The sequence below is a fragment of the Condylura cristata genome, unplaced genomic scaffold (genome assembly GCF_000260355.1).
Source record: "Condylura cristata isolate star-nosed mole 26May11 unplaced genomic scaffold, ConCri1.0 scaffold00007, whole genome shotgun sequence".
Taxonomy (NCBI): Eukaryota; Metazoa; Chordata; class Mammalia; order Eulipotyphla; family Talpidae; genus Condylura; species Condylura cristata.
In genome coordinates, this window is record NW_004567108.1 from 31,107,576 (window position 1) to 31,229,941 (window position 122,366).

General features: G+C 37.4%; 1 protein-coding gene across 1 annotated transcript; it reads right to left on the minus strand.

The window, feature by feature from the left end:
* Positions 1–30,163: 30,163 nt before the first annotated feature.
* On the minus strand, positions 30,164–121,489 carry VCAN (versican). Its single transcript, XM_004678428.2, has 14 exons — positions 121,420–121,489; positions 114,469–114,846; positions 111,371–111,545; positions 111,157–111,287; positions 95,080–95,373; positions 85,671–88,364; positions 65,580–70,646; positions 62,319–62,432; positions 61,066–61,179; positions 55,238–55,396; positions 53,955–54,037; positions 36,245–36,389; positions 32,145–32,327; positions 30,164–32,001 (listed from the first exon to the last, which is right to left on the minus strand). The coding sequence occupies exons 1-14, from the start codon at positions 121,487–121,489 to the stop codon at positions 31,874–31,876; spliced, it is 9,735 nt and encodes a 3,244-aa protein (XP_004678485.1). The 3' UTR covers positions 30,164–31,873.
* Between the last annotated feature and the right edge of the window lie 877 nt (positions 121,490–122,366).

A 122,366-nucleotide genomic window follows, 5' to 3' on the forward strand; every position in this document is an offset into this window, starting at 1 on the left:
CCCCCGCCAGGGAGGTGACCCACATGGCTGGCAGACCTCTCCTGTCTGCCTGCTGCTCCTCTCAGCAATGTACTTCAGTCAGTACACCTGTTCTGCTCCCCACTCTGTCTCTGGTGAATCCTCTCACCCCTCACACCTCTGGCCTGTACCCTAGTTCTTGTATGCCTAAATAAATAAATCTCTAAAAAAATAAATAATATACTTTACAGGTATGGTTTAATTTGGGGAAAAAGGATTTTATTCAGTTATTAACAAGTGTTTTCATTCTCTGTAGTTCTCTCTGAAGAAAAGAAAACATCACCAGCAGAAGCCTCTAAGTAGATAGCTATTCATTAGTCCTTGCAAAGTGTCTGTGCAGAGTCTGGGTTGCCACATTTTATGTCCTAATTTAAAAGTCATTCAAGTTCAAATTCTTTTCAGTTGCAAATATGTTCAGGAACCCTGGGGAGTTTGTGACTGAACCAGATGGCTGGAAAATATGCAGAGTTCCACCTAATCGAACTTTTTATCTTAAAATAATTGAGTTTTTCCTCTTCATGTAGCCTTTAATGAAAAGTAAATTGTGTAGGGGGAAAACATTTTTGATGCTTGTTTAAGTTTGTTGAGTGATTTAATAAGAGTTAGTCTTGGTAAATATAGCAAGAAATAAGAATCATAAGATAAATTTCCACGCCTGCAGGTGCTCCTCAGCTTAGCAAATAAATGAGTGGAAATGCACATAACTTGTCCCACAGAACCTGCAAGAGCCCACAAATTTTAAAAGCAAACTAACTTCCAGGTTTGACTGAAATGATTTCTCATTGGTTTGACCAAGCAACATTATATGTTTTAGCAGTTCTTGAACAAATTTTGCCACCTCACCCACAAAAAATAATACAGATGTCCCGATGTGATGCAAGTAATATCTTGAAGTATTAGTTTCCATCTTTCTATCCAAATACTGAATTTGTTCACTCTTACCCTAAGGATTTTCTCAGGTCTTCAGGGCAAATACAAGCCTCCACACCACACCTAAAAAAGGAAGCTAAAATAGTCAACTGCTCAACAGCACTGAGCCTAATAGGAAAAGTGAAAGATTTAGGTGCATGCTGCAGAGGGGGTTACTACTCTCCAAGATTAAAAGAAATGATACAGCAGTTGAAAGGAGAGACCACAGAGGCCACGGTGTGGACAGAGTGGATGAAGAAAGCAGGAAAAACACTGAGGTGGTCTTGTGAACACAAGGGTGTGTCATATGCCTGAGTCAGCATAGAACTAATCCCCTTTTGGGAAACCAATCACCACAGTTCAGGACACAGCCCATTCACCTAACATCCATCTTTGGTTTGCAACCCAAGACAGCCCCCACCCTCAATTAAACATCTAAACAAGAAGAGACTTGTAGGCCTTGTGGAGAAGTGGGAAATTCACTTCCCCGAACAAGGAGGGGCTATGCAGAATGGGAATCTGGAGGAATACACTGTCCTTGCTTTACTCTTTTTCAGAAGATTAGTTGTTAAAAACAAGCAACAAAAATACCTATCAACCATATACCAATCAAAAGTACTCAAAATATAGTTAATGTAATTATTGGTTACAAACTATGTCAAGCCTAACAACACAGAATCAGGGCACAAAGATCACCATCCCAGCTTCCTCTGGGTTCTTCTCAAGCTGAACAAGTAATCAAAAGAGCACCAGATGAGTTAGCCAAATAATAATAATGATAAAATAACTTAGGTGTGGAGATTGTTAATTCTATAGAATAGCAGAGTAGATCAGGGATATTTATCCTGCATTTAGGGACCTGGAATTTCAAGGTGAAGGAAACTTTCCCTGACTAATCATCTGCAGATTCTCATCCAACCTACGCTCTCACGACTCCTCTTAGAATACACTGTCTGAGGGCCCTCCCTGGTGGAGCAGCTGGTTAAAGCACAGCACTAAGAAGCTAAAGCCACTTCCACATGAGTTTGATCCCCGCCCCGGAGGTGATCCACATGGCGCTGCAGATCTCTCCTGACCCACCCGCTGCTCCCCTCAGCAGTGTTCTTTGTCCGTTTGCCTCTTCTGCCCCCCCCCTTTCCCAGTCTCTGGTGAATCCTCTCACTACCTGGCCTGCACCTCTGGCCTGTACCCCAGTTCTGTATGCATAAATAAATAAATATTTTTTTTAAATCTTAAAAAAAAAAAGAATTCACTGGCAGAGTCACAGCTTTTTCAAGGGGCTGTGTCTTCCATCCATTCTGAACAGGTTACATGGTGACTCAGCCCCAGCAACTGATCTAGTTTCCAGCCACTCAGATGGGCATAGGGTAGAGCCTCAGCACTCAGCAGGGTGCTTGCTAGCTCACAAGACAGAGGGCTTAGTATCATCCTTAGAAATAATGCAGGGTGCGAGTCCCATGGAGAGGACTGGCTTGATTCTACAGATTCAAAAGTTTCAGTGATTTAAAGTTGAATTTCAGTGCATCAAACTCAAGATTCTAGACACCCACGTGTTCACCACGGCTGCCCAGACCTTGCTATACACACTTGTTGGGATTGGAATTCCAGCATTCCTCTCTGCAGTTTTTTGCACTTCTGATTAAGTCCTGGGTCTGAAGCAGGTTTTCCCACCCTATACAAACAGAAAGTTAAGAGTTGATTGTTTGCTTCTAAGATATTTTTTAACTTCCACATTTTTTTTTAATTAATGATTAGTCACCCTCACATTTTCTTTGAGTTTTTCCAATCTAATGATAATGAACCAGCACCAATCATCACTCCCAGTGCCCTTGGACAGACCCTTTCTCTTGGAGTCCCTGAAACTCTTAAAATATTAACCTCCTTTTGTTTTCTTAACTCTATATTCCACAAATAAGTAACACATCCGGTATTTGTCTCGTACTTCTGAGTTATTTCACTTAGAATAATTCCCTCCATTTCCATCCTTGTTGTCACACAATTCAAAAATGTATCTTTTTAATAGCGGAGTCATATCCCATTGTGTATATAGAATACACCTTCCAAATCCAAGCGTGTGCCTTTGTGCACATTTATAAGCTATGTCCATAGCCTGCTCTTGTAAACAATGATGCAGTGAACATAGGAGAGTGTCTGCTCTTTCAAATTAGTATTTTTGCATTTTTTAGGTAAATACCTAGGAGTAAAATTGCTGGATCATAAGGCAGATCTATTTTAATATTTTGAAAACTATTCAAACTATTTTGTATAAAGGCTGCACCAGCTTCCACTAAAAGCGTATGAGGCTCCTCCCAAACATTTATTATTTCTGGTCTTCATGATATGGGCCATTCTTACAAGTATGAGGTGGCATTTCATTGTGATTTTGATTTGCATTTCCCTTACAATAGATGATGATGAGCATCTTCCACATGCTGTTTGTCATTTGTATGTCTTTATTGGAGAAACGCCTTCTTAGTTCCTTGGCCAGTTTTTTTGATTGGGTTATTTGTTTTCTTTTTGTCAAGTTGTATTAATTCTTGACAGTTCTTTAGTTCCCCTCCTGCATTCCACATTGGTTTGAGCTAAATAGATTGTATCTTGTGTTGAGGACAATATACCAACTGCAGAAATACATTTTAGCCATTTTAACACAGTTTAGTTTTTCTGTATCAGTGTGTCCCTGCAGACACCTACAGGTCCAGACTCTGAGAGGTTCATGATCTGTAATAACTGGAAAGAAAATCTCAGTAATAGTAATGGGGCTAAGCTCCTGGCTGGTTTTTTTTTGTTTTTGTTTTTTGTTTTTTTTTTCCTACTCAAAATTGTTATTATCAATATAAAATGAAACCTGAGGTTAGCACAGTAAATTGAAACTCTATTTGTTATTCAAAGAACAGAGAAGGGCAAACTTGTGTTCAAAAGACACCTGCCCGTGCAAGCGGATATGGGTCTTTAATGGGGAAATAATTGCATATCAAGGCCCTAAAATGCGGTTCTCATGGCCATGCACAGATGACTTCTTCGCAGTTGGCACCTTAGCACATGTGTCCTTCTGCCTATTTTCCCCATCCCCATCTGGGGGGTACCTGGGCTAGTCCAGTCCTGGGGCTGACTCAGTAACCTGCCTCAGTTCCTGTGAAGAAGTCTAACTCGTTCAGAGGGACATGTTTACCCGAGTAGTTGGGCCTTCTCCTTGCCAGGTGGGTTACACAGGGTCTAGTTAACCAAAATGAGGATTCAAGTAGTATGACAAATTTTATTCTGTGAGAATTGTAGCAACTATCACAAGTTTGGTTCAATTGACATAGATAGGAACAGTGAGTTATTAACATAAAAATATAATTATTATTTTTTTAAGTTTCACTTATTCATACCTCAAGAACTGGGGTGTAGGCGAGATGTGCAGGGGGGGATGGGGAGGTGATTCACCATACACAGAGCAGGGAGCAGGACAAGGGATTTACTGACATACACTGCTGAGGGAAGCAGCTGGCTAGACAGGAGAGGTTTGCTGCACCTTGTGGGTCAGCTGAGGATCAAACTCATGCTGCAGTGGCTGCAGATAGCTTCATTGTGCAAAACTTAACCCTTTGCCCACAGGCTATGGTTTCTAGTTCTATGTTACTTTGACCAAAATATATGTTCACGTTAGTTAACTATGTGCCAAAGTAGGCAAATGTTGGGATTTAATAACTTCCCTAACTTCTAAAGAAGATGGCAATGCAAAGGTGGAGTACCTATTGTTTAAATCTTTATCTGGCTCCTAGGTCATTGGTGGGGGTTGAAAAGCTGGTTTATCTGCAGACAGTACAGTTTTGCATAGCTGCTTCATGTCCATGTGGGTAGCTTTGCTTTCTTATCTACTAGAATGGGAGCAGAGGGGTGTTCTCACACATTTTACAGGATGTTCACATCTGCTGATTGCAGTCTGCAGATGTGCACTCCAGGAATGTAGGAAGATTTAGGCAGGGGCTTCTCTCTGTGGCTATACTGGTCACAGTCCCAAAAAATCCTCTCACTTGTAGTGAAATCTGTACCCTGACAACATCCTGTAAAACATTAACACAGTGTCCTTCCTGTATGATCCTGGAGGTTTTTGATTTAAGCCTATTAGTAATTTGCTTAAACAAAATCATCCAGGGTAATAATAGGAGACAGAAGACCTTTTTCATAAATAAATATAACTAGTAGATATTATTGGTGGAGAAAAAAAAACCCAAAAAACCAAAACAAATAAAACACCAGACTATAACATTTTCTATGTTTATCATGGAAAGGAATTTAGATAAAAGCCATTCTTCAGAGTGAAAATTTTCCATAGTTATTCTGCCCACTAAATTTAATTCAAATATATCATCTCAGCACTTCCTTAAAATACTTACCCGGTCTGCAAACTAAAACAATGATTCAAATATGACCTTTTTAACAATGATAACAGCTAAATTTAGCTTCTTCTATTAGTCAGTTCTCAGATACTTGCGACATTATCCTCAGGTTCTAATATATATGGTAAATTAAAACTCCATTTAGTAACTTTATTTGACATCTAAACTGTCTCTAAGCAGCCCTAGGCAAAAAATTCAAACGTCTGGTTCTTTCACAGAGAGCCATAACGTGCAAACAACTTTACAATGTTTAGTCTTGCATTGTTTGGTTTATAGACTCTGCCATCGGTAATGTGTTTATCAGTGAAAATATTATGTAGCCCTTTTTGCCAAGATGTGCTCAGAATAAAGTGTCCAGGAACATGTTATTTATTACAATGCAAAGGAATTATGTGAGAGTCACCTTTTCAAAAATAGTTCTTTTACATATGACCTTTACCAGTGAATAATGGAGTTTCGTTTGGAGCATAATAGTATGACCTAAACTGTGTGCACTCTGCACAATGCTCTTCACAAAACCTGAAACATTTCTTAATAACATCAGCTAAAACATCCCAGTTTAAATAAGCAAATGGACATGTGTTTAAGGGTCTATATTCACTGTTGCCTCCTAAAGTGCTCATAGAATTCAATGTATATTCAATGTAATGTTCAGTATGTAGCAGATTTGGCTTTTTTCCTTTCAGATGTGTTGCAGTCCTTTTTCATGCCTGAAGAAATTATCCCCCAGGGCCACCTAGGCCACTAGGGAGAACAACAAGTCCTTTTAGAATACTTTTGATCTTGAACTATTTCAACAGGTCTATCTTAATTCTCCCAGATAGAATCAGAAAACTCTGTCTGCCCTTCCTATAATTCACCCAGGTATGTGACTCTGCTTTGCTATGGTGGGTAGTGGATCTTTTTGGTTTCTTTTTTCTTTGTTTTTTTGGCGGGGGGAAGTTTATTTTTCTTTTTACATAACTTGCTTTTCTTTTGCAAACCCCTGGACGCAAGAGCCAAGCTCAATTCCCCTTTATGTCTCGATACTTTTACACTTTTTGAAAACATCATTTTATTTGAAATATCATTACATGGACCCTACGCTAGTGCCAATTCTCTTGAACAACAGTGAATGAGAAGGAAATAGCGCTGTTCTGAGATACAAAATGCCTGAATTGAATTATTGGTGTGTGAATAAATATAAGAGCAATGAGAGAAGAAAGAACAAAACAGTTAAGTGGAATGGATGAGCTATTAAGTCCTACAAAGTTGGCTTATTTTGGAAAAATATTTAGGATCTTAGTAATAAATGACTCTTTTCCCAGAAAATGCATCTGTGATTGCACATGAATGAACACACACACACACACACACACGTACATGAACACACACACACTTTTTACTGTAGTTTCAAGGGGTCTTTTCTCCTTTAAATCCACGCAGGGCTTCTAATAGTGACCCTTTGTGCTGTTATCTTTTAAGTGGAATTAGACAAAACCAATACTGAGCCTTTGGAAACAACACTTGGTTAAGAACACTGAGCCTTTGCAAATGTTTGAGAGTACAGAAACCTGAAATGCAACAGAAAAGAACCAGTGATAGGGTAAGTTGAAAAATCATGGGAAAGACAGTGTCCCATGAACCATGTGGCTCAAAGAACTCTTGCCCCAGTGTTTGTTTCAATTTTGTTTTAAGTTGTATTTGGCTTGAAATTGTAGTTAATTTTTTAGTCATTATGGTTCATGTTGTTACTATTGTTTCTTCATGAAACATGAAGACACAGCGGATTAAAAGGCCTTCCTCCTTTTTCCCTCCCAATGTGAGAGGGAAAGACCTTAAGTAGCAAATCATTCTTGGGAGAAGTGTCTACGTATAAGGTAGGGAACAGGAAAGAAAGATGGCAATGGCATGGAGAGAAAAAAGATAAGATGTTACACTTATTTTCATCACTGAAATTCAAATTTGGAAGAACTTTGCAATCCTTAATTTTTTTTTCCCTTTGAGGTAATTTTTTCCCCCTTTTCCCTTATGGTTAACTTCAGAGATATGATTCAGATATATAGGTCATAGCCTTCAGATTTAATTTGCCACACCACACCTACCACCAAGGCATCCATAGTCCTCCACCATAATCCATAAGTCCCCTCGACACTTTGCTTTCTAATCTTTCCTTCCCATTATGGTAGCCTCAATCCTACAATCTAGGATTGTTATTAGTTTGGTTTTGTCTGACTCTTTATTTCTCTATATTCCACAGATAAGTGGAACATCCAGTAATTGTATGTCTCCTCCTGATTTGTGTTTGCACAGATTTATCCCCATCCAGCTCCATCCATGTTGTTGCCAATGTCAAGAATTCATCCCATACATATATATCCCATATTTCTTTAAACTATTCATCTGCCACTGAGCACTTAGATAGTCTCCATAACTTAGCTATCATAAATAGTGCTGTAAAGAACCCTATAGTGCAGAAGCTAATGTGTAGAATGTTTATCAGAATATTCTGTGAGGGAAGTAACACTTAGCAGAGGTAGAAGAAGGGCCACAACGTAGGCCTAATAAACAACTTCCGATGTGGTGGGGATTTCTGAAGTTAAAATGGCCCTTTAGAGTTACCTTGTGCTGAAATGACAAAGTCTTTTTATATCAGTCAGTCATTGGTTGCCGGTTGCCTAGATGTATCCTTGGCCACAGTGGCCACCCTTGCTGCACAGGCACGCCCTCACTGAGATGACAACTGCAAGCCAGCTTCTGCCCATTCCCAACAGGCTTGCTTAAATGGGCATCAGGTGGTAAATAGCCAGGACAATCAACTATACCATGTGGTCTTGGGGGAAACAACACTCCTTTGGACACCTGTACTTGGTAGAAAAAGAATTCACGTACCACTAACTTGCCAGCCCCACAGCAGCAGATCTCCTTCAGAGTTCCCTAGTTAAGGGGTGTATTACCTTCCATCCAGGTCTTTTAATTCTTGTAGGTACCCAATGGGTGAGTAGCATATTACTATTTACCCTGGAGTGTACCCTGGCTAAACTGTAGCAACCTGGAAAATCTCAGTCCTTTTCCACCTGTCACCATTCTAAAAAAAAAAAAAAAAAAAAAAAAAAAAGAGCCATTTCTCTTCATTTAAGCACACTATTGACTTCTTCAGTATTTGTTGCCAGTAGGAACTACAAATTCTTTACTTGGTCACATACATATTGCTATGTACACTTCTATGGTCACTTGTAATTCAAGCATATTCTCATGCTTTTTTATTTTATTATTATTTTCTTGGACACTAAACCAACATCTTTCTACAAATCTCTTTATATAGATTTTTTAAAAATGAATTGAGTCAAGTGGACTATGATAGAAAGGAAGGATCTTAAGTTCACTTGGCAGAGTCAAGGGGCATTTTAGATAGACAGTTCTCTTTTCTGTTTTGATGCCTCTGGAAAAGCTACCAAAAACATGTTGATAGGGTTAAATTCCACTGAGAACACTATACAACTAGAAGTAAATTTCATAACATATTCCCATAGACACAAATTTAATTTATATCAATAATCTAGTGGCAAAACTGGTACTTCAGGGAAATTATTTCTCTCAGGAGAACTTTAATGGTATTTATTATCCAGCTTATGAGTCTGTTTATTTTAGCTTTGATTTATCTGGAGAGATAGACCAGATCCTCTTTAATTCTTTTGATAGCCTCTTCAGCGGCAGTGGCTGAGACTGAGATACCGGTAAGAATCTTCAGGTTCTGAAAGCAGATATTTAAGAAAGCAAGAACAGGCATTCCCATTTTTTGGCATTTACAATGCCAGAAAATCTTCCCAAAAAGTGGAATATCAAAATAAAGCTGCCAACTTTAAATGCTGCCAATAAGAATTCTAAAATTAAAATTCTACCTGTTAATATCATTTCATAAAATTAAAGGACATTTTAATATAACATAAGCCAGAAACAATTTTAAAACACCAGTGCTTTCAGATAAATATCTTTACCTGTAGAAACACTTGCATGTCCTTCAGTTGCTGATTTCACTATAGATAGAGGTAACTTTTAGTCTCTACTACTTAACATACATGTAGTGGAGGAGATATCACAAGTCGCTCTGAAAGTTTCCATGGAGAGGAAAAGGACTCAGAGTAGCCAATGCAGTCTGTAAGAAGAACAAAATTGGAGAGCTGATATTATCCAACTAAGAATTACTAGAAAGCAACAATAATCAAGACAGCATGTTATTATGAAAGAATGGACTAGAGAGTCTAGACGTAGACATCCATAAATATAAGCAATTGATATTTGATAAAGAAAATAAGGTAATAGAATGAAGCATAGAGAGTCTCATCAACAAATGGGGCTAGACACAGAACTAACATTCCTTACAAAAATGATCTCAAAATGTATCACAGACCAAAATATAAATGCAAAACTATGAAATTCCTACTAGGTAACGTGGGATAAATCCTGTATAAGCTTTGTATGGTAATGCCTTTTTAGATAGTATGTAAAAAATATGAGCAGTATAAGAAATAAATGCTAAGCTGAGCTTCACTGTAATTTAAAACTGCTCTGTGAAAGACGATGTTAACTGAATAAGAAGACAAATCACACACTGAAGTAAATATTTATGTGACACATTTGATAAAGAGCTTTTATTCAAAACAAAGAATTGAACAAAAGAAGAAAACAAACTACCTGATTAAAATTGGGCAAAAGAGGCCCTCCCTGGTGGCACACCCTATTAGGATGCAGCACAGCAAGCTAGTCACAGCCGCTTCATGCGAGTCCATCCCGGGCCCTGGGGGTGATCCACATGGCATGACAGACCTCTCCTCACCTGCCCGCTGCAGTGTACCAATCGTAGATCTACCTATTCTGCTCCCCGCTCTGTCTCTGGTGGGGTCTCTCACCACCCCTGTATCTCTGGTCTGTACCCCAGTTCTGTATGTATAAACAAACAAATATTTTTTTTAAATTGGGCAAAAGAACCTAACAGACCCCCTCAACCACAAAGATACCTGCTGGTAGCAAACAAGCATATGTAAACACATATGCTTGATATTATATATCATGAGGGAGATGCCCATTAAAACATCCATAACAGGGCCCTTCCTGGTGGTGGTGCAGCAGGTTAGCACAGCACTAAGAAGTTAAAGCCACTTTAGCATGAATTCAATCCCACCCCAGAGGTGACCACATGGCACAGTAGACATCTCCTGGCCTGCCCTCTGCTCCCCTCAGCAGTGTGCTTCTTTGATCTGCCTGTTCTGCTCCTCACTCTATTTCTGGTGAATCCTCTCACCACCCCTTCACCTCTGGTCTATACCCCAGTTCTGTATCCATAAATAAATCTTTTTAAAAATCCATAACATATCACTATATATCTATTACAGTGGCTTAAATCTGGAATGTGGACACCACATTTCATCACTGGGTGTAAAGTGTGGGAACACTCATATAAGGCTAACAGGACTGGAAAATGGTCCAGCCACTTTCGAAGAGAGTTTTGGTTTCTTACAAATCTAAATTTATTTTATCCAATGATCCAGCAATCTCACTCGTTGGTGTTTAACCAAAGGAGTTGAAAGCTCATGTTTACACAAAAATCTATATACAAATGTTTATATCAGTTTTATTCATTACTGTCGAAGCTTAGAAGCAACCGAGATGCTCTTCAATAAATGAACAGAAAAAAATAAACTGTAGTATATACAGACAATGGAATATTATTCAGGGCTAAAATGAAATGAACTGTCAAGTCATGAAAAAAAATTTGCAGAAAACATAAAGCATATTGGTATGTAAAAGAAGTAATTCTTAAAATGCTGTGTAGTGTATAAATCCATCTGTATGACATTTTGGAATAGGCAAAACTATGGCAACAAGAGAAAATAACTGTTTGCCAAGGTAAAGAGAAGAAATGAATAGACAGAGTATGGGTGATGTTTAAGGACAGCAAGAACACTCTGCACGATTGCCTTCATTCATTCAGGCAGCTATAACACAATACTACAAACTGGGTAATTTATAAACCACAGAGTTTATTTCTCAGTTCTGGAGGCTAGAAATCACAGCTCAGGATATCAGCATAGCATGGTGAAATCTCCCTTGTAATCAGCTGACTTTTCTTTGTATCCTGAGATGAGAAGGAGCCTGGATCTCCATGGAACTCATGAGGCACTGGCCTCATGACCAAGTCACTTCCCAATGACCCCCCTTACTAATGCCAGTGAATTTGGAGTTAGGATTTCAACGTATGATTTTGGAAGAGACAAACATTCATACCATAGAGATGATATTATAATAATAGATATATTTCTTTACACAATTTGTCTAAGTCCTTATACTCTATACCAACAAAAATGAACCCTAAAGTAAAAGTAGGGACTTTTGATTTTAATGATGTGCCAGAATAGGTTCACTCTGTTAAAAAAAAAAAAAAAAGCCACTCTTGAATGTGGTTGATAAAGGGCGAGGCCACGCGAGTGTGATGGTGGATGGGACATGTATGAGAAAAGCTGAGCCTCCCTCTGTGTTTTGTTACAGACCTAAAACTATTGTCAAAATATTGTTCTTAAAAGCTTTAAAAGTATTATGGTACATGACTGCATGCACAGAGAAACCAGAGAGCAGACAGAATACTTCCCCACGTGTGACATCTGGTGGCTCCGTTTCTGAATGACAACGTTTTACTTAGTCAAAGAAGGAAAATCTGGCAAAATCAACAGTGGCTCTGCCCAGGCATTCAGCAACTCTTGGAAAAACACTAAAGCACACCTAACTTCCAGAAGAGTTCAAGACTGCTCCAGTTTAACAGCCAGTTGATGGAAATGTAAACAGGGTCAGCAGAATATTGATGTGGACATGGGAAAGCACAGAAGCCTAAGTGCACCAAAGTGAAACTGATGATGATGAGAGAATTGAAGCCTGCTCCCCCCCCTCAGACTATTCCTTCCTTAGCACAAGGGAAAAGAGCCGTTCATTCCTTGTCTGAGCAAATTTCATGCTGGAAAGCCACTTGCAACCTTAAATAATTTCTGGGACAATGTTGACTTAGTGAATTTGAATCCCCTTTACAGACATTGTTAAATGAAGACACGTAGCTGGACAAATATCATTTCATTAAATTTAACTCCTACAATTCCAAAGAGAGAGCTTTTAATTCTCCTATTTTGGTTAGTGAGAGCACAAAGGTTTAAAGAGACTAAGTACAATCTGCCCCAGTTAAGCTAGGAAGTGTCATCAGTGTTCCTGGTCTCTGACTTTAGTAGTGCATCTTACTTCCACATCCCATTTATTCGGTTAGAAATTTTGACAGACTAGATTATGGTGATGGCATACGGGTGAATCGGTGGTTGGAAGCCCCTGGGGATTACAACTGAGATGTAAAATGCACAAAATGAAGAATAATGTAAAAAAAAAAAAGTAAATAAGTATATAAGAAAGGCTTCAATGAAAACTCCTATAACAGTATTAATGGGGGGCTGAGTCTGTACAAAATAAAAAAGAAAGAAACTTTGACAAACTGGTATTCACTGTTTTCCAGCAGTATTTTCTATTTTCCTTATTCCTACCTTCACAAAGAAAATGTAGCCTCGCCTCACTGTCTCAAGCAAGGATTTGACAAGTCAGAAAGCTGAAAAAGTCAGAAGATATTTGGGAATTTTCCCCAAAAGTCTAAGTTAGGAAATTAGAGGGTTTAGAATGCACATAAAGCTTATGGGCAAAATATCACGAAATGATACAAGGAGAATGGGGCCTATATGTTTTCAACCATCATAAAGGTCAGGTAAAGATGAGAGAAGAGATATAGGTTAGTCTTAGGAAATAGACCTGAGAGGAGCAGTGGGCGGGTCAGGAGAGGTCTGCTGTGCCATGTGGGTCACCTACGGCGTGGGATCGAACTCATACTGAAGTGGATTTAGCGTCTTAGTGCTGCGCTTTAACAGGCTGCGCCACCAGGGTGGGCACCAAAAACTATTTTCTATGACATCAGATTAGCTAGGGACCTATTCTCCTTCCTGTTTTTGACCAACTCTTACTTCTTACATGAGACCTACACAGACATCACTGACACAGCATCCAGCTTGCCTGCTCTCACTCCATTCTGACTATTTCCTGGAAGTTGCTATCACTTTCTCGACTTGGCAATATATTCTTTTATTATGTCCATTTCTGTTGTGCAAAAATCATATTTGTGAAAAAATCTCAAAGGCATGGCTAGTACAGTATGGTCCCTAAACTGTCAGCCACATTGAACAGGATTCTGGGGGGACAGGAGACAAGCTCTGGGACACGAACTCAATGAGGGCAGGAATTGCGGGGATTTGTTTTTCTGCCCTGATATTTCCAAAATGCCTGCAAGAGTGACTACAACAGCTCTGTGATCACATACTTATGTTTCTTGAATGATTACGTGTACGCACATGCTTTGTTCTAGTGCCACAGAAATAATTTTAAGGCAACTTGAGACCACTCATTTAGGATTGGCCTATGTAAACTTCACTGAGAAAATAAACTCTCCATGTTCATGTCACAATACTATCAGAGATTTCTCGTGAATGAGAGCTCCACTAGTCAAGTTTCCTAGTGACTCGTTAACCAAAATAATTTAGGAAAACTTTAAATCCAGGTGAGCACCCACCTGAAAGTTATCCTGATGTCATTCCATTAGAGTTAACCTCTTAGTGAGGAACAGTAATGTTTTATATTCCTTTTACATCTAAACCTTAAGTAATGTTATCAAGAAGTTACTAGTTCAGACTTCCCTTTTGTATGAGAACTGGTTATTCATTCTGCATTAGCCCTCCCTTCTCCCAGGGGATCATTATGTTCTGTATGGCTTATTTCTATTAAGTATAATAAAGTATATTCTATTATGTATCATAAAAACACATTGAGTATTTTTACACAAATTCTTGGCTCTAGACCAGCCAAGAATGCAAAAATTGGCACCACATATCAGAACAATTACCAACAGCAAAGTCCTTTTCAAAGTTCTTTATGTTTCCCCTTCATAACACAAAGAATTCAATAACAAAAAAATTTCCATGCTATTATAAAATCATCCATATTCAGCCTTTTAACTGATGGGAAAAATGTTTTGTTCAAATGAAAATAGTATAGTGCTAATAGATGAATTCAGATCTAATTTTACACTGCTTAGTTTGTAAAAAGGCAATTCCAGTATATTTAATTTGAAATAGTCTGCCTAGAATCAATGTAATACAAGCCTGATTTTCAATAGCAACTATTGCTTATTGTTTTGCACCATATTCTAAATTTCCAAGTATAGACTTATTGACTGAATTTCCACATCTATTCAATTTTCTTATTTAAATATATTTTTGGAGAAAGGAGTTTCAGCAAAACCTTGCATTGACTCTTAGAATAATTAAATTCTTACAAAATTAACTCAGTATACTTCTTTGTCTAGCATTTAGATCTCAAATAACCATTTAGTGAAAAATAAGCAAAAATTGTTCAACACACCACCTAGAGTTCAGTGACACCTTGAACTTTAAGTTTCTGGAATTTTCCCTGATTCTTCAACCAAGGAGATCTAACGTAATAAAGTTGAGTCCTAGAAAAAGACCAAAGAAATACCCATGCTTCCCTCTCTAGATTATTTGTATTCATATAACTTCTAATATCACCCATGATAACACACGATGGTAGCATATTGATTTGTGTATTAAGGGCATGTGAAATAAGGCCCTTTATAATCTGTGTTCATTGTCATTACACGACCCACTCTCTTTTGATAAGATGAACATACAAAGTAAAATCAACCACTGGAAACATAAAAATCTTACATTATTTATTGCCACCAAGACAGAGAAATGGGGATAAGATTTACTCTTTTATTTACAAAATCCAGACAAAATACGTAAAACAGTGGTTTTCAGATATTGAACACAATCAGAACTTGACAGCAATTCCTGAAAAAGGAAAAGGAATGAAACAACCGAAGAGAAAGCTTTCAATCTCTATGCTGAAAAGTGGCAATAATTCACAGCTTCTAAGTAAATATCCTCAATTATTCTTCTTTCAGTGTTCAGAATATATAAGTGTTCATTTATTCAACAAATATGTATTAAGTCCTAGTACATTATAGTTATAGACATTCAGAGCTAGTAAGGAAGACAGGGTAAATCAAAATAAAACAGTAAATTTTCATAGTAACTGAGAACCTGTTTAGATGTGATCATCATGAAAGTCATATTTTTAGAATTATTTGAGCAAAGACTGGAAAACATCTTGAAATTATATTCCAAATATAGAAAACATTAGATATGAATCAATGAGATGAGAATGAGATTGAAACAGAAAAGCATAATAAGGGAATAGAATCTGGAAAATGAATCCAGAGGCTCAGGGGAGGGCCAGATCATAGAAGACTTTAAAAATCATGGAAAAGTTTGATATTTTATTCTAAGTGATTTGCTTTTAATCTAGGAAACTTTTCAACAGGTGAGTGATACAATGAAATGTATTTGAAATTAATTTATTTTGACCTATGTGTGGAGAATGGATGGTATTGAGTTAAGTGTGAAGAGAGACCTAGTAGAAGGCCATTCTGGGAGCAGGATATGAAATGATGGTGACCAGAATGCCTGCTTTAGAAGTGCTAAGAAGTGAGTGGATTCAGAATCCATGTTCAAGTGTATTTTAAAATATAAATTGTATTGCAACATTCACTTCAATATTGTTCTAAATGCTTTCATGAAAGACTCATTGTAGAATATATTCATATGAGGTAGGTACTTCCCTATTTTACAGATGAGAAAAGTAATTAAGTAGGTAGATGAGAAAAGGTAGATGAGAAAAGGTTAATTAAGTAGCTTGTTGAGTATAACAAACCACTAGCAGTGATGCCTGGATTTGGCCTTGGGAGTCCAGGCATAGAGCTCCAAGTTCTTAATCATTACTTGATGCTGCAGAACCCACCCAAATTGTTCATGTACTACTTTAACCACATCAACTTTCTGTTGTTCTTCACTCCCTTAAGGCCTTCATACAGGAATTTTCTTCTTTCCCTGAAAAGCTAACTCCCCACCCCCAGTCTTTCCTAATTTTGCTTTAGTGGTTGCTTCTGACCATTCACACCTCAGCTTCAGATCATCTCTGAGGAGTGACCTGCCTACACTAACTAAAGTAAATCCCTTCCCCTTACTGTTATTTTTCTTTGCTAATACTCTGCTTTTGCTTTTATAATCTTTTATCACAATTTATAATCTGAAATTAATTTGTTATTATTCATTCAATGTCTTTTTCCAACAATCATATTACAAACTCCATGACAACAGACAAACAAACAACATTTGCTTCATTACCACATTATTCAGTGCCTAGCCCAGGGATTTTTACATCCTTCTGACTTAGTATTTATTGAATGAGAAATACAAAACAAAACCTAACTTTTAGAATAAAGAGTGAGGAATAGGCAATTCTAGTTGGTTCTACAGCATTAAAAAGCCCACAATTTTGTAAAAAATATTCACACCTTACTCAAACATAGAAAAGTATCATGTAGGAAAAGGGTCATTCAACAAACATCTAAAAGGTGCCTGCTCATGGCTGGGTGCTCTCATGGTCTCTGGGTAAGGATGCATGTGTTATAGGGCAACCCAATGTCAATTGGGTGGCCTGTCTGTGGGTCCTCACCAATGCCCTTAAGATTCAGCTGTACTGCAGACACACACACAAAGGTCAATAATGGGTTTCTTCATAAGGGGAAAAGAAAAGGAACAACCCAGGGAAAGAGAGAGAGAGATACAAGTTTACTAGTGCGTCCTACCAGTTCTGCTGACTTGGAACCCCAATAGCACACTGAAAGCTGGTCTAGAGTCAAGTGACCAGCCACCAGCCACAAGGTCAAGGGAGAGAGAGCCAGCCTCAGCCCAACATGTCTGCTTTTATAGCCCCAAATCTCAAAATGGCTGCTTAACTCCGCCCTTGGGTCCTAGCAGTCCTTCCTTTGGTGTTGCTGGGAGTTGTAGTTTCCGTGTCTGAAGTAGAGGGTGGAATCCTGTATCTGTAGAGTTAGTTCAGGACATCCTTTCCCCCTAACACATGTAGTAAACAAGGTCGACATAAATACCTCCCCTCATGGAGATCAGCAGACAATAAAATGAAGGAGCAAGTAAATATCTTAAAAGATAAAAAATAAATGGAAACAAGGAGGAGAAGAGGTGTTGAATAAGAAAGCTGGAGATTTAAAGATTCAGTGAAGATTTCTCTGGATGGGCGACACAGTAAAAATCTAAAGCCTGTGAGGGAATAGGCAGGGCACATATGTGGAGGGCACATATGTGTGAGTGATCCACACAGACATGACTCAAGTGTGAAACAAAGGTGTGGAGGTGGGCCTGGCATGATTATGCTAACTGGAACATGGGAAACAAGGGGCAAGAAGTAGAGGAAGGAATGAGCATGGTTCTAAGGGGCACATTTGTATAGAGACTCAATACCACTGTGGTCCACTTGTGTAGCTCTTACTCTAAGAGATTCCAAGAGCTATTGGAAGATATTCAGTAGTGAAAGCTTTGATTTAAGAGTTAACAAGATCATTCCAGTTGCTCTGATAAGGTTAAACTGAAGTGAGCAAAGATGAAGAGTCCAGAGAGTAGGTTGTTGCCCAATCCAAGCAAAAGATAATGTTAACAGGAACCAGAGAGATAATAATGGAGATGCTGAGATAGAGAACACAATGGATGGAGGAAGTAGGAGGGAAAAGAAAAGTTTGTTTTGAGAAAAGTTAAGTTTGATGTGCCACGTAACATTCAAATGGAGATTTAGGACAGGCAAATGATGATGAAATCAGAAGTTAAAGAGATATGTAGACCAAAGTATGTGTGTGTGCAGGCACATGGTTTTTAGTGAAAAGATTGGAGAAGATGAAGGGGGAGTGGGATGCAGAGAGAAAGAGAATGAATTAGCAGAAATGACATGGTAAAGGAGTAAAGGAAATGCCAAGGGGGGGGGGGGACAAAAAACAACTGTGTTTACGGAAGTCAAGTAAGCAAAGTGTTTACAGGAGGAAACTAAAAGAATGAGAAACTAGGTCAAACCCATAAAATATAGCCAATGTGTCCTTGACTAGGAGATCACTGAGAAGCTTCATCATTATCAATGTTTTCTTTCAAGTGTGGACTAGGTAGAACATTTATGTTTTTTATTTAGCCAACAATTTTGATGGCCAATAATCTTTCAGGACTTGGGGGCAGAAAAATCTGTAGTTTCTAGTTATAATTATAGCTATCATATGATAAGTTGGTCTTCGCTACAAAGATACAGGCCTTATAGGTTATTGTTCTTGAAGAAAACTAAATCTTGGAGGGTCGGTTCTACCCACCCCCCACCCCCAAGGAATGTGAATGGGTTGGAATTGGATTTTCTGCCAATGCTCCAATTTGTCCATAGGTGACAAAGGAAGTTAGAGCTGTTATTTTAACTGCATATTTGTACTGGGTAATTCTTGAGCACTCAGGAGTCCTTTCTGCACTATACAGGTATGTTTTACCAATAACTATTGCTATAACTATATTTTGAGAAATTTGTACATTTTTCTGCTCTTTTACAAAATGCATTATCATACATAATGCTACCACATAATCCAAGGAGCCAACTTCAGGAACAAAAGAGCAGAAAGGAAAGTGTAGAAGTGTAGATAAAAATATATAATTTATATTAGATATATTTATGATATTTACTATAATGTATACATATATAAAATCTTGGTGATATGTACCCCATTGTTGTAAAGAGAATTTTTTCCATTTTGAAAAAAATCAAGTGTTTGAATTTTGGCAAAAAAATCATTACATTTGAAGCCAAATCCAATTTTATATTCCTATAAATGAGTCACCTTTTCCATTGAGACTTGCATTGGCAATCTTAAAGTATTAATTCAGTAAAGAAGATTAAGTATTAATACAAGTGTGGGTTGGCTCCTTCTCTTTCTTTCTTGTATTTAGGACTTTGTTCTGCTCTTATCTTAAGTACATGAGATGAATGTAGATGAGCGAAGCCACATTGAACATATCAGCATGTCATAATTAATGCCAAATGACAAAAAATAAATTTTTCAGACAAACCTGAAATGAGCTTTTTTGAACCCTTGTTAATTATCTGTAGTTTCCATTTTATTATTAACTACCAACTGCTGGAACTGATTTCAATTGGTTTCATTCGTGTTTTAAATAATTAGTGTTTAATAATGGATTATGCATTACACAGACATTCATAGAGAACCCAAGTTTCAATTACCTGTCACTTCAAATTATAGGCTCCCAGTAATTAGCTTCCACAGCAGAACCCAGAAAGGAATAGTTAATAGAAAGTGTGAACAAATCTGTATTGCCAGTTTGGCATAAATAGGCCTCACAATTAAACAATTTGTGTACCTTTTAATATATTTCTCTACTGGGATTAGAAAGTCTCATCTGTTTAAACTTTCTGAGTCTCCCTTGTTTGTAATAAAAGATAATGAAGCTAGTAAGAGGATTATTCATTCACCTATCCAGATAAAGGGAGATAGTGCAGAACATTGTCAGGGTTTCATCAGTGATCTGCTTTAAACCATCTTTAATCCAGTCATGAATTACTTCTCTAAAATCTGGAACAACTAGTAATATGTCTAAAATAAAATTTGAAGTTCTTTGTGACCTAGAAGGCCTTAGAGTTCTCAAATGGTACAATAAGATTACCCAGAGGCTTTATATCAAATTCTGAGAGCCAGATTGGTAAGAGATGTGGGAAACCAGGGAGGGAGGTATCTAGCCCAATTATACTTTACAAGTTTGCCCAGGTTTGCTGCATCACCTGTTGATTTACTAGAAATTCAAGACCTATTACTGAATCAGAAATTGAGAACAGGGCGCAATAACCTATATTTTAATAAGACCTTTGAGAGATTTTGATGCTTACTAAAGTGTGACAATCAGTGCTCCAAAACCTGCCATACAAAATGTGTTTCACCTCTAGCCATATTGGTATCATCGGAGAATTTGTCAGACATTCTGAGCCAGACCCCATCTTAGAGCTCCTGAAGCAGAATCTACATTGCATCAAATCCCCATGTGGTTGTCAATTACATTCAAGTTAGTGAAGCACTGCTTTAAGACATTGGCAGCAAATTGAAGGCACTTGGGAGAGTTGTAAAAAATGCAAATATCTAATGAGATGAGCAGGTAGCTCCTAGGGCTCCCCATTTCAAAAATGTAGAAATCTATATATTAATTGAAGTAACAGAGCATTATATAAGTTTCTGATGTACATCACTATAGATCAGTATCTGAATGTACTGTATTGTTTTCCAGTAAAGATACAATTTCTTCCTCACTACATAATTGATCTCTTTTACTTGATGTATCACCCCACTTTCCCCCTTTCCTGCTGGTAAATACTAATTTGGTTTTATAATCTAAAAGTTTATTTTTATTTAGTTAATTCATTTATTTGTTTTTTGTCTACCACACATAAGTGAAATAAAAATGATGTTTGCCTTTCTCTTTCTGACTTATTCCGCTAATAATACCCTCTAAGGTTCATCCATGCTGTTGCAAATGGATGAGTTTCATCTTTTTTATAGCTGAGTAGTATTCATTATATGCTTATGCCATTTTATCTATTCATCTGTCAATGGGGACTTTTCCAGTTTCCAGTACTTGGCTATTGTAATAATATTGCAATCAATGTGAGGATGCATATATCTTTTCAAATGTATATTCTTATATTTCCTAAATACCCATATATGGAATAGCAGTCAATTCTAGACAGCTGAAAACTTTAATATTTCAGAAGGAATTACTAAAAGTTGGAAGTACCTATTGTCCCATTGCTGTGACAATGTAAAGAAGTCTAGGATTCAAGAAATTAAATAGAATAATCCTTGGAGTGTAGTTCCTTCTCAAAAGAGTATTTGTTAGATGAATGAAAAATACGAATGCAAGGTGAATAAATTTGTGCTTGCACATTTGTAGCTTAGAAATCAATTGATTTCTAAAAATTAGACAACATTATTTCTATATTTTTCCTGATGCATTTTCCTTGAAAACAAAAATTGACTAGCTTCTGTATTCACTTAGAAATTTAGATAAAAATTCTTTAAATGTCTATCTAAAAATAAACATTCAGCCACTTAGATAAACACTCTCAAGTCATGTGAGAAATGAATGGTAGCATCTACTATGAATCTGTAGATTACATTTACAAACTGTATCCTCTAGTTTCTTGATCTCTGGTATTTTGTCCACATCTTACTGCAAAGCAGCTCACGGTTCTGTTCTAATGATAGTTACTTTTGTTAAATAGGCAAGAATAAAATTCACAAAGTACTAACATCCAACATGAACAACCCTGACATTTACCATCCATTGCAGGCTTACAGAAAATTAACTGTACCTGTATTTTTCTAAACACCCATTTCTGCAATATTCTAGACATCCCAGTAGCCCCTATACAATCATGTGTCACTTCCGGACTTTTCGGACAGACAAAGTCTGTGGCAGTGTCCCGTAGGCTGAACCGCAGGCACCTTGTCCCTATGTCTAAGTGGTGCATGACTGTCATTCTTGTCTGCTAACTCACTTAACCACTGAGATGTCAGACAACTGTGAAAAAGATATTTTTGGAACAAAGAGTATTGAGAGGCAAATAGCTTCACTTTTTTGGGTTTGTCCGCTGCTTCTGATTTTGCCAATCAACAGAACTACTCAATGAATGTAATACAATGTTTTTGATCACACCTGCAGCAGAGGAAGTCAGCCTTAGTTTCAGTTTGGTTATTAATGTCAGTGTGTTATTAACATTATCCCACTGACCTTAGTTTCAACAGTCTCCACCTCTACCTAAGGAGTAATAACCAGATGTGTTAATGAGCTTCTGAATGAGACCTTCTGGATGTATATCCAAGCTCTACCACTTAGGTACGAAGTCACTGTGGGCTGTCAATGTGATCTCTGTGCTTCTATTTCTCCAATGGTAAGTAGGCAGGGCAATAAAGTCAAGGTGACTACTAAGAGAGATGATTTGGCCATTCATTTAACAAATATTTATTGAGTGCCTGCTGCATGGCAGGCACTATTGCAGGTGTTAGGAGCACGGTGACGCTCAGGACAGAGGCATCGCTGTGCTCACGGAAGTTATGTTCTTGTGAAAAGAAACAGATGGCAATACATTTGGGGAGTGCTGACACCCAATAAATAGTACCCTGTGCACATAGTTACTGAGGCCTCTTGGGGACCAGTAGGTTAAAATTAGTGATTTCAAGCAAATATTCTCTTAAGCATATACTTTGCCATATTTTCCAAAACAATGTTCATTTCCAATGAACAGATATCTCTTAGATAATACTTAACAAAGGCAACAAAAGAGCAATGACATTACTTAATAAATGCTAGATGTGTTTTCATGGTACCTAGTAAAGAGAGTTATGAGTCAGGTCATAATTCAATAAACATTAATTGCCCATGCTGTTTTCAGTCTAGACACATATTTTCCAGCAGTTAGTAGAAAGGTCCATTCATTTTCAATTATTTCAGCATCTCTCTTCCTTTGGTCTAGTCTCTATCCTGAGCCTCCTCCTTTGTGGGTAGATAGAATCTTTATTTTTATGTTTACAAACTCTTGTTTAATTAAAATCATTCCAATATTTTTTTCTTCTTATTCAGTCAGACTCTCCTAAGCTGACATTTCCCTATTGCTAGTGAGTTTCAAATATTTCTTGGTTTCTATGTAAACCACTATTTCTTTTTAGTATGAATTCTTTGTAGTATTTCTATTTTCCTAACTCTGTAAAAAAAAAGTTATAATTATTTTTATTCTTTCCTCCTTTCAAATCCAAACGCCTACTTTTAAGTGGCTTGTTTTTGGCTAAACCTAAATTAGTACAATCTCCAAAGTTCCAAGTCTCCTTCCCTCACTAAACCCTTTTCCAAAACTATCATATTGTCATATGACTCTCATTGTTCTGGAATGCATTGGCTAATTTTCTTCTGTTATTTTTCTGGGTAACTTTTACTTTGCTCATGATATTAATTTTTAAATTCCAAGTTACTCTTTATGCTAGGTAAACACCTATACAAAATTAAAACATAAATTATACCTCAATTTTAAGACACTTGCAGTTCAAAGTGTTGCCACATATTAAACAACATCAGTATGGTTATAAGACAGTGCAAATATGGTCTCCCTGCTGGTGCAAGGGGTTAAGTCTCAGCACTAGGAAGCTATGAGCAGCCACTGCAGGACAAGTTTGATCCCCCGCCAGGGAGCTGATCCACATGGCACTGCAGACCTTCCTGTCTCGCTGCTACTCCCTTCTGCAGTGTATTTCTGTCAGTCTGCCTGTTCTGTTCCCCTTTCTGTCTCTGGTGAATCTTCTCCGCCCCCCCCCATTCCTCCAGCCTTTTGTATGCATAAATAAATAAAATAAATCATTTTAAAAGAAAGTCCATGTGATACAGATGTTCCCAAATTTGGCTTTCAGAATTCGCACTTCCCTTTGATGGTGGGAGTGGCATCGTAGCATGTATGGAAGGAAACATGAATTTATTCCCCTAGGTCATGTGCAGTGTTGTAAATCAATGTTACTTTGATAAAGAATAAAAAAGAAGTAGTGTTTCCTTTTAGTGTTAAAAACATTATTTCCAAGGCCACATTACTTGACCAAAAAATATTGAAAAGTTTAGCAGGCTCTGTTCTGCAGACACTCGTAGGACACTGGGCTGTTTCCTAAATCTATTTGCATGTCCCCTGAGTCCAGACAGCATCAGGGAGCAGGGCTTGACTGCAGCCCACATGGTGCCGTCTCCGCCTGGTTCCTGAAGACTTGCTGATCTCTGTCTTTTCAAACCTCTCTAATAAGGGAATGGCCCGTCGCTTAATTCTAAAAAGTTGGGTTAAACCTTAACTTGGCAAAGCATGCAGAAGATTGAGAAAAGGCAAACAATTATAGCATGGTGATCCTTAACCTGGGCACTTCATTTGACAATCTCCAGGGCTGTGGGCCCTTCTACTGATCTCTACTGGAGGCTTCTCTTAATTGCAGCACAGCAAGCACCGTGATGTTGAACCAGCTTCCCCCTTCAGCTCACAAGGCCGTTCTGCCAATAATTTTCCATCCTTGAAATAAAGACTCCATAGAAAAAAACAGAATATTTCCTCATGTAAATATTTACTCCAAATACATGATATTCTGTGAGGGAAGAGAACATCGATACTTAATTCAGAGCAGACCTACATCTCCTCTTACAAACTCATTCCTAAGTCAGTGCTTGGTCTTAAACTTATAAAACCAAAAAGCCCCCTGGAATTGTTCCTCCAAAAACAACTTAAAAAAAAAAAGGCAGAATGGGCTGGAAGCTGTAAAACATAAAATTTACTTCTTGTCCCACTTTCCCCAAATATTGCCACAATACTTCAGAAATAGCAGAATTTACTCTGAGAAACTTGCTATGCATGTGTGTACCTGAAACTCCCTGGCCTTTGCTCCTCATTATAAAACAAACATTGGAAATGGAACTTGATTGTTGTCTTAAACCGAACAATAACACATTTTATTTTGGAAATTTATGCTAGAGAAGAGAGCTTAAGATCAGCCAGCATGCAGTGTGACTACGTTTATGCACGGCTGAGGCAGAAAAATGACTGACAGTTGCCATAATCACATGTCTAGTGTTTAGGAGTAATAAAAAGAACTAAAGTGGTAACACACTAGCATAAATTAAGATGCTATGGAGGAAACACAAAGTAAGCAATGTGGAGACTTCTGACAGCAATGCAATGCAGCATCCTCCCTATGATGGATAACCTGGATGATTACATAACTTCCTGAAGAAATTCATCTTAAACTACTTTGTCAGTCAGAAAACCAGCAGGAAGATAACACAATTGGTGGGTACGGTGTGGCGACCAATACCTGAACGGGGGGACTGTGTACCGCTAAACTATATAAAATGTTGCAAACTGATGTAATCTCAATTTAAAAAGTGAAAAGAGATTTTCAAAAAGGGAATATTTAGAAATGCAAACAACTTAAGAAAATCAGTTTATAGTGTGATGCTCTTCGACCAATAACAGCAGACAGCTCTTACTCAAGGGTCAAGGTCAGAGTGCAGGAATGGAACTAAGATGCAGAGAGGGGAGTGTGAAGATGGGGCTTGGTAGAATTAGTGACTGAGTTGTGAGGTTACAGGCAACCTGTGTTAATCCAGCAGGATTGGGGGGAAGTCAAGGGAACACACACTGACGTCATTTTTCTTGCTCTGATCTACGATGAGACAGTTGTGTAATCAGTTTCATGGGGCGCACAGAAGAGGGTGGAGAGTGTATCTAGGGGCGCCACCTATATCCCCCCTAAGTGAGAGAGGATTTCGGGTCTTCCGCTTACTCCCTGCACACACTATTACGGAATTTTGACTTTTCATTCAGAAACTGAACAGGAAGCCAAACTAATCTAACTAAAAGAAAAAGTAAAATTTAGTTTTGGTAATTAATTGATCTGGGATTTCTAAGTCAATTATTTTCCATTTTAAAGCACACATACTGAGAACAGAATAGATAATTTTTCCCAAGTTTTTTGTTTTTTTTTACTATGCTTATAAAAGGAGTTTTTATTTTGTAGGTGACAGTCTCTGCAGAATTCTGAGCTGGGGTAAATGATATCCACATTTGAAAGAATACTGTAATTTAAAGTATTATTTTGAAAATGCAACTGGAGATCTTCATATGTCACAAGATAGTGAAGACAATTGGGTTAGAAAGAGGACAATGAATGTGAATAACAATTGGAGAATTTGGTGAAGGAAGACAGACATTGAACTATGAGCCCAGCTTGACTCTTAGGCTCCTATTTATAAAAAGATATAGATGGAAATAGTTTAAAGCTATACCTATGGATGGAATTGGGTAAGGATGGAGAGCAGGAAAAGAGATAGCCAAAATGGGAGGTTTTAGCAACAACAAGTTTTTGTCAAATCAGATCTCTCCTTGCTTTAATGCTTTTGCTATTATTTCTGATCAGACCATAAGTTCCACTAAGGAAAAGGACTTGTCCGTCTTGTTTCCAATAGCATTCACAATATGTTCCATAGAGCCTGGTACATGGTAAACACGCCACACATACTATGGCATGAAGGAGTCTTCAATCTGACTAGTGAGCATGAGCATGGGTAAAGGTGATGTGACTTACTAATTGCAGTTGCTCAGAAGTCAATTCACCCTCAAGGATTCTGCACCATCTTCCTTTAGGGTTCACTACTGAAGTTCTTTTTCCTGGTCGCCTCTTCCTGGGAGATATATCTTTTTTGGTCCCATTTCTCGGTTTTAAAAATTGTCTTAATTTCTGCATTTCAAACTGTTTCAGATCTATCCTTAAGAAATCATTATTGTTAATAAAGCTGCTTAATTCAATTTTCCCTTAGGAATTTTTTTTTTTTTTGGTAAAACCTGAGGTCCATTCGAAGTTTAAAAGTAATGATCAACAACAACAACAACAACAAAAGTAATGATCAACAGACTGAGACAACACATACTCATAAATATGGATGGATGCTGTACTAAAAACCTGAAAATGCTCTAAGTACTGTGCATCTCCTAGTGTCACTTACACTGGAAGCACCCCAAGCCTGTGCAAGGAGTGCATATACACACAAAGGGAAGTGTTTCCAGAACTACTTTTATTTGACCTCTTTCCTAAAAGGTATCAGTAGCAGAGACTGCTAGTGTTACATTTGCACCTTTTGCCAGTGAACCCATAGAATGCAACAGAATCATTTGGGGGTGATTGTGAAAATCCAGGTTGCTGTCCCCACTTGCCAAATTTTTAACCTAGGTGGGTAGGATCTAAGGACTTGTACTTCCTCCCAGTCCTAGGTGATCCTAATACTTTTATTTCAGGGAACAAAATACTCTTTTCCTACTTTATAGAAAATAACCAACCCATCAAGCATCCCCTCCACTATCCTCAGTCTTAAAATGGAATGCAATGACTACGAGCAAATAAAAGAATGAATCAAAGTGTATATTTTGATGACAGTATACAAATGAAATCCTTCTTAAAAGTTAGGTATTAGACATGATGCAGAAGACCTCTCCTGTCTCGCCCACTGCTCCCCTCAGCAGTGTACTTTGTCGACTTGTTCTGCTTCCTACTCTGTCTCTGGTGAATCCTTTCACCACCCCTAAACCTCTGGCCTATGCATAAATAAATACTTGAAGAAAAAGGAAGGTGTTAGAAAAAATATTGGAGAGCTTCAGCGAGATGCTGACAATGGAAAGAAACTTGATAGACTTATTTTTGTAAAGGTATTTCAATGTTAAAATCTATAAAAACTAAGAAAAATAGAACTGATGTATCTAGTTTTAAGTTATAGTCATTCAAGGAAATGTGAATTGAGAAAAACAGTCCTAGTCATCTAACTGAAGTAGATGTGGAATGAAATTTTATAATTTGTATAAATTTTTACAATTTGAAAGAAAATTTTGTCAGTGTGATATTGCAATCAATTTTATACCAACCAAATCATAATGCTAACTAAAGGCATAAGATTTCTACTTTTACACCTTTCTGAGAAAAAAATTTCAATCTTCTAAGTGCAAATTTTGATAGCTTAATCAATAAAAGACTTTCAAACACATAAACATAAAACTGTGGAGAAAATCCCATGGGGGAAACAGAAATACAAAAATAATCCAAAGATATTTAAAAAATATGATGTGACTATTAAGAGTATGTTTTTTCAAGTATATTTTTAAACAGATGATATTAGGTATCAAACCACTATGCTATTTATAGATTCCACTGAATATATTTAAAGAATGATGCTATGTGTTTATTTTAGAAGGCAATATTTAAAATGTCAAAAATTGTACCCTTTGCAATCTAACTTCATGGTGGAATTTCTTTTTTGACAAAAGAAATGTGATGGGCATCTCGTTAGACATTCAGTTTTAGAACAAACATTATCAGTATCATTAAAGCAGTACACTTTAGCAGGAATTATTTTGATAGATTCAGACAGAACTCTGAACTAAATTCCAATTAAAGCTCAAGCTTTGCTTATTCTCTAAACACTTCAAACAAAAACCATTCTTGTTCTTGCTTGGCATTTGCTCCTTTTTTTGCACAGCTGTGATCCAAACATACAGAAATGAGTAATAATGGGAAAAGATTATACAATCTTGAATGACGCATACAAAGACCTTTATAAACTTTCTATTCTGACTTGTTTTAGAAAGGAATCATTTGATGAATTGTGGTTTGTTTAGCATATGGAACTTGCAGCAGCACACACAAAGACATAGAACACAAAAACATCACTGCAAGCTTTTTGTCTTCAAAAGCAATTTCATTGTGTGTACAAATTAGGAAACAGAAAGTAATACATCAAAAAAAAATTGTTGAGGTCATCAACTAGTCCTTAGCCACTTGATAATACCTTTTGCCCATATCTAGAAAAACTTCTTTTGTAGATTCTTGGTGGGGGGAACAAAATCAATTCTGAATTTTTTTTTCTTACAATCAATTACATTTGTCCTGTGCATTTCTCAGCTTCATACTTTTGGTCCATTATTTATAACTAGAACAATGTGAATTCAGTTGATGGATTTAAAATATTTAATATGTGCATGAAAATGTTTACCTTCTGTTTCCCCCATGGGATTTTCTCCCTTGGCAAATTTCATAAATTTCATACATTAAAAGAAGCTGATCATATAAATAAAATCTTTTCTGCATGCCCAATTTCTAATAGGTACTAATTATTTTTTACATCTTTATTTTTATATTTTCATTTTGTAAATTTATTTTTGTTATTGATCTAACATTGGTTTACAATGTTGTATATATATTTAGTGGTAGAGGATTGCCCCCTTCAGGCACTATTACTGTGATAGCATATATTCTTGACATTCCATAAAAGAAACCTCAAAGCAATTTTTAACTCACTTTTGTCCTTAGATATCTTCTATAAAAATGCAGAATATGTAACAGGTTTGTTTTTCCAAGTTATCAACAGATTGAAATGAATGGATCATAAAACAATTCCCACAGGATACATCTAATATAAAAAAATCTATGTGGGCAGACACCTGTCTTGCTCATTACTGTACAGTGCCTGAAACATAGCAAGTACTGAGAAGTGAGTGAAAAATAACATGGATGGAATCTGGATGACAGATGATAATTAACGTATGATCTTCTAGCAGCAAATTAACCTACTAACTCTATACCAGTTTGGAATTTAGAATTTTTCATTGTCCTCAAAACTATCAAGCAAGCTCTAGTGATTACCTGCATCTACTTCAAATTAGTGGTACAATTTTGGTCAAATGACTTAGGTTTGCCTGATTTGATCTGTCATTCTTCGGTAACAGCGTCCTCTTGTGCTTATTGGAAGATTACACACATGAAACCTGGCCTGGCTCACAGGAAACATTCCATTTTCTAAATGTCAACTGTCACTTGACCTATTGCAAGTTTATTTCCTATTTAAGCTTAATACATAAAGATGTAGATGTAAACATTATCAGAATTACTATCCCAATTTTTGCATGTACTAAATAATTCTCTCTGCTAGCCACCACATCACGTCATTTTATCTAGGTCAGCAGCTGTTGTCTGTAATGGAGCCAGAATGCAAAAATGTTTGTGGACATTAGGGTTTAACGGTTTAAATAATCAGACCAGTCACAGCAGAGTAAAAGAAGGATTTTAGGTTTCTTTGGTGAAACAAAAGCAGGTATAAAAAGTTACAAAGGTTTTAGATTTTCATTCACAAAAAGAAAAAAAAACAGTCATTCACATTTTACACTATACACGTTATAATATAAATACAGGAATGTATTACTATGTGCATTGTATTGAAAGAGGGAAAAATTAAACTGTTTTGTGATATAAAGGTAGATGACATTTAATGCAGCAACCAAGGGAACTCTGTTAAAGACATTGTGTATGATTGTAGTTACTTGGTTCCTCCTAATTCATTTCTTCCAAACCAAAGGAGGTTTCAAGAAAAAGAACCCAACCAATGTAGAGAGCTCTAGCTCTATAGTCATTTGAAATAATTTGTGCCTTCTTTTCTATTTGCATTGTATTTGTTTGCTACTCTTCTCAAGGTTGTTCTAACTAAAACTGGGGAAGGACTCCTAAGTGCCTTCTTTCCATTACAGGCCTTTCTTCAAACATTAAATTAAGTGGAGAATGATTCAAGGTCATCTTAGCAGTTAGTTTATTCAAATAAAGGGGAGAAAACAGCGGGAAGAGAGAGAAATTTCAACACATATAGTCCACCTAACAGGAAGAAATATTCACACTATTTCTATCTATGCGCCCCTGGCTTAGGATGGGCAAACACCATTTGCTGAATGCTACACACTTTTCCACTTTCTTCATTACAAACACTTGATGCATTCTATCCATAACATTATTTAATCAGGGACAAAGTACCTAGATTATATGGTTCCAAATTGTAGAAGGGAAATATAAAGGATAACACTGCAAAAAACACTAGTATACTATGTCAATTTTTAGGTTTGGGGTGGAGGGGGGGCGGTGGAAATAACATCCAATAAATTAAATCAGTATGGCTTACTTCATTTATTTATGTATGCTTCACGGCTGCAGCATTCATACATGAACATTCAAAATTTTATAAAAGATTAAAATGGTTATATATACAAAATTTCTTTCTTTGAATGTGTGTTGTTTTAACAATCCCCCACCCACCAGAGCCCTAGTTCTATAGTCATTTGAAATAGTTTGATCTGTAACCTTGCAAGTTAGTGTTAGGAAAGCATTAAAAAGTAGACCTGGTTGAGTTAATAATTAGCACTTTTGACCCCTAAAAAAATGCGCCTGGTCATAAAAAAAAAAAAGTCCTCCATTCAGGCCTTTCTTGTAAGTGAAGAAGGAATGCAGCAAAAAGTTCCGTTTTGCAGTCCTTAGTTCCTTCGGGATCCCATCCACGAGCCTTCACCATCACAGGTGAGCTAACTCCACGAGGCTGAGGTGGTGCTGGCCGACAAGACTGTGTGTGTTAGTTGCCCAGAAAAGTTGTCCTCAGTCTTGCTTACAGTCAATGGGCAAATGAAACCATTTCCAGTCTAAACAAACTACAAAAAGCAGCGGAACCAATGATTAAAGACCTCGGAGGCTCCATAATCATCATTAAATATGCCTGAACTCAGTGTGACTTTTCATTTTATATACAGGATTAAAATCAACATTAAATCATCTTATTTACATTGCCATTGGTGCTGAAATTGAGCTTTTTAAATAGTACAGTAGGCTGGTATACATTATAAAATGGTCTGCACTGGAGGCAAATAGAAAACTAACGAAATTAGCTAGGCTGGAAATGGTTACTTTCTGCCCTTGTTTTCTTTCATTTGTTTGCTTTCTGTTTGAATGCCAATACTTTCATTCATCATGTTTTGGGAGCGCAGCAACCCAGAATGACTGGACAGTGATCCAAAAATCCAAACCAACTGATAATACTTTTCATGGTGAGAGGAAAGGCACAGGAAGTTAGGACTTTGGCTGAAATGATGAAAACCCATGTTCGCCATTTTAGGGCTCAGCGCCTTGACTCCTGCCACCTCCGGCTCCAGCGATGATCGTGTTTGGATGTGTTTATTGAATTGTCCTTTGCGGATGAGGAATTTTTAAAGTATTTCTTAGAATAAGTCCTTTGGTAGGCAGATGCTACATGGAAGAAAAGAAAGAAAGAAAGAAAACATAACAACATTACTTGCTCCATACCCTATACTGCTGATACCGTAGCCAAAAGGCGGATGGTTAGTGGTTGTTATAGCACGGTTGTCCATTCTTTCTAAGGTACCACTTACGGTTCATGCAGGTAATTTTAGGCATAGCCCATCTTCCATTTCCTAGACAACGGATAGTTGGAAGGTGGCGTTGAATGAAACCATCTTTGCAGTGATATCTAATCAGGGAGTTGATTTCATAACGAGGTTTCATCTTTCCAAAGGTCTTGGCATTTTCTACAACAGGGGGCTGGCCGCAAGCAACTAAAGAAAAAAATTGAGTTACTTTCAAATCATCTAACTATTTCAATTACAGTAAGAGACTCTTTTTGTCTTTTTTCCTCTTTATGGTCCCCAATCTAGAATCTTCATTAAATTGAATTTTTTCCAAAAAAAAATTGAAACATTGGGATTCTCTTCCAGGTTTAAATATCAGATTATGTCACCTAGAGTTGTATGTTATAAAAGAAACATAAGGCTAAGTGATCATATATTCATGTAGCCATCTGGTAGGGTCACTTTTCTGAAAATAATTTTAAGGCAGAAAATACCTGTCTCATGCCAACATGCAGCCTGTCAGAATTGTTTTATCACAGAGTATTTGTTTATTACCTACCTCCACTTGGAACAATAATGGATTTGTAAAAATTAATTATGACTGTAATCCCCTAAGAAAATAATATCATAGTTTCACAGACATTCATAAATACAACTATAACACCATCTACTGCCATGTAGGTTTATTTGTTCTTTCCTATGTATGGTAGAATGACCATAAATTGTACACCTATGCTTCTTTTATAGTAAAATGGAAAGCCCAAACCAAGTTTCATATACTAGCGACTATCCGAATGATACCAAATGACAAAGGTGAAAAAAATGATCAATTATAAATTCAGTGTACATGAATCTGTGCAATACTGACAGTTAGAAGTTGTTTTTGTGATTATGAGTAAAGCAACACACAGATTTCTTTTAAACCTATTTATATGTGATGAGTTAGTATAAAGCTAAAATTATTTACTGAGTATGGTATTGGCAGGGACAGACAAGTAGACCAGAAATAGACCCAGACACGTATGCTTAATATTTGACAGAGCAACATGGCAGAGCAGTAGGGGAACAGGCAGATTTTTCACTTGGACAATTGGGTGTCTGCATGGAAAAGAGTTTACTTAGTTTCCTACCTCAGAGAATGCATGGGAAATCAACTGTAGGGGGTTTAAATATATAATTTTAAAAGTAAGACTACATAATAATATAGAATATCTTGATGACTTTAAAGATAGTAAGGATTCTTAAGCCACAAAATAATTTTAACCACAAAGGAAAATGAAACAAAATGAAGAAGGCTATTCATCAAAAAATGCTATTAGGTAGGAGCAAAAAAGTTTAAAAGTTACAAACTGGGAGAAATTGCCAAGGGATTCATAACCAGAATATAAAAAAGAGCTCCTACAAATTAAAATATAAAGAAGTGACCAATTTTTAAAAAATAAGCTAAAGACATGAACAGGAACATCGCAAAAGAATAACTGTAAGTGACCTGGAAGTACATGAAAAGGTATGGAAGAAAAGGATCCATGAAGATGCAAATTAAACAAGAGAAAACATTTTATACCCACCATACTGGCAAAATTTCAAAGTCCAATAACATCAAATGTTGGAGAAGATGTGGAGTAACAGGATCTCTCACACATTGCGGGTGGGAATGCAAACTGATACAACCACTTTGGAAAATAATTTGGCATTTTCTAGAAAATGTGATGAGAATTATATCCTATGATTCATCAACTTCACTCCTGAAAAAATAGCCTATGAAAACTCATAAAAAGTCTACCAGGAACACGCTTATTGGCACATTGCTTATGATAGTGAAATATTGCCTATATCCCAAAGGTCCGCTGACAGAAGAATTGACACATAAAATGTTGTGGAGTCATACAACAAAATTCTATACAGCAGCAACAATTAAGAAATACACTTACATGCATCAACATGGATACATCTCACAAACATAATGCTGAACAAAAAAAGCAACACATGAAATACAAGCATTATAATCCCACTTACCTAAAGTTCAAAAATGTGCAAAACTAAAGCAATCTTTGTTTTTATGAATACAAGTAGTTATGAAAATACTGAAGAGAAAACTAAGAGCAAATGGATGGAATTAGAAGGAAATTACAGATGTTCCCAAATGAGTGTGGATAGTATGCATGGAAAAAAAAATCCAATGTATATGTTGTAATCCTTTGTTATAGGTATGTAATTAAAAGTAGAACTAGTTAAGTCGTTGTATTTAAAGATATCTATAATATCTGAATGGAGAAATAAGTAACTTTTATAAAAATCTGCAGACTTTTATAAAATTCCTAAGTCCAGAGGCTGATTAATAAAGGGCAACCCTAAATAAAAATCAGACAGTGGGGGGAGGTATAAGAATTAGCTCATTATTTTTTTTTTCTTTAATGAAGTAGAGTCAAGGTTTATAACTTTCCTTCCCTGTGGGAAAATGGAAACATAAGAGGACAGTGGTTCTCAACTTAGGGTACTTTGCTTCTTTCTCTCCCTCCCCAGGGACATTTGACAATGTCAGATACATTTATGATAGTCAGAAAAGCAGAGGAGGAGAAGGTGGAGTGGAGGAGAATGTGGAGCAGAGGAGAATGCTTCTGCTTTTAAAAAGACAGGGCACTCAGGTGATGCTAAACGCTCTACACCAGGCAGCCCTCCAAAAACCAAGAGTGATCTGGCCCCAAATGTCAGTAGTGCTGCTGTTGAGAAAACCTGCTTTAGGGAAAAAAACAAAAAACAAAAAACAAACAAACAAACAAAAACAGGAAATAAATGATTGTTTGTATCATAAAATGAAGAGCACAACCCCGGGGATTATTTGAAGATCAAGAAGGCAAACATGACATTTGGATAAAGACAAACAACTCATTAGACTTCTCACACTAGTGCAGGCAAAACAGCAAATACTTGATTTGTTGTTTTCACAAGTCTTATCACAGAAGTGCTAACATAAGGCGCATAGTCAGGAAAGCTGCTGATGCAGAAAGGCTATAGGAGTAGATGCTACTTCAGAGAAACACATAGCCACATAAGGGGTGACAGTGGAATTACAGCTGAGCTTTGTGTAGCTTACTCTTTCTTCTAACAGGATTTCTCATTATTGATTTTAAGTCTTTCTTGAAATATTTATAGAGTGTGTATTTTTTTAACTAGGTTATTTTATTTTCAAAAACAAATAAATCAAATGGATTTTATATTTTGCATTTGTGGTTTGCAGTCTTGCTTACAGTGGATACAAGTCTGGGTCTAGAGAGTAATTCTTCATGCATTAATACCATTATCAATTGCAAGCAGATTAGAAAATGTTTATGGAACTTTAGGAAGAAGTCGATATACAGTGTGTCTTAGAATTTAAACAAATTGGTCAATGATAAACACAACACACTTAAAAAGCAGCTTTCTTAATTGTATCTATTTAAAGTCAACTGAGCAATTTTCATTACAGAACTTACAGTCAAATGTGTTTATTTTATGATATCTTGAAGGTCTTCACTATACATACAGGGGCAAAGTTTTCTGTTCCATGGTTTTTAAGTATGCAATAAGCTTGTAAGGGGATGACTCAAAAACTCAAATGTTTACAGAGTCCAGGCAGTTGAAAATGAGGGAAAAACTGAATACCTATAGTGCTCTGGAGAATGAAGCCCCCAGGAACAAAAGGTGATGGGTTTCAGTTTCAAATCGTGGGTGAATTTGGACATGTGTAAAATGGTACCAGGTATTCTTAGAAAATCCAGATTATTTCATGATACATTCCAGTTTTAAAATGTTTACATTTAATAATAAATGTTTAATGCTTTCCTTATCACAATAAACCAGTCTTAATTATGCCCTTGGGCTGGCAGCTGTTATTCTCAAAGATACTGTCAGATCATTTTTCTATATTAATGCTATATTATAACCCCAAACACCTAAATTCGAAAGTAAAGCCATATTCAAATGAACTTCTCAACTATCTATTGAAAGAGTGAAATATTTCAGAATAGGAGATAATATATCAGACATATTCTGTTTGTGTCTTAAAGAAAGAGCTTAGTCTTCTGGAATTCACTTGATAATTGAAATGCAAATGAACTGTACATCATCAACGGGCTGATCATTACCTGTCCCTTTTTTGCAGGTGTAGGTGAGATGGTAATTGCAGGGAACGTCATTCCACTGGCCGTTCTCGTGCCATATGATCACAACACAATCTTCTCCAGCAGAAAAGAAGCTATCTGGCTGGTTAGGTCTCCAGTTCTCATATTGCTGTGAAAATGGAGGAGATCACAAATGAATTAGATTGGATTCAATAATTTCTGTTGAACCACTGTGCTGACATGATTCTGGTGTAATGAAAAAAGCTCTGAGTAGAAAAACAGGTATCTCAAAGTTTCTCTTGAACAAATGTGTATTCTTTCCTGTAGCAATGAGCTATATCTGAGGAATTTTTTTCTAGTAATCTTAGATTTCTAAATATATAATCAGTGCTTGATTTAAGAAATGTAATTGTTCTGTTAGAATTCATTCTAACAGCACTATTGGATGTTGACTAGAGGGGAAAAAACATAATCTTGTCACCCACATGAGCCCACACATTTTTATACATTTGTGACTGCATGACAGTGCAATGGAATATTTATTCTGCTTTTCTATTTTTAATCACCACAAAAAACCTTTCTTTGCTTTATTTAAATAACTGTTTTATCAAATTCACTTATTGATTTACAAATATTGTGGAAATATCTGCTCTATTTATTCTATTTTTTGTATAACCCAATATAACTATAACCCATTATTTTATATTTAGCTTTCATGGTTTACTCTCTTTCAGATGGATTCAACTTACAGTTCACTTTTGCTTTATGATCTAATCTAGAATTTATTATCTATAAGTAGGAACATATATATATATATAGATAGATAGATAAAAATGATATTTTTTATTATAATAGTTTATTTTTAATCATTTTGTGCATTTTTCCATTCTCAATTGTAATCACCAATTCACCCGTGTGCCATCACCATAGTCCAGTGCACTCCCCACTGCACCCCTGTAAAATGTCTCTGGTATACAGTTGTTCATTAGTATTAAAACTTTTAAAAATAAGCTAATAAATAAAAGATCCTACAAGTTACTCTAATAGCACCACTGTGAGGATCTTTATATCTCTGAAAAATGGGTAACAAGTAGGGCCCTCCCTAGTGGCGCAATGGGTTAAAGCACAGCACTACTAAGATAGCTGCAGCCACCTCGTGAATTCGATCCCAAGTCAGGGGGTGACCCATATGGTGCAGCAGGCCTCTCCTGACCCGCCTGCTGCTCCCTCCAGCAGTGCATTTCGTTGATCTGCCTGTTCTGCTCCCCACTCTGTCTCTGGTGAATCCTCTCGCTGCCCCTGCACCCCTGGCTTGTGCCCCAGTTCTATATGCATGAATTAATAAATCTTTTCCCAAAATGGGTAAGAAATATATGAGAGTATCTATATTTTTTCTTTAAAAATGTGGCTTTTAAGGCCTTTAAATATTGGTAACAAATTCAGTTTTTGATAAAATAATTTATAAGAAGAACCTAAGCTTGAAAACCTATGAGACTTTCTACTTTTCCTTCAATTTCTTGCTTAGCTTGTCTTTAAAGTCCTCCTTAATCATGTCAAAAATAAGAGCTAAGAGGAGGTCAGTGCTATGAAAAGAGTTTGAAGACTGTCAATACTAAAAAGAACCAAGGGAATGTTAATAAAGGTGTTCTTTTATTCTCGGTCACAGAATGAGGGGTGTTTTGTTTTGTTTCTTAAAAAAGATTTATTTATACACCCAGAGCTGGGATGTAGGTCAGAGGTGCAGAGAGGTGAGAGGGTTCAGCAGAGACAGAGTGGGGAGCAGAACAGGTCAACTGAGGAAGTCCACTGCTGAGGTGACAGCAGGGAGCAGTAGGCGAGACAGGAATGGTCTGCCATGCCACGTGGGTCAGCAACCCAGCCAGGGGTTGAACCCTGCTGTAGAGGCTGCCGGGCTCCATAGTGCTGAAACTTAACCCCTTGTTCCACCAGGGAAGACCCAGGGATGTTTTTACTTCTATGGAAGAAAACCTAATCCAGAAATAAGATGGATTTAAATCAAATTCAAGTAACCTCGGGATGGTCAAAATTTTTGACCATTGGGTACCACTTTTACCCTGATGACCCCGGGGAGATGCCCAGTGGACCATACTCATCAGTCTGCTGCCTCACTGTCTCCCTGCAGCCAGGCACTGACATTTGCTCTGAACTAGATTTCGACTTCTTTTTCTTCCTTTTCTTTGCTTACTTCCCTCCCCTTATCAGCTCTTACCACTACCCACCAAGTTTTCTCCTCCCTTCCACTCTCCTTTAATAGGTAATGGAACAAAACAGAGCTAAAAATGTCAAATTCAACCTGCTGTTACATAGTTGTCTTTAACAGATTAATTAAAGTTGGATAAAAAATTCTAAGAATAGAAATTCATTGATTTCGTCTATTTGTTTTCTCCATATACCACAAAGCAGCGAGATCACACAGTGTTTGTATTTCTCCATCTGGCTCATGTCACTCAGCATGATTAGAGCTTACCAGAAGGGAAGGGGGGAGCGGTCAAATCAGGATAAAGAGGACAAGTGAAGTAAAGGATGAAACAGAACTTATAGTGGTAAACTTGATGTTGTATATACACAAACCATTCCTCCATGAAGCGATTCCAGAGTTCCTCACATACTTAACTTGGATTTTGTAGTTTAATGCTTTCTAACTAATGTCTCATAGGAAACCAGTAAATGTTCTCAAGATGGAAAAAGTTCCAATATCTCTGAAATACCAGTTAACTCTCCAGTGTTCCCCTTCTTATCACCACCCATGCAGCCATTTCCACTCCTGCTTTAGTTTTTTTTTTTTTATAACACTTGCAACTTTCTAGTATCTTATATGAGTGCCATATATTTTTACTCCCCAGTAGAACCGAAAATCAGTAGGACAGAAATACAGGGTTATTTTGTTTGCTGCTCTATCTCCAGTGTCAGGAACTATGCTTGGCACTTTCTGACACAGTTTATAAATAGTTTGATATTTAGAAATAATGAACAGGGTGTTTTGCATTCTTCCTTGTCCACACCTACTCCTAATCAGAGATGTAGCTTGTTTCTAGCAAATGGCAAGGGAGAGAGGCAATGACATAGTCAGTGGAATCAATAACATTCTGGTATACTGCTCACAATATATATCACGAGTTTCAAAGTTTCTTCTAAAATTATATGCTTAAAAAATAGAAAAAGGAAGAAAATTTTGCATAAAATACTATTTAGATTTACATTATATGGAAACTGATCTGTAAAGTAAGTATATACTTAATGAATGATAGCATAGCCAGCAAATGGAGTATCATAAAACCATTATATTGCTTGTCTTTAAGGAATATAAGGAAATGGGAAAGAAGAGATAAGATTTTAAAGCAAAATACTAAAAATACACAGTAATCCAAATTTAACATATACTCCTCGATACAACGATATTCCGCGCGTGTGTGTGTGTGTGTGTGTGTGTGTGTGTGTAAAAGACCAAAAAGAAATTCAGGAAAATACTGTAATTGTTATCTCTGAGGAATATGAGACTGACAGATATCCCATTCCAAATTCTTAATGTCTCCCCACTTGCCTAGAGTGTGCATAATTTTTTTCTGATTAATAAAATGAAGTCTTTAAGATGATCAATTTAAACAGCTATCAGAAAGGATTTACTGATTTCTTGTCAAACCCTTTTTGGTTAGTTTTTGCTTTTTTTTTTTTTAATCAAGTTAATATTATGTATAACGCCGTGTATGATTCAGAGCTAAGATTCTGAATCTCACCACTTGATACATGTGTTATTGATCACACCCATAGTCCTCCCACAGTCCACTGTGTCCCCTTCCCACTTTCTCCCACCCTCCTCCTCTGCCATGAGCTAACTGCTTTCAACCGAATCTCAAATCTCATCTCAAATTTCCAAAGTTACTTGACAGTCATGTACTTTACAACTGACACTTCCTCCTGATCTGAACATCCATCTCAGGTCTACGCAGAAAGAAGGGTAGGCTTCCTTGCCACTGAGTGACTGTCAAGGCTTACACCACCCAGACTGAGACCTCTGGTAAAAGATTTAATTGCTTTTGGTGGGAATTACATTTGGTTTGTAACAGAGATTTAAAACGTGTGTTCTGTGTTGCTGCTTGGCAGAGCTATGGCTTAATGGTGCAGGACCAAATTTTAGGTCTGTGGTTTTTACAAGAATGTCTGATACCCACAGGCATGTCACACTATTACCTCATATCTGATAGTTCCATTGTGCAGATTTATTTTGGCTAGAATGCTTTGATTTTGCTCCACTTTATTGCCAAACTGACTTAGCAAAGGAAACCCCAGTTTTCTGAACAACTTTCTTTGTTTCCACTTGAATTCTGAACAGCTTTGCTTAATATCATTTGCAGGCAGAACACATACAAAAAAATAAATCTTGACTTTAGGTTTAATCACATACTTTCCCCGCCTAAGTTAGATGTTAGGAGGAAAATTCTTCTCAGGGAATGGACACATGAAAGGAGACTTTCTAATGTTCATCTTAGACCTATAGAATTTCATACCTACAAAAATTGGATGTTTGGGATGAGAAGGGAAAGACTCCCCACTCCCATCTGGATTTTCTTCCACTCATTTGGGATTATAAACAAGCATCTGGAATGACCTAACCTAGATCAACTGTCTTCCAGAATCATATGTGCAAAGTAGGAAGTATGCCAAAGCACCAGCATGACTTGGAGAAAATTAATTTTTATTCTCTTGAGATAAGAGGGCAAATAATGACATAAAGTACAAATAGTTGATGGTAGAGGAAAGCCAAATCAGAGATGAAATCTGAGACATGTTTTATACAGAACTTATATTTTATTGAGTATAATATTTTATACCAAGTATTAAACTGCTTAATACTGTGTGTTAAATGATACTTTATTCCAGAAACCAGTTCAATGACTGCCTCTCTATATGTGTTTCAAAAAAAGTGCAGAAAGACAACTATTTCAAATAAATTGGATTTAGTGACTTTTCAGTTATTGTTTTCTCTTTCTTTTCCCCTCAATTGCATTCAAGTAAGTCAGCTGCCAAAAGCATAAAATGATTGTAAAAATCCTAGCATCCATCCAACAGCTGTGCACATGAAAATTGTCTTCACAAACCAGAGAACTCATTTTGAACCAATTCTAATATTGAGTAGGGAAACGCAAGAGAAGAATGAAGTTATTCATCAAAATCTATCAAACTTTATGAATACTAAGGTTTTATTTTGTTCTAAATAATCTATATTTCACTGTAACGGAACTTTCTCTGCGTTAAATTAACATAAACAAGGAGAATTATCCTGCAGTTCTGCTGAAGCTCACAAGATTTCCTGATGCCAGCATTCTCCACCCACAGAGGGTGACCACAATCCCGCAGAGCTGAGAGGAAATTGACTAATTTTCTTATTTTTGGAGCGACTGAAGTGCTATTCTCTCCTTTCCAGGTCTTTGCAGATCTCTAACTTGATTCAATCAACACATGGGGGTGGGGCAAGTGTGTGGGTTTGGAATCCGGAAGTGGGATCTCTGCTTTGAGAGTTATCAGCCTTTTCCTTCACTCAGACAAGGTTTACATCCTTGCAAGGTGAGTTTCTGACTGCCTAGTGCCTAGGAGTCCCAATTGCCATGCTTTTATCCTTAAGACACACACACATGGCATGAGAGGTGATCGTAAAATCTAAGCAGGTAGGGCCCTCCCTGGTGGCGCAGCGGGTTAAAGCACAGCACAAAGAGGCTTAAGCCACTTCCACATGGGTTCGATCCCCGCCTGCCCTGGAGGAGATCCACATGGCGCCACAGACCTCTCCTGACCCGCCCGCTGCTCCCCTCAGCAGTGTACTTAGTGGATCTGCCTGTTCTGTACCCCACTCTGTCTCTGGTGAGTCCTCTCACCCTCCGCGTCTCTGGCCTGTACCCCAGTTTCTGTATGAATAAATAAATAAATCTTTAATAAAAAAAATCTAAGCAGGTAATTAGCATCAGATATAGGAAGGAAACATACTGATAAAAATGCAATATAACTAACTGACCTTTTCTCAAGCAAAGATGGATTAACTGATTGTTTTCTAAGATTAAAGAAGCATTATTTCCCAAACATCAAATATAGAAATAAACCAGAAGCTTTTGTCTTGCTTTAAAAAGAAAAGAATTTGGTGGGTTCAGCTTTGAACATTGCCTTCAGTTAAAGGAAGGAAATAGATTATCCAGTATTATTCAGTTATAACTGTGACAGTCACATCGCAGCTGGTCCTTGGGAGAAATATATATATGAGCAAATCAATTTATGATGAAATAATCAAAAGCTGGGTGGTAAAACTGAAACTGGAAAAAGGAATGTTCTTGAACCACAGAATGATTACTCATCTCACCAGGCAACATTCAAAAGTATTATTTGTTTTTTCACCTCAAGATCTTTTCAAATGTCTTTAAAGAAAATGTCAATTTAAGAGTCAAAAGATCTTTTCAAATGTCTTTAAAGAAAATGTCAATTTAAGAGTCTTCTCCTAAAGAAAGAATTTCCACAACATTAAAATCTGTTTATCATGATCTTAAAATTAAGAAATTTGAAAAAAAAAAAGCCTTATCAAAACTAGCCCTTCTCTGTAATATTCGACCTATTTCAAATTCTTTTCATTGACATTTTATGATTTCTTAACTTGGTTAAATAATCACAAAAAATAATCAACAGTTATGCTAGTTAGTTTTTTAAGGATTAGATATTCTGTTGAGAATCTTAGTCTCTTTTTCGCTCCACTGAAAAGAAAAATAATTCTCAGAGATACACTATAAAAGTAAAATTCATCTTTTTTTTTTTTTGGACTCATACATTTTAGGTTTACAGAGAGAGAAAAACAAATACAACAATTCTTGGTACTAAGAAAAGATGTATCTAAGACCTTTGGGATGCCCCTGTTCACACACTACCTCCTTCAATAAAGAAGCATCAGAATGATCAAATGGTCACAGAGGAAACCACAATAGATTCCTTGAGATAGGAAAATGAGTTGCCCAATAGAAAGGTAGTAGATGGAATAATTCTTTTACACTGGTCAACCACTATATACAGTTCAAAGGTGTGATTGAGCAAAAAGTCCAAATGATTTCATATTCTGGCTCTTCAGGGTCTTTCATGTATAGCGGAAGCTGCAAATACTGGATCTGCAGCTGCCTGTCTTCTATCCAGCCACATATTTACCTACAATTTCTCATGTAATAGACTCACCTTCTATTCAATAGGAAATTCACTATAAATTAAATCATCTTAATGGCCAATTAAAGGCTCTGTGTTTGGGAACTATTAAAGATTTTGTCAAACACATTTAAACAATTACACACAGTCCATTGATAGAAACCCTTTTGACATTTATCCAGTGAAGCCATTCTATGACATAATATATTATTGTTATTGTTGGGAGGATTTACTAAAGTTTCAGGCTCTAATTGGAAAAGTTTTTCCATGAACAGTTCACTCACTACTCTCCACCTAACTCTGCCTCCCCACAAATACTGCTAATTTAATCCTCTGTAAAACATTTTCAAAAGAACACCAAAAAGCTCCTCTACATTTAGATACCATGGAAAGTAGCCAGGAAAACTTTCCACTGACTTCTATTACTGCGTGTAAAGTGAAAGGGAAGCTACAAGGAAACTAGCTTGCCTCCTCTCAGATCAGACTGACTCTCGGGGCCAGCTTCACACACTCGAGTTTGTGAAAAATAGTTCACATTTATCTTTCAGGCCCACAATGTAATGCATTCTGTTAGAATTTTTTAACTTAAAGTTAGAGGAAATTAACTCACAGAGACTATTATTCCTGCATAGATCTAAGTGGATTTCTGGGAATGTGGAGTTTTAAAATGCAAAACACAGTGCAGTCACTAGATGGTGATCTCCATCCGTCATTTCATTACAATTAACTAAGTCAGTTAACAAAACGGAATTAAGGATAAAAAAAAAATCATGGTTATTTAGCCCATGAGACAGATTGAAGGATTGATAATCTGTGCTATGTCTTCTCACTTTTGTGAGGGAAAACATGAAGGGAACACTTGTCTGGAAAGTGGACCCTCAGCTAAACAGTTACTGCCTTCTGTGCTGGTATAGGCCATTATACCTAAGATGAATTTTCTATCTGACTAAAATATTCACCTACAATGGTTTATTATTTTTCTCCATTTGGTCTTTAAAATTATCAGATTGTTTACATCAGTTGTAAAATTGTATGAAATACAAAACCAGTCTCTACCTAAAATCCTTAAAAATAGAGCAGATCATAAACAACTATGCAATGTGATTCACAGTTAGCTTGTTTTTAGGTAAATCTTATCTAGATGAGCTATAAAAACATGACACCACTACTAAAAACAGACTTTTCTGTGAGCAAACTCTTTTATCACCTTGGACTGGTAAGTGCCACCACTGTTCTCTAAAGCTACAAATAAAATCCTCCAAACACAGTTGATTCCAAGAGTAAGCAGATTCCACCAAAGCAAACTCCCAATAGCAAATACTTTCCCCAGAAGACAGCTTACCCATTGGAAACGCATGCTTAAAGAAAGCACCTTTTCACTCAAGGAGGTCCTCAGAGAAACCTCTTTGAGTTACCTCCAGTCTTTCATAAACAAGTCAAACGATTATCTGAATGGCTATAAGAACTACTTATTACACAAATCAAAACATTTGGTAACTTTAAAATGCCTGTTTCCCCCCCTAAAAGACTCTGGTACACAATAGGCATTTGTTTGCAGTGTGTGTTGGGGGGGTTACATTTAACTTTGTGTGTTTGTTTTTAACTTGTTGGGGCAAAGGACCTCCCAGCAAGGTAGAGATACACTCCCTTGGGGTCCTTGCACTTGCTTAAGGTTCATCTGGTCTGGTTGCGTCCTTATTTATTTATGTTTTAAGGGAGGTAGAGTTTGCTGTTGTGTTTTACTTGCATAGGGCCACTTGCTGACTGAATACCAAGGAAAAGAGCAGCTTTGTTTTAAAGGAGAAAGAGACGATTGTTTTGGTGTCAGTACCCTAGGCTGGCAGCCTGGAGTCTGGATCCCACAAACATGAATATGCTGAAGGGAAGAAAAACTAACTTGGGGTCTCCTGATAGTTGTGAAAGTGGCAATATGCCCATTATTTTCCTAGCTGGCAAATCTCCTTTCAGGACAGACAATCTGCCAGCTTTTGCATCCAGCACTAATCTTGTGTAATAGCTGAGCTCACTGCCCTACAAAGCAGTAATTATCAACAGCATTTTCCGAAAGATGTGAGTTAGTTACTCCCACTGTGAGACCACTTGAAGATGGGGGGCCTCAGGCAGAGCCCCACAGAACCACTTGCATTTAATCCCTACTGTGAATGGTGCCAGTGGGTTCCTTTACCCAAGCCTGTTTGCACAAGACTGCAGTCAGGAAGTGCTAAGGATCGAAATGCAAAGTGAAACTGCTAAATCCATTCATTTTTTGGGGGGGGGAGGTGAGGGGGGGGTCTTCCCATGCATTACCTTAAACTAGGTATTTTAAAGTTTCACAGAGCTGTTGGGAAAGCATCTGTGAAAAGGAACTAATGTTTTCCTTTTCTTTTTTCTTTTAATAATCCCGTCAATTATCAGTTTATTCTCCAGTGATGTGTAAGTGCTTTTTATCCAGCTGTTGGGTCTGTCACTAGTTATCTACATCCAAGCAAAGCAAGGTGGAGATAAGGTTTTGTGCTCAAAAGTTCTAGTGTGACTCACTATATTTCACATGTGGAATCAGAAGAGCCAGTTCTTGGTTTCAAATCAAATGATCTGCTACAAAAGTAAAAGTTTTCATTAAGGGCTCAGTGGTCTTTTGCAGGAAAAAAAAAAAAAAAAACCCTGAGAATTCTTCCACTCATGAGTAATGTGTTAAAAGATGAGGAAATAGCATATGTTTTTCTTGGCTTTTGGGCTCACATAATGAAGCCTGTGAGGTTTAACCTAATTAAATTACTGTTGATACGCAGTGTGACTTGTTCACAGAGAAGTGGCATTCCACTTGGAGCTAAAAGCACACCACAGCAGACACACATTCATCTGCAAATACTTCATAGCCATTTTCTAAGATTTTCAGGTTAAACAAAAGTAAAATGCAAGTTTTTAGGTGGGGGCTTTGTTTTGCATTTTGCTTTCTGCTAAATCCTGTACCAAGCCTTTAAATGAGCAGAAACCTACAAACAAATCTGGAAAACAACAGGAATTAGTTAATAATCCTGATTCTCTTTTCAATGTCCAAGACATCTGGGAGAGGCAGGAGGATGGGACCTTTGTGTTTAGAAAGGGTCATAGTGATACATTGCTGTAGAAAAAGAATAATGGTTTATGGCCTGCAATTTGTTGCTCCTTTCCTCTAACCCTTTTAAGTGTCTCTTCCTGGGTTAAGAGCTATTTCTTTATTGTTTCTACCTTTTTCTAAGCTGCTTTTTCTCACATACTTTGCTTGACAGACTGATGTGTTTATTTATGAAAGAAGAAAAGGGGCCCCTGGATTTAAAGTTAAATCTGACTCTTCCTGTTGAATTAACTCTAACCAGGAGGGCCAGTGAGAAACCAAATTCTAACTAAGCCGGGTTGCCAATGCTGGACCATGCTCAGCAAAATGAAAAATAAAGCTCAACATTCACTTGTCTTCCAGAAATATGTTTAAAAGAAGATTTGTTTTTAAGTACAACAGGCTATTATTCTTTTATATCTATAGCATACTATCAAGGTCAAGATGAGATGATTAGGGCTACAACAGAAGATATTTATAGGTATGTGACTTAATAACTTGTTTGAAAACTTTCTGACCAGATTTAGACAAGTGCCGAGGGGAGAATGTCTCCCACTCTCTTCTCCAAAAAGTACCCCAAAGTGAGAGAAGGAGGAAGCCGGACCTCTTCCCAGGAAGCTGACAAGCTAGTACCCTCTCAGGGGTTGACATGAATTGAGGATAAAGAAAGAGACAACTGAGATAAAAATGTGACAAGAGAATTAGAAACGTTATTTTAAATGTATAAGAAAAAAAATTGTTTCTTTTGCCAAACAAATCAAACTTTCTTAAAAACTCCTCCACACATTAAAATGAGAACTAGATTGTTAATTCTGTTCAATCCTCAGCCTCTGGACAAGATTATTGAGGGTAACATTTTCGTTTGAGATAACTGTGTCTGATTTATTGGAGCAGCTGATTCCTAAAGGTGCTGAGCAAGTGGGGAGAGAAAAAAAAAAAGAGTATTACACTCTGTAGAGAATCTCTCTGATAAGAATTTATTTCTGGGGATCAGAGAGAGGAGACCACCTCTCTGGTAACAGTTTTAAATTTTTCTGGTCTACAGATTGAACTTATTTAAAGATTATTTATTTATGCACAAAACATCTGGGATGTAGGCCAGAGGTACAGAAGAGTAAGAGGATCCAACAGAGACAGAGTGGGGACCATGTGGACTGACTGAAATACATTGCTTAGGGGAGCAGCCGGCAAGCTGGGAGAAGTCTGCTGTGCCATGTGAGTCACCTTCCTGGCCAGATACGAAATTCAGGCTGCAGTGCTGCCAATAGCTTCATAGTGCTGAGATATAACCACTTGGTTGTAAGCAGAGAGGCCTCTGGTCCACAGATTGATTATAAACCATTGTTGGGAAGGATGTATTAAAAAATAGTAAGCCTAAGTTACTGACCGGCTTCTAATATCTCCCTAAGTATACTGTTTGATTTACACACCACAGTCTGCAGTTGAAAAGAAAGTTGTGAAAATGAGTTTGTTAAGAAGTATCTAGAGAAACACAAAAGGATTCCAAAAAGTTCCCTGATATCTGGTTCCTTCTGTGTCAGAAAGAACATACTTGAACAGGGGATGAATAAAGGAAACTCTGCCCAATCGTAGGCAATCAACTCATCCTTGATCAAGCAGTCTATAAAAAAACAAGATAATAATAAGGAGTAGCATTTCTTCTGCTTGTTTCTATACATTTTTGGATTCAACATTGTTTTTTTAAGTCATTTTTCTTCAGGAAATGTATTAACAGAATATGTGCTTATTTTAAAAAATAATCCCTCTTCAAAGCTATGAATATTTGTTGGTTTCCTAAAGCCTCATGGGAATTTTGTAACTAAAGAACTCAAACCCACAGGAGAAGGCAGAGGCTGAAGTCTGCTTTCCATGTATTTTTCCTGAGTTTATCACAAAAGTATTTTTGGCGCAGCTATGGACAAAGTATCATCATTTCTGGTAAAAGCACCTGTTTTCTTTTGGGTTAAGAACTTTTGTAAGGTGCATAATGCTCAGCTATGTACTTCTTGCTTCTGAGTAACAATTTTATTCTTTTTACCATATTTGTAAATCCACATATTATTTCTTTAACAGTTTTCATTCTGATGTAACTTTGAATTTTGAATAGATATAGATAAATAAGAGATTCAGCCAAAGGACCCAACTGGTCATTTCAAGAAATAGAGAGAGATGTTTCAGCAATATGTGGCTATTGACTACCGTCCAAAAAATAAATATTATTTATCAGTGTTTGTCAACCACTCTGGGAAGTGCTGAAAAATTAGAGGCAAACATCAATCCCTGGCCCAGTAAGCTCAGTTTCAGGAAATGAACCACACTAGGGCCTAGGGTTCCAGGAGAGGAGGCCACTGAGGACAGACAGAGGAAGGCCTCTGCGTCACCTCCAGCTAGGAAGACATTCTGGAAGGAGACTGGTGGCTCAGCAAAGTATTTAAACAAATGCTAACTCAATGAAGAGGCAAGAAGCAAGAATATTCCAAGTGGTAGGGCAAATATATACAAAGGTCCACAAGTGAAATATCATGGCTTATTCCAGAAACTGAGATAGCTGAGATAATTTTGTTACAGAACAGGCAAACATAACTGCTGGGCTTGAAAAGCAACACTAATGAGGAGAATGCTATGCTAAAGGCAAAAGGAAGCCTTGGAACAAAGTTAGGAAGGGTTTAACAAGAGTACAAAGCAAAGGAGAGAAGATTTGTAGGTCTGGAAAACAGAGTTAACACTTCAGGCTAGTCATTCATTTAACAATAGGTTAAAGAAAGAACTAAAAAGTCAGCTAATAGTAGAGAAGCTAGATAAGAAATGTTTGTTTAAGTTGGCTAGCTTTCATGCATATTTAACTTAGATGGATGGTTTAACTTAGTGTCTTTGAAGACATTACCTGGGTGACAAGCAAAGTAATTCATTATTGAGGTTATTTGTCAGGACTTCTAACAAAACCATGCAGCATTTCCCTAGTAGAGATCAATAATCCAGTTAAAGAATAACTGGTTGGTAGAAAACAAAATGATAAAATGAAATGTGACTAGTTAGTAGAAAATCAAGTGACACAGCAAAAACTGAAATATGTGAAGAGAAAATAACCTTAATACAAATTGTTAAGAGTAAGGCTACACCCATTTTTATTCATGGGTACACTTTGGCTAAATTTTTCAGGGAACCACTCCTTACAAGTAATATAAGTATTTTAATATCTAATAAAACCTAGAATTAGGCTGTTTGGTAATGATATAACTTTAGTAATGATTTTGATTTATGGGATTGATATGTTTAGATCTGTATAGATATATTTAGATATGGTAATATTGCAGAGTTAATAATGTGAAATAAACCAGACCGAATCTGAATAAGAGCAATTTAAATAACTTGACCAAATAACCTCATTTATTTAGCAAACGAGCATTAATTGAATTCGTTCAGCTATAAACCATGTCTCAAACACGACAATACTATAAGACAAGTTCATGGAAAGCCAAGCTTAGTCATTTTAATAAAAGAAATGATTCAAATTGACACCTAATGTGAATGTGCTTCTTTTACCAAACTGCAAGACTGAAAAATGAAAGATAATATATAGTGACTATCAAAGGTCCTTTTTGCTTTAACACTGTCCTACCTACCTCCCAAGAAGAATAATCTCTAATAAATCTTTCTGACACAAAATGGGGGCAGGGAAAGGGGAAAGTCTAAAATATAAACAAAGTCCTTCAAGTTGCAAGCTGTCAAGTTAACACCACTTCCAAGTGTAAGCAGATACCGTTTTCCCACATGAAAAGTTTACTGTGAGGAATATTTTCAAAAGCAAGACACTTGGAGTAAACAGTGGAACAAAGGAGAACTATTTTATTCAAAAGCTTGAGCACATGTGGAACCTGTTAAGGGGATGGTGCCTGTATAAAGAACTACAAAGCCCTTACGAGACACCTAGGCTGCCTTGGAGAGGAAGGATAGAGGAAAGAGTGGTTAGATAAGGAGACAAATGGGCCAAAGATCAGTCAGATGGCAGATGGTCGTTTCTGTTCCAAAATGTTCAAAGTTAAGGGCCACTCCTTAGCATGCTTTATTTCATACAAAGAGAGAATTAAGAAGAAACCAAAGGTCTGTCAGAGATCTTTTCTGGATTTACTTGTGTCATTTTTTGGCTTGTTTGTGTAACTCATTTGCCATGTCTTCCAACTGAGGTCCTCACTTGGAGCTCTCTTCCTAAGGTTCAGTTAAAAGAGGATTAATTAAGGGCCCTCCCTGGTGGCGCAGTGGGTTAAAGCACAGCACTAAGAAGCTTAAGCCACTTCCTCATGAGTTTGATCCCTGCCTGCCCTGGAGGTGACCCACATGGTGTGGCAGACCTCTCCTGACCTGCCCGCTGCTCCCCTCAGCAGTTCTTCACCAGTCAGCCTGTCTCTGGCTGACTCTCCACTGCCTCTGGTGAATCCTCTCACTGCCCCCGCACCTCTGGCCTGTACCCCAATTCTGTAATGCATAAATAAATAAATCTTTTAAAAGAGTGGATTAATTAAGAATTAGATTCTTTTCATTTTATAGTTAGGGAATTTCTCTCCCTCTGAGGAAAGACGAGATTTCTTTTTGGACAAAGTACAATGCTTACTTATTTACCTTGTTCAGGACTAGCCTAGACAGTGAACATGGTATATAGGTATATATATCTATATACATTTCTATATCTATATCTATACCTATACATTTCATCCTCCATTAAAAATTAGTGGACACAGAATAAAAAGCAAAACTGTTGAGATGGTTTGCTTTGCATAGTGGACTCATGACATCTGATGAGTCAGGTTCACCTGAATAGCACCTGACAAGGAAGATAAATTCCCTAAGATACTTTACTGATCCCACACCACTACCACAAACAAGACAATAATCTAATCTGTGTCATTAACCAAGCTCACAGGAAGTATAAGACCTTATTCTAGACTCAGTGAGAAACAAAAAGCAAGTAACAGAACCATTCCTTGAAGAGTTGTACCACCCCTGGGGAAACCAGGATAAACATCTAGTTACAGAAAAACTCCAAAAATCAATTCTACAACAACCAAGGAAAGACTGAAACCTTTCTGGGACTTGGCCCTGCCCCATCAGTCTGCAACAAATGACAGACTTTCCATGTTTTTCACCTGATCAAATGCAGCTATTTCAGGCTCAGGGCCAGAGCAGGCACCCGGCCAACAGGTATACTTTGAAATGAGCTGCAGGTGGGGTAAGGCAACAAGAAGTGCCAACAAAATAGGCCAAGTCCTTAACATTCCAGCTTCTGTAACAGTCAGCAGTTCAGAGGTCTTGTGCTTTTCACTAGGCCATTTCTATGAGTAAGTTTGTAGAGGGAGGACTTAAAAAAGTCCTTTTTAATGTTTATGTCTCCTTATAAGTTAAATGAATAAAGACAAAAATGTCTATCCTCAATTACAGTTAATATGGAAAAACTTACACCACACAAGCACTTCTAACAGACTAAAACTATTTCCCGGAAATAATTATACATTTCAGCAAAATGAAAACATACAGAGACAGCGATTACAGATGCACCATCCAGCCAGGACACATGGACAAAAGAATACTCCTCCAAGGGGCATGATATGTACATGCCTTCTGGACTAGAATTTATGGACAATCCACTTTCCCCATTGTCCTGCACCTTGCCAACGGACCTACTTCATGCACTCAAATGACAAATAAATTTGATTAATTATGAGATGTAAGGAAAGAGCACAGACAAACCAGGATGTATTCTGGAGTTGCAAATGACAAAAGACACTAAAGGATACTCTAAAGGGAAACTCCTCTTAAAGACATGGAGGTTCCAGGGTTTTCTCCGGTAGTGCAACGGGTTAGGATGCAGCATTGCAAGCTAGCCGCAGCTGCTTCAGTACAATCTGGATCCCCCAACCCGGAGGTGACCCACATGGCGTGGCAGACCTCTCCTGACCTGCCCGCTGCTCCCCTCAGCAGTGCACTTTGTCGATCTGCCTGTTCTGCTCCCCACTCTATTTCTGGTGAATCTTCTACCGCCCCTGCAACCTCTGGCCTGTACCCCAATTCTGTACCTATAAATAAATCTTTAAAAAAAACCCTCATGTTCTTTAAAATATGATTGTGGGGAATAAACACATGCACACTTCTTAGTATAAAGATGGATACAGAGCAGAAATCATTTGTCAGTGGGAAAGAGCACAGCGTGCTTTCTTGAACACAAGAGAATGTCCAAATGCAGTGATTGCTTAAGCAGCCATCTATGATGAACTTCATATTTTGCCAAGTTCATTAAATCTAGATGACTGGCTGTTAGCTATAAAATTCAAGCATCTTGTAATTCACGCCCAAAAAGAGCTAAAAACTGTTCCATTTTTACTTTCATTTGTCTAATTTAGAATTTAATTTACACTTAACATCTAGCCCAGTGGATCCCAGACTTGCACTTTAGAATCACCTAAGATACTTGGATATTTAGCTTTAATGAATCTGGCCTGAGGCCAAGGCACCAGTTGTTTAATTACATCCCCAAGGAGTTCCTAAAACAGTCAGTGCCTAGAATCAGGAAGACAGCCAATTTCTAAAGAAATAGATGCACATATTTGCTACTGGAAGCTCAATTTCACCTGTCCTACCAAATAAATTTTCTCCAACCTACTCAATGTTGTGACCATATTCCAAGTCACTCCTTTCTGTAGAAAAATACTGAAACCCAGATAAGTATCTGCAGAGTTTGAAGGGTAGAAAGGACAAGAGCATCACTCAACACCCTTTTTAAGGTGGATAAATGAGCACTTTTACCTGGATGAAAAGGAGTCATGAGTATAGCAAATTTCCAGTAGAGTTAATTAAGAAAGTATAGATTGAAGCACTTTTCTCTTACATTTCTTTGTTCTTTGAAGCAATAAAAAGCAAAGATAACAATCTGAAAGACAAACTGGAGCTAATTCAGTGGATTATGCACTTTTTCTTTTGAATGGAAATCTGATTGGTACCCTCTCCTCTTTTATTTATTTTACTTAAACATACAAGAGTTGGGGTGCAGGCCAGAGATGCAGGGGGGTCTGAGAAGATTCACCAAAGACAGAGTGGGGAGCAGAATAGGAAGATTGACTGAGATACACTGCTGAGAGGAACAGCGGACAAGACAGGAGTGGACTGCTGAGACATATGTGGGTCAGCTCCCTGGCCGGGGATCAAACTTGTACTGCAGTGGCTGGAAATAGCTTGATAGTGCTAAGACTGAATCCCTTGTGACAACAGGCCCCCTTTCTTTAAGATTTTAAGGAGAGTCATGGGTAGTTGCATGAGTTCTCATATAAGTCTACTCTAACGTCCCTCTATTTTACTGAATGACCCTCAACAAGTCACTTGTCTGGTTTCCAATTTATGTACCTCTGTAATATGCAAAGGGTGCCCTAGGTCCTCGAATCGATATCACTTTCATTAGAAACTTACCAGGGTGCTGCCATCGGTCCAACGGAAGTCATGTTCAAACATCTTGTCGTTGAGGCCTATCCACTGGTAATCATGGCCCAGACCTAAGGGATGGGAAACAGCATATAGTTTTATTTCCTCTCCCACTAAATATAATTTCATGACAGTTATTTTTAAAGTGAATCATGTATTCCCTTTTCTGACTGGAGTTTTGTTTAATTGCTCATAAAAATCTCTCTTTTGTTCTTCTGCCCAATGTACTTTAAATTAAAATGCTAATTTGCAAATACTGTGAACTTTTATCAAATGTAAACAAAAATTTCCTAGCAGTTTAGCTAATTAAGTATTTTTTCCATTTTCAATCATGATTGTAACTTCGCATTTATTTTTTGATTATCTATGCTGTTGGCAAAAATTCAGTAGCCCAATAGAATGGGACAGGTCTTAGCCATGTAAGCTTCATATGCTTCTTCTCAAAGCATTTTAAGCAGTAAACACCCAGACCAAACTATTCTGCAAAAAATCACCCTCAAAATAATTACCGTTGCTATGAGATGAGTCATTGGCAACAATACTGGGCAAAAAAGTTCAATGAATCTCTATCCAGATTGCAAGTTAATAATCAACTTCTAAAATAAAGCAGGAATCATGAGAAACTCTGTAATAAAGCATCATGCAATGTTTCATGAGGAAAATTTTTTACATAAAAGCTTGCTATGTTCCCCTTTGCAGTATAGTTTGAGTAATTAAACTGCTCCAGGATTCAGTTTTATTGCTTTCAGTCTCCAACTAGTCATGTCCATAATAAAAAGTCTACTTCCTATGGTCTAAAAACAATTAGAAGTTTGCATAAGACTAATTTTGCAGAGGATAAGCTTAGGGTATTCTTAACAATTTTAATTAGCTGGACAAAAATAATTGAAAGTGATTTCTCATTAACTTTAAACAACACATGTCCATGTGCAAAATAGAGACCCACAAAGTAACCATGAGAACAATTAGACTGAAACATAAGAAGTGGCCATTTTGTAATTTGATCTAAAAAAATAATAATACTCTTCCAGCAATTTCTTACAATTCAACCTGATGCAAGGTTTCACCTGTGACTGCTGGCTTAGGTTCTGGCTGGCTGAAAGCTTCCCGAGTGGGGCGGGACTCATATATGAGGAGTGATTCCAAGTCAAGGACAGTAGAGGGGTTTAGATGTATAGCTGAAAACGTTACTTCTTTGCAGTTAATGTTAAAATTAAGAAGGTGATGAGAAGGAATGGACCTTCAATAAACCATGTGTCTTTGGTACATACGGTTCACAAACATTTGTTCTTCATGAGAGAGAATGCTGGCGAGATGGGCACCCTGCAGACGGCATTCGCGTTCCGCAGCGTCCCACGTGCGGCGATGGGCAAAGTATTTGTAGCACTGCCCTTGAAATTTGTGCCAGCCGTAGTCACAAGTCTCCGTGTCTAGGAGGAAACCAAGGCTTCATTAAGTTCACCAACATGATTCAGATTTGATCATCATTTGCAGTGTTAATAGAAGACCCGGGACAATATCAAGGCAGTGTCCCTGAAGTAGCTGAGTAAGAGACTTTGGTCACACTGACCAAGAGATTACACTAAAGGGAGCCCAACTGCTTCCTGCAGTGTGGGTGGCCCTATATCTTTTGGGCTGAAAAGGCAGTATCTAACTGTAATTTCCTTGATTAAAGCCAGTTTCAGCAGGAGAGATAAATGGAAGAAAGGCCAGTCAAACCTGGACCTTGTAGTCAGTCTCTTGACTTAATGAGGGAAGCCATTCAGGCTAATTCCTCATCAACACAACTTTTCTAAAGAGAATCATTCAAATGATAAGATAAGAATTCTGGCTATCAGGATCATGAATGTTCTGTTTGCACATGGACTTCAAAGGCTTTGGAAAGCATCCTTTTCAACTTTCTGTGGAGATAGCTGAGTTGCTACAGGCTCTTGTGAGGTAAGATTTAAAAAGAGAGAGAGAAAAAAAAACTACAGTGGTAGACAGCTTCTGCTACACATCTTCGGAAGTGTGCTTTTTCGCAAAAGGAGAAGGAATATAGATAATTCCCAGTGCAAACCCAGGAGGACTTTAACTTTACTAATAATGAAATAACCAAAATTCTTTAACTTAGTATCTTTCATTCCAGCAAGCCATCTACATACCGGCATATTTATGTGAATATACACATATTAGTTACATTTCTCTTCCACAATAAGCACACTGTAACTAGTTATCCTGCTAGGATGAAAACAACTTTCAACTATATCTAAATTTTAGGCTAGGTGCAAAATCAGTTATATTCTCGATTGCCCGTTTACTGTACGTTTACAAGAAATCAATCTTGCTCCTAACATATTATCATTGGTCATCTTCAGACACATATACAAGGGGTGGGTCAAACAATAGTGTTAAATGATGGTCAACAGAAATAATTCTGACATTCACAAAATTATCTCCCAAATAGATTAAGCCTGTCAATACATATTGATTTATATTACATATAAAATTACCACTGAATGTTCCTAGAATTCTAAGAACTTTCAAGATTAGCTAACAACCATCCCCAATTTTACTCCCTCTCCTAATTTTACTGATCAATGAGAAAAAAAAAATCTATACTAGAAGAAATAGTACTTATGTACTAGGATAAATGCTAGTTTTATACCTCTGACTTGATGGCGAAGTTGAAAGTCAGATTATCTCTTGACTTTGATTACTCCTTTTTTCTGTAAATGTGGGACAGCATGCATTCTGATTCTATTATTTCCTGATTTCACTGATTTAGACCACAGTCATATAACAGACGTAGTTTATCGCTAGAGCAGTCTTTATTTCAGTTTAGTCTATCAGGCCGTTGTTTAGTTACAGCCAGATGACTAATTGGTTTTAATAATGTGTACTGGAAGTTTAGAGTTTTATTATCATGTTGTTTGGAGATCACCAAATCTCAAAGGAAAGTACCCAAGACACAGCTAGATGATCTGGTATAAAAGTAACGCTCAGCACCCAAGAGTGAATCATATTTCAGCTACTTGGATGTTGCAATTTTCTATTGGAAAGTTCACATGACAAAATTTAGAGGTGAATTAGGGAAGATGGGGAGGAAACAAGTCTTTAATAAATGAAGGCATTAGGTTATAGAGAGCAAGAATTGGGGAAATTTTTAACACAATCTCACTGTTAAAGTCAATTTGTGATATAACACAGCTTTCTTTAACCATAGAAGTTATCGTTTACTTTAAGATACACAGTTTGAAATCCTAGAGGATCTCTGATTTACTGAATATACTAGAAAAAGCTCTTCTGTATACCCTTTCTTTTCTTCTATTAACACAAATAGGTTCTAGTTTAGTTCTCTTTTAAAATAGATTAAGTATTTTTCTTCTTACACCAAAATCCCAAATGATCATAAAATTTAGATGTTGTGATCACCTCATTGCTACCATGCCTTTGTCGGTTAGTGGATGCATAGATTCCTGACAGAGCATGGGTCCAAAAAACTGGGCAGGGTTTCTGTTAAAACCAAACAATGATAACTTGCTACCTGTACAATTTACTATCTGCATTCTCTAAGCCATAGATTCACAATTATTATGAAACACATGTGCAAATAGCAGAATGACTTTTAATTTAAAAAAAAGCCAAATTTCCATATAGATACACTTAATTTTACTCATAAATTTCATAAATACATAATGAAGGATGATGTGTCAAGCAGGATCTTCTAGAATAGGTTCTGATAAAAGACAGCAGGAGTAGTCTGTTTCTTTTTCTAATCTTACTTAAAAATACTGGCATAAGCATTTCATTTACTTAAGCCAACCTTTGGGATAATTATTTCCTTAAAAATCATCTGATGTGGCCCTCCCTGGTGGCGCAGCGGGTTAAAGCACTGCACTGAGAAGCTAAAGCCACTTCCGCATGAGTTCAAATCCCGCCTGCCCCGGAGGAGACCACATGGCGAGGCAGACCTCTCCTGACCCGCCCGCTGCTCCCCTCAGCAGTGTACTTCGTCGATCTGCCTGTTCTGCTCCCCGCTCTGTCTCTGGTGAAGCCTCTCCGCCCCTAAACCTCTGGCCTGTACCCCAGTTCTGTATGTACAAATAAATAAATCTTTAAAAAAAAAAAAATCATCTGATGTATGGACTGTCATATATTTTAAAACCACAATGCCTAGGCCCTCCCTGGTGGTGTAGCGGGTTAAAGCACAGCACTAAGAAGCCAAAGCCACTTCTGTATGAGTTCGATCCTTGCCTGCCCCGGAGGAGACCACATGGTGTGGCAGACCTCTCCTGACCCGCCCGCTGCTCCTCTCAGGAGTGTACTTCGTTGATCTGCCTGTTCTGCTCCCCACTCTGTTTCCGGTGAAGCCTCTCACAGCCCCTGAGCCTCTGGCCTGTATCCCAGTTCTGCATGCACAAATAAATAAATCTTAAAAAATATATAAATAAATAAAAAACCACAATGCCTAGGTTACATGACAAAATCCCAGATTTTGTCTTACTTGGTGTGATGGGCACCCCAGGCAGTGGCAGATGGGGGCAGGAAGGAGGGTACAACAGTCCTCTTCAAGACCAGAGATGCTGAGACTATCACTCTTAAATAATTTCACTGAAACTCTACTCTCTTTATGCTAGAGATTGGCAACTTTTTCTGTTACAGGGTAGCCCAGAGTGGACTGGGCCGCCTGTCTGTGGGGCCTCACCTGCGCGCTCACAACTCAGTTACACTGCAGGTACACACAAAAGGGTCGATAATGGGTTTATTTACAAAAAGGGGAAAGGAATAGGAAACAAACCCAGGGAAAGAGAGCGGGATACAAAGTAATTGCAATACCTTACGGCTAGGCTGACTGAATGCACCTAGTCACCCGGTCTGGAGAGCTGCTTCCCGAGAAAGAGAGCCAGAGAGAGAGAGCACTAGATGCAATCATGCCCCTATGTATCCCCCAAATGTCCCAGAATTCCTTCCTGCTAGCTCCGCCCTTGGGTCCTCGCAGTTCTCTCCCTGGTACTGCTGGGAGTTGCAGTTTCAAATCACTGGAGCAATGTGTAGGGTCCAGAAAGCTGGAATAGGGGGTGGAGTCCATAAGACTGCAGAGTTCCTTTAGGACATCCTTCCCCTTAACATTTCAACACTACAGACATACAGCTGTCAATCTTTACGAAAGTGACTACACTCAGACCCTTGTTTCGGGCAAGCTGTCTCTGGGGGCAATGGTGAATAGAACTCTTTCTTTAGTGTTCGATAGTCCCCTCTAGATTTTATATCTGCTATCATTCTACCAAAATGTGTCCCTTGCTCCAGAGTTACTGGGAATTGGGAAGTCAGAGAACAGAAAAGGTCAGCTGAAAAAACAATGACGCAGTCATCACTGAAATTTGGACAGAAGACTGTTTAGACAACAATGCTGCTGTTAATGAAGAAAACATTTGTTCTTAGGCAACCTGAAGAGAGGAGAAAAAAATCTTGCAATGTGCTGGCAGTAAATCACAGGAGCACAGCTGCCACTGGTAAACAGACTGGGATATCCGTTTCTTGACAAATAATGTGAATAAAAGTTAACATTTTAAGATAAAAATGAATGAACATGAAAGTTTGGTGGCACCAGAAATGAAAGAAAAAACTAAATCCTTTTTAATAGCTTTTTGAAGAGAGAGAATAAAATGTCCATTTTTAAGAGTTAGTCTAGAAGATTTTGAGAACGACCTAGGTTTTCAAAGGTCCTCTAGGTATACCACTAGTTGTATTACTCCGAACCATCTCTTTTCCTTGAGTGTCAATTTCTTGAAATATTATATCAACCAATCAAATGATGCACCTGTAAGCATTTGGTAAACTATAAAATATTCAACAAAAATATTTTACCCTGTGCCAAGGGTTATGCTAAGTCACCAAGATCAGGGACTTTATTTTGTTCAGAGTTCTAATTCCAGCACCAAACACAGTCCCAGAGGATGTAGGTATTCAGTCCACTGGCAAACAAATGCTTTTTTGAATTGCATTTTAATGTGTTTCAAAGTTTCAAATGTCTCACCCTTTTGTTTTCTTCAACAAATGGTAATTTTCTTACTATTTTCCTTTGAAAGGAGAATCTTGGTTGGTTAATTTTCAGATTTAATTTTAAACAGACATTCTATACAATAACATGAAAAAAAGCCATAAAGACTTAGCCATCATCCTTCATGTAATGGCAATTCAGTACACACTTCTTTTAGCTTGCTTTAACTGTGGTGACATCAGGATTAACGCGGCAAACCAGAATGTGCAGCCAGGCCCATGTGTCTGAATGTCTGATACATTTTCAATTTGTCTGGTAGAATGGAAGTTTGGCACGAAGCACTTTTGTCAAAGCCAAACCACTGTAGGACTTTAAGTAGAGGAAATTGATGTTCCGAAGCTTAGTTAGTGTGCTGGGCGTCTAATCTGTTTCTGATTGATGGACTAAGCAATGTTACCATTAGCCACCTAAAATACACTCTCAGGTTGGCCATAAAAAGTAAATTACAGGGATCATGAGATTCCAGCCATCATGAACATAAGCCTTTCATTCAGAAAAGTAGATACTTCTTCAGTAGGAAAATTCTCTGGTTAGCAGAATCACAGTATCTTTTACATAATGTTTGCCAAGCCAAAGCTAATGTATTCTAACAACTATATTAATGTATTTTCCAGAGACAATGGACTAGGAAAAATAAGCCCAGTGAATCTCAAGTACTTAGAGTGAGTGGAGACTAACTGCAACTAACTGCATTCAGTACCTCTTGGTGTAATCCACCCGTATAGATTCTGGCCTAGGCCGGTTTGACCCTAGGAAGAATAAATACAACAGCTATCCTTTTGATAACTGGATGTCCTTACCTTCAGCTCAGTGTGCCTGATTGCAATTCCATCCTATCCGTAAAATAATAAGATTCTAGTCAGCATTATTGTTCAGATGCTGTGAACTATGGATACATAAGGAAACCTAAGTTATTTAGTTAACCTAAGAATTTCCCTCTGTAAGAAGAGGATGCAATGGTCTTTAGTAAAAGCCATCCAAATCAGTATGACACAGTTTATATAGGTGTAACATTTGAAATGAAGTGTCGGTAACATTTGTTTCAGTAGCTCTTACCTTGCTCACAAAGTGCACCAACATAGCTTGGGAGACAGAGACATCTGAAGGTATTAAAACCATCAACACAGGTGGCACCATTTCGACAGGGGTTAGAGTGACATTCATCAAAATCTGAAATAAAATCAGCAAAGGTCACAGAAATATTTTCAAAACAAGTTAAATATGAGATTCTATTTTAGTGAAGGTCAGTTCCATTTGAATCTTAAATTTAAAAAATTAAATACTTTTTTAGTGTGTCCCCTAATCTAGATGAGTCATGCTGACACTTAGTATTTTTTTTTATCTGAAATTCAACTGAAGTGACCCCTTTCTAAAAAATAAAATGATATTTTATTTGAAAGATCTGGCAACCCTAAAAATAATTGTCAACAGTAATTAGAGGAAAGTCATTGTCTTTCATGCTTTTAAATAAGGACTGAAACTAAAGGGCCCTCTCACTGCAGGCCTGGCTCAGCTGGGGTTGGTTACCAGTCTGTTAATTCAGAGAACAATTAACTGGCCTCACTGCTTCAGGCCCATCCTTCACTTTGATTGTCATGATAATTTGGTTCTTTGGCTTCCAATCCTTCCACAGATCCCAACTGCCCAGACAGTGCTCCAGTCAGGGTGGCCTGGGCCTCACAGAGAATATTAGAAATACATGTTCGCGGGCTAAGTCCAAACCCACTGAAACAGATGCAAGAAGGGTGCAAACGCAAGTCCATGTTTTACCAAGCTCTGCAGGTGATGATCATGTGTGCGAAAGTCTCAAATCACGCCATTAGAGTATGAAGTAAAACTGCTCGCTACACTGGATTCAGGACCTTCTCCGCCATATATCAACCCCCTTTATAGTGTTCTCTCCTAATGTTCCCCTCCCACAAACCCCAAAGTAGGCATACCTGAAAGCCCTACAGTCACCCACATATATTTGTGCAGTTGTGGTTTCTGTGCTTTTGACGTGTCTAAATCTCCTGAGACTGTAATTTCTGGTTTTCAGATCTACCACAACATCCTCCCAAACTTTAAGATCAATATTAAATGCAAAGTTTTTACACAGATTTCCATGATCTCCACTGATGAACATGATGAAATATCTATCTTTATTTTCCAGATCCAACTTGAATTAGTCTATGATTTTTAAACTTCATTTAACAGTATAATTCACCTAAACAGGGCTGTCTCTGAAGTTCTTTTATTGATTTAAGTAATGCAAATTTCTCCCCAATATACATTCTGAAAACTACCTTCTTTAGTCAAGAACATCTTACCGAGTTCACACTGATCGCCACTGTATCCTGGCACACAGGTACACACATAGGAAGTCTCAGTAGGATAACAGGTGCCTCCATTAAGGCATGGATTCGTTTTGCAACGATCAGGTCCTATCATGTTCAGGAAAATTAAAAAAAAAAAAAGTAATTAGAGTCATTGCTAAGTTTCAATGCATTTTAGCATAAAATGTCACTTATTGCTACCATAATGCAAGCTTTACCATAGCAATTTAGAAAAACTACACATAAAATTTAACATTAATTTTACTTTCTGGAGTGCTTCTTGGCATGATAGCTAATTGTTACAAATTGCATCTATTCATTTCCTGGATTTATTTTTTAAATTATTTTTGGTACAGTATCTGGCAACTAGTATCCTCTAATGCAGATTTAGTTGGCATGATAATGGCAATTGATTTTAGTCAAAATGATTACACATATGTGCACAGTGAATGGAAAATGTATTCTTTTAAACGAGGTTAGTTCATGTGAAATGGCTGGATACACAGAACATGCATTCTTTTTAGCAGATTGTCTTGTTACCATCATTTGAATTATTATTGCCTTTTACCACTTAATGCTCAGAAACTGTGTTTCTTCGAAAGTGTGCACTGAAGTCTCTTCTGCTACATTAATATGCTTTTTCCAAAAACACGTTCCAAATGTACTCCTTTAAACTATACTTGAAGAAAAGCAACACATGGATTAAATGCTACTGTATACAAACAAATACAAACACCTAACCTAAAATGAAAATCCCACTTTTTATTACAGTTTCTCATAAAACACAAATAAAATTGACACTCCAAGCAGATAAACAGAAAGGCAAGAGATAGATTTATGGGAAGAAACAGTTTAAAAAATATTTCTAAACGCACAAACTGTAACACTAGTTGAAGCATATATTTTACGGCATACTATTACATGGGTAATTGCATTTATATTAACAGCTTGTATTTATTATTTGAAAACTTTCTCAGAATTGTGTAAGTTTTAAAATGTCCAGCAATTGAAATTTTACAAAATAACCGAATAAATGGGTTAGATAATGAAATAAAAATCTTATCTTCAGAAAGCCCCCAGCCCTGAAATGATTAACGCATGAAAAAAAATAAGAAGTTTACTTATGAAGTATGAACTAAAGGAAAATCCAGATAATCAAGGAACTGTTATAGAAGCTAATTGAGCCTTTCCCACACAGGAAAGTCAAACTCAAACTTTCCAAGTGTTAAGTAAATTCTGGACCATTAGAAAAAATTGACAGATATACATTTGCATGTGGAGTTCAACTTTATAATGAGGTTAATTCAGGTGCTTATTACTACTCAAAAATTAGTCCAATTTTTTAAAAGACGCTCATAGAGCTCTAAAAATATTTAGAATCTTAGTAGTTTTAGCTTTCTTTCTGCCTTTGAAAGTACTGCCTATATCACAAGACTACAGTTAAAATACATGTCACGCAAATGGGAAAGTATTACTAGCATTCCCACCACAGACACGGGTAATAGGCGGAAAGGGGATTAAGGGCTTGGCAAGAACATGTTCCTTCTGTGAACTTAAAGTAGCTTGGATTGGGAGAAAAGTTTTGTTTTCATGATTTCATTCTACCCTAAATCAGCTTGTTTTAATCTCCGAAAGTTGAATCTGTAAAGAAGAAACCAGGATATGTATTGTGAGCTCCTGCTTACTAAATTAATGTAAAGTGACAATTTATTTTGCAATGAAGTCGCAAGTTCTAATCTTAATAAACTTGGTGGACTGTTAACTGGTACACATTTCTCCTTCATTTGTCGACCCTAACTCTCCTGTATATGTATATAATGATATAGAAGTATATATACAATGATTTCCAGACCTTATTTTTTACCATTCTGATGCATATTTCAGTTACAGAATAATAAACACTGGCCAGATTACTGTTATTATTTACAGAATAAATACAGAGTGAAAACAAACAAAAGCCCATCAACCACCTTTGATTGACTTTATTCATAAAATACACTAGCTATATAACAATACTTCAAGTCATTTGCTCTTTGTAACTACTTTCCTCTACCTAGAGCACACCACATTGAAGTATTAATGGCTCAAAAGATGCCACCCCTGATAAAATCAGAAGAATAATTCTAAGTATAGCCATGCCATAAAACATATTCATAAAGATAAAACAGATTTTCAACTAGCAAAGCTCTTAGAGTACTAAGGCAGGTAGGTGGTGATGAATATACATAGATTCCACTCAGGTCGTATTTAAATAATCTTCCTGGAAAACTTCATTAAAGTGGACTTTTCAACATAGTAGGCTTAATTAAACAGAAAATGAATTCTACCAAGGAAGTATTTCAAGATTTCTGGTTTAGATATTATTAAATATCAATGGTTAATCTTTACAGCTTGTTAATAGGAAACCAGCAAGGGACAGTAAAAAGACCATTTCCACTTTGCAACAGAAATGACCAAGGTTCAGATCTCACTTTTGCTACAGCATGTGTTGCTGTGCAAACTCAGGCAAATTATAGAAGCTCTCTGAATCCTCCATCCTACCCTTTTAAACAGAGATAATCTTTTTTATAACCTGTTTGTAAAATCAAGCTAAATAGCCTAGATAAGGCATCATCAAATTACTGCTTTCTGAACTTTCAGTAAAGATATAGAAACCCTTTCTCAACAGAGGACGAGTATACACTGAATAAAAACCACCAATAGCTAGCCCCTGTTAGATAAATATGTAGACTATCTCAAACAAGGAAATTATATGAAAGTGTGAACTGATAACTGATATTTACAAACCATGTGAAATATTTATTAGAGCTATCTACTATTCTCAAATTTTAAAGGCTTAATAGGTTTTCATTTGCCGCCTTAATAGCACCTATCAATGAGAGATAGGGTGTTTTGTGTATTTTTAAAAAAGAGATGCATTTAAGTATGAGATATATTCAATATAACACAGCAACACTACAGTTGCAAGTAAAATCAAACTGAGCTTTTACATCATTAACAACTTTCATTTTTTTTCTATGTGGCAACTGTCTATTGTTCCTAAAACCTAGAAAAACACAAACAATATCTGTAAAGCCATAAAAATAAACTGTACTTACTTTGTATCTCAATATTGTGGTCTGTCCTGCTGTCATGTGAACAATATAAAAATCTCCATTGATTTAACAACACAATAGAAGGTATATATTTATATATGTTAGGACCAAGGGACTGTTTCCAAATCGGGAAACAGATTTATCAATGGTGTGACCTTACCTGGTAAATAAACTGCTGTGCCTTCCACTGACTCTTCATTAATGCCAACCAGGAAACCGGTATCATTAGAAGTTTCCAGAAAAGAAAATGATGGTGTAAGCTCAGTATTTAACTCCACAGTATTTACTCTTGCCTGGTTATTGGAATCAACAATTCTCACTGATACTTGCTGTTCTGATGTTGCTACAGTGGAATCCTTCTCTCTACCCAAAACTTGGGTTTCAGGGTTTCTTTCTAAAGGAGAAAGAATGGTGGCTTTCTCAGAAGTCTGTGGCCTGGGCTGAGGCACCACACTGGCCTCAACCTGGTAAACTGCAGAGGCAGAAATAGAAGGTGGCCACAGTGTAGCACCTTCTGACTTAACTTTGCTTGTAGCTGTGACAACATCTCCAGCCTTGGGTATTCTGCTACTGGGAAACACCTTGATTGTGTCTCCAGAAAGTTCAATATTGTTTTTGTTTTGGAGATCTGGGGTGATCTCAGTTCCTTCTTCAGCGATTAGTTCTGTGGGAGAAATTTCCATTTGTTCTAATAACTGAGGTTTGCTGTGATCTTCTGAAGATGCTAATTCTGTGACAGGAGATGAGGACGGAGGTTCAGTTACATAAAAGTACTTTTTATTTAAAGGTTTGAAAGTTGCTTCAACATTTGCAGGTTTTCCTGGGAACATTTGAGAAGTGCTGGCATCTGAGACTGGCAGAGCCCTAGGCTGCAGACCTTCCGTGTGTTCAGAGGCTCTGCTGCCTGAGGGGACAGTGAACGGAGAAGATGGTGTCTGGGAAGACAACTTTGCGAAACCTGAAACTGCTGATGTTGCATCAGTGTAATCTGGGGGATTGAATCCTTCCAGTACAGTAGGTGCCTCTGTTAAACTCTGAGCCATAAGGTGGGGAGGACTAATACTTACAGGAGGTGTGGGATCTATCAGTGCCTCCTCAGCTCCTGAAGAGAATTCTGGCTGAAAGGAAGGACCTACAAATTTCTTTTCTGCATATTCACCTTGTGTCTTTTCCAAATGACTCAATGTTGCTATAATTTCACTCTGGTCTGCAATTGCTTGCCCATCAGACAAAGTGCTTGATTCAAAGACGTCTTCCACGGCACTTTCTTCAACTTTTGGTTCCTCAATCTTGGGATTAACTGTGGCAGAATTAGTAGGAACAGGCAAGGATGTTACTGTAGGAAGAGACATATCTAACTCATTTTCTGTGCTAAGGGTAGGGACCCCAGTTGTGAAGACAGAGCCCACATAATCTAACTGGTTTCTATCTTCAGAAGTCAGCAACTCATGATGTGTTGCCTGAGTATAGCTAGCCAGAATATCACCAGAGCCTTCAAAGTTTTCCTCAGTTGAAGAAAGATTAACAACTGTCTCATATTTCTCCTGAACTTGAGGGTTTTCTTCATTACTGTCATGCGGCCCTGATGGCAGTTCTGATTCTATGTCCGTCTGCATTCCAAGTATGTCCTCATACACAGGCTTAGTGTGATCAATATCAATGATAGTGTTTTTATCTGATGTCAGCTCAGGGAGAATTTCAAGAATTGTACTCTCTGTGATTGTCAATATTAAATCTTTGTCCTCTTTGTCCAGATCTATAATAATATTTTCAGTGGCTTTTCTCCTGTCAGGATTTAAAGTGGACTCCTCGAATCCCACGAGATAGTTTTGGAAACCACCTGCCGTGTCTTCTGTGGACTTCTCATAAGACATTGTACTTGACATTGTTCCATTTGGATCTGAAGAGCTTTCATTCTGTTCTGAATAAAGAGGCAGCATTGACACTGTCGGGAATGCATCAACAGTAACAGCTTTGGCTCTTGGAAGCTCAGGAAGTTTTTCCAAGGATCTATCAGAAACAAATGTGGTGCTTCTTTGCCTGGTTGCCTGAGTTGTTCCAATAGTGTGGACTAAATCAACCGTATCCAATTCCCCAGATCCTTCACCAGAATGTTCATAAAATAAGTGAGATGATTTTGGTGCTGATGTAACAGATCCTTTGGCCATTTCCAGACCGTATGTTCTATCCAGAAAATCGGTGGAAAAGGTTGTTGTTTCTTTAGCTTCTGCTGTTGAAGAATTCTCAATGGAGACATGTTCGGTCATAGGTTGTAGACTACCAGTTTTAATTTCCCCAGCCCAACTGTGAGTCTGACTTTGAGGCTGCTCAGGGTCTGTGGAAAAAGTGAAAGGTGCCGTTGTGTGTCCTTCTGTTCTGATGTCACTTAAAATCTCAAGTAAAGTTGTGCTGGCCACTGTCTTGCTGTTTTTGGAGATGCTGTCTGTCTTGGAAATAAGGGAGCTGACTTCATTTTGCACATTTTTCATTCCCTCATAGTCTTCAGTTACATCACTGAAAATGCTTGTTTCTACGCTTCCCAGTTGAGAAGTTTGGGTATCTATCGTGTGAATGATTTTTTCCATTTCAGTGATGCTTTCTGATTCAGCAGTAGGCAAAATTTCCCCTGATCCCAGTCCAGAGAATAAAAGATCAGTATCTGACTCTTTCATTATTGGTTTTGTAACTTTGGAAGATTTTACACTTCCTTCCTCTTTTACTGGTAGATCTGTAATTATAATTTCAGCTGGTATAGATTTAGTCACTGAGGTAGCAGCTAAGAAAACATCAAATTCTGCGGTAACTTCAGGGAGAGTAGTGTATGGTTCCAAACCCTTTGCATATGGATCTGGAGTAGAAATGTCAGCTAAAGAAGAGCCTCTCGCCTCCACTTCCTCAATGTTAATGCCAGTTGTGTTCATTGTTAGTGTAGAATAATCTGTGGTTCTAAGTCCAGTGTCAGTAAATGTTTGTGAATCAAAATTTGCTTGTTCCATAGTTTGGGGAAAGCCCACTGAAACTGTGCTAAAGGCCTTCACTTCCTCCTTATCTGCTGCAGCTTCAGTAACTTCAGCTTCCACTGTTGGTAAAATCGTTGATCTTTTATCAGCTTCACTGATTGTATCTACTTGTTCCCATCGTTGGCCAGCAAATGGAGATTGTATATCAGATATATTTCCCACAGCACTGGGAAACACTTGGTCAACAGAGCTACCCAACTGCTCACCCGAACCCTCAGCTGAGGCTGTGAACTCTTCCCAGGTGGATGCAGATGCAATGACCAAGGGATTTCCAGGTTTTTCTGAGTCAATTATGTGACTGATGGTATCTGAAACAGGTATTGCAGATGGTTGAGTCTGGGTATCCTTAAATGCTGCATCCCCAGAGCCCCCTGGCATTGCTATTTCTCCTTTTCTTATGGGATGAGAGATTGTTGAATATTCTCCTAAGTCCCCACTGAAATCTTCCTCCAAAGGAAAACTGGTAGAGAAATCTTTTATTTCTGCCCCATGAGTAGGCTCTCCTGAAACTTCTGAGGTCAAGTTGTCCTTGGATGTTTGGCTTATAATTTCAGCAACTTCTCCATCCATGACAGTGCTCAAATGTAGTCCTGTTGACTCAAAGGGGGATAAAGTTTCCATCTGAGGAGATAAAGTAGCAGCTGCTTCCTTTCTGGTTTGAATTTTGGGCTCTAATGTTAATGAAAATGAAGAAACAGTGGTGATTTCAGGGTCAGCAGCTACTTCTCCAGAGCCCTGCTCCAAAAGGGAACCACCTGGGACAGTGGCCAGCTCTTGTGGAACCCCAGTTTGAACACTAGAGCTCGGTGCAGTGCTCTGTGTCTCCAGCTTATCTAAAATATTTGGTTCTGTCAAGACAGGAGTAGAGTTTGTCATTTCCTTTTCAATCAGTGTGGGTGTTGCCAAGGACATAAAATTTTTCCTGGTAATTGATGCTAAGTCACTAGGTGTAGCTTCATTTATGCTTTCTAATTCAGAAGGTAGCATTAATTGATCCGATTGCTGTGTGGATGAAAGCACCTCAACTGTCAAAGCCATGGCTGTGGGTCCCTCCTCTTCAACTTTCTTTATCTTTCCCTCAAGCGATGGACTGAAAACCCGCTCAGAAGTGTCTGTTCCCCTTTCAAATTTGGTAGGCACTACTGTAGGAGGTTGTTCAGAAGCTGAATAAATAGTAGTTGCAGGAACATCAAGAAGGTTTTCTGTGATCATTATATTGCCAGTACCTAAAGTAATGAGTGTATCTGTAGTATTTCTCTGTGACAAATTGATTACCATGGTGGACATTTTAGCTTTATCATCTTCTGAGTCCCCTGAACCTTCTGGAATTGAAATTGAAGGACTTCCTGAAACCTCTACAGTTTGTCTAGGTGTTACTTCCACCCAGCTTTCTATGGTGGACTGTGAATCACCCGAATGTGGATTCCTGGTTAAGATAACTGAGACATCCTCTGAAACATTTGCCGACACAGAACTTGAGACTAAAGTTGGAGTAAATGTGACAGAAATGCTTTTTTCTGCCTTTTTACCAAATGTTACTTCTGTAGCCCTTGAAAAGAACGATCTCTGAGATTCTTGGTTAATGGAAGCATCTCCTGAATACTCTTCAGGAAAGAGAGGTGCAGAATTGGTATGTTCAGGCATCTGATTATCAAGTTCAAGACCTCCCTCTGTGACTGATTCTGGTCTTTCTGAGGTTTCTCCTTCATGGAATGGAACTGTGGGGAAAATGTCAGGTTCACCACTTGAAAAATGTTCTGGAATTTCAGGGTGAATCTCAGGCATCCATGTGATTTCAAGTGATTCAGTTGTTTCTTTAGAGTCACTAGGCTGTGAGTCAGTAGACAATCCAGTTTCAGTTATTACAAACTGAGAAGTCTCACTTTCACTGCTATCTGAAAAGTTTTGAGAACGTGCAACACTTTCAAACTGGCCACGCCTAGCTTCTGCCATTTCTGGGTCCTTGGGCAGAGCAGTGACGAGATGCTTCCCATTTATATACTGTACCGAAGGGGTGGTTGTTACATCAGTAGCATTTTCACAGTCTTCATCTTCATCTTCGTCATCTTCACTGTGATATATATCTATTTCAATGTACTGAGGCAAAATTAGATCGTGCTCTGCATCAGTTTCTTCACTACAAGGTTCATCTTCTTTAGATTCTGAATCTATTGGATGACCAATCATACTCAAATCACTCATTCGACCTGAAAAAAACAAAGAGTTTTCACAATACTTAAATGGAAGATTTGGCAGTGCACAAAATCGATAGCAAGGTTGGCTGATCACACGTATACACACAGAGAAAGAGTCAAATCTTTTCACAGTAAGTGCAGTCACCTTCATTGCATGGTCCTCAGTCTTCAAGTTTGCTGTTTTATATTAACAACAGGGAAAAAATAAACCCAAGTTAAGATTAAAGGAAATAGACATCGACATATTTAACAAAACAATATCCTTAAAATAAAACAGGGAAATGAATATATACATTGTTATGATGAAATGTGGCGATTCACCTTTGTGTGAACTGAAAAAAAATTTAAAATTCAGACCATTTCACCAGCTCATACAGAAAAAACAACTGAGTATTGTTCTTTAGATATGAAGATGCTCAGACACACTATTCAATAAGAAAATGAGGCGAGATTCCTTTAGAACGTTTGTCACAATCTGTTCAAGAGAAAGCTGTTTAGAAAAATAAAAGAGAAGTTTCTTTTGGACCTTGTCACACTTAATTTGCAATGTCTCCCCAGTGCAACAGTGAGATAAGACAGTCATACACACTGCAGCTGCATCCCAGATGCAAGAGCAGGAAGTCCTGGATGAGGGGGTCCTGTGCAGGGATAATTCAGTAAAAGTACCAAAAAGAAGATTCTTCCACATCTTTACCCCCTTATCCTTTATGAGACATGCTCTGGATTGTCTCAATTAAAGTTCTTTTCCTAAACATTTTCTCCAAAGGGCATTCAAGAACCATTTGAACTATCATTTGAAATAGCACATATTCTTAGAGCATTCCCTAGATTGTAGGTTGCCAAAGGATACCAACTACTATGCCCAAGTGACATTTATGCCTCCAATAAAGCTCCTTGTCTGGGTATAGGGCTTTGCTCTCATCACAGTGGAATTCTGTTATTCTACCAGAAGGTCCTGCTACTACGGCAGCCAGCCCCAGAGGCATGGCAGAACACAAAGGTCCCCAAGGACTGCTGAGCCGTGAAAAGACAGAGAAACAGAGAGTATACAGGAATCTTGTTCCTATCCATGTCATGCTTATTTATGCTGAACCTGAGAACTTGCAGAAAGAGTAATTATGACGGAGCCATCCTGTCCTCAAAAGACTGTTACTGTTGTAAGGAGTAGCTCCCCTCTATGTATGAAAGGATCGCATCTAACATTATGGTAAGCTGGAAAAGGAAAAACTCTATTTATACGGTTTACATTCTTTATGTGTTAGCATAAACATAGAAGTGTATGAACTATCAACAAAAACACAACAGGAGCTCAAACCATAACTAAAAAAGAAGAATCCCTATTTACATTTATCCCTTTTACTCTTCTGTTTCCAATCACATTTTTAATGTATTGTTTCCATAAAATACTATTCGCATGTTGCATAGGGTTGGCTTTCTCTCTCTCCTTCTTGTTTGACTTTCACACATTATATTTCATTTCTTACATAGCCATCCTGTTCACTCTCTTCATTAGCTCTTTTCAATTATGTAAATAAAGGCTGTGGATATTCAAATGGATGCAAGATTTCTAGAATAAGAGACGTGAGATCAGTGCCTATCTCTAGTTTAATATAAAAATGTGTGAATTTATGATTTTTGCCATAGATGTTGCATCAATTTCTAATTGCTAAACTTAAAATACTAAATACCTTACCTTTTCCCAAAATAATATAATTAAAAACTAAGCTCAGTCACTAAACCAGTTACTATAAACTTAACAGTCACTAATGTGTATATGTTTTAAAGATATCACAATGAAATATTTTAATAATAACACCTTCTTAGATGGCTTACATTTAAGTCTACCTTTCACTATTATGAAAGACTATGAGAACTACAAATAATGTATGTAATTGTGTATAGGCTTAATAAAGTTTTGAATGAGGGTTTTGTTAATTGCCTGGGGCTTTGAAGTTAATTTGCTAACCCTTTGAAGAGAATCTGCTGACAGATTCTCTAAATTAATTTGCAATTTATTTTTAGTTGGAGAGTTTTCCAATGTTTGAAATGTCATGGGGATTATATGGTGAGTACACTCTGATATGAGCAGGTGAATCCTCTCAGGCTACCCATACTTCTATTATTATGACTGTAACTCTCACCCATGTTTCTACTTGCTTATTTGGGTTTAGTCAGTCTCTGAAATTTTTCTTCATTGCCCCCACTTCCCCATTCACATTACTAGAGAATTGCAAGAGCTGTAATTATTGCAAACCAGAAACATTTCTTTGCAGGGTATGTTGGGGACACCTGTGCTCTACTGAAAATAGCTACTTCATTCCAAAATCATGACCTGCTCTATATTGTACTAACAGAACTACCTAATAGAGTAATTCTTGTTCCTAGCTCTTACATGAACAAGTCATTATAAGAGACTGCTCTATTTTAAAATCTTATTCTAAAGATAATATAACTTTTATTTGAATTTTAAGAGTTAAACCACAGAATTCTACAAGGTGTATGCATAATCTTTTCTGTGTTTATATGAAGCTATTTTAATAGCTTGACGTGAGCATACTAGAACCATGGTTAATAGATCTTTTAATGGTATTTTACACAAAGCTTTATTGCCAGCTGACCTCAGATTATTCACCACGTATTTTTAAGCACTTCATGGCAAAGTTTTGTAGACACAGTACAAGTCTTCCAGTCATACTGGAAGCAGACACAAAACATAGTTGCTAAGATGCATAAGCAGCTGGGTGAAGTTCATGTTCTCTTTAGGGAATCTTACAACTTAAGTTTAAGAGCTTTTAATTAAATTTAAGTGTATACCAATATACTCAGTGGGGATATATTAAGATCACATTTCTTTATTAAAATAGATTTCATTTTAATGTGCAACAAAAAAATGCCTTGTTTATTTTAAAGTTATAATAGACAACCATATCGAAATGCTTGAGAAACACTTACAAAATTTAAATAAAGTTTGTAGTGCTTTCAATGCTTATTTTCAACACATACTTACAGCTCCATTCACTAGACAAACAAATGTTTCACTTTCACTCACTTTTAATATGTTCCTAAATAAAACCAAATGCTACCTGACACCTTACACAGGAAGAAAAACACCTAGTATGATCTTAACCAATTGACTCAGGTATCCTAACTCCCGAACAGCTTCAACATTTGCGACCATAAACATGGTACAAACTCAGGATGTTAAAAAAAAAAATTGACAGTAGTAATCATGATATAAACACCCTCCTCAAATCTTGTCGAATGTTTATGCATTCTTCATCACCTTAATAAGTAAAAATTGTGATACTTATATCATACTCAATCCACGTAAAGATAAGAAAGATTAAAGACTAGGAGATCAATATTGAATTACATGATCCCCACTCCACACTAGTTCTGCTGACTGAGGTACATTCGGTTCACCACCCAGCATGCTATCTTAAACTGACAGCCTCATCTGGCGGAGCAAGGAGCCCAATTTTTCTCAATACATGAATTTTATACTCAGAAAAGGCAATATATGAGTATAAACAATTTAAGCATTTCTGGTGGCCTTGCTTTCAAGAGAAAAACATGTTATGGGGATGATAAATGAGGGTAATTTCTCTTCTCAATTTCAAATAACCCTCTAATAATACTGTTCCTTCAAGTGGAAAGAATATGTTTTGATAGAGTCATCAGCTCTAAGTGCACTGAGGAAGTGTGGGCTCTTCTTCATTACAAAAAAGGCCCCAGGTACTTCAAAACCCCCAGTTTTTAAGGAGTAATGGCTTTCCTGGAGGAATAGCACGATCAAGGAATTTGGCACTTCGGAGCATCTCTGAACAATAAGATGAGCTATATGAGAGAGAATAAGCCAGATTGTTTTTGTTTTTAAATGTTTCCTGAAAAGTAGAACTAGTAAACTCAAGCCAATCATAGGGCAATACTTTCATTATCTTTTGTTTTATTTTCTTTAACATTGTCAAACCATAGATAGACAGGCGGACAAACAGATAGAAACCAGATATCCTAAAACCAGAAAGTGCTTTGGTCACATCAAAAATATAAAATTTAAGTTAAAAAGTCTCACTAAAGTAAAATAAATTATCTCCCACATGTAAGCATGTGTATATTTCATTCAAAGCCCCCCAAACTATAGCTACTTAGCTAAACTTTACCAAACACTGCTTTACCTTTAAGTATGACCACTCTCTTCTTCAAAAGTCAGGAATAACTAGTTTCCAGTCATCTCCACCTGATCTCTTCATTGCCATCAAGTGACCCACATCTATCATTGTCATGTATATTGTTGCCTATCACTCTCTGCCTAGTACATCCCCTGAAGCTCTTCATTGAACCCCAGCAACTGATGTTCCTATCCCATATCCTCCTCTTCCCCATTTCAGGCAGGTAGTCAAGAAGGACTCTCCTCAACTTGGATTATTTAATTACCTTCCTTCAAATTATTCGTGTTGAAGATACAGTGACCCAAAGTATCTCTCTAGAATTTCTCACTGTAAATTGACTGTATCTTTCATTGTATGCCATGGGATCTAAGTCATATTGTTTCCTATTTATAAGTTCCCTATTTGTTTTATATTTTGGTCTCCCTTGTTTTATATTTTGGTCTCCCTTATGTTCCACAGTTAGAATGAAGAGATCCTTTAAACACATGATGCTTTTTATACTCTACCTTCTTAACCCAATTTGGGGGAATTGGTTGGAAAACTATCTATGCTGTTATTTATCATTGAAAAAGAAAAAGCTTACGTTCTATTAGATTAACAGCTCCCTTCAAAAGATTTGCATTTTGAAATGAAGAAATTGTTGTTCTTTGGCTATTTAAACAGATCAAATTCTAAGGTACATTCAAGAACCAGATAACTCAAACAATAAAAATGTTTACGATTAAAAATACCCAGGCAATTTGGATGGGCAGACACAGTTTGAATATTTTTACTATCACTCATTTTCTTTCTCAATCCAGAAGTCCACGTAGGCTTGTATCAGGGTAAAAAGCACTCACAGTTTTCCTCAAGTACAAATTTACTTTGGCAGTACAGCCAAAAACACCTTAAGTCACAGGTACACATTTTTCCATTTCCTTTTGATTTTGATAGAGAAAAAAAATCACATGGGTACACAAAGTAAGTTATGCAACTCTGGGTAATTCAAGATCTATTCTCCACCCTCAGTCTTACAAAGATTCCTGGAAGTTTTAAAAACCTTCACTTTAATGATATTTGTTTTCTTCCAAGTTTCATTTAATACTTGTGTAACAAAACCTATATTCCCAAATGTGATTTTTCACTTCCCTGAGTGGGAGACTGAATCATAGGGATTCCTTTCTCCAAATTAGTAAAGAATAGTTAAACTGGCAGGCGTTTAAAACAGGTCTTCTTCCTAGGAATGTCTGCTGCAGCCTGCTGTCTGAAAGACAGAAACCCTTTAGTTTACCAGTATTGTCCACCACTCATGGTGCATGCAGCAAAATCACATGGGGTACATCTTAAAATAGATACTTAATAATAAAAAATTAGTCAAGGAAGCAAATCTAAGGACAATAAAAACAAAAAAATACAGGTGTCTGAAACCCCCTCACTAGGTCAGATTCAGATTTTGGTGATGATGGGCCTGTAGGTACTTTTTTATCTGGAAGCTCCATGTAATTCTGCTATAAAGCTAGGATTGAGAAGATGTGTGGGAATATTTACTTACTGGGCTATTTCCTGTGGCTTTCAACCCCCACATGGCATGGCAATAAGGCTGATGTCTGGTTAATGTTGCTCCAAACCCTCCTGGGGCTCCACGGTGAGCCATGAGGGTCCAGAGAGTCTGGGAGGTCAGTTCTGGGACTTTGCTTTCTATATTAACATTTCATATTACCTCAATTTTTTCCTTTTACTAAAGGGAGCAATTAGCCTTTATTATATACTTACTTGCTTACTAATTATTTCAAGTTGCCTTCCCAACTGAGTTATACACTACATTATTTTTCCCCCTGCAATCACAGAGTAACTTGATTGAATGTCTTTATTTCAATTACCTATAAAACATTTCCTGGAGGTGAATGTGAAGAGATGGGCAGAACATGTTTTATCTGTAAATAATAACAAGGATACCCTAGAGAGCAGAGCAAGGTAGGATAAAAAATAGTAAAAAAAATAATAAATATACTATATACACGTATACTTTCCAGAAATATATATGTTTTCCCCTTTCTCAGTTTAGAACAACCAAAGCCTTTAGAAGCCCACTATGTACAGCATATGGCCAAAGAAACTAAATCATCCTTGTGAGAATCCAGGAGACTGTGCCACACAGTCAAATGGGAAAGTTACTAGAAACCAGTCAAGGTCATGAACACTGATTTATACGTGTGTGCAAGCAAGCCCAGGTATAGACAGATACTGAAATATGACTATACTCTCTCACTCCAGAGAACCTATCTTTCCATTTTAAACTCTCCTGTTTAAACCTTAAACTATTTATGGAGATACACATTATACATTACCCTAATAATGCTAGCAAATACTTAGGTTTACTGTAATTTATTTTCCTCCAAAGAATCAAGTCACTTTTTTTAAGAAGAATTATAACCCTCTTGCCAGTAAATCGCTGCCTCCTTCCCAATTCATTTTCAAAAAGTCTAAACACGGCACTATCATACTAAGGAGTCACAATTTTTAATGCAATAAAAATACAGACTCAGTACTCTGTGTGATGTCTTAATGAAAGAAAGTATTTTCTACTGTCTCCAATATTTCATAAAAAATTAAAAGCACTTCAAAACAAATGAAAAAAATACACTACAATTTTTTTCACCCAAACACATCACCATTCCTACTGCTTCAAATAGGGCTCAGTTCTTAAAATTAACCTTTCAATGAAGGCACAAAATAACTGTTTGATGTTGTTGTCATTTTTTTTTTTGTTTTTTTGCATATGACAAACTGACCTTCCTGCTATGCAATATAAATTTTGTAAACTGTCAAAACTAGGCAATGCCATCTTAAATATATACAAATTTTCAGCTTTACCTCATTAAAGTAAAACCTTGGAGAGCATTTATTTTTACATGCCTCTTCCCTTAGCTATGCCACACCCCCCCCCCAAAAAGTTCTGAACACTGTCTGAGCCTGTGAATACATTTTTTTATTCATTGCACAAATGAATGATCAAAAGCCTTTTAGCGAGAAGAATGTAATCTCTGTGTGGAGATGGAGAGGGGGGCTCCTTGACAACAAAAAAAAGACAGCAGGGAATGCCCATGCCTTCTATTAATATGCAAGAAGACACTAGACCCAGTACCTGGAAAAGTTTATAAAGAATTTACAAAAAGATCTTTTTCTTTGGGAAATCCCACTAAGCTGATTGGCAGTTACAAAAATCACAAGCCAAATTTTCATATATGAAAAAGAGCATAAAGAGAGTAAACCCCTATGCTTCAGCATTATAGAATAAATACTGTATTTACATTTTAAATAAGGGCTGCAGCTGCTCCTGATTGCACCCAAAATGTCATCACTCTACACAAACACAACAATGTAAAAATATATAAACTTTTTTTTGAGTTTTAATAAGCTCTTGCAGTTAAGCAGATGCTGTAATATAACTATATTTGACTTCCAAGTCATTTTGAATTTTAAGATAAGTCAATTTTACCTAGTATAAAACTATCTAATTTTTCCTCCATTTAGAAGTTTGGAATGAAATAATTCCTAAAACAGAGAGGAAGTTAGTTTGCATTAGCTGGATGATATGTCCCAAGCACTGTGGTAGTGCCTGGTAGTCACTTACGGAGTATTTAACTTAGACTGCATTTAGCAAGTGTCATTACATATTATCACTTTTAGAACTTGAGACTGAGCAAGTTACTCAAGACTAAACAGAACACAAATCACAGTACTGATGGTGGACCCAGTTCTGTTTCCAAAGGCTCTTTCCTCACATAAACTGAACAACGGCCTCTTCTATGGGTCAAAATGACTGCGTCAAATGACTGCCCATTGTGTTCCTTTAGGATATCACAGAGTGTGCTTCAAAAATTAATTTGTAGTATAGTGGTACCTCATGTGTGAGGATTACATGACTTTGTGGAATCATATTATACACATACACATATATGTACACATGTATTTCTGTATTTGTGTATGCTACCTATATGTGTGTATATATAAATCTATAATGATAGACATATGTTCCTTGTATAATCCCTATGATTTGAGGAAGAACAAGGGTCAAAGCTTTAAAAATATTGTTTCTATGCATTGATCATTTCTCAATTTTTCCTTCAAAACATTCCAACAGTTGGCCCTCTCTGGTGGCGCAGCGGGTTAAAGCACTGCACTGAGAAGCTAAAGCCACTTCCGCATGAGTTCGATCCCCGCCTGCCCCGGAGGTGACCACATGGCGCGGCAGACCTCTCCTGACCCGCCCACTGCTCCCCTTAGCAGTGTACTTCATCGATCTGCCTGTTCTGCTCCCCACTCTGTCTCTGGTGAAGCCTCTCACCGCCCCTGAGCCTCTGGCCTGTACCCCAGTTCTGTATGTACAAATAAATAAATCTTAAAAAAAAAAAAAATTCCAACAGTGAAGTCAAGAAATTTCTGAGTCCACATTACAGATATGAAAAGATTAACTCTAGATGTCCCAATATATAGCATCTGCTTCTATAAAACTGATTCAAATTTCACTAGTACCAAGATGCTGCAAACATTTAAATGATCTTTTTAGATAAGCAGGCACTCTAAAAAGTTGTTCTAGGCTATTTACACATGTGTATAACTCCAAGCCACGAAACTTCATGGCTTCAGTCAAATGTCCTAAACCTACAGAAAATGCTACCTTTATCAAAAAGTATGGTGGTGCAACAGGTTAAAGTGCAGCACTGTGAAGCTGTTCCCTGCCAGGGAAGGGACCCACCTGGCTTGGCAGACCTCTAACACTCCCACTGCTCCCCTCAGCAGTGCATTTCAGCTGATCTGCCTCTTCTGCTCCCCACACTGTCTGTGGTGAATCCTCTCAAACCCCTGCACCTCTGGCCTGTACTCCAGTTCTTGTATGCATAAATAAATAAACCTTAAAAAAAAAAATAAGTATGAATAGATAAGGAATAGAATGAGAACTCTTCCTTCTTAGAAGCTGACTAAGCATCTCTGGTTTCTATGAACCTGTATGGGTTTCTAGATGCATTCTAAGAAGGCATCAGTTTCTGCAGGAGAGAACGCCCTCTCTGTGATCCCAGCCATATTTAATGAACAGCGGGTGATACTTAATGCTCCACAGCATCCCTGAGGAGCCTCAGTGACAAAACAATGGGCAAGTAACTGACTTCCAGCAGCAGTTTTTTGTTTTTTTTTTTTTTTAAATCTACCATCCAGCAAGGAGGCTTTCCTTTTCATGGAGCATTCCCTAACTTTCCTGCCTTCACTGATTCCTTCCCTTTGCTGACCACATGTGTCATTTACAATACCACATTACTCAATGTGTAATTTATGTGTTTTTTGTGCTCTAATTGTATTTGATTGTGTTAATATTGGCTCTCTAGTATGCATTCAAAGTCCTTGGGAGCAGAGCCAAACTTCAGGTTTATTTTGTGTCCCGTTTAGAATCTGTAAAAGGACGAGACCTATTACATACTTATCTGAAGCTAAACCTTGATTTACTCTACTTAACTGGAAGACAGCATGTTCCTTTCTCTTGAGAATATCACCAACAATAACTAAGTGGTTTTTGTCTTTGCATAACACCCCATCTCAGTAGTAGTTTTAATAATGGTTGCAAATGCCATTTCTAGAAACAAGCACTGGTTAATAATAGGAAGGCAGTTAAGTTCTTTTTTTATCTATGGAACATTTGTTTTATCATTAAACCCTCAACCTGTGGAAAACATTTTTAATTTCTTATTTTTTTTTCTTCAAGTGTAGTGAGTTAATAAAACAGCCACAGGACTCTAACAATAGTGTCTATATGTGCATATGCACATCTGTATGGGATGGTATATATTGTATACACAAAATATTTCACTTAGGAAGGCTACTTGAGAAGGTAATCTTTGGTCTGTCTGTAGTGTTAAGATTAATAACCTAGAAACATTAAGGTCAATCTTCTCCTCACACAATAGAAAAGGAAGAAATTAAACACTTTCTTCCCTTTTCTTTGACTAGTAGGAGAGGAACTCAATCCTATTCAAGATTTGAACAGCCAAGAAGGGGTGGGGAATTCCCTGTAGAGAGTCACTCATTTCCCTGGCAAGGAGTGTACCCGGAGTCTAGCGAAGAGGGACAGTCAGGTATGCAGGCACCAGCCCCTCCACATTCAGGGATGTGCTTCAAAAATCTGCAGGAAAGAAGTCCAGAACCAGCGCTACCTTGCCATGGCAGGTATCTGATTAACAACACCATGGCCCAGCTGAGCAGCAAACTAAACCTAAATAACCAATAGGATGCCAATGAGAAGTCAGAGTTTCCAGAATCTATGTCCTTCAGAACTTGATGGACAGAGCAGCCCCCGAGCCAACAGAGTGTCACCACTGCTGTACGTTCATCAGGGGAAACCATCACCTCATTCCAGAAATGCTCCAAGGAGTGCCAAGAACCTCAGACCCAGTGCCAAAAGAATTAGAACATGTGTGTCTCCATTTGCCTATTGGCAAGACTTTCTCTAGTTGACTCACAAATTATCTTTGCGATTTAAACATGATGATATATATATAAAAAAAAAAGTGGTCTGAAAAAAAAAGTGGTCTGAAAGCATCAAGTGTGAGCATAATGATGTTTGGCTCTGCACATACATATAATTTTCCGAATGTAATGCACATTATTTTGATTAAACGTCAGCATCAATATGATTAAAATTAGACAAGTTTGATGTGCTTCATTCAACATCACAGTTATGAAAATGTTAATAGCATGTATTATTAACATGAAATAAAGGTGCTGATAACCAGACCAATTTTAAAAATGCCCCCCCCCCCGAATATATTCATTCAGGAATGAGTAACTATCTCTGACTTACTTTGAATAACCTACATAACAGCATTCTCTTTCTAGCTATTTGGAGGCACATGTTATTTTAGAAACTTCCACAGGGAGTGAGGGGAAGGTGGCACAAAATTGGGGCTCCTAATCTCTTTCAAACATAAACCAGAATAGACACTCTCTTAATCTCAAACTATGGAAACACTGAAAAAAAAGTTTATGTGAAAGGGATCTGATTATAACAAATAATCTTAAGTTACTTTTACATCAATAATTCTATAAAGATGGGAATATGTGATTTTTTAAAATTATATTAACTATTTTATATAAACATTGTTTTTTTAAAATGATGTTGGTGTCCTCATTTGAGTAATATTGTTATTTGCCCCAAACCAATGCCCTGTATTCGTCTCCCTTTCCTTAACACCATCATATTCAGAATACAAACCTTTTACATTTTTTTTGCAATATATATAGACAGAAATGCAGAGGGATCAATTATATGGGAGTTATTTCCAAATGAAGTAAACAATAAGATATCACAATTCTCAATGAGGAGACCAAGCAAAATGAATTCTAAGTGAGAGGCCAAAATTATCTTTTTTAGACTGCCTTTATCAATTTGTTCTCAAAATCTCAGTAATCTTTAATATTGCATGAATCATTTTATCAATATCTTAATAACTATATTGTTTGGGTTTAACATTGGCTTTATACCTGCCTTTTACTTAGAACACCTGTCAAAACAAATAACACCAAGCCAGCGTGCCAAAAGCATGTAGTTTATATGAACTTGCTTAAAAAATTGAATAAACCACCTATTTTAAGGTTATAATTCAGAGCATTTCAATAGTTATATTTGCTTTTATAACTATAGCTTGAAATTTTAATTTGATTTAAAGATACCATTATCTATCTTTAAAAACACAATTCTGTCACACTCAGCTGTCACACATTTCAGATGATTCAGAGGAGTATTGTATTTTAAAAAGTCCAAAATTAAAGAAACTCTTCTTGCTCCTTTAAACTCAATAGACTTCATACACATCTACAAAAAAAAACCTTTAAAAAGATTTTCAAAATGCAGGTGTGCAAATTACTCCTGAAATAGACAGGAGTCATGTTTTCAGTATCCCCAACCCACTGTTAAGCACACCCTATAGCATTTTTCAGGTCATAAACATTTTATGAGCTGAAAAGTTCCTTCAGATTTTTTTTAACTACTAACTACAGTTGCCCTCCAGCAATAGCACCCTAAGTTGTTATTAAGATCCATTTGAGCAAATCTAACATAAACATGTCCTGAGTAACATGTTTTGTTTCATAGTAGTAAAAAAAAAGAAAAAAATCAAGATTTATATGACTTGCAGAGTGCAGAAAAATATATATATATATATATATGTATATATGAATGTGTTGGTTGATGGTTGCATGGGTGATATTTTTGCTCACTTGAATGTATAGAGATAGGTTCTAGGACTGTGAATAGATTCACACAAATTCATACATGTACCAAGAATTTTCCAGCCTGGAAAAATGTTCTTGATACAAAAAAAAAAAAAAGTTGGTTTTTCAAGCACATGTGTATTTTTTTTCCTTTTTAATGCATGCTTTGGAACTCATTAATTTAACATCTGCTTTAAAATTTTCCATTTTTAAAGTATTAAATGTCTGAAAAATTAAATTTCTTATAAAAAAAACCCCATAAAATTAGCAAAACTAAACAGCTGGATCTGAGTAAGTCTCTCATTGTCTTATCAAGATGATAACCAGTGCTTTTAGCCTTAAAGAAAATAGCATATGTGAACCACAAAATAATACGGTGATCAGAGAGAGAAACAGAAGGGAAAAAAAGGAGGGAGTTGATATGGCAGTAACTAAATGATAGGAAGCTGATATGGAGGGAATACACACTCCACCTCTCCCCTACCACCACCCTCCAACACCTATGGATCCCGCCACACACCCATAAATACACACGGGAGTCCTGTCCTAATGAAGATATCAAGTATTCTTTTTCCACAGAGTTCTCTGGCCTATTGTTCTTTATGTTGAACAAAAACTAGTTAGAAGATGAATCATGGTCTTACATTTTAAAAGTAGAAGGAAAGAAGAGGAAACAACTAGTCATGTCTCCCAGACATGCTGAATTAAGTTGACAACTCACAGGTAAACATACACCTTGGTTTCTGGATTAGGTTACTCAGATGCTCCCTTCCAAGTCACCATTTATAAAGTTATGATTTTTGCTTCTGATGCCTACCATATCATCCATGGAGATTGAGTTTCACTATTTCCATTCTGTAATTTGATCACCCTGCACTTGATACACATTTTCCCATTTAGAAGAGTTTCTTTTTCTGTTTTTGTCTTTTTTTTTTTAAATGCAGAATATCTTTTATTGTTTTCTATGTTACTGGGTTAAACTTGGTGTCTACATTAACATGAGAATAATCTAAATTGGGAAAATCTTCTGCTTAGTCATTCAAGTGATTTTTAAATTCCCAAACTATGCATAATACAAATTCCTTTTCACTTCTTTTTATTTCTCTTCTTCCTCATAGTAATATCTTCTCGGCCCTGTGGAAACTCTAGTAACCACAATCCTCCTTCTCACTACTTGGCAACTGTTTTTGTTCTCCAACTTCAGTTTCAAGAGGTGGAAAGGAATGTGAGAGGAAATATGTTATGGTTTCCAAGAAACAACAACATTAACAAGACAACTATGCTGTAATCCTGGCTTCTTACAATAATATTGAACGTGAAGATTAACTTCAAATCTTGGACTATAATCCTTTTCTACCACTCACTGCAGAAGCCACAGAAGCTGTGTCATTTCGACCTCTACCAGTACAGTCAGCTGACCTACAAAAGGGCTGCCTGACTGTTTCCAAGAGGTACACCACTCAGTGCTCGATTTAGGACATCATCACTCTCAAAAAAAAAAAACAAAAACTACAGCCTGGGGTAGATATCCCACCAGCAAGAGATACTTTCCTAGAAAAGCATGACTTTTCAGAGCCAGAACAATGAAAAATGTGTATTTCTTCATTGACTTCTCATATCAAAACTAGTATATAACAACTTAACTAAAACCGATTTCTAAATTTAAGAGACAAACAAATCTGACTTGATTTTTCCAACTGTCTAGGTCTTATATTATCAACTCAGTTTACCAAATTAAAAAAAAAACAAATGGTATGGACTAATGTTTAAGAAGAAATGTTATGTTTGATAATGACGATTATTTAAAAAAAACAGCTTTTAAGAATTTTGCCAGAGAAATATTCGAGCAGCATACATGACATTGCAAATATTCCTAGAGACAAAACAATTAAATCATAAAATAAATAGCATCACAACCTTGTTATCAGGAACAAAGATGACGCTGACATATCCACTTAAAATTACATTTCAACAGTGAAGCACAGCATTTCCTAGAACTGAGATAGACTGTACTTATTCTAAATTCAAAACCTCATCAAAACACACAGACAAAAACCTAAAAAAAAAAAAACCCTCAAATGCACATTCAGATAACTTAAACTATAGGCATATTACCTACCCACAAGTGATTTAAAAAAACCTATAAAATCCTGCAAGAGAAAAACCAAAGCAAACCTTTAGATGTCTATCAGCCCTAGGTATACGCAATTTGGTTGTAGCCGTCCACAGAGTAAGTGCTGAAGGTTAATAGTTAAAGACCAATGGAATGTTAACACAGTCTAGTACTACACTTGAGTAGTAAGGCATGGAAAGACACTGAAATTAAAACACTTTGCTTGGCATGTTCAGAAGTGATGTAACAGTGATGATTTGGTTATATTAGATGACAAAGCAGGGCTTCTTATGACTTTAAAAATAACATTGTATCTAACATTCTTCCAAATTGTTTAACAAATTCTTCCAATTCTTGTACAAATATATGAAGCTAAAGCATAGCATTTTTCACACTCCAGTTATCTTCTAATGGCAGCATTTGATATGTTGATTTTTTTTTTTTTTCCAAAAGTAATTTTCAAGATAAAATGCTGATTGCCTTGACTGGTATGTCTAGAAAGCAAAGACTTACCTGTCTTATTTTCTCTGACCTCAATAATATATACATTTATATCAGGACGGAATTTTGTCCCCGTCGGGGGTTCTGTAGTGGAAAGTGTCTGAGAACTGACGGCTTCTTTGTCTTCTCTAGTGGGTGGTCTTGTTGACTGTGTAGCAGGAGTACTTGATGTTGTGAAATATTCTCTATCAATGTCAGTTTCTGTTTCCTTGGCTACAATATCCTCAAGGGTAGTGGGAGGAACATGAGATGTTGATTCACCAATGATTACCATGTCACTGGTTGCTTCTTCTCCTGGTTCCCTGTCAATAAGAGGTGGTTTTTCAGTGGGTGCTGAAGATGGCTTGAGAACTGAAGTTGTGTGAAGTCTGTCTACAGAACTGAAGGCAGCAGTGATATCACTTGGAATGGTGGCTTTAACTGTTGAAAATTCTGTGGTTTGGGGCTCTTCGAATAATCCTGAGCCTAAATCAATATAATCTAGGGATGTTTTCTCTCTTTTGTCAGGGGTAGTTTCCTCGATAAGCTGGGTAACACTGGTGCTAACAGGTGACGGAATAGTACCTTCTGTTTCATGTTCTTGTTCAGGCCCTGGACTTAAAGACGCCACTGGCCCCATACCTGATGTTAGTGTCACCCCTTCATCTACTTCCTCTTTGTGCTCAGTAGCAGCACCCGATGGATAAGACACACTGGGCTCAATTTTTCCAACTGGAGTTGTTTCCAAACGTGGGATTCTCTCAGAACTTATTACCAATATGTTTTCAGAGACTGTATATGCTGACCCATCACTCTCTTGTTCACTCAGAGGTGTCCTGGAGTCTTCAACTGTGCTAACTGTAGAACTAAAAGCAGGAACTGGTTTCTCCGAAGTCTGTTCTTTCCAAAGAAATTTTTCCTGAGTGGTTTCTTGTTTAATCTTTGTAGTTGTTCTGATAGTTTCAGGAGTAATAGTTGCTTCTAGCTGAGTCTGGTCAACGACACGTATGTCTTGAGAGGGCTCACCTAGAACTTCATCTTCCGATGGAACAGAAGGTACCAACACTCCCCATTCTGTCTTGGGAACGACAGTGGGAGACATGGTACGGGAGGTGTCTACATAAGTAGCAGGCTCCTGGGTGCTACTGTAATTAACAAATGCCAATCCTTCCACATCTGTAGTGTGTGCAAACTGAGGGACAGTCGGTAAGGGCTTAGAGACATCCACACCTTCTTCATCCCAAGCTCTTCCTTCTGTACTTGTAGAAACAACTATGCCCTCTGTGCTTGTAACAGGTGAAACTCTTTCTTCAGTTGTAGTTTCTCTCACAGCTGAAGTTTCTGCAACACCAGCTGATGTAGTTGGCTGAAATTTGACTGCTGTTTCTTCCTCAGTAAATTCCTCCAGGGGCTTTTGTGTACTCTCTGGGATAAGAGTAAATTCAACCCCTCCATCTTCAGTAAAGCTTGGCATTCCTTCATCTTTTTCACTAACTCCCATAGGTGTATGGAAGGCAGAGGATAGTTGTGGAGAACCTGTATGTTCTGTGGGTCCTACAGGCTTTGAGGTCGTATTGTCTTCATCCCATGACCACTTGGATACAGTGATCACCTCCGCATCTAAAGTACTGTGGGTCAGGTGCACTGTTGTCACACTCCCAACAGACTTTGTAGTATCTTCATAGCCTTCTGGCTCTAATCCAGCCGGGGTGGTAAATTCTTCTACTACCACCCTTGTTTCTACTTCTGTTCTTTCTTTTCCTTCTGTCATTCCTGTTTCTAGAGAGGGATACATAATTGTGGATAACCCCTCAACTAATTTTTTATCACTGGAATAAGGAAACAATTCTACTTCTGTATGTAGCTGTGATGGGAAAGGTGTGATGGACACATACTGGTCAGAGATATTTTCAGTTATCCTACCATTAGTTTGTTTCTCTTCCCAGCTGTCCATGGATGATGCTTCACTGTCAGGTAGTGTCACAGGAACAGTCGTGGATGCCGAGACTGACTCTGCAAGTTCTAGCAGAGTGGAGACGATGTCCTCTGAAGTCTTTGACACTGTTACGACTTCAGGAATTTGGCTAAATGTTGGGGTGCTTTGACTAGAGCTAGCTGTAAATGTTCTATCACTCTCCTCTTCTCCCAGGGTGAAACTATCATGACTTGTGGTCACTGATTCGGGAATACTGCTTACTGTTTTCTTTTCAGTTTTGGATTCCAGGGCCATGGTTGCAGAAACAAATGATGTTTCAGTGGGAGAGAATTCCCTAGAAGGAGTGTGCTTGGAGATTTCCATAGATGTTGTTACCAAGGGACCCACTTCTATCTGTTCAACTTGTGTAACTGATTCTTGTGTTTGTACATCTTCTATGATGACTTGGGACACTTCTTCCTCAATTTTAGATATGTCTGGCTTTTCAAGTGGTCCTGATGTAAAAGGTGTGTAGTAGCTCATATCTAAAGGCTCCTTGGTGCTCCCAGCAGGTGTGGGGGATTCAGTGGCTAATGTATGTGTGAGAGATTGAGTTTGAACTGTGGCTGTCTGTTCAACATTGACTATATTTCCCACAGGAGGGAACTCTGTTGTAATGAGAGGTAACTCAGTGGCTAAAGGGATGATGGGTGTAGTTCTGTCGGGTACCAGTTCTTTGGATAAACTGGGTGATGCAGTTTCTGCGAGGATATTCAGTTCGATGGTTGTAGCCTCTGATATATTCTCTTTAGCTAGAAAAATAATTTCAAAGAGTTGATTAGACAAGTCACTAATAAAAATTGTTGTATGTCCAGTGTCTGATAAATGTTGCTGTGCATTTTTGGGTGAGCCCAAGTTGTTCTGTGATGGAGGGGATTCTAAAAACTATACTAAAGTTAATCCAAAGGCAGACAACTGAACATTTAACTGTCACAAATTGAGCACTTGTTTTCAATCGTCAGGGTTACAACTGCTTTTACCCATAGGTGTGAATGATTGTACTAAGGACTGTTAAGGAGATGAACAGTTTTAAGGCATGAAATTCAAAAAATAGCAATACAAAGTTAAGAAACAGTAGATAGGTTTTATTTATCAGAAACTATAGCAACCATTTGAAGGCTAGTAGAACTTAGTACAACTTTTCTGGAAGCTCCTGTACCCAGCTTCTAGCTTTTTTCTTCTTCCTTAGTGTCTCAGGGGGGAGGGAGTGCCTCAGATTGCAGAACAACAAAAAGCCACATCAAATGTAGCTGAGTTACAATTAAGCTGTCACACTGTCCATAATGTGGAGGCTTTAATAAAAACAGGATATTAAACTTTTTTAATACTACTCTTCACTTCATTCCAGGTGTTGGATATTTGTCTTGGTCTCCCTTTCAACTCTCATGGCTTCTTTCCAATAAATTATAAGATGTTTCTGGCATAGGCTGCTGTGCATTTGTTTTACTCCTATTTGTTTTGCTTTATGCTCTATACTCTATGTATGTATGTTAGGAGCTTGGGTTCCACGCTTACTTTAGCATGAATCACAAAGGTAGAACAGGAAGTAAAGTACCCACATGAAACATTTTAAATATGTAATTCAGAACACAGCAACAACCCTGAACACCAGAAACAAGGACTCAGGCAATAGAAAGTAGCATGTTGTATCATAAAATGCTGCATTATAATGCCTCCAGATTTACAGGAAAGCCTTGGTTTGTTTAAAGAAATTTAAATTGTGTATAAAAGTGACGGCACGGCTGACAAGAAATCTTCTCAACATCAGGATCATGCCATCATCTAGCACAAAAAGATTTTGCTTTTATAAAAATTGTATTTTGGGGCCCTCCCTGGTGGTAGAGCAGGTTAAAGCATAGCACCACAAAGCTAAAAAGCCACTTCAGCATGAGCTCAATTCCCAGCCAGGGTGGTGATGACCCAAATGGTTAGCAGACCTCCCTTGACCCACCCACTCTCCCCTCAGCAGTGTATCTCAGTATGCCTGTTCTGCTCCCCACTCTGTCTCTGATGAAGCCTCTCACTGCCCCTGCACCTCTGGCCTGTGCCCCAGTTCTGTAGGCATAAATAAATAAAGCTTTAAAAAAATATCGTATTTTCAAAAATTAGAAACTTATTGCCACTAAACTCAGAAAGAATTGTTCCGAGAAAAACAATGGTCATTGTTTGGCTACATACGGTATGATTTACAGCTAGTTGTAAGTGCGACACCCTATCTCCCTGATAAAACCTGTGACCTGTAGTACGTATCTCTTATGTTTTAGTCCAAATAATCCCAAAACAGGAGTTTTCCTTAGAAAACAAAATTAGGTACTTTTGAGTTCTATTTACTCCATCAAACTTAACGCTTCAGGCAGTGAAGTTGTTCGGCCTGATATAATGATAAATGCACGTCATTGTCTACGTTCGTACAGTTGACTGAAGTACAACACGGAGTGAAGTCTAGCATGAACTGCAGGCTGCGTGACTGTGACGCATGACGTGGGGCCTTCAGTTGTAACAATACCATTGCTCTGGTGCAGAGAGGCTGACATTTGGGAAGCCTCTGCATCAGGTCGGGCATGGTAGGAAAAAATCAAGTCTATGCAAAAACTCAGTGATAAAATAATGTGATTTTGTTCTAAATCAGATTAGCGGTTTCATAGGCGCCTTCATTTTTGTCTGGTATGAGTTGTTAGTTAGCTGTGGTCAACCCCCAGACTGTAATTTAAAGCCCAGAGTCATCCGCCTTATAATGAGAACTTGGTGGTCATTAATTGTTATGGTATATTTAAATATTCTTTCAATGCTGACACTTTATTCTTTTATCTTAAAACAAAACTAATTTTAAAAAGAATTGGACTTTTAAAACATGTCATATAACCTTTTCTTGATTTTTAAAAGGAAATCATTTCTGGCCCTCCCTGGTAGCACAGCAGGTTAAAGTGCAGCACTAAGAAGCTAAAGCCGCTTTAGCATGAGTTCAATCCCCACCGTGGAGGTGACCACAAGGCATGGCAGACCTCTCCTGACATGCCCACCACCACCACCGTGCTTTGGTCATCTGTCTGTTCTGCTCGGCACTCTGTCTCTGGTAAAGCCTCTCACTGCCCCTGCACCTCTGGCCTGTACCCCAATTCTGTATGCATAAATAAATAAATCTTCAAAAAAATAATTTCTGTATTCATTTTCTATTATAAAGCTTTGGTCTCTTTTGATTGACATGGACAAGTTAAGGAGACAAGGTGTGGTTGACTATTTTTTCTTTTAATCAATTCTCTGTCTCCTAAAATTCCACAACTGTTACCTCATTTAACTGCCAAGTATATTTTTCTTATAACTGAATTCACTGGGGGAAAGAGTAGAATGCACATACAGAGAAAGTTCCCACAGAAACAATATAAACAGAATGTTATATATTAAAGAAAATTTAATCATATTATTAATAATAACAACAAGCAAGTTAAGTTTGCTTTTTCCCTCTTAGTATGTCCATGGCTGATAAAATCAGTTTAAATGGAGGTGACATTGTATTAGAGCCAAACAGAGGGTCTATGAATTGAGTCTTCCCATGTTCCAACCCAGGTCTCTGCTACAACCTTCTTAAAAATTAAGAAAAGATATTTGTAGTGTTCTACAAATGAAGGACTTTGCTTTTAAAAAGTAAAGAACTACATGTCATTGTCAATGCCCCCTGTCCAGTTTGCAGACTTTCCTAATTCCATTCCATAGGAAAGTGATAACAAGATGTCACAGAGAATCTCCTTTACAAAGGCAGGATTTAAACAACTGGGTTTTTAAAGACAAAAGTTTATAATAATGTTAGAGCCCTGTTCAAAATTCTGCTTATAATTCAGTTAATTAATTTTACTATTCAAAATGAAAAACCTCAAACTTCCTTTTGGGGTTGGGAGAAATTTTTTGTCAATTTAACAGCTTAGTTCCACTATAATTTGGTAAATCTAATCATTTGTGCCACTTGTTTCAACCACTTCAAGAAAATTAAATGGCTTTTTAAAACACAAATACATCTACAAAGAGTTAGAAGAAATGTCCTTATATTAATAATAACTATGATGAAGGTGAAAACACAACTCTAGATTATGCCACCAGTGTCCTTCCAGAGGGAATAGAGAAGCTTTTGTCTTGGAAAACTCCCAGGGCCCCTTCAACATCATTATTAAGGAAGCCAACAAGAACTAGCATGTTCCTTTTCCCACAAAATCTCCTTTCCAATGTTTGCAGCTGTCTGCCACACAGATGTTTTATATTACTGTTCTTATGTATTTTATGTCCTGTTGACTATCTTGTCTGTGCTTCTGTTGTGAGACATGAGGCAGATTTTCCTAATAGAAAAGCCCTATTAGCAGCATGGTAGTTGATTTAACTCATACTCATGCTGCTTATTATTATGAGAAATGGCTAATTTCAAAATATTTCTTCTATATAAACTTTTTATATGTCAATGACTATGGACATGGGAATTCAACAATAGAGTGAATGTTCAATCAGTTGATTCTGGGTTCAAAGTTGGGGAAAGAGTGAAGGTTGAATTACAATGAGATTCAAATTCAAACTCAAAAGCTTTTTGCTAACAGTTTCAATAAACAAAATAATTTAAAAATACTAATCAGGAAAGATAAATTTTGATGCCAATGGTTAGAGTATGACTTAATAAACTGCAGACTAGATAGGCAAGACAATTTTAAAAGTGAAAAGTATGTCAGAAAGCTGGTGTATGGACTGGTGGGTCCTTATTTAGCTTTTTCTGGACTACTGTTGCTAGTTCCAAGTTTAATTGAACAAAGGACATGGGAAATAAAGGCAATTTAAAGGCAGAGCGCAGTGATGATTAGAAACTGGAACTTCTTTCCTTCTTTATTTTTAATTGAGGTAATATTTGGATCCCCCCATCAGGTATTGCCACTGTGGTGTAACCGCCACCAAGTCACCCAAGAGTCCAGCAAGAAACTGAAACTTCAAAGCAAGGACATTGTTTCAAGTGGGAGATGCTTAGGGACAACTGATCAATTATGTTCAATGAATGACTGGTACTAGGTTTGATCTTCAATTTAAAAATATGGGCTTAAACTCTAATGTAATGGATTTGGATAATTAGAAGCTCTCTAGGAATGATGATAATAGAATAATGGAGTGGGCTTTCTAGAAAACAAGCACTTTCTCTTGGACATCACTAATGGCAACAAAGGAGGAGTTATCAGGAGGCTTGAGTGGCTTTAATTCACTTCAATTTGGTGTATGGGTAAGCTTCCAAAGCCCAGTACAACTCTCTTTCACAGAACTTGTTTAACTATGAGGTCAAAATTGAAATAACAGTGTACAATTTAATTTAATCAACAAAGGGAAAACTGTTTTATAAAGACATTAATTTACTTGTTTTTCAAATCTTTTTGACAGAAATCGATTCTAATCCCAGTCATTAAGTCTTGAATGATTTTGTAGGGAAAAGGAAAAGATAGTAAAGTGATATGTGGTATTGCTATTTAAAGTGACTTTAAAAACATTTTCTGGAAAAAAAACCATTTTCTGCATTTGGTAAAATAAAGCCATAAAAAATGGTTCTATTTCTAAATTCCTCTAATTAACCAACCTTCTGTACATCTGTGAAATCACTTTTTGAAACTGTACCTATGTGGAGGAAGAAACCCCAGATTTGAGTTTGTTATTTTTGTAAGATATATAATTCCAAGCTATAGAGGTTCAAATGAAGTAGGGGAGAAAAAAACGCACCTAAACTTTCAAACTCGTTCAGATTTTATGTAGATTTTACTAGATGATTTTTCTGTTTGTATCTGGCTGCCTTGTTGTTTCATAGGTTTATGTAAATTTCATATTTACATAAATAATTTAAAACACATCAGGAAGAAAATTTTGTGCCTACAGCTGGGTTTTCCTTTAAAGATCACCCTCAGGGGGAAAAAAAGCTAATTTGTGTAAAATTTTTCAAGTGCCAGTTCTATAAAGCACAAGAAAATCTTATCAAACAAGTAAGGCAAACTATAAAATACTAGGTTTCCCCTAATTTAACCTCCATAACCCTTCCCTGCCTCCACACACTAAAATCCGATTTTGTTCCTTAACCACAGTAGTCAAGTAACCTAAAACTGACTTTAGAGTTTGAACTTCTTGGAGCCAGTGTTATGAGAACACAACTTTAAAGAATTTATCTTTTTTGTAGCTGGGATAAGGTTTTTGCTATTTTTGCTGCTGCTTATTGTCCTGAAACCTATCAAGGTAGACTTTTTCTACAAGATGAAGGAACCAAAACTATTATTTTTATTGTTTTTTTTATGGCCTACTTGTATGGGACTAATACACAACATGTGACTAACACTCAGAAAGCTGCGTCTGAGAGGAGAGCAGAGGCCTCTTAGCTAGGAGTTAGCAGAATGTGAAGGGTCAAGTTTCGCTTGCACTAACATCTATTTGCTGACTCTCCCAGCTCTGTGTCCTGATGAAAAATGCCTGTATGTTTCCCTTTGAAGCCAATTATATATGTTAGTGATTTTCTAGTTACTTCAGTTACTTGTTTCTATAACAAGAAGTACTAGAAAGAGTAAAAAAATTCACAAGACTTCAACATAGCATAGCCCTATCTTGAACATATTTGAAGGTCACCAAAAAGTCTAGATCTTTGTTTAGCTGGTACAATATTGAACTTACACAGTGAATGTCACAATGAGACTCCACATTTATTTGTTTGTTTAGTTAAGCATTCTGTATGCATGACACTGTATCACATTACTAGGTTTGCTAAATGAGCAAGGACATCTGAAAAATTAAAGTAACTATGTCATGAAGGTTCAAAGTGTTACTTAAAATCAATTTTTAAGTATTAAACTTAGCTGAAGAGAACATCTTTACATTAAATCACACAAGGAAATACACTGTATTTCAATATGATCCTAGCAGATTAGCCCTAAGAAAGCACATATTTTCAATATTTAAAATAAGTGGAGATTTAGTGTATTTTTAGGTATAAATTAAATTAAACTTGATGATTCTCCAAGTCAGCTCCAGTACTTACCTGCAATTCTTGAAACTGAAGTTCTCTATCATTTCAAAGAAAGTAATACCACATGAAGATGAAATAAACAGAATGCAAGAATTTAGCTCAGTTACAGTAGCCCAGGTATTATAGCACAACCAATCTAATTGCTTTGAAGGACTGCAGTTAATATAAAGTAGCTACTCGGAACTGCGTTCTATGATACAAGTGCAGTGGACATAAAACTCTAGCCTAATACTGCCTTACCTCTTCTAAAAACCACCCATTTGTCAAACTCCCTGCCATTCGAACCATCTCACTGCTCTTCTGTTAATCTGCTTTTGAAAGTCACTGAACTATTTCCATTCCGAGCACACACTGCAAGACAGAATCCATTCCAAGGGCTAGTTGAACACCAATGCATGCCTTCGAAGTATTTTTTTAAACGTGTAATTTTTAGAAAGGAATCAGACACTTACGTTTCAAGCAGTAGGCATCAAATCTGCTATCAGGGGGAGGGAAGCCTGTCTGGTTCTCAAAACGATACAGGGTTCTCACCCCAAGTAAACCACCTCCACACTGGGCCCTGGCCACAGTCACAGGGTGGCGAACGCTGGCGTCTGACAGCCACCCGTAGTCACACTGGTCGTAGCCGTTCCTCCAGGCCACATGCAGCTCGCCCACCGTCGCCAGCCGGCCGTTCTGGTTTGCACACGCCTCTTCAGCCTCCTCAAAGGTGAATTTGTTGGGAGCAGTGATGTGGACTACATCACCTGGAATAAGAGGAAAACACCTTTAGTCTTATTCTTTCACCTTTCCTGCTCCTGGGGAGAGGAAGGAGGCAGATAATTGTTTTTCACATGGTGAGGCAGGAGCTTCTGGTTCTTTGAAACTGAAAATATAGTGGTTACTAATTGTATTATTATTAGTGCATGCTAAGAAAGAACACAAGGCCAGGCAAGTTCCATGTTCTATACATCTATACACTTGGTCCCGGGAGCAACTATTCGATTATAGTTACAATGTGTTCTTTAAAATATAGACTCACTTCTCCAAATGATTCTTTAGATGACTGTCCAGGATATGGACACACTTCCTAACATTCATGTTGGAACAGGAAAGTTGTATTGAGTGGTCCCAAAGCTTATTTTGCTTTGCATAGCCTAAAATCAAACAGCGTTCTCTGACCCTGTCTCTCAGATGTCATTACTATAAAAATGAATTAAGTGCCAGCCAGCCAGCAAGCAAACAAACAAACAAGGAAACCTCTGGCCTTGGGGACAGGGTAGAGGCAGAACTGAATATCGTTCCCTGCCTTCCTGTCCATGAAACAGGGTCTTAAACAGCTACACAGGTCAGGGCTGAAAGAGAGTGGGGCCAGCACCAGCCCCCTTTCCACCAGCCAAAGGCCCCAGTTTCCCCAAGAAAAGGGGCACCTTGTTTTTATTGGCTCTGCCCAGCGCGCACATTTTTTCCCACTACTCACAAAGACACCAGACGTGCTAACAGGGAGTCTGAAGAGCTTCAAGAGAGTTTATATTTGTTTAGTCACTAACAAAGGAAAGCTGGGGACATTTACTGTATTCATCATCAGATCCAAGCAGTGGAAAGTATATTTATTATCATTTAGCATTTACAATGAAATATTCTAGAAATGACAGTGTTTAAGTGGGATTTTATGTTAATAACTGAAGTAACGACTTGCTGAAATAAATTCAATTCAAATTAAATGATACTTTTCACATGTAAGCACAGTGGCTAAAAGACAGGCAGAATTAGGGATTGGCAATGCAAACATAACAGGCAGAAGGAGAGCTATGAAGTGCGATAGAGAGAAAGCTGAAATACTGACAGCACATGACTGGAAAGGCTGCGTGCGGGCCCTGTTTTCATGCTCCTGCGGCTATTCTCTGACTCTGATAATATTAGACAAGTGGGCTCAAATACTTTCCTGGTTCAGTTTGTCATGACTCAGATGTAAGAAGCCACTGTTTAACAGAAAGAGACGTCACTCCCTTGATGTGTGATGGCTTTAAAAATCAAGCGAAATTAGTCATGGGAAAATGGCCAAATCACACATATCAACTTTTCTCATTATAAATCTAAAATTGCTATTGACAAAAGTCGGCCAAATCTCAAGAGTTATTTGAAGACGAGAAAGGAAAATGACTTTTAATTCACTGATAAAAGTGAGGTAGAGGTGAGAACAGGTAGGCTTTTGTCCTTAATTATTCATGCTGGCAAGAGTGCAAATCCAGTATCCACTGTGAGAACAGACATTTCTCTCCCATTCCTGGGAAAGTTTTAAAACATAACCAGCCCAATACCAGTTGCTTAGTACTTGGCATTTAATAAAATGTGTTAAATAAAAGGCATCTCGAGTTCTTCAAAACAAAAGTTTCTTTTCCCTCTTTTTTTCCCCAAGCAGCACTATAAACTAAAGCTCACTCTGTGGCATACCTTGGGCACAGCTGCTTTCCGCAGGGGCCTTCACCTCACCTATGGATTTGGCCCAGAGCTACCCGGGAAGGGCAGACAAGAGACTGTTGCCCTGACTAGCCTCGCTCACCTCACTAATAAAGTTGAATTAGGCCTGAAGGGAATGCAAGTGTGAAAGAGGGCAGCAAGCCAATATCCCTCCCTCCAAGGTGGAACCAGGGTTTGTTATTACAGCTGGACTATCCTTTTTGTTGACTGCCTTTCCCGTTTTGAGGTACTTCTACCTGAGGCAAAACTACTGTTCTTCTTAAGTAACAAGGGTGATCAGTCAACCAGAGCAGGACAAAGAAATTTGACTGTTTAAGTAAAACTTTACTTCTCCAAATTATAAAGCTATTCAAAATGTTGGGGAGAATCAACTTCTCCCAATATGGACAGACCAAAGGCCTAACAAAGAAAAATGGATGACAGGATTTCATGGTTAACTGGTTTCCCTCTTTTAAACAGCAAATGTGTTTGGGGTTTAAAGAAAAGGAAGCTTTCAGAAAGTGCTGGCCAGGTTAAAGAGGATTCCCTTATAATTATTAAATAAGTAAAGATACAAAATGATTACTATGGCTATGTTAAACCTGACATACCAAAAAATGCATTTCTTTAGAGGGCACAACTTTCATCTAATTACTCAACAAGCATGAAATAATTAATGATTTTACTTTTCTGGATAAATTAAACCTAGGCCAACAATTCTAGGCCACCAATTCTCCTTTTTTTTTTCTGACTTTTTCTATTATTGAGTGAAAAAAAATTTAAACATACCTAAGGAGACACTAACTCAAATGCAAAAGGGGAGATTTAGTTGGGTTTACTTTAAGATGAAAATTGAAAAAAATATCTGTAAACATACTTTGTGATTTGTCATCTATGGCATAAGTGTTGTTTATCAAGGGAGGTGAAAACAAATTAAGTGTCTCTTGATAGAGGATTATATCATGAAGATGTGGTATATCCACACAAAGGAATAAAACCCAGTCATAAGGAGAAACAACATGTTACCTTTTATAGCAAACAGGAAAAAAATCAAGGAAATCATGCATAGTAAAACAAGTCACAATGATAGGTATTGGGCATTTATATAGTGGATGATTTCATAAAGCAAAACACCTAGAAAGACTAGGGAACACTAATAAATGAAGTCTCTTGGGTTAATAGGAAGGGGGATGGGAAAGAAAATCTAAGGGATGGTGGTGAGGAAAAAGGTCTAAAATTTAAAAAGAAAGAAAATAAACAAAAGTCACCTGACAGGTTTCACTTCTGCAAGAGTTCTCAAAGTATATATGTTAATATTATATTATTTATTGGGAGTCCCCACAAGGGAGGTATGATTTATTTGCTAAACCATTTGACCAGATCCTTTTCCTGTTAGAATTCAAAGGAATGAATCTGTATCCATGGGATAGTTTGCAAAATGCAACTTTAGAGACAAGTATGTTTCTATAGAGAAGAGGAATCTCAATTGATCCATAACAAATGTAATTTGGCATTGATTTTCTGGTAGCCTGTGTGTCACCCTGCTAACCAGACAGAATCAAAGCAGGAGTCAAAAATCTAGCAAGAACGCAAGGCAAAGGGCAGATAATGCCCACTGCCTTCAAGACTGAGTCAAAAGATTCCAAGTGAGCAAAGGAGGCTGCAGCTGAGAAGTACCTGATGTGGACCTCATTTCTCAAAAATATCCTTGCATTCTGCAAGGATAAACCAACTACAGCAGTAAAAGCTGTAAATTTTTTTCCTCAATAATAAGGAGTAGGAGCAAATTGCTCCATCTTATATGCTACAGGCAGGTTCTCAGTTAAACAATGGCCACTTTTACACTGAGAAGAACAGTCAAGAGAGAAAGCTCTTCAATAGTGCTACTGATCTATCTTCAACTTTAAATTCCATAGTGAGAATTACAGGTCATATTATTTATTCTAAATTATAGCATTAGTCACCAATAACCTTAAAGTAATTAGACAGAAATTATGTCTGGGCCAGTCAAATAAACCCAGGTATGGTCCAAAAATATATGGCCATAGAAGAATGCATCAAAATATAAAATCTATACTCTAGAGGCAAAGCCAAAGGAGGAACAAGAGAAAGTAAACATGCAGAATCAAGCATCTAACTCCATACATTCACTTAGTTCTCTTTCAACAGAACTTAGTTGGCCATATTGTGTAAATCACCCCTGAGTTTATCTTAAAGGCAACTTTTTGCCTCTGATGTCAGTAACACTAGTTCCGTCCAGCTTTTAGTAAAAGTACTAAATTTAGAACCAGAACAAGAAAGCACAGTAGGGGGAAAGAGAGAAAATGCCCATTTTATTAGCATAGATCAAGGTTGTGTTCTAGTTCTATCCCTATCTACTTGGTTGCTTATCTGTAGATTTACTGGATACTTGTCCTCCTGGAAGGCAAGCATCACTTTTTTCAGCTAACAATGATTCCACTGTTATATTTTAGTAGCCTCCTCAAAGCAGGTACTTCTACTTATTATCAGTGTGACTACAGGAAGATTGGAGTATGTTTCAAATGCTATCTAGTGATGAGAGAATACTTCATTTTTCTCTAATTAAAGAGAGCAAAAGAACTGTCAGAAATAATATAGGCAAAATATCTTACTAAACGAAAAGATACATTCTTTAAGATTAAAATTCAAATTAAGTTGTGTAAAAAAAGAATTCTTGGAGGGGTAAAAACGTGCATTCATGTAATATACACATAAAATATACAGACAAGAGTTTCAATACACAGGATGCTTTGCACGTTCATATGGAAAACATATACACAATATCTTAGCCTATTTTAACTTTAATATCTAACCTTAATATATTTTTTTAAGATTTACTGATTTATGCATACAAGAACTGGGGTACAGGCCTGAGGTATGGAGGGTGAGAGACTTCACCAGAGCAGTGGAGAGCAGAACAGGCAAATTTACTGAAAGGCACTGCTGAAGGGAGCAGCAAGAGAGTCAGAAGAGGTCTGCTGTGTCATGTGGGTCAGCTCCCTGGTCAGGGATCTAACTCGTGCTAAAGCGGCTGCAGCTAGCTTCACAGTGCTGTGCTTTAACCCATTACATCAGCAGGGGTGGCCCACCTTAATATATCTTAACCTATGTTTCCCAAAAGTTTCAAGAACATGGCTATGACTTTGAATTTTTTCTGTTATTTCAACTTTCCAGGGGTGTCCTAGAAGAAAATGAAAGTCACTCCTGGTGAGACTAATACCTGATGACATACCACAAACATCCAATCATAAAAACTAAGAAAAGTAACACTTGGACAAAACACTTGCATAAAACTCCCAGAAAATTAATCCTTGCATGCTCATTTCCTACACTTCTGATTGCTAACTGCAACACGTGCTTCTTGGAAGATTCAAAATGGCACATTCCGAAATGGCAGGCAATGATGAAAGTATGAAGAATGACCCAACCATGCTCAAAAATTGGCCCTTATATCTAGGAACTATTGAGAAAAATCTTCAAGAGCCTAGGTCTAGAGCAAGCAAGGCTAGGCTCTCTCTTTCCCACTAATAAGCTGTTGCCACCACCAAGGTGAAAGAGGAATAGGTACCGACTAATTACCTCTTTCTGCAACTGCAGCTCATGGACTGCTTTCTACAGTGGTGAAAGTTGACATCTCATCAGTTCTTCAGTTGCCTATATTTGCTGAGTGGTATAAATAAATGTTTATGTTTCTTTTATTTATGTATGTTTGTAATCTTTCTGTCTTAAACTGTTCAACCTGAAAATCAGTTCTTGTAAACTACTCATCATTTCCTCCGTCCATTTGTAAACATAGTTACTCATTTTTTTCAGGAAGTTCAAGATTAATAATTAGTTTGAAATTTTCTTGTAACTGCAATCAAGTGAAATAGAAGTAGAAATCTATGTAAAAGGATAAGAAATGTAAATTGGAAGTAGTCGTAGAAAATGAGCTTCTAAATGCTCACAAAAATAAAACCACTAGTAATGTAGGTGATAAAAATAATTCAGCATAATTATTATTAGCTTTGAAGTTTTGACTTTTAGGGTTTCTCAAAAGAGATTTCTCCTCTCTCTCTCTCTTTCTGTGTGTGTGTGTGTGTGTATCTATATACACAAGATTAAAACAAAGAACAAAGATGCCTAATGCTAACAATCCTCTGAGTCATGATATTATTAAGTTACATACATTTGCTTAGTAGTTAAAAAATACTACTCCATAATATTTTAAGGGCCAGTATTTGTAGATAATTCAAAAGCATGTCGATTCCACTAAGATTTGACCCTTTAACTTGAACTGAAGTTCTGACACCACTGACCAGCAAACCTCAGAGGTTGCCAAGGTTGCTAAGTTACCTTCATTTCAAAACTCAGAACTAGTGTTAGTGACATTTCTAATCTGAAGGGGTAATGAGAAAGGAACCGGGTCATCACTTTTCAAATTTTTCACTTGTGTTAAGCTAAACTAGAGGCAAACTGTGGTTAGGTTTTGATAAATTTAACCTGTAGTTAATTATTAGAGAATTCTGATCTATAGGCAACTAACATTCTTTAAGTTAGTTAAAGTTCCATGAACATTCCACTGTTCGTGGAAAACAAGTCTCATAATCAATAGCATGCTACCATATAAGATGCCCTGTAGGTCATAAGATGCCCTGTAGGTCAATTTGAAGAGTTTAAAGACACAAGAAACCCCACTAAAATTTACACAAATTTTTTTTGTGGTTTCAGGATGTCAGATCTCATTCTTTCCCACTGACAGAGCAGTCAGATTTTAATTAGAGTGAGAAAGTGTTCTAAAAAGTTTCTGGGCGCCTGAATTTTCAAAATGTACTAGAGATTGAACGTGTTATTTGGTTTGACAGGCACAGTACGACTGCAGGTACTCACAGGAGCACCAGTCTAGTTTTGTTTTATCTTTTATTCACATAAAAGACAAGTGGAAAGTAGTCACCGTATTTCCAAAGAAGCTCTTTTGATTCAGAACTTTGGAGACCTGGATATTAAAGCCTTAAAGCAAATAAGTGTCACATGCTTCAAGATATTTCTATTTGTTATGAAAAAAAAAACTATGATGTTAACTGATGACATATAGATAATCCTAAAGATTCGGTTTACAATCTTTTGATTAGTTATCAGAACTAATAAACAAGTTTAGCAAAGTTTCAGGATACAGGATACAAGGTTAATGTCTAAAAGTCAACTGCATTTCTACACTAATTGGAATAAAGTAGACAAATGGCAAAGGATAGAAGTGAACTTTCAGTAGTGAAATTAATGTGGTATATTTATTTTCAATGATATATACATGAAACTTTTATAATGTTTTAAGCAATATTACTTTAAAATAATTATATAGACCCTCCCTGGTGGCACAGTGTGTTAAAGCACAGCACTAAGAAGCTAAAGCCACTTCAGCATGAGTTCGATCCCCGCCTGCCCGGAGCTGACCCACATGGTGCAGCAGACCTCTCCTGACCCTCCCACTGCTCCCCTCAGCAGTGTACTTTGACCATCTGTCCTGCTCCCCACTCTGTCTCTGGTGAATCCTCTCATTGCCCCTGCACCTCTGGCCTGTACCCCAGTTCTGTATGCACAAAAAAATAAATCTTTTAAATAAATAAATAAAATTAACTCAAAACAGATCAAAACAAAAGGAAAACTTAAAACTAATAAAGCTCAGAGAAACCATATGAATATGAGCAACAAGGAAACGTCACTAATATCTCGCATAATTAACATGTAAGAATTTACAGTGGAGAGAAGTCTTAAATCTGTAGAAATATGGGAAAGATCAATAAATATCAGGGCTTAGCTGACACATCAGCATTCACAACTGGGAGAGGCCCTATGACATCATGTTATCGGAGGGAGACCTGTACTTCCTCTCCTCACCTTAATGTAAGAATATGCAGTAAAGAGAAGCTGTGTGGATGTTAAGAATGTAAGAAGACTGTAGTTGACATTCGTCCCTATTAATCATTTTAAAAAATCAAGGTATAGGGCCCTCCTAGGTGGAGCAGCAGGTTAAAAGCACAGCACTAAAAAGCTAAAGCCACTTCAGCATGAGTTTGATTCCCACCCCAGAGGTGACCCACATGGCATGGCAGAACTCTCCTAACCTGCCACTGTTCCCCTCAGCAGTGTACTTCATCAGTCGGCCTGTTCTGTTCCCTACTCTGTCTCTGGTGAATCCTCTCACCGCCCCTGCGTCTCTGGCCTGTATCCCAGTTCTGTATGCATAAATAAATAAATCTTTAAAAAAAAATTTTAAATCAAGGTATAAAGAAATTTTATGATTATAAATACACTTTCTCATTCTACAAGCCTTCCTATGCATATGTGAAGTAACATAAGACTGGAAGTTAAGATTATATGGTATGACCTGGATTCTTCCTCTTCAAAACTCATGGTAAAGACCAAACCTGTAATACCTCAGAACGTGTCTATATTTGAAGATTAGTGATTTAAAGAGAGGATGTGGAAATAAGGGTCTGAAGGAGATCTTTAGCATGGGCCTCTCATTCATTACTACTGGTGTCCTAATTAGTAGTTAAAAGGCACTAGGAATGCAGGCACACATAGGAAAAACCATGTGAAAACACTGTACGATGATCTGTGAGCCAAGGAAAGAGGTCACTAATATTCTTCAAGAAAACCAACCCTTTTGGTCATCTGATTTTGGAAGTCTGACCCTCAGAAATGTGAGCAAATAAATTCCTGTTGTTTAAGCCATGAATAAATAAATTAATTAATTAATAAATTAATTAAATAAATAAATAAATAAAAAGCAAAACTAAATAAACCTTGTAAAATAAGTAAGTCTTCATGACTAGGGATTTGGCAATGTTTTCTTAGCTAGGACACCAAAAGCACAAACAAGCAGAGAGAAGTAAATTGTGCTTCAACAAAGTTAAAATTTCGTGCTTTAATGGATTCTGTCAAGACAGAATAAGTCAATGACAGAACGAGAGAAAATATTTGCAAATAATATATTTTAAAAGGCAATTGAATCTAAAGTATATTATTCTTATAACTCAGTAACAACAACAACAACAAAAAAACAACAAATGACTCAATTAAAAGTGTGCAGTTTCTGAATAGGCATTGGCAGAAGGCCAAAGAACACAAGAAAAGTTGCTCAACACCATTAGTCATTAGGGAAACACAAATCAAAACCATAATGAGATACCACTGCATATGCATTAGGATGGCAATAATGAAAATGTCAGATAAAAACAAGTTGGTGGGCCCTCCCTGGTGGTGCAGTGGATTAAAGCACAGCACTAAGAAACTAAAGCCACTTCAAGCATGAGTTCAATCCTCAACCCAGAGGTGACCCACATGACGAGGCAGACCTTCCTGTCTCGCCTGCTGCTCCCCTCAGCAGTGTACTTCATCAGTAGGCCTGTTCTGCTCCCTGCTCTGTGTCTGGTGAATCCTCTCACCCTCCGCACCTCTGGCCTATACCCCAGTTCTGTGTGTATGAATAAATAAATAAATCATTTTTAAAAAAAGGCAAGAGTTGGCAAGAATGCAAAGGAATTGGGGACGTTAACATATTGCAGGTGAGAATTTGAAATGGAAAATTTAGGAGCAACTTAAAACGCTGAAAATAGTCACCATTAAGCCCACCAGTTCAAGTCATTGTAAACCAATCAGTAATGCAACATTTACTCAAATAAGAATTAGATCATTTTTCAGTGATAGATCAGAGATTTGAGGGAGCTTGGAGAGCATTATGCATCTTTAGGTTCATAAGTCTACCTGTTTCTCTGCTGGGGTACTTTAGCGAGGCCTGGAGATTTTACTGAAGTAGAACAAGAAGGTATGTCCAACCACTTAACCCTGCTGTGCCTCAGTTACCTTGTGTGAAAGCGAGGGTTTTCAGAAATAGCTAAAAAGGTTTTCATGAGGATTGGTTACATAATAATGCAACCATGAAATAAAGTCTGTCCACCCCTAACCAAGCCATCCAGCTACCTCATAGCCAACCTATTGAAGTCACTGTAGAATATAGGGGTGTCATATTCCAGAGATGCTGCCAGTGGATCACTTTCTTCAGTAACTCAGACCATTCAAACACTTCAACAAAAAGCACTACACTCAGGCTCAAGCCCACTACCTATGTATGTTAATGACATTTTGTAAGAAGCCAACGAAATGGTCAAAGATTCTGTGAGTTCTACAGAGACTAAATATGTTCAGCATCCTCAAGCACCATTGGGTGGTTCTGTGATCCAGAATCAATACTTTAGTCACATACTGCACCACAGTCTCCAGGAAGTTTTTGCAGCTGATTTGGGGCTCTTTAATGGAATAAGCCCAGCAAAGACGTACATTACCAATTCTTAAATAATTCCCACAAGTGAAATATTTTGTACATTACCTAACTGGAATTACATTAACTTAAATGTCAGTGAGAGACTCTCCAGAAAGGAAATCATGCAATTTTCTTATTTGATTCCTGATTTTGGCACAATCGAAGTCTCCGAAAAGCTAGAGCTAAACCTTGGTCAAAGATTTGCTTAACGATTTTCAGATCTTTAAATTTTTTAGTTTTCATATGTAAAGGAGCTCAGAAGATAACAACAAAAAAGATTAATTTGACTCTAGTTCAGATACAAAATTACATAGAGGCATTAGGCCAATCACAGAGATGGCACTTATGCAGAAATTTGACAAAAGGAAACAGCTGGAAAACCCACCTGTTATAATTTGTGAATAAGTGCAAAGAAACCAATCCCAGAGAAGAACATTGGTAGGACAGCAAAAAAGGGAAGTTCCTGTAAGGTTCTGGGAAGGAGAAAGGAATTATTTCTAACAGGCACTACAGAACAAAGTGAGAGAAGAAATTCCAAGAAAGAATATTAGTCTCACCCCGATAGATTAAAGGCAAAAAACCAAGTCCTTAAGTAAACTTTATGAGCAAGTAAAACATTGTTTTTCTCCACATATTATAGAAATAGAAGGGTGCTAAAAGCAATTTGTGAGAGACAAACTTTAGAGAAATACTGCATAACCACTAAGTATTTCTTGAGTAACTATTTTGTGTCCATTACTAACTCAGTACTTTGTTGTAATTGGGAGAGGTATCAAAGATGTTTATGAATTGACAGTTTTGTAGAAACAGAACTGATAACTATTTGATGACTATGAAGAAACCAGAGAACAAACTAACACCAAATACATGGAACTAACTCTTCACAAAGTGGAGTTCAGGGGTAGGACAATGCCAGATGAGCAGAATGAGTGAGGAAGCTACAGGATGGGCTTTGAAACTGCAAGATTTCACACACACAGAAGAACAGATGTCAGAAAGATGAGGGTGTGGGTTCTCTGTGAAGACAAAGAGGAACTGCAGACAGGAACCAGCATATGGACAGTTGGAGGAAAGGGCCTGCAGGAGAGGTAATTCTGGACAGTGAGAAGCACCGTTGAAAAGGTCACTCCAGAGCCAGGATTGAGGGGCTTTGAAGCAGAGAGTGCCTGAAGAGAAGGCAAGAGAACGTCCATGTACAACGTCATGGTGGGTAACGACATGGGCATGGTTAGTGTTTAATTGTTTAGATGGTTATAAAACAGGCTCCTTGAAGATTTGTTAAAGGCATGGAACTACTTGTGAGAATTAAAACCAGAGACGAGACACAAAAATGACTCACTAAGCTGGAAATTTGGTATGAAGTTCAGAAGAATGTTCAGGACTAGACATGCAAAACTAGAAATTACCACTTTCATATTTCTTATTTTGTTGTTGTTCTTTTGGTGTATTGTGTCTTGGTCGTCTGTTCTGTCTCACAATTTGCATAGAAGAAAACAAAAATAAATGAGGTAAACTAGTATGAAAATTGGAGTAATGAAAAACTGGGAAGCAAGCGGAATAGTGAGGAAGGCTGAGAAGTAGGTCCTGCAAGAACCCTTACAAGTGTGAAATAAGTGAGCAGACTGGACACCAATAGCTTGAGGTTTAATTAATCAATTACCTTTATATCCAATTCAATTTATGGGGCACTAATTACGTTCCAAATATCTTGGGGATATACATGACCTGTTCTCTCCCAGAGTCCACAATTAAGTAGGAGAGAAGGGGAAGCCAAAATTTGCTGAAGACTGATCACAATTGTGTATTCAAGATTCAAAGATGATAAAGGTGAGAAAGATTAATGAGAACTTGGGAAGGAGATTTGAGAAAAATGACAGAACACATTGTACCCACACCCCCAAATGTGAGGAGGCTGTGTGGAAAGCCAGAGAAGGGAACAGTAGGGTGATAAGTTATCCCAAGTGAAGAAAAAGCCAAGTGTAGTGACATAAAACGCACTATAAAAAAGACTAGAATTGGATGAGGTCCCCAAGGTTATCCATGTCAAAGGAACAAGAAACTCTTGCTCAATCACCTGTCACTTCTGGAGAGAAGACTGCAAGCATTGCCTCATTTTTGAGGAAACAAAGATGGCCAGTTATCAAAGAAAGTAGTCTGACCTCACCTACCACCCTCTCATTTATCAGCAGAGAAAATTAAACTCTATAAAAGGAAACTATTTTCTTAGATGTATCTGCCACCAAAAATAAATCAAATACACTGTCTATTCATTTCACTTAGTTTAAAAGTTTGACCTCTTTAACTGAAATACTTACATCACATTCTATCTTTTCATCACTCTCTTATTTAGGATGTTTTTCTTTGCTATAGATTCATTTAGACACATATACTTCCTACCAAACTGCTAGTTTTTAGCACAGAAATATATTAGCTTAAAAGCACTTGCAGAAATATTTAAATCCCTCACAGGTAAAGTGAGCACATGTATGGGTCCATGGCTTTCTATGGGGAGTCAGACACTAGATAATTCCTGAACATTGCGATTCAAAAAGGTAAAGTTTAGCCAGAGGATAAAATTATTTCAAACAATTTGGGAGGGATAATATAGAAATTCTTATTTTGTCACAGTATTATTTTTAATTATTTGCCTAAGTTCAGGTATTAAATTACTCATCATATTCAAAATACCTTAATATAAAAATCACCTTTCATTGTAAAGTGTCCATTGTAGCTATATTAGAACCAGCACCTTAGAAAAGATTCAGATGACTCTTCCAACTGACACGCACACACACACACACACACAAACACACAGCTTCCCATAGGTAATTATTATACCTATGAATATAGCAATGAACATCGATTATGAGGAACTTTAGCTTATCTCCAAAATACCTTTCATCAATGTGACACTTGAAACACCAGATGTAATTTTATGTAGCCAACTTTCCACAACAATTTTCATAAATTCATAGTTTAGCCAATAGTTATTTATTTCAAAGAGAGGCCATATACTCCAAGAAAGGAGGGGGACACCTATCAAAGATCTCTTTAACTCCTCAGCAGTCCAATTTCAAGCCCAGAGAGAAAATATCAATGGGTGAAGATTTGTTAATTCTTCCAAGGACAACAAATAAAGAGGAAAAAGATTATTTTAAAAAGTGTCATTGTAAACATACTAAGTATGTTTCAGACTTACAAAGATTCTTGTATGAGACAAACGACATGTTACTCTATGGACATAAAGGTCAGCTAGTGTTACCGAATATTTATATAGCTTTTTTATCTTCCTCTTTTTATGTGCTAAAACAAACAAACAAAAAATTCAAATTCTACTGCTTTGATATAAATACCTCAACTAAAATTACACTTTACAAGTTTTCAGTCATCAAATAGGTGGAACATTCATCCCAAATAACTACATGAAACACAGCTGGGTTATATTGGGCCAGAAACCGGGTAAACAAGGCTGCCTCAGAAGACACTGGCATGTGTGGAGGAGAAGTTTTCCGAAAGACTGGTGCCTCCTTCCTATGCACAGGGGTACACTTCTAACAGGTCAATTCTCCTAACACCAGTTATGTGCTCTGGGCTGACTGGAGAGGGAGGAGGCCGATTCTCCCAAGGGTGTAGTTGACTGGGGATCCCTGGCAGGACTCCAACCCCAAGACATGTCAAAGTAGCTCAAACATTCCTGGTAGAGGGGCTGGAATTTCTACAAAAGCAGAAAGTTCTCTGGGCTTGAAAGAATTCTTTTAAAATTAGGAAACATGTAGCCTTAGAAAGTAAGGTTTTGGTAGTTTCATCACGATCAGACAAGAACAGACACACAGAGGGGCTGCTAAACACTCCTTCTGATACTGTGGGTGCATACAGCTGTCTCTCCTTCAGTGAGGCTGACCAGTAATGCTTCCCCAAATCAGAATTGGCTTTGCACCTGACAGTCGCCATTTTCCAATCGTTTTGGTGAAGATAGTTTAGGTGATTAGACTTTATATATATTTCTTCAAAAACTATCTGGTTCAATTCCAAAGTTACTACTATCCAGAAATTTTCATTGCTATCACTGAGATAGTATTCTAAATTAAAACAACAATGGTAAACATGTTCCTTCTTTCTGAATTTAGATACCAGTTTTCATCTCACTGAAATAGTCAAATTTATTTGCTAAAATAGGTCATCCTACCAACTATTTCCTCTTCTGTAAAACAAACAAAAAAATTAAACTTAAATGATGGAATTAATTCCTCTTGCTATCTATCGCTATGTATCTATAGATATATAGATGTAGATAATGAGTGTGTATGTACATTTATATATATACACACATACACATATATATATGTATCAAATATTAGCCATGTATTGGATTTTGTATGTTCTCCTTTTGTCCATATATACAAATTATAATTATTAATATTTCAATCTGAATTTGGAGAATAAAATACATTTATCAGTCTGATATGATAATTATACTAATAAGGTGAAAAAGCTAAGAATGACCCTGAAGTAACCTTCCTATAAGCAGGACTTCCTATTCAAATTAATCAGAGCACAAGGAGAATATAAACTGCTTACTCGCTAGTTGTCAGTCTCAAAGGTTGTGTATTCAATTCATAGAATCACAGAATTGTAATGTTAGGAAAACACCATGGAATTATCTAGTCCATTCTCCTCACTTGACAGGTCAGAAATTTGAGGTCATTCTTTTTATGTATACCCTGCCAAAATTAAAATTATAATTCAACTCAATACTTCTATGAACACATTTAGGTTTTGAAGATGCCTGTTAGTACAACTAAAACCCCTTTTCAAAAGACTCAAAAATTTCTATTCCATGCATCTTATAGTAAATACGAATTGTGTATCCCTTGAATAATGTCACCACTACTGAATTCAAACTTGTCTTTAAGAATCTATAACTTAAGTGAGAAATGACTGTGCTACATGTTTTTTAAATACCTAAAGGACATTGACAGCTAATGCTATATTTAACACATAAATATTGGTTAAGCAAATGACTGTTCTGGATATTAGTGTGGCAAAGTAAATACAAGAAATGAAACATGAAGCTCCTCTGCTGGTTTCCTTTATTTTAATAGTTGTACTTTGTGGTGTTTATCAGCACTTAGATTCATCATGGTTTGTTATCATAGGATTTTTACCTGAAGTCCTCACAAGAATAGATACCACCCTTACAGCATTCTATTCTGAAGGCTCTAAAAGTACACTGGAAATGGTCCAACGGCAGCAAAACTGAAAGGAAACCTACCATTAACTAAAGACATTTTAACCTGCGTAACCACTTACACACTCCTCCTTCTCTTTCCACTTTAATTTAAGCTTATTTCACTACTGAATCATATGGCCATTTTTTTAAAGATTTATTTATTTATGCATACAGAGCTGGGGTACAGGCCAGAGGTGCAGGGGCGGTGAGAGGATTCACCAGAGACAGAGTGGGGAGCAGAAAAGGCTGACTGATACTGCTGAGGGGAGCAGTGGTCGGGTCAGAGAGGTCTGCCCGGGCCATGTGGGTCACCTCCCGGGGCGAGGATCAAACTCATGCTGAAGTAGCTTTTGCTTCTTAGTGCTGTGCTTTAACCCACTGTGCCACCAGGAGGGGCCCCATATGGTCATTTTAACTAAATGTTGCTGCTTGGAACACCTGCTCTCTTCCAGTGTGCCCTCACTCTTTCCCAGATGTTCTTAGTCCTAGTAAAGAGCAGTCTGGGCATCTAAACATCTGAACAATTTGAAATCTTACCATCCAGCTCCTGGTCCACGTAGCAATACACGTCATAAGTTTCGTGAGGAGACCGGTAACCATAGGTCCTGACTCCTTGCTTTCCCATCATATCTCCATAACAGCCTACTCGAGGGTTCCGAATGGGATATCTGGGGAAACAAGGGTTAGTAAGAAACACTTTCTTTTCAATCAGCAATTAATGAAGCAAGGCTGTGGCCCCCACAATCCTCACCTCACGCTCCGATCCGACAGCCAGCCTGCATCACACTGTTCAAATCCATCTTCATAGGCAGCAAAGAGCTGTTCTGGGGTTGCTATGACAGCCCCAACATCTTTACAAGCCTTCTGTGCCGTCTCAAAGGTCAGCGTGTACCTGCTGGTGGATGCCCGGTAGTGAAACACAACCCCTGTGAAGATGGCAGCACAGTTACAAGCATGTTCAAATTCCCACCTTACTAGGCAAAATTTGTCATTGAAGCAATATATTCAATTAACTGCTAACAAACATTTTCATTTTATGTAGCATTGTGCAAAATCATGGTGATTTGAGGAGCCCCAGAAATGTCATTCACTGGATGCCCCAATCTGCTCCATGAGGGAATTTCTTAGCCAGGATTTCTATAAACAATCTAAGAAAAAGACTGGTGGATAGCTGTCCTGATGACAGGCAGCTTTCAGGCTATCTACGAACCGAAGGAAATAGAAATTGATAAGGGGTCAAAAAATTGACTTCTACTACTTCATGATTTGACCAAGGGCCAACACAATAGAAGCTAATGGGATATTTCCTGATTCCGCTGAGCTATTTACTTCCAGAGATGACCCACTAAGATTGAACAGAGAGTGGCCAATGTATGTGTGAGAAAGCTGTTCCAATCTCGAAGTGGCTCTCTAATCACATACAAGCCCTTACTCACATACTGCACCTTAATTTCCTTATTGCTTATGTTAGTCATTTGCTTAATGTGAATGTCAAATTAGTTAAAGGATTTAAAATGCTGGGTAGATTACTAAGTACTATCCAGATGCTTTTAAATATTCATGATTTCACCAACATAACTTACGGTCTCTGCACTAGAAGACAAATAGCTTGACTTTTATCCCAAAGAAGGACTGAAATAGAGTTTTCCAGACTCCCCTGGGTAAAAGCCAGATACCCCAATATTTGCCACTTTGTTATACTTTAGGAATTGCCTAAAGTAGTGGTTCCTGAACTATCTCCAGGGCACAAGCGATGGCCAAAGGGGTGAGGAGCAGATGAAGGGTTGGAGCTTTGGATCTTCTCCTCCCACTTCAACAGTGGCAGCTCTATTTTTAACTGGAGTAAATATGGTGACTCATTTTTACAAGACTGAAATGTGAGAGAAACTGATGTGCTTGAGCCATCACTGGAAAGTAGAAAATAGTGTAATGAGTTATTAAGAAGGAGATTTTATAGACCCAAATCATAAGGCCACTTTTTTGTTGTTAAATGGAATGAGTTATTATTTCTAAGACACCTTCCACTATCATTGTATTTTCTTAGTAATGTCTGGAGTTGACAGCAGTCCACTGCTCAGTCTCACTTCCACACAAGCCTGCCTTCCACAAACCCATTCATAGATTGTCTCTCTCTTTCCAGACAATTATGTCCAACATCATGACAGGGCAACAGGCTAACATGTCATAGATAAGCCATTGTGACAAGTGTCAACACAAAAAGACCTGTGCTCACAACAAGTAGATGCACTCACAACTTGCATCCATTTTTCCATTTCTGATGCTGCAAAGAAACTTTCATCAAATGCCTTTCAGAAAAATTGTGCCGTGATAGAACTGTACTAAAATGATCAGCAAGTTTAAAGAAAAGTGCTATCTGGTATGAGAGGTAACTTATAAAGATCTCTAAAGCTTAAGGAAGAGTTTGAGGACTTTAAATTAATGTCATGCTGTTCAAAGACCCAAATAGACTTCTTGGCAATTAAAAATCTTGCATAATCATTGGAGATTGGCAGGCAGGAGGCACAAAGGAGCTTCCATAATCTGCACTCCTTGTAATCATTTGAAGACGTCATGGGGCTAAGAAGATTAAGTGGACGAATTTCATTGTTTCAGGGGAGCAAAGTGGGAGGGAAATACACTGATAAGTTTTCAGTGATGAAAATGGTAAGAATTTGTTAAACTTGTTTCGGGATTTAAAATAGATATATTCTATACATGTATAGATAGTGTGTATTTAGCACCATATATGCAAAGGTAGATATAGAAGGAGAGCAGGATAGAAATATCAACAGGATAAAATGGTCTCGGCTTAATTAAAACATATGATAAAAAGGCCAGAAGAGCCCAGAGCCCAAGATATTTAGGGGATGCTTGGACAACATAAAAATAGATTTATACAAGGAAGCAACCAATCTAAATGTAAAGGGATGTTCAGGAAGTTAATTTGTTGCATCTGAAATGCAAAGAATGTCCTTTTGGCTAGACAAGAAAGAGTTTTAATAAAACCCTTTGTATATATATCTGAAAGGTAAATATTTTATAGGGAAATGGAGGGTTGTAAGAAACTCTGTTCCATCTTGCCTGGTTATTAGAATTTTGCTTAATAACTTGCCAAAATATCATGCTTCCGAGAACTATGCCATTAAGTGGGCACACAATTAAAGCAATCTTTCTTTGCTTTGTCTCTCTTAACTTAAATTCAGATGACATAGAAACAACCAGTGAAAGGCAGATGAAGCTACAATGCTTCATTGAAAAACAAAATGGGGAATAGTAATGTATCAAGCTTTAAAAAAATATTTCTTGAATTCTTACTTTGAACCAGTTCAAATGTTTGCGGAGTGTTGGCTGTTTTAAGGCACTGTGACATACACCATGGTATTTATTAGGTACTGAGAAGTACCAGTTTCCTCAATGAAAATTAAAATAGAATTTAAAAACAATCTCAAAGAGATGAATTGTTCTGGAAGAATGAAAAAAAGGGGAGAAAATGATTTTGTGCTCGTGCATGGATGTTTGTGTGTAAAAATTGAATGCAAAAATTAAAACAAAAGGCAGATCATCCTTCATAGTTTTGAAAAGCAATCAGCAATAGGTCTCAATAATCATAGTGATTCCTTAACTATACACCGTCTGAAGCTATTCACTGTTTCCAGTACACTCTACTGCTTTGTTTCAATAAAACTGCTGCTGCTCCCAACGTCCCCTTTGCTCCCATCGTCTCATTTTTGGCGGGCAGCATGATGTTCACTAAAAAGGTGGATATTCTCCACCTCTCCAAACCTTGAATAACCACTTGTTTTGTGCATTGCTTTACAGCACTTCTGAATTACAGATTTGGAGCCTTACCATCCACGGCCAGTGACACCGTGTCCTGGGTGTCTTCAATCCCATACATGACGTCACAGCGGTAGAGGCCTGCGTCACTCCCACGTACTTTCACTATAGTGAGCGAGGCGTCCCCCACATTCTCAGGGTGTGTGGGCACCGACACTCTCCCTTGGAAACCCTGCCCAATCTTGATATTCCCATCTTGGGCCACAAGAACAGTAGTCTCCTTTAAATCTTTTCCATTTTTGTCCACTTCCATCTTAGACCACTTGATTCGGAGAGATTCACTGGTGGTGTTAGAACTGGGTGGTAAAGTAGGCAAGGTTGAAAAATGACAAGGTAGGTTCACTTTTCCAGCAAGGAAACCTTTAACAGGTGGACTGTTTTCCGCTTTGACTAGAGGAAAAAAAAAACACCAAATTAAACAGTCATGTAAAACCCAAACTAAGTTTATTAAATACTTGAATGAATAAGAAAACCTTACAGAAGTTCAGTAATATCTTCAGGTATGTCAAATAATTAATGTATCTATATACAGAGACTAGTATACCACTTCAAAAATGTTCAAAAGGCAGGGTTTACTAGTGTTAAATTTTATGTACTCGAGTATGGCATTCATTTTAAAGCATTTATAACAGTCCGTAAGTGAAAGAAGACAAGTATAAGAAAGCAAGCAACATAAGAAAAAAGGAAAAAGGTGGACCAGAATCAACAATGCGAATATGGGAAACCCTCAGACACCAGTGGTGGGCGGGTAAATTGGTGCAGCAACTATGAAAAATAACAGGGAGGTGCCTGAAAATTGAAAACAGAGCTACCATATGACCTAGCAGTTCTTTTCCTGGGCATTTACTCAAAGAACATGAAAACACTAATTCAAAATGATATATGTACACCTATGTTCACCGCAGCACTATTCAAAAGAGCTACATGTTGACACAGCCTATACCCACTGGCAGATGAATGGAGATAGCAGGTGTGATAGGCACACACTGCAATTCGAATGGGCTAGTTTTAACAAATGATGAAATGTTGTCATTTGTGAAAACATGGATGGATCTTGAAGGGACTATGCTAAGTAAAATAAGTCATATGGAGAAAGACATACAGCTTATGATTTAATTCATATGGAAGATAGAGAATCAAGGCAAATGATAAAGCAAAAAAAAGTAAACGCTTAGAATCTGCCAACAGAATGGTGGTTACCAAAGGGGAAGAGATAGTGAGGGGTGTGTGAAAGAGGGCCAAGTACTTGAACGGTGGTGAATGGAAACTGTATCACCAATGGTCAATGGCATGTAGGAGAGCTCTACACGTGTTGGTGTGCAAAGCTGTCCATCTGAAGCTTACACAGTGTTGTAAGCCAACATTACCTCAACACAAACTCAGTAGACAGACGAGACAGTATGACAGGCTGGAGGCAGCCTAAATCATAACAGTAACAGAATAATGAAGAAATGTATGACACCGCCACAGAGTGGGTTATTGTGTAGCCTTTAAAAATATAATTTTTTAAGGGCCCCTGCCATAAATACAACTGACCTTAATTGTGTGAAGAAAAAAATGACAGAAAAAGGAAATATGGTAAATGGTAGGCTGAATAATGAAATTAAGGACTTTTTAAATGTTTCTGCATATTGTTTCTATAGCTACTAAATTCTAAATATCATTTTGATAGGAGTAGTAAAGTAAGAAAGAAAAACAAGTCTTTAAAAAGTAGAAGGGTGTATGCTCTGGGTCGCCTCAGCGTTAAAGGCAGGTCAGATGGCATGGCAAGCAGGTGTGTAGGTGGTCACAGAGGCAATGGGAGTGTGAGGGTGGTCTGGCGCTGCCAGGAGGAATATTTTATCATTGACATTGTTTAGAATGGCTAGTGTCTAGTGCTTATAAAAACTGACTTCTCATTGAGCAGAAAATGCAGGTTTAAAAAACTGGAACAATGTTAGGAAGCAGTTAAAAAGTGAAAATTATGTCCATGGGTCTGAAAAGAAAAAAAGTTTGTTAAGATTAGACCTATATTATATAAGAGGAAATGAAAATAAAACTCAAGAAGGAAATAAAAGGAGATCTGACATATACAATATTCCACAGAATACAAATAAATCTATTAACCAACACAGTACTGTACTTATGATAGAAATAACTAATCTACTTCAAATTTATAATGACCATTGCTATCATGTGTTCATCATTACTAATCTATATAGAGCTGTCTAAAAACAGGACTTAAGACACGTAACAAAATTAAAGAAAAATAAAGTAAAGTGTGCTACTAGCTACATGAAGCTAAATTTTAACATGCTAAGATTATTAGCAACTTGAAATAAAGTAGCAAGAGAATAATTCTAGTTTTAATGGCATGCTTGAATTACAAAATATTCTCTGGGCCTCCCTGGTGGCATAAGTCTTACTTAGCACTATGAAGCTATCACTAGCTACTGTGACATAAGTTCCATCCCCAGCCAGGGAGGTGACCCACATGGCACAGCAGACCTCTTCTGTCTTGCTCACTGCTCCCCTCAGCAGTGTATTTAAGTAGGTCTGTCTGTTCTGTTCCTCACTCTGTCTCTGGTGAATCTTCTCACCTCCCCACACCTCTGGCCTACACCTCAGATCTTGTATGGAAAAATGAATAAATTTTAAAATAAATCAATAGTCTTTCTTAAGGTTTACCTTCAGAGTGAATTCACTCCCATCCCTTATTAATGATTCCCACTGACAGAAAGTACCCCTCAAGTATCAACTGGTTGGTGACAGACTTGGGCCAGAACCATGTTCCTTACACTTAAGCAAAGAATTTCTCATCTTTGGTATTTATTGGATTGACCTCCTGTACCTAAATTAAATCACATAAGAAATCTCAGTTTTAGTCCCTCTTTGAGTTTAGATTCCTTAGATTTCCCCCCACCCTTTTTCCTTAATTTGTTTATGTTAACAATTTGGTGAACTTTTTTTTTCTTTTAAAGATTTATTTATTTGTGCATACAGAACTCTGGGGTACAGGCCAGAGGCACAGGGGTGGTGAGGGGTTCACCAGAGTCAGAGTGGGGAGCGAACAGGCAGACTGACGAAGTACACTGCTGAGGGGAGCAGTGGGCGTGTCAGGAGAGGTCTGCCGTGCCATGTGGATCACCTCCGGGACAGGCAAGGATCGAACTCATGCAGCTTAGCTTCCTAGTGCTGGGCTCTAACCCGCTGTGCCACCAGGAAGGGCCAATTTTGTGAACTTTTAAATAAATCTACACTATGGAGGGGATCCCTGAAAACAATCCTCACCTAGTTCATATTCCTCTAATTTGAACCCCATGAGGGAGGTTCAAATTAGATAACACAAAATCACCTTACATATTTTTCCTACCAACAGGGGTCCTAAGTAGTCTGTGTTCTAAAACCCTAATTTATATTCCCTCCTAAAGATGTGTTTAGATTATTAACTAAGTTACAAATAAAAACACTTTTTTAAATGGAAAATAAATTTATTATTAACCTCAATTATGATGTTAATTATGAGATTGTTTATCTTCTCCTTAAAATGAATTGGAGATATACAACTCTCAATTCCTTAATATTTATTACTAAATTACATATGTGAATAGTTCTTTACATAATTTTAGAAGTGTAGGGGCAGATTTGAGATCAATCCAATCCATCTGAATGGGAGTTTCCTGAAACAGTGAGCATTATTTAATAACTGTGTTTTAATAAAAATATGTATTGAACTAAGTGGTGTCAAAAGACAATATTCCCAAGGGTTATTTATTGTTCTGGATGTTTATAGATATAAGAAAATTAAAAGCTTCAGTTAGAGATAAATAAATAGTCATGCAGAATTCAGTCTTTACAAGATTAACAAAAAGCTGTGTGGTCAAGTCTTTTGTGTATGAAATCTTGAATCTTAATGCATTTTGGTCATAAGAACTAAGTTCACTAAATATAAATATTTTAAGAAAGAAATTTAGTAGTTCAGAAGATGTTTATAGATTACGCATGTTAAAAAGAAAAAAAAGGTCTACCTACAAGAATTTGTCTGAAACTCTGACAATGCAAATAATAAAAAAGAATGTTAGGAAAATGTTTGCTGTTCCCATGCGATGGTTTGTGGTCTAAATGAATCACAATCAAGGACATATCTCTAAATATGAATAATTAATTTTATTTCATTCTCTGTCAGTGCAAGGGTGATATAAATTCCACCTTCATAATATGACCAAATACTTAGACAGAGAGACCTTGGCCAAATATATGATAAAGACTATGGGAATTTCTCAAGTAGGAAATACTTTCTTGTTTATTTACTCCTGACTGTACATAACTCCATTTATTGATATTAGAGGAATATCCAAATAAGTAGGTCAATGCTAGATAACCAATTTCAGACATTGGTAAAGCAAAAAGCTCTCCATACATTAAATAAAGGAAAAAGCAATAGGCAACATTTCACTAATTGATTACCCTGGGAGTGCCTGTGAATAAACAGAGAAAACCTTAAGCTGAAGGTACTTGTGTTGAACTCAATAACCAGTTATCTCTATGTACCCCACTGGGAACTTGCTTAATCTGGGTATTATATTTTTAAATTTTGTCCCTTACATGACAAAAATTTCTTCCGAAATTACCCCAACTGTTGAATATTTTGTTGCATATATGATGGTCATATGATCGACTTACAAAGAACTTGATTCTCGGTGTACATGATGGTTCAGATAATGAACTATGGAGCACCTCCTGACTGCATCACTACATTGTGTCTCAGCTGCTGAATCAACTATCTCTCTACATCTTTGGGTACTTTCATTTCCTCCTCTACCAAATGGGGAGAAGAAAATCATCTCCTTCACCAGAGAAAGTGAGATTAAATAAACGATGTCAAATACTTAGAGCAATGCCAACCATATAGAATTACTCAATGTTCTAGCTATTATTACTATTTAAAGATCCTCTCCAGGGGCTATAACAGTAATATTGTTACAGGGTAAAACAATGTGAACTGTGTTGCCTGTCTGTGGATCCTCACCTATGTGTTTAAAATTCAACTAACTGCAGGCATACACAAAAATGGTCAAATGATGGGCTTATTTACAAAGGAGAAAGGAAAAGGAACAACCCAGGGAGAGATAAAAGTTAACTAGAGCATCCTACCAGTTCTACTGACTTGGAACTCCAATGATACACTGAAAGCTCATCAAGAGCCAAGTGACCAGCCACCAGCCACACAGTCCAGAGAGAGCACATCTAGCATGGCTCCCTTATGTAGCCCCAAAAGTCCCAGAGTGCTTGTTTAGCTCTGTCCTTGGGTCCTCGCAGTTCTCTCTGTGGTATTGCTGGGAGTTGTAGTATCAATAACTGGCTAGCGGGTGGAGTCCACAAAACTCTCAGAGTTCCTTCAGGACATCCTTTCCCCCTATTTTTTCCTCCTTGTCTGTAGGAGTTCTTTCTCTGTTTTCAGCAGAAAATCTAAATTTTGTTTGAGTGAAGGAGTGATTGCCCATCCCTCAAGTTTCTCCCATTATTTTATCTGTACTTCTCTTCCTGTTCCTTCCTACACAAACCAACTTTTTGTTTTTCTATGCCTCTCTTTTTATATCTCTTTCCACTGCATGCTGTTGTCCTTTCCTGTCTGTGACTTTCACCTTTACCTCCTGAAAATGCTGAAGAAAATTACTCTTGAGCATTGAACAGATGGGTGGCACCTAGACTCTGACGCCTGGGTAGGCCATTCATTCTGGAATTCATAAATGTGTGTTTTTTTTTTCATTCCTTCACTAATTCATGCAATAAATGAAATGTTTAAGTGCTCTGAACACATGAGGCCCGTTGCTAGAAAATGAAAGTGCCTTTTTGAAGCCCAAAGTCCACTTGTGGAAAAGAAAAAAGAACATTACCAAGAGAGTTGTATGGGCTGTAATAGCTGTAAACAGCACAGGGTAATGGAGAAAGGGCTTTTTAATCAGCCAGAAAGGGGGAATGGAGGTGAGGAAGGCAAGTCATCTCTGAAGTCAGCTCAACCATGATTCCTCACACCCTCACCGCATCTTATCCAGCCCTTTATTAAGTCTAAATCCTTCACCGCCACTTACCCAGATGACTCCTCTCCAGTTACACTGCACCCTCTCTGTATCTTCTCCTCTCCTCTCTAACTCTGGTGATTTTTCTCTGTGGATAACATGCTTTGTTTCTTCAGATCTCAGGGCCAGACATTGCTGGCTCGCTTCCCTTTACCACTCATATCTTAGTTTAATGTTACTTTCTCAAAGAGGCCTTACCACCTCCCCTACCCAGACCACTCTCTATGATCTCATTCTGCTTTATTTTCATGAATTTTAAGTATCTTGATTTTTTGTTTACTTGTTTGTTGCCTGTCTCATATAACCTGGAGGTTAATTTTCAGGAAATCCACAGTCCAAAAATTGGAAATTAGAACACCGTTATTGTTACAAAGCTAAAAACCAAACAAAAGTAGACAGTGTAGGGCACTTATATATTTGAGCGAGACAGAAAGAAAAGTGGGGAGAAGGTGTATGAGGAGAGGAAAAGGAGGAAAGAAAAAAGAGAAAATAAAAGGGTGGGTAGGGGAGAGAAGCAAGGAGACAAAAACTTGGCTAACAGCTTTCTCGTTATCTTCTTGACCCTTCAAACTCTGGTCTCCAGAACTTTTTATTGTCTCTTTTTTTAAATGAAAGTCTGAGTAGTATAGAAAGTGGAATTTTAAAAGATGCCGTATAGAAGCCATTTTACACAGTCTGAAAGGAATCTTGGAAGCTACCGAAAGCCCCCTGGCTTCTTCAGTGTCCCATTCATTATTTTGTTTTAATTTGTTTATTTGATACTACTGTTTCCAGCCCACTAATATGTTAACTATGAGTGTTCAGGGCCAACTATATCAAAAATTAATTCTTTATTCTAGTGATTCTAGCCCTAGTCCTTATAGTTTATTTCAATTATTACCAAAGAAATCATCTCCACACTCACCGTTTTGCTGCGCATGGGTTGCTATTAAGGTAGAACACATCCACAAGATGCTCTTTATATTTATCAACATCTTGTCCTAGAAATGAATAAAAGTACAAAGTAAATAATAAGCATTCAAGTTGGTGGCAGGTCATAAATCATGTGCTATTTACAAATTGTATATCATGAGTGTCTGAGAAGCAGCACTTCTTGAAACAAAAACAGGAGGGCACTTGTAATGAGTTGTCCCAACACTTTAATTATTCATTTGAATTTCACCCAATCTGCTAGCTACCAAAATAATTCCAGAACTCAGTTTGGAACATAGAACAATGTGGATTTGTGGGGCAACCACAACTGAATAGGCTGCAGGAAGAACAATAAAGACACAGCCTAAGTAAGTAGTGGCTAAGAGCTGGCATAAGTTGGCAAGGGTGACCACAAAGTCTATTTAGAAACAGAAAACTGGTCATGAATGGAGCAAAAGAGGATGGAAAACAACACTGAAAGAAATTTGCACCAAATGTGAGGTGGGCAGGAACCTGTTGATGCTTCATCCATAAGCCCAAAGCAGAAGATAAGGACTTCAGCAGATACTTTAAAGAACAGAGTAGATATATAACAGGGAACTGAAAAAAAGAGTTTGCTATGAATTTTAAAGCATTCCCAATGGCTTTAAGGTCTGAAGGATAGAGAATAAAAAAGAAAAAGAAACACCTGCATGAGTCTAGAGACCTTGCCTCACATAGCAAAAATAGTTCTGCTATTAATACATATATTGTGTGACTTTGGGGAAAACATGTAATAATCTGGGTCTCATAATGGTCCCTTGTAGACTGAATTTCTCTAAAACTATAATTATAAAAAGCATAAGTACCGGGTCCTCCCTGGTGGCGCAGCGGGTTAAAGCACAGTACTAAGAAGCTTAAGCCACTTCCACATGAGTTCGATCCCCATCTGCCCGGGAG

What these genes read in the sequence shown, in the direction of transcription:
- VCAN (XM_004678428.2), bottom strand. Translation starts at nt 121,489, where the DNA reads ATGTTGATAAATATAAAGAGCATCTTGTGGATGTGTTCTACCTTAATA. An exon ending in AGAACAAATGTTTGTGAACC is followed by an intron (nt 54,038 to 55,237) that starts GTATGTACCAAA and finishes CCCATCCCTTAG; the next exon opens with GTCTGGGCCATGATTACCAG. An exon ending in GGACCGATGGCAGCACCCTG is followed by an intron (nt 36,390 to 53,954) that starts GTAAGTTTCTAA and finishes CCATTTTCACAG; the next exon opens with CAATATGAGAACTGGAGACC.